We start from the raw sequence: 144,179 nt of genomic DNA, 5'->3' as shown, positions 1-144,179 counted from the left end.
TCTTATTTCAGCCTTTATGGATGGGAAGCTTCTCACCAAATCCTACTTGGCTCATAACCTGCTGCAGTAGGGTGGAGGCAGCGCGAGGAAACATAACTTTATAATTTTTTTTATTTTTTTTATAAATTAAGTATATTTTTGTAAAATTTTATATAGAGATGGAGACATTTAAAAAAAAAATGCAATAATGAATAAATTCATGATTACTTTGAAATTAATGTATATGTTTACAAATACTTATTTGAAATTATATTTGTAAAAGCATATATTAAAAATAATTTTACAAGGAGGCAAGTGCCTCCCCTATCTACACGTTGCTCAATCACAGGTCGAAAATTAAATTCTGAATTTTGCGTACTTCATTTTTTTTCATAATGATTTTATTATTTTTCTTTTCTTCCAAACAAATTTCCGTGAAAAATGCCGAATGCTACACTAACTTTTTTATTAATTTATTATAAAAATAATGTGTTTCCAATTAGATAAACACATGTTACCTCCAATCACCCCATCCATATCTGCTACTTTCTAAAGAAAAAGTGTAGCCCTATTTATTCCAATTCGATTTGTGTAATTTAAAATGAATCGAACGGATATCGACCTGATTTGATACTTAAGAGGACTCTTTCATGTTAATATGACCCGTTAGTTTTTAGTTAATTATACGGTTTGATTTAAAATAGTATATCTTATTTTTAAAAGCAGGAAAGACAACACTAATTCTTCATTTTGAAGTTTTTAAGCCAAGAAAGGAAAAAAAAAATGTAATTTGACAAGACTAAGAATAAGATTAAGATTATAATTTGACAAAACTCTTTAAGTCAAGACTAAGAATATAATTTGACATACTTGACACAATTTCATAACTATAATATTTATAGCAACTTAATTAATCTGTCTTTTGCATAATAGGATATGTGGCATGATGGGGGACCATGCATGCGTGGTTATTAGGGGTGAAAACGGAGCGGATACGGAGCGGATAATGCTAATACCATATCCGCATCTGTCGGATAATGAGCGGATACGGATACGGATACGGATAGTAAACGGATATCAAAATTCAAAACCAAATCCGCCTTAAACGGATACGGATACGGAACGGATAGTCCACGGATACGGATTCGAATACGGATATAAAACGAATAATGGTCGGATAATTAAGATATATGAACTTCTAAAATACAAATATTAATTAAAACATTAAATATAAATATTAATGAACTTATAAGAGATGAAAGATAATCTATTCATATAATATATATATATCAAATAAGTGTATGGTAACAAAAGATGTTGTGGTGTAGTGGTTTGAAGCTTGGTCTTAAGGTATTGAGATGGGAGGACATGGGTTCAAATCCCACCTATAGCAAATATTTATTCCTCTTTTATATGGGTTTGGCCAAATTATCCGAATCCGGATAATCCGGATATCCGCTCCGTTTAGAACTCCGAATCCGTATCCGTATCCGGATCTTTTATGGATTTCCGAAAATTATCCGAATCCGTATCCGGGAATTATCCGAATCCGGATTATCCGGATTCGGATTATATCCGGATACGGAGCGGATATCCGCCGGATAATCCGGCTCCGTTTTCACCCCTAGTGGTTATTCAACACCTGGATTTATAAGAGATCATGAAATAAAATGTGCATGGGTGGTAAATTTTTGCAAAAGTAATTTGACATAAACTAGATCTCTGGTCATGACATAAAGCTTCGACGTCTAGGTAAAATCAATGTAATTTAAATGTAACTTAATGGCCGGTCAAATTTTTGGATTTCATATTTAGTACCAAATTCTAATATTACTTCCCTAATGGGAAAATTTGACGGCTGGAGCACCATTGCAGACCTAAAAATTGGTCATAATGCAAATGACCATGAGAAAGAGAAGCACCTATAATTAAGATTTACATAGTTGTTTCTTCCAAAAAAATATATTCACAAAGTTGAACACCAATTAACTTAAGGACTTCATCAAAAGGGATCCATATTCATTATGGTCTATGAATTTCCAAAACAATCCCTGTAAGATTTATTTTTATTTTTATTCGATCTCGACCTGGGCCTTAATCCCAAGTCATTTAATACAGTCGAGGCGGAGGCCATCAATTGAAATCCCAAATTTTATCTTTAGTCCCAAATATAGAGAGTTATTACCAATGCCATTAAAATATACAGATCAGTCCTCTTAACATAATTATTTGCACTTCTATCCCTGACAGTTTAAGAAAGTGTACCAGTACCCATTTTAAACCAGTACGGGCTGTACCAATTACCAGAAACTGGTACAATTCCCTGATTCATACAAACAAGTTCTCACAAGAAAGGGAAACAAATTTTACATTTTTATGAATTTTTTACTATTTGTTAAGACACTTTGAAAATTATTGATCCAATGGTGGCTTAACAAAACAGTAAAATCAGTAGCCACCATTGGATCAGCAATTTTTAAAGTGACTTAATGAATAGTAAAAAAATTCAGAAAAATGTAAAATTTGGTCTCCAAGCAAATTTTAATATAGATGTTACATCTAACGGTTTAGATTTACTTTTTGGACTTTGAAAATTGAAACACGACTTAGTTGCACGGGACCTTAGAAACTATCAATTTGATATTAGCCAACATCTCTCTCTCTCTATACACACACACACACACACACACACACCAAAATAGGTAAGATAACGAAAAAAATCGTTACCTTTATCCGTATCCGATAAGTTAACGAAAAAAAAAAATCTTACACTCATCCATATTTTCGAATATGATACGGATTGGATAAATGAATAAAAGAGTGCCATTGACACTTCTATTTGTATTTGTATGCTTATATGTCTGTCTAACATCTATAACTTGTTATTAGAATGTTAATTCTTACGTGGCTCAAATTTTCTTGTTCCTATAGAGAGATATATGCATAGCTCTAAAAGCTGTATCTTTTAACAATATGATGGGAGAATATGTAATAATTATAATATATTATACATTTATTTATCAAATGAAAAAGTAAATACACACACACCCAATATTTTTTAAGAAAAAATTAATTAGCTTACATAATATTTTTTTTTATATATAATTGTAGACACCAGAAATTATTCGACTTAACTGACACAATTTCATTTTATTTTGCTAGATGTGTCTTCAACTTATTGTCTTCAAGAAATAGATGTTGGAATTTGCTTCATTGTATCAATTATTATAATCTTTGATATCATCGAAATTTGAAAACTACCTTAATTATAATATTTTTTCTTATTGGCTGCTGTCATAAAAAATATAGAATTTATCTTGTGTTGAACTAACTGAATCTTGAGTGTGTTTGTTTCATTTTTATTAATTAAATGGATGTGGGATTTTTTTTTTTTTTTTGATAAATGCACAACTAAACATGCTATCCTGAAATTTTCAGCTACTGATGTTTTTACAGTTAAATTTCAATTATCAATTTCTAATGTTTTATCTTGAATAGTCTCGTTCATTCAGCAAGTAATTTTATCCACTCATCATTCAAGTTTCAATTCTGATAGCTTCACTGGTCTGATTAGTGGATATCGACATAGCCCAGGGAAAAATGTTACAGCAGACGAGAGTTCTTGGAAGAAAATGTGCTTCTGCTAGTAAATAAATTTCCGTGAAAAGTAATTTGACATAAATCAGATCTCTGGTCAAGACATAAAGTTTCGACATCTTGCGAAAATCAAAGTAATTCCCCATGGCCAGATTCCTGGACTTGGGATACTGCAGTTCAAACTTTGTAAAGAGAAACAGAAGGGGTCTGATGGCCTGTCCAATTTTGCACACCAATTAGCCTTGAGGACTTCACCGAAAGTTATACTTATTCAATATAAATTTGTAATAGAATCCCTGTAAGTATATATAAAACATGCATCTTTCAATTCAAAGCAATACAAAACCAACATTACTTTCATCATAAATCATTCATAATTGCTAGATCAAAGAAAAAAACAACAACACCAACAAGCTACTGCGTTACATATAAAAAGAAATCTGCATAGACTTAATTAATATGCTATTACATTTTTCACTTTTTAACATTCGTGAAAGCCGGTATGGTATCGACTTTGCATCTTATTTCAGCCATTACAGATGGGAAGCTTCTGACCAAATCAACATATTCATCACTTAGCATCCATCTAACTAGAGTTCCTGGCTCCGCAATGAAATCTAGGCAAGCAATTTTGAGGCGAGTAGAGCTGTGCTGCAAAGCCAAAGCCAAAGTGGTCGTAACTGTGTCAAGTGAAATGAGATCACATAGCTTATCCTCACATAATGCTTTCAACCCTTCTAGTGCATATCTATCAGCAGCTACAAACAACTGTTGTGTCAATTTCATCGATGTCTTCTCAGAATTGCAAGCGGGAACAGAATCAGTATAGATGAAGTGAAGCATTGCCTCGAATACCTCCGAGCACATGTCTGCAATTTTAATTTGTTGTTGTGTTGCCTCGGCCATATTTCCAAAGAGCATTGCCTTAAATACAGGGGACCGTGCTGAGAGTATTAATCTATGGCACACAAAAGAACGATTTTCAACGTAAAAAGTTACATCAGCAGTCTCGCTACTTTCCAAGAGTTTCCCAATATGGCTGTGTAAATCACATGATTTCGGCACCCCAAAGGAGCACCTACTGTGGGGTATATCTGTGTTATCGATGGTACAAATTAATTCAAAACTACCATTGTTGACAATATCCTCCGCGAATAATAGTTTAGGATAATTGCCATAAGCAAATACCTGTCCCTCAAAAGGAGAATTTTGTATCGCATACCTAAACATTTCTTTCTCATCTCCTTTTAGATGATACTGATGACAAAGTGCGGATGTTGTCCCGTCTCTCTTCATGAGGCTCGAACTGATTGTTGTGTTCACGGTTTTGTATTCACCGTGAAGCCTAACAAGGAAAGAAATATAATGACCGGACCACTCTCGACGTGTACCCCGTGGGTAACAGTCGATGACCCATTCATTGCCTAATGCATGAAATACAGGGGAGGAAACAAATAGCTCAGGTTGCAAATCCTTGATCTCTTCGTAGTTAAATTTGAAATGGTGTGAGGATGGGACTTTGATGTAGTTTACTGATGCGGAATTTGCCATGAGTTATGAGAGACTACTTATAATATAGTAAAAGTTTGTGGAATTCAGATTTGGAACTAATAGATGACATATGAACTGAAAAGTAAGGAGAGGCTTTTTGTACCAATATATAGAGCCGTAGGTGACTAATCGTTCCCCTTAGATCAATTTTTTTAGCAAAAAAACCGGGTTGAAATCGGCCGATTCAAGCGAGTTTAGGGTATAGGGTTTAGAACCGGGTTGAGTTCTCGACTTGTTTTTTGTTTTCTTCTGGCCTGGATGCTCGCACACGGGCTCTCTTCTCACGATTTGGGGCGATTTGAGGCCGATTGTGGGTTTTTTTGCGTCAATTTGGGTCAGAAAGATTGATTCGGGAGAGAGCAAGGCGGATAGACGGTGAGGAAACTTGGTCACTGCACAAGGGGCCCAACTCAATTAAAGGGAAGTCGACCGTTGAACGGGCCGACCTATGCGAAGTGGGACCCAAGAGGTCAGAACTGGAGGAAGCCGCTTCAACATCAGAAAGAGAAAGAGATCGATGGGAAGAAAGGAGACGAAGTTATCTTGGGAGAGGAAAGGGGCCGAAAGGCAAATAGATGCTTCACTCAAAAAAAATAGAAAAAAAAAAAAGCAAATAGATGCTTCTTTTGTAAATAAACATGGTGTACTCATCGACCTTTGTTCCACAGTGAACCAGGTGCAATATCTTTTTTTAAAAAAATCATTAAAGAGGCATTTGGTCCATAATGAACCAGGCGCAATGAGCTCTAATGAGATCATGAGAATGGGATCCGACTCTACTGCTTTTCTTAGCGAATAAAAAAACCAGCTTTCTGCTTTTCTTCCATCTTAAACGTTAAATTATATCCTACAGCTTGAATGATTTTTTCTATTATAATAACTTTTTTCTTGTCTGCCCATCCTGCCCGGGATAATGTAACCCCATTTTTTATTACACGTACTGCGCTTTTTGTTTGTTTTGCTATTACTTTGAAATTCAAATATATATTTAATAATAATATTTGCAAGTATATTTCTTCCGCAACTGCCTGCGGGCCGATTTTTTTAAAAATACCCAAAACAAAAAATAAATAATTTAAAATGCCCAGGATTTGAACAAAATTTTAAAAATGCCCAAACCGCCGAAAAATGGGGCGGTCCGGAATTTTAATTCCTAACCGCCAGGAAATTCGGCGGTCCGGAATTAAAATTCCTAACCGCCGAAAAATGGGGCGGTCCGAATTTTTTTTTTTTTTTTTGCAAATCAAATTGTTTTATATATTCAGATTTTTTGCAATAAAATGTACCTCTGATTTTCTTAGCAAAACAGCTTGAAAAATCATGAAAATGTACCGACATGTAGTCTCGACATCCTAGAACAGCACTGCCAAGTTTCATGTAGAATCTCTGAACAGAACATGAGATATAAGCTCGTAAAAATAGCCCCAACTGATTAATGTTTCATCCGGGGTCCAACTTTGCACTTCTGGTTTCCTTGGTAAAAAATCTCCAAAAATCATGAAAATTTACCGACATATAATATCGACATCCTAGAACAGCACTGCCAAGTTTCATGCAGAATTTCTGAACAAAACGTGAGATATAAACTCGCAAAAATAGCCCCAACCGATGAATGTTTCTTCCAGGGTCCAACTTTGCACCTCTTGTTTTCTTAGAAAAACATCTCCAAAAATCATGAAAATTTACCAACATACAGTATCAACATCCTAGAACAGCACTGCCAAGTTTTATTCAGAATCTCTGAACAAAACGTGAGATATAAGCTCGCAAAAATAGCCCCAACCGATAAATTTTTCTTCCAGGGTTTAACTTTGTGGTTATTTTTATTAGTGTTTTTTTGTTCTTATTTTTGTTGTTGTACTATTTTATTTTAGTGTTATTTTTGAAGTATTTTTGTGTTCTTATTTTTTTAGTGTTTTTTTTCAAAATTGTTTAATATTTTTTTATTGTACGAATACTATCATAAAACATAGTTTAGCTCAAAACTAAAACAAAAACATAATAAAACATAAAACATAATAAGCTAACCATAATAAGCTAACTAAAATATAAAACATAATAAGCTAACTAAAAACACAAACATAAAACATAATAAAATATAAAACACTACATAATAAAACTATAAAAAAAACCCACGAGCTCTAAAACATAATAAAACTAACTAAAAATAAAACAAAAAAACTAAGTGCTCAACGATACTGCGAAGGTGTATATCGGTCAGCTGGTTGGCCCCTGTTCTCTCTGGTGAAAACCCGAGCCTGATGCCAATCATTCCACTGTACTTCTCCTTCCTGCGCCACACGAGCTGGTGTGATCTCCTCCATGGGCTCAGCCTCTCTGCTCATCATGAGTGCTGTACCCCATGGATCATCGGCGGTGTGGGTAGCTGGCGGTGGCGGAGGGGTATGGAACAAGGATGCCGCAAGCTGGGAACCATAGTCAGGCTGAGTCCCGCTACCAGAGGCCTCCCAATCATGAGACCTCTCCGGATACGGCTGACGCGGTGTCGGGGAGGCGGCTGTGTCGAACTGATAGTCTCGAACAAAATCTGCAAGGCTGAAAGTCAAGCTCTTATCCTGCGTAGGGTGGATCTCCGGAGACTCCCGCATCGGCTGGATCTCTGGAGACCCAGCCTGGTGCTCAGCCGGTGTCGGCATGTAGGTAGGACCCTGCAAAGATACCAATAATTTAATAAATTTTACCTAACTTACTTTACCGAAGGAGAAAAGTGTAACTAATTTGACATAAAATATAAAATGCCATACCTGGGGAAGAACTGCACGTCCATGCTCATCCCAGAAAGCGTGCCAACCGGACATGCTCAACATCCAACGATGGTAGTCCCACTCTGGCTGGGATGTGGGCTCCGGTGGCATCTGACTAGCATGAACAGCGGGCTCATCGGGCTCATCCCTCTGTACTCTGCGCCAATCGATGTCCTCTCCGGCGTCTCTGAGCATCGTGACTAGCTTGGCCTCATGGCCATGGCCCTCAATGCAAGGGGCAACCAAGTTCAACATCGTGTGCCCAAAAACCCTATAGCCACGCCTTCCAAGACAAACGATTGAATGCCCGGCACCTTTAATTGCCAGTAGTAGCTAAAAAAAATAAAACTAAAGTTAGACGAAAAAAATACATTAGGGAAAAAATGAATTGTTTGAGGTGCATTACTTACATCGCGAGCAACTTTTCGGCCTGTAGGGGTATAACCATCATCCTCGAAGATCTTCGCGCGAAGATAATCGCCGTAATCTCCCTCAAGATACACAGATGCCATGCCGACCCGCAAGTACCAAGCCTGATATCGCAGTAGGGGAGGCCCCTGCAACTGCATCTCACCAACCTCCGACATCTGCCACAAGTTCTCACTCATGCTCGCTGCTCTGTTGTAGTGGTCCAGGTAATACGTACTCCAATCTCTATTGTTATGATTACCATGGGTCACCCTGTAATTATTAGTTTAGATTCAATTTAAAGGCAACAACTAATATTAAGTACAAAATGCAAGAAAAACATAACTTGTACGTACCCGTGTAGTCCCATGATGATAGATCTCGGGATGTCTGGATCTGCGGGGATGAGTGGAGGAAGTCCAAACTGACGGAGCACCCGGTCTGGATAGTGGTGCTCCACTATCCAGAAGCAAACCAACGGACCCCTGTAGAGCCACATCTCCTCATCATCCGATACAATCTGCGGCAGCCTCCCCTCATCGTATAACTCACTGTACAGAGTCCAGCTCACCTGCGTGTCACCCAAACTCTGCAACTGACCTCGGACTAGCCTGATACCTACTGTCTTTCCGTGAAGCTGGTTAACATAGCGGTGATCTCCGTACCATTTCTTGCCAAGTGCCGGGCGATATGCATCATCGGGCTCATTCGGCACGGGAACAACCACTGGTATACGTGACCATGACCAATGCTGCAGTAGAAGTGTCGGTCCATAAATCTGCTTACTTTTAGGCTGTATTTTGAAAAATATTAGCCGTCAGGAAAAAGTTAAATAATTAAAATAAGAAAATAATTACATGACAAGTTAAATAATTAAAATAACACAGCAATAACATACTGACTTTGCAAGCACGACACAAGTTGGAGTAAAGATGTGCTAGGACAGCCCCACCCCAATTGTACCTTCTTGACGTCCCAAGGTCTCGCAACAGCTCCAGATACATAATCGGGATGGAATCACCGCTCGAATCAGCAAACATGACAGAACCAAATAGATCCATCACGAAAGCCCGTGTGTATCTATAATGTCGAAATTACGGAGCACCTCATTTTTTAGTATGAAATATAGTACAAAATAAATATATATAATGGTTTATATGAGTACCTCTCAATGTCCTGCTCTGTGGATCCCCAATGCAGACCTCGATTGGCGAATAGAGCTCGCAGTGCCGTCTTCTTCACATGAAACCTCGACTTCCCGCCATTATCACGTATAGCTGGCTCCGCTCCCAACAGCTCTGCGAGGGTGGCATTAATCGTGTTATCATCAGTGGAGTATGATATGCCACCGACGGGCACGCCCTGGATGGGCAAACCCCAAAGGACACTCACATCCTGGAGAGTCACTGTCATCTCTCCAAACTGGAAGTGAAACGTGTGCGTCTCGGGGCGCCATCGCTCCACTAGTGCCTGGATGAGGGATGCATTGGTAGCCTTGCTCTCCGTCTCCAAAATATCGACCAAATGGTACAACCCCAAATTTTTGCTAATTGCTCATTTTTAGGTCCTGTCAATGTACGTCCATCAGAGAGTAGTACTGCATGCCGTATGCCCGATTCTTACATTCTAGGAGGTCCTGACTCTGTGTTGAAAAAAAAAGAAAACAACATAAAAACCTAAAAAAATGAGCAATTAGCAAAAATTTAAACTTTCAAAAAAGAAAGGAAAAAGTAATCAAGTACCTCTCGGGATGCCAGTGAGACTCGATGCTCACTATGAGGTATCCATAATAATGGACTAAAATGCTCCGTGTTGTCCACGGAAATGGGATCATCAGTATGGTCGGGTGGTGGTGGTCTCCTAGGCCGTCCCCTAGCCATCCTACGTTTGGAAAAAAATTAGACATGCTACAATTGATTAAATTATGTTAATATGAAAAAAATTGTTATTTGGGCAAAATAGGATCATCACTAATTATAAATATTTTGGTACCTACATTGACACTAATTACCATTAAATTCGGTACTTCAATTAATTAACCCTAATTATAACTAATTAGCACTAATTGCGATCAAATTTTGGACTAAATATAAATATTTTGGTACCTACATTGACACTAATTACTACTAAATTGGTACCGTAATTAATTAACCCTAATTATAACTAATTAGCACTAATTACGATCAAATTTTGGACTAAATAATCCAAAATAAAATTAAAACTAACTTTGGTACCATAATTATCACTAATTATAAATATTTTGGTACGTACATTGACACTAATTACCACTAAATTGGTACTGTAATTAATTAATCCTAATTACAACTAATTAGCACTAACTCAACTAACTAAAAAAAAATAACACTAATTTTGGTACCTTACTAACATAATTGGACTAATCTACAATTTTTTTATACTACAAATGAAATTTAAAAAAAATATATGGACTTACTTGCAAATTGGGAGAAGAGAGAAGAAGAGAGGAGAAAAGAGAGGAGAAATTCGGGTGGGAGGAGAGAGAGTGGGAATTTGAGAAAATGAATTGTGAGGAGAGAGAAAGAGCATGAGGAATGAATATATAGGCCCGGACCGCCCCATTTTTCGGCGGTTAGGAATTTTAATTCCGGACCGCCGAATTTCCTGGCGGTTAGGAATTAAAATTCCGGACCGCCCCATTTTTCGGCGGTTTGGGCATTTTTAAAATTTTGTCCAAATCCTGGGCATTTTAAATTATTTATTTTTTGTTTTGGGTATTTTTAAAAAAATCGGGCCTGCGGGGTGCTGGACTACCTTTTTTTTATTTTTTATTGATTTCATTAATTTTCTTTTCTTGCCAAAAAAAATCTGACATAGAAATAATTATATATAAACACCTGTTGCCCGCAACCCACTCAGTATTTTTTTACTTTTCTAAAGGAAAAATAGTCTTTACTATTCCAATTCAAACTGTGTGATTGATTGATATATAGAGGGCTCTTTTCTGTAATATGATCCATTCATTTTTAGTCAAAGGTATTCAATTGGAGCTCTCTTGATACATGGCGGTTAGTCAATGGAGGACACCATAAATTATTCGACGTTGGTGACACACTTTCATGAATATTCTAAATATATCAACAGTTTTAACTCACTCATATTTCAAAATAATTCAGACAGTTCTCAATGTCGGCTTCATTTTTAGTACCCAATTCTCAATTTACTTCCCTATTGGAGGACCATTGGATCTAAAAATATACACGAAACCTATAATTTTCCTCTGGGCGACGATGGCAAATGAGATAGAGAAGCACCTATAATTAAAGATTCACATAGTTGTTTCTTCAAAAAAATATTCACATATTTACACAACAATTTACCATAAGGAGTTCATCAAAAGGTATATCTATATTCATTATGAATTTGCAAAAGAATCACAAGTAACAAAAGAATCAAAAGGTATATCTATATATATCCACAAGTATCCGTATCCGATACTATCCGTATTTGTATCCGTATTCGAAAAATTATAACGGATAAGATACGGTTTGACCACTATCCAATCTGTATCCGACCGTTTACACCCCTAGTAAAAACAATTAACAAGACTTGTACAGACACTAATAAAATGGTAATAACAATTAACAAGAGTTCATGGCCATAACCAATAATAGGAACATTGATCGTCATTCATGAACATAATAATTGATATTTATGCATTTTCCACACTTAATCTTCAGATTAAGCTACGCACTTCTTAATTGATCAAAATTTGTAATTTTGTTCCTTTTATTGAGTATACCCGGGAGAGATTAAACTAATTTTTAACATGAAGGCCATTGTTCTACAAGGATCATAACCTGTAGGCAGGATTGCGGCTCATAACCTTCAAGCAGGCCTATTATTGGGCCGTTGGGACATAAGTTTACAATTATATTATAAATTAAGTATATTTTTATTTATTTTTGTGTATACAATATTGTAATAATATATAGGTGACTAATCGTTTGCCTAGAGTACCTATCTGTTTAGCTTGTCCGTACTACACAATTTCAAAACTTGCAAATAAATATTGAGGTTTATTGGTTTTCAGACCGAATCAAATAAATGGATTGTCGCTTGAAGAAAGTAATAAACATCTATTGCTTTATTGCACTGTCAACTATTAATCATGTAATTATTATTTATCTACGCTTGGCCTTCAGGTTATTGTATCTTATATCATATAGAGTTTAAGAAGCTTTGATTGATATATTCTTGCAGATTTTGTTTAGAAAAAACAAATGGAATATCTCATATAAAGTATTCTTCTATATATTATATTGCTGAGAAAATAGGAGGAGATTATCCTAATCGAAATTGTAATATCAGGGATATTACAATTGTCTCTTTGCTCCTCCTTTAAAGTTATAAGCTATCATATTATTGAAAATATATTAAATTGTCTCTTTGCATCTAAATTTCAAATATAAATAAATAAAATGTTACAACTTTAATATGGATAATAGATTTGTAATTCAATCTCCATGTGAGAGGCTACTATGACGTGTACTCTCCAAGAAATACCAATGACCTTATAAGTTGCAGTTCTTACTATCTTACTACAACCAGGTTACATGCAATTAATTGAGTAATTCTTTGAAGCCTTCCAATAATTTAAAGCTTAAATTCACAGCTAAAGAAGCTTAAGATTTATCAATCTCATCTCATGGCATGCATTTCCTTCAATTCAAAAACAAGGACCCGTAGAGAAGCTGCCATTGCCGATTTTTTTATTTTTATCCAAAATTTAAATTAAATTTCAAAAATTAACCGAACCGGCTTTGTTTTTCAAATTCTACCCAAACCGGTCAACCGTTAACCGGACCAAATTTCCGGTTAACGGTTAACCGGACTCTTTAAAATGGTCCGGTTAACCGTTAACCGGAAAATTGGTTTCGGTCCGGTTAACGGTTAACCGGTTTCATTGGTTCGGTTAACCGTTTAGCGGAAAGAATGGTTCGGTGAACCGTTAACCGGACCAGTTTTTTTTTTTTTTTTTTTTTTTAACGCGTGGGGGTCATGCCGATGGGGTATCGACACGTGGCAGATGGGAAGGGTTCGGTGAACCGTTAACCGGACCTGGGTTTTTTTTTTTAGACGCGTGGGGGTCATGCGATGGGGTGTCGACACGTGGCATATCCACTGTAGACCCGTGGCTTATGATTTTATAATGGGGTGCCGTTTGTGTTTTAGGATGGGTGCCGTTTGAGAAGGTTTTAGGATGGGTGTCGTTTGAGAAGCAGAGCAGAGATCGTCTGAAATCAGGTTTTTTTTTTTTCATAAGAAATAATTTTTTCAAATTACAGTGTACAATCTACCAGGGACTAGTTTAATTAGGAAAATGCTCAATAAGCCTTATTCCATATAAATAGAAATTAATAATTTTGTAAGTGCTAATATTTTAATTGTTTTGGTTCTTTTCCTAAAAATTTCATGTATTACTCCATGGAGAAATAATTAGAGATTATCATCAGATGTTGCATGTATTAAACTTGTTAGGTTGAATTTGATTGAATTTGAAAGATATTCAAAATTCAACCCAATTATCCTTAAAAGGTTTGAGATAATTGAAAAAATTCCAATTCCTTAAAAATGCTTCATATAATTGTTTTTTTTTTTAATTACCATTGGAAGAAAGGATGCATGTTATCTGTGTGGTTCGAATAGCCGTCTTTATTTTTTTTTTTTGGGAAACCCTGAAAGTGATAGTGGCTATCTGGTCAATGTAGAGCTGGTAAAAGTGCTTATTAAGTCTAATAAGCTTTACCGATTTTTTGATTTTTATCCAAAATATAAATTGAATTTTAAAAATTAACCGAACCGGCTGTGAAATTTTAAATCTACCCAAACCGGTTAACCGTTTAGAGTAATTTGTAAAATTCCAAAATGGTGAAAAATAATTTAGAAACTTCCAAAATAGTGTAGAATAATTTAGAAAAGTTCCAAAATAGTTTAGAGTAATTTGTAAAATACCAAAATGGTAAAAAATAAATTAGGAAGTTGTAAAATAGTGTAGAATAATTTAGAAAATTTTAAAGTGGTGCCCGAATAATTTAAAAAGTTCCAAAATAGTCGATAATAATTTAGAAAAGTTCAAAAACGGTCTAGAATAATTTAGAAAATTTTAAAATAGTGTAAAATAGTTTAGAAAATTTAGGTAATCCAAATTGGTTTAGAAATAATTAGAAACATCCAAAACGGTTTAGATTAGTTTAAAATTTTTGAAAATAATGAATTAACTTTGAATTAATTTTGTAGCATGGCAGACGAAATCAATGATGAAGTACCTATGGCGCGGGATACTTTTAGTGATCTGTTGTGGATACCGCATACCAGTCACGGGGTGTGTCAGGCTTCTGAGGAGGTAAGCAATTACTTATTTCTTTTTTTCTGACTTGTTCAGAAATATCATCTTGTTTTAATTTCTAATTTTTATTTTCGGTAATGTAGAAAAAGGAGGTTATAAACGTGAAGCACTACCGTTGCATGACCGCGTACCACGCTGCATACGCGCCATTCTTGATTCGATTGGGTTTATACCAGATCGCATGCATGCCTCACAAAAAAATCGATGCGGCGCTGATAGTTCTCAACACATACAAATAAAATAACACACAAGTTAATTTCTACGACGCAGACTTAAATGTTGTCCGAGGGTGCGCCAAACAGTTGTACTTCCTCTTGCCGGTTGCTCTGCCGCTGCTTGCGCCTGTCTTGCTACCTCCTCTACATGTAGTGCATACCATGTATTAATTTGTGAATTTAGTTAAAACAAGTATTTATAATTGATTGATCAGTTATACCTGCAGCATTCCGATCAATTGTCTCACGATGAGGCTGGCGTCCGAGTCTCCAACCACGCATTTTGTCCATTTCCATCGGTATGCGGTCGTGCCGTCTCCGTCCTTTCTTGATCAGATTCGAATCAGGTATAATTTTTGGGCCATTATATGCAGGCCATTCACATTGGTTGCCTTTCGGTTCCCAACGTCCGCTCCATGTTTGTAACACTATTGACATACGGTACAAGGGGTTGACGTATAAATTTTCATCATATCTCATTTCGCGGACAACTGCCATGAAATGAGAACATGGTATGCCGGTCAGTTGAGGCTTCTGACATTCACATTCAACCTTGTTGTTGTCCATAACAACAACCATATAACTGAAATCCCTACGAGTATACTCAAGTCTCGGTTGATTACGCCTTGCTGGTATTTTTTCGCCCTTAACCATTACCTCAAAAAGACCATGTCTTCCACGGTAAGGAATCACAGTCATGTCCCTTCCTTTTTCGATACGCTTTTGCAATAACTTAGTTACCCTGTCGGACCACACCTGACCATCCTGAAATCTCATTTGAGCTTTGTTCCATCGGTCAAAAAACCACTTATTCAACTTATAAAACGTGTCCTCCACGACCGCTGCAACCGGTAATCGCCGACTAATTTTGAACACGGCGTTCAGTGACTCTGACCCATTTGTTGTCATTATCCCCCATCGGTGACCTCCGTCCTCTGCTTGATACAACTTCTCTGGACATGGAAGCTCGTCTTCATCATTAGGGTTCCTGTTACCCACCTTGTTAAGGTAGTCGATAGCCTTCGGACAACCAATTTCAAAGTCTTGTAACATCTCCTGCAACCTCCTAGGTTTGCATTTGTTCACTCCAGCTATGAACCTATCGCTAACCTCTCTCTTACGGCCCACGTGCTTGTAAAGATTTTCAGCAACATGTTGAGAGCAATACCGGTGCACACATTGATCGGTAGTCTCATCCCACCCGAGATTTGGATCCTGGAACACGGCTTTAATTCCCAAATGTCTATCAGATATGACACAAAAGAATCGATTATCTCCAATTACTTCCAGCCTCAACCATCTCATAAAAAAACCCCAGTTGTCAGCACTTTCTTTCTCCACAATTGCAAAAGCCACTGGAAGTAATTGGTTTTCGGCATCATACATACATGCCATCAGCAGCCTACCTTGGTACCGTCCCGACATGAAACATGCATCGATACTAATCACTGGTCTGAGGAACGGTATCGCTGCAATACAAGCTCCAAATGCCCATGCCGCTCTGTGGAAAAGCCTGTCAGTTTCTCCATCAATCGGGGTCGACATCACACAATACTTGGTTCCTGGATTGTTTCTTCTGATGGCTTTTAATAGTGGAGTAAGCAAGTTGTACGAGTTCTCCCAACTCCCAAACAGATTTGCAATAGCAAGCTCACGGCCTCTCCATAATTTATTGTACTTGGGGGTTACCTTATTATATCTCTGCATGACGATATCTCGGATATGATTTATAGGAGAGCACACATCCCTTCTAATAGTCTTATCAATTGCAAGGGCAATCATCTCTGCTGTCAGCTGACAATGATCAGTACGTGTTGCTGATACTCTGCACGTATGAGGATACGCTTGTTTGGTAATAATCCAAGATTCTGAAAGACCGTTTTGCTTGGCGCATAACTTAAATTTACAAAAAACATCTCTGCACACCACCTCGTAACGTCTGGGTTCGCTTCTAAGAATCTTGCACTCACAGTTCTTATCGAGATGGAACTCATTGATTGCTATCCTTAGAGCCGTTTTTGACTCATAAACTACACCCTTAGCCAACGGATTATCGAATGTTTTTTTTGAGCTGCCGAAAAAATCGACATCTGCAGGCCGAAAACCGGATATGTCATTGAAACTATCAACCGGATGTGTCATATTTTCTCGACCAGTTATCGGGTACTGTGATTGACGGGATTGTGTTTGACGAGACTTTGATTGTGACTGGCTGAGCGGTTCAATATCATCGTCGGAACCCAATGACTCATCTGAGAGCATCTCATCTCCACTTTCCAAACTGTCAGAATCAATTGCATCCACAGGTACATGCGAATAATCACGTACCTGTCTACGGACCCGACTGGTACTGGGTCGGGGTCTAACCGGTAAATCCACAGAGTTTCGACTGGTACTGAGTCGGGGTATAACTGGTTGATCCATAGAGTTGCTACCGATACTGGGTCGGTGTCTCATTGGTACATCCACAGAGTGCCGACTGGTACTGGGTCGGGATCTAACTGGTATTGGGTCGGGATCCACAGGATTTCGACTGGTACTGGGTCGGGATCGAGGTTCAGGAATCTGACTGGTACAGTTCGGTTCCAATTCTACATATAACTCCAGAATTGGTAACCTTTGTGAAAAAGACGACACAACTCCTAACATGAATTCGAACGATTGTTGGTCCATTACCGGTACTAATTGATAGTCACGTTGTCCATTGGTGGACATATTAAACCTGGCTTGAATTTCCAGATTTGCTTGACTAGCATTGTACCCAACAAATTTATAAATCTCATTCTAAAGATAATCAAAATTGTGGTTCACGGTTAGCGGTATTGAGTATTTAGCTCGGGTACTGTAAAGGACCCCGTCATCATTGTATTGGATTTCCCCTCCAATAAAAATTTTCGCACAAATGGTTGTCATTTTTAGTTTTGATTGGTCTGGCAATTTAAAAAATAACAACATATAAGTAATTAAAACTTGTCTGGACCTCTAAAAATTATTCTATATCATTTTACATTTTTCTAAATTATTCTAGACCATTTTGGATATTCCTAAATTATTCTACACCGTTTTGGAATGTTCTAAAAAATTCTAAATTATTTCGACAATATTCTGAACCGTTTAAAATGAACTAATTAATTATATTATCAATTAAAATAAATAAAAAATAAAAAATACCTGAATCGAAGAGCCGATTGATCAGACAGTCAGAGCTCCGTAAGGATTCCTAAAACAATTCTAAATCATTTTAGAATTTTTTTGTCATATTCTAAACTATTTTGGAACCTTGGTAGCTACTACCAAGTTTTCAAAAAAAAAAATCCGTAATTTGTTATTAAATTAAATAATAAATTAAATAATAAGTAACATTCTTTCTCCATTACTTTTGATTTATATTTTTTATGACAATAATGAACAATTTGTCAATTTATTTTATTTATCACAAGTTGGTCAAAAAAAAAATTTCTGCTACATATTGAATAACAGTAATATATGCAAATATTACGGTTATAATATGTTGTATGTTGGTTGGAGATCATATTTTAATTTCTTCTTCTCCAACAAAAAAATTTCAAAAATCGATAGTTAAAAAATTAACTTATATAATTTACAAATTAATTATAAAAAAAAATTACCTTCTTTTTTCTTCTTTTCTTCCGTTCGTATCTCAAACAGCGATTTTTTTTTCTTCATTTTCTTCCGTTCGTCTCTGAAACAACATTTTTTTTTTTTCGTTTCATCTCTCCGTCGGACTGATATTTATAGAGCAGATGTTAAAATATTTCCGCTTCACGGCTAACCGAACCCATACTGTTGGTCCGCTAAACCGTTAACCGAACCCAAACCCTTGGTCCGCTAAACGGTTAACCGAACCCTTGGTCCGCTAAACGGTTAACCAAACCCTTGGTCCGCTAAACCGTTAACCGAACCTAGGGTCCGGTTAACCGTTTAGCGGTTTGGGTAGTTTTAAAATTTGAAATCCGGTTCGGTTAATTTTTAAAATTTAATTTAAATTTTGGATAAAAATAAAAAAATCGGCTGCCATTGCCCGGAAAGATTTCAAATCACTGTTCATGACTTAAATAAGGGAGATTTCCAGAGGTGTTGCGAGATGTAAAGAGATAAAGCTAGCTAGCTCCGAGTATTTGATAAGAAAATTCGATTGTTCTATATATGTTCCCAAATAAAATTATATATATATATATATATTTATTTTTGGATCATTTATTTCTTTTGCAGGATGTTTCGATGTCCGTGTTGTGCTTTATATGTTTTGGTTTTCTCTCTTATCTGATTAATGAATTCAGTCAGCTTTGATGATTATGTTCATGAATTATCTAGAAATAAGTAATGATATCACAAACTGCAAATCTAACCATTAAAATTAATCTCCCTTATGTGAGCAGGTGAGCTATATGTAAGAATTTTCAAGACATGAAGCTTTGATGTCCAGTGAAAATTAAAGTAATTTCGACTTCACAGAGACTACGAAGATTTCTAAAAGAATTTTTTTTTTTCATGTAATTTGCCACAACCAGATTCAAATTTTACAAGAGCAGATTTCAAAAAGAAAAATAATTGAAGTAATTTGCCAGAGCCTGATTCAAACTTTACAAAAGCAAACCGATCTGATGGCCAATTAAATTTGGGATTTCACATGAGTTCCCACTTCCCAAATCCTAATTTACTTCGCTATTTGGCAAAATCTGATGGCTGAGGACCATTGGACCTAAAAATTGGTCATAGTACGATACCCGTCAGAATCCTCAAATGTTAGCAAATGAGATACAGAAGCACCAATAATTAAGGTACACATAATTGTTTCTTAAATAATATGCACAGAGTTAAATACCAATAAACCTTGAGGACTTCATCAAGGAAATATTCATTATCAATCTGCAAAAGAATCCCTGCATGTAACACAAAATGCATGCTCTATAATTCAAGAAATACAAAGGCATTTTTTTTTTTATAAAGTTGGATTAACCCAACGATTTCATTAGAAACAATAGTCATACTGTTGCCAACTCCAAACATCTGGAGTACGGACAGATACAGGAACTGGTACATACAAAATACTGCCTAATACATCACCAAAAGCCACCAAGGCATTGAAAATACCAGAACTGGTAAAAACACACAAAAAGACTAGAATTCAAGTACTTAGTCCATACAACAGGAACATTACTTTCATCATAAATTCATAATTGCTAGAACAAAGAAAAACACAACAAACAACTGCATTACATATGAGACGATATCTTCATTGAGTTAATAAGCTATTTCTTTTCTTTTTTCATTTTTATCATTCCAGAAAGACGGCCTTGTATTGACCCTGTCTCTTATTTCAGCCTTTATGGATAGGAAGCTTCTGACCAAATCTTCATATTCGTCACTTAACATCCAATTAATTAAAGTTCCTGGCTCTGCAAGGCAATTTAGGCAAGCATTTTTGAGCCTAGGAGAGTTGTGTTGCAGAGCCAATTCCCAAGTGATCGCAACCGTGTCAAGTGAAATGCGACCACATAACTTATTCTCACATAATTCCTTCAACCCCTCTATTGCATATTTATCAGCAGCAACAAACAAATGTTCTGCCATCTTCTGTGATGACTCTTTAGAATCACAAGAGGGAAAAGAATCAGTGTAAATGAAGTGGAGCATTGCTTCGAATACCTCGGGGGCCATGTCTTCAATTTGAATCTGTTTCTGTGTCGCCTCGGCCATATTACCAAAGAGTTCTGCTTTAAATACAGGGGATCGAGCAGCGAGCACTATCTTGTGGCACATAAAAGATCGATTTTCAACGAGAAAAGTTACATCAGCTGTCTCGCTACTTTCCAATAGCTGCCCAATTTGGCTGTGTAAATCAAATGACCTTGGCACCTGAAGGGAGCAGCTATTGTGGGGTATATCAGTGTTACTGATGCTGCAAATTAATTCAAAACTACCATCGTTTACAATATCCTCCTCCTTGTATAATAGGTTAGAATATTCGCCATAAGCAAATACCTTTCCCTCAAAAGGAGAATTTTGTATCGCATACCTGAACATTTCTTCCTCTCCTTTGAGATGATACTGATGAGAAAGTGCAGATGTTGTCCCATCTCTCTTCATGAGACTCAAACTGATTGTTGTCTTCACGGTTTTGTACCCACCGTGAAGCCTAACAAAGAAAGAAGTAAACGCTTGACGTTGACCTCGTATCAACTGTTGACCTCGTGGCAACTCTCGACGTGTAGCTCGTGGGTAACAGTCAATGACCCATTCATTACCTAATGCATAAAATATGGGCGAGGAAACAAATTGCCCAGGTTGAAGATCCTTAATCTCTGAGAGGTTAAATATGAAATGGTGTGAGAATGAGACTCTGTTGTAGTTTACTGATGCTGAATTTGCCATGAGTTCTGAGACACTACTTGTAATATATTAAAAGTTTGTGGAATTCAGATTCGGTTTCAAGCGAGTCTAGGGTTTAGAACCGGGTTGAGTTCTCGATTTGAAGTTTTTTGTTTTCTTCTGGCGTGGATGCTCGCACACGGGCTCTCTGCTCACGAGTTGGGGCAATTTGAGTCCAATTGTGGGTTTTTTTTGCGTCAATTTGGGTCACAGAGATTGATTCGGGAGAGAGAGAGTAGTCGATGGGAAGAAAGGAAACAAAGTTATCTTGGGAGAGGAAAGGGGGCCGAAAGGCAAAGAGATGCATCGTTTTTAAATAGAGAAAAGGTAACGTCTTTGGGATACAGTCCTCCGAAAATCTCCGTGTATAAAAGTATTTTATTTTTAGTTTAGTTCTGACGCGTTTTCAACTACTATAATTTAAACTGTCATAATTTCAAGTACAATATGTATGTTTACAGGATAATATGTGTATGTTTACATGATAATATGTGTATGTTTACAGGATAATATGTGTATGTTTACATGATAATATGTGTATGTTCACAGAAGGTGGTCCCCAACAGCTGTCACGCGTTTTCAACAGCTGTTACGTATTTTTAACAACTTTCACGCGTTTTCATCTGGGACCACGTGGTTTCATCTGCAGAATATCAATTGAACTTGTTTATAGGATTGTTTTTATAGTATTACAGGATCTAATGAACTTGTTTATAGAATTAGTATAAAAAGTTCGGGAATTTTCAGGAGATTGAGGGCCGAAGACTGTTAGCTGCTTCCTTTTAAATAAGCAAGGTGTACTCATAGAGACATTTGTTCCACGGTTAACCTAGACTAACATCTTTTTTAAATAAAATCATTAATAGAGGCATTTGGTGCATAGTGAACCAGGAACAACGAGCTCTGATGAGATTATGAGAATGAGGCTGAAGTAACAAGCAGGATTATTTGGAGTGTTCATCGTCTGCATACATATCGACCGTCCGATTGTAAACGGAGTCCATCCGGTTCTTGTCTAAAACATAGGGGTGTCTTTAATATTAGTGCAGATTTAGTTCACACGGATCTTGAAGCTGATCGGACAATCCAGATATATTAACTGAAAATATTCCTTTTTGAGTTAATGTAGAGGATACCAACTGGATTATTTGAGCACTTTTTTCTGAAGGGATGCCAACATTCCTTTTTTTACTCTACTTTTTTTCAATTAAAAGCAAATTAAATAAGCCTTCTATTTGAACATATTTAATATTAGTTGGTCAATTAAATTTTACATATTAATCAAATTGTCTAAATTATAAAAAATACTGAACAATATAATTATTATTATTTCCAATTTATTTGATTTCTAAGAGAAAAGTAGTATCATATTATTCCAATTCGGTTTGTATGATTTAAATGAGCGGACCTAATCGATCTGATTTTAAATTTAAAGGGCTCTTTTATGTGAATATTGCATGTTCGTTTTCCATTATACGATTGGATTTGAAATATTAGAATTCTATTTTTCTTAAAAAAAAAGAAAAAAAATAAGGGAGATCTAAAAGCTCTTTTTTAAGCAAAAAAAAATAAAATAAAATAAAATACTATGTTGTTCTTTATTTCAAGACCAAAAATAAAATACGATTTTGAGTGAAGGAAAGTTTGTGGAATTCAGATTGAATAGATGGCATATGAACTGACATGCAAGGAGAGGTTTTTGTTTTTAGCACCAATATATATAACCATAGGTGATATTAATACCTCGGACACATGTCTCCAATATTATATGTTGTTATGTTGCCTGACCATATTTCCAAAGAGCATTGCTTTAATACAGAAAATTGTGTTACCAGTAATCTATGGGACATAAAACAACGACTTCCATTATGAAAAGTTACATATGCTGTCTCGCCACTTTCCAAGATATTCCCCATTTGACGTGGAAATCAATCTGGCTGTTCATATCTCTCTGCTATCGGAGCTGCATATTAATTCAAAACTATCATTTTGTCTAACAATTAATATTCATGTAGAAAGAAAAAAGAAAAAATAGAGTCATCGCCATACCTGTCCAAAAGGAAAATTTTGTACTGCAAACCGGATTAATCCTCACTCATCTCTTTTAGAACTTTTTGATCCGTCTCTCTTCAAATCTAATGCATGAAACACAGGTGAGGAAATAAATTGCTGAGGTTTCAGATCTTCCATCTGTGTGCAGTTAAAGTGACATGGTTCGAGACTTAATTTGATGTATTTTACTAATGCTGAATTTTCCAAGAGTTCTGATAAGAGTATTACAAAAAACACATTTTATTAATTAATATTAGGAATCAATATATAGATTACATATGTACATAAAGAAGTATTTGGTGTTTTCTTAGGCACAGTGGCTAACTTTGGTGTTTTCTTTGGTGGTGGCTAACTTTGGTGTTTTCTTAGGTGGCTAACTTTGGTGTTTTCTTACGAATCAAACAGGCGGTGGCTAACTTTGGTGTTTTCTTAGGCACAGTGGCTTCGCCTGATCCGTGCGACCTAAAGAAGTATTTGGCAGTGGTGGCTACTGACAACCTATCAAGGGTCTCTGAGCACGTGACTCTAATGGTAGGAGGAATGGAGTACATGCTCACCGTTAATCCAATCAAATGGGTACACGGCCTCATTTACAAGCCGGCCGATCTGCCACCGGCTTCGAAAATATTTCATCGGCCCGATCCACCGATGCCAACCTCCTCCTCGTCGTCTGAGGAGGGGGGCCGGGAAGAAGGGGACAATATAGTAATCAGTGGGAGGGTTTTGTTGGAAATAATCAAAGACAGAGATCGACAAACCCTACCACCACAACTGAGGGAGATGGTGGAGAAGGCGGAGGCATGGCAAGCCGGCAACACGGTGGGCACAATCCAGGAAAGAATGGCCACAATCCCGGAAAGAATGGCCACAGAAGATCCATTGTCCTTGGCGGCGCCAGCCATGCAGAGTCAGCACAATCAGAGGTCAGAGCAGGGTTGCAGACCCGACACACGCCGCGTGTCTGGCCAGCCTCTCACTGAGCGGGTCAAAGGAAAAGGAATTGCTGTAGCGGGTCACTCTAACGAGACGGGCATTACACCAGGCAGTAGCAACAACATACGCCCCATGAGAAGACAGCTACAACAGACCCCGATTATTCTACAACGTGGCTCCTGCAGTGCTACGACGCGTGGCGCTCAGGATCAAAGTTCAAAAGAAAAGACAAAGGAGAACCTTCGGCAACGGGTTTCTCCTGCCAAAGGCGTCGTGTTGCGGCAGAGGGGACAGAGAGGTGGTCACAGGAATGCGTTGTCACCAAGGGGTCAGAGACAGATGTCAATAGCTGGTCCTAGCTCTTCAGAAAAGACACTAAATGAGTTCAGGAAAACAATCAAACAGAAGCGCAAGTTGGGCCAGCAAAACAGGCCTTCTATATCAAGTGGGCCGTCTAAAAGGACTCAGCTACAGGACCGAAAAGTTAATTGTGAGATTAATCCTAATGGGTTTTTTGAAGTCAGAGTGGACTATGCTCATTGTGTGGACCTGGCTAAAAGCATTGGGCTAAAACCTACTGATGTAGAGGAGGCCATCGCAGAAGACAATCAAGCAAGATTTAATGCTGACCCAATAGACATGGATCCAGATGCTCAAGATGGCCAAGATGACCGTATCCCAATTGATTTCGAGCCTTCCAGTGGGGATGAGCTTGATTCTGAAATGGAAGATTGATCCGTCGGATTTATCAAAGAAGTTAATTGTTGTTAATTAGTTTTAATGAAGAACACAAAATTAAAACTTTTATCTTGGAATGTTAGGGGACTAGGGGATTTGACTAAATGTAATGTTGTGAGAGAGATTATCAAGGACTCTCGATGTGATGTGTGTTGTTTGCAAGAAACAAAAATAAATGGAAATGATTTGAATTACTTTTCACGTGTCATTCCATCTTTTTTTCATAGGCAGGTGGTTACACTTGATGCTATTAGCTCAAGAGGTGGTATCATGGTAGCCTGGAAGCGAAACTACACCATGTTAAATTGCTGGACATCAACCAATACGGTTACAGTGACCCTGAAGCAGAGCAACTCGGGTCAGGCTTTCACGGTGACGGCGGTATATGGGCCGAGTGTTGACGCCAGGAAGCTAGACTTTATCCAAGAGTTAAAAATGGTCCACCAATCAATAGTCTATCCTTGGTTGTTGGTAGGCGATTTTAATTTGGTGAGATGGTACGTTGATCGAACGGCGGATCTAAGAGGTTACAATTTAATGTGTGCCTTCAATGATCTGATCAGATATATGGGTGTCATTGATGTTGAGCTCCAAAACAGAGCCTTTACTTGGAATAATAAAAGACCACAGCCTATCTTCTCGAAGTTAGACAGAGTCTTTCTAACAACAGAATGGACTACTGCACATCCGGTGATAACGTTAAAGGCGTTGGAGATGCTTGTTTCCGATCATGTCCCATTGTTATTGAGGTGTGCGGGAAGGAGAACAAAACCGACACCAAGAAGAATAGAGAATTTATGGCTAGACCAACCACAGGTTAAAGAGATTGTACAGGATATATGGGGGGCTCAAGAATTCCATACCGGGTCTGATCTGGTACATGAATTCCGGATGAAAACCGACATAATGCAGGAGGACTTAAGAAGGTGGCATGCCACAAACTTCAGCGATGTTGAGCTGCAGCTCAAGAAAGCTAAGGAGGTGTTGCTATTCTTTGATAGAATTGAAGAGAGGAGGAATTTAGATCAAAGGGAATTCAAATTCCGAATCAAGGTGAGAGAAAGGGCCTACCATTTGGCAAACATAATTGAAACCCGATGGCATCAACGGTCAAGATGTAGATGGCTGAAATGTGGTGATAAAAACACGGCATACTTTCATGCATATGCGTCAGCAAGAGAAGCCAAGAAGCAAGTAAATGAATTGAAGGTGGGGGATGATATAGTAACAAACACTGAGCAAATTGTTTTGATCTTTCAAGAACACATGAGGTCAATTTTGGGAACAGAATCCACAGTCATAACGGTCAACCTACACAGCCTATATGCTCCAACAGAAGGGTTGCAGTCACTCCATGACCCTTTCACGCAGGAGGAAATATTCAAAGCAGTTACTCAACTGGCGAAGAATAAATCCTCTGGCCCGGATGGGTTAACAAATGAATTCCTGCAAAAATTTTGGAATTTACTCAAAAGAGATGTGTGTTCAATGTTTGATAAGTTCTATAGACATGACCTGAATTTACAGGAGATCAACAAGGCTAATATAGTCTTAATTCCAAAAAAGGAAGAAGCCTTAACAGTGCATGATTATAGACCTATTAGCATATTGAACCTCATACCTAAGCTCATCTCGAAAGTTTTGGCAAATCGTTTGCGAGTATGGCTGCCTCGGCTAACATCCAACAAACAAACGGCATTTGTCAAAGACAGGAACATAGCTGAGTCATTTGTAGCGACTAGAGAGCTGCTGCAACATACCATGACCTCCAAAAATCCAGCAGTCTTTGTCAAGGTTGATTTTTCAAAGGCCTTCGACTCGATCAATTGGTCATTTCTCATGAATGTGATGGTGGCCAGGGGGTTCCCAACTCGATGGATAACTTGGATAAGGCACATCTTACATTCTTCATCGTCCCGAATCCTTTTGAATGGTGACCATACTAACTATTTCATGCATAGGAGGGGGTTACGTCAAGGTGACCCATTGTCACCGTTGTTGTTTATAATCGCAGCAGATGTATTACAGTGCATGATAGAGGGTGCCAATTCGACACTGCAATCAAGAATTTCAGCAAGGATTCCGAATTCGATAGTGGCATTACAATACGCCGATGACACGGCAATTGTTGCAAATGGTTCCTTGGACTCAGTCGTCTCACTCAAACTGATTCTAAGACTCTTTGCGAAGGTTTCCGGTTTACAAATAAACTATGCGAAGAGTTGTTTTGTTCCGATCAACCTTCAGGAGGAAGAACAAATTCGGTACAGACACCTTTTGGGTTGTCAGCAGACAGAACTACCGGTTAACTACCTGGGCATGCCATTGACTGTCACGGCACCTGAAAAGCATCACTATCTGCCTCTCATTGAGAAATTAGAAAAAAGATTGCAAGGCTGGAAGCAAAAACTGATTTCTCGAGGGGGGAGATTGCAACTTGTCAGATCAGTCCTCTCATCAATCCCTATATACTACATGACTTGTTTTGTGCTGCCAGTTTGGGTAATTGCAAGGATAGATAAAATCAGGCGGCACTTTTTATGGGGAAAGAATGATTCGGCTAATGGAATTTCACTAATAAATTGGGATTTAGCATGCACTCCAAGAGAGTGGGGAGGGCTCGGATTGCCAAATTTGACTGCCAGGAATAAGGCGTTGGTATTGAGGTGGTGGTGGCGACTTCATGCGAATCCGGAATCGTTATGGACAGAGACAATCCAAGCGATCAAAGGAAAGGTAACGCAGCCGGGCCCTAAGATTTTCATACTGGCGGGATCATTTTTTTGGAGACAATTGCAAGGACTACAACCACTGTTTCAATTGTCGTCACAATGGAAGATTGGGAATGGGTTTACAATCTCCTTTTGGTTTGACCGTTGGGGTCAGACAGTGGTTTATACGGGTCAGAATCCCAGACCAAGGCGCCAGAAACTGTCACTACGGGAAGCGGTGCCTATAATTGAGGAACTGGATCAGCAACTTGTCCAACAGGTAACTGAAATAACCTTCTCGCAAGAGCTGGATGTACTGGTATGGCGCTGGGAGGCAACAGGGATGTATAGTGCGGCATCGCTATATAGGATCTTCACGAGCGGTGGAAAGATCAAATTTGGAGGAAGGAAGTTATGGAAATACAGAGCACCTGAAACGGTTAAGATCTTTGTATTCCTAATGCTTCGTCAACGTATTCTGACACATGATATGTTGTCGAGAAGGAATATACCATCCACCATGCATTGTGTAATGTGCCAATCATGCCCGATGGAGACAGCCCTACATTTGCTGTTTACATGCTCCTATGCGATGAGGGTTTGGAGAAGGCTGAGTTCATTAATAGGTTACAACATACTGGTAATGGGGCATGATATTGAGACAATTTGGCTTCGATCAATAAAAGGACGCCCAAATAGACCAGGTTCCTGGGTGGCAAAAGGACCATCTCTGTTGATGTGTGCGTGCTGGTTTATATGGAAGCAAAGATGTGACCACATATTCAGAGGGCAGAATATGCAACCAGAATTGCTGGCAGGGGTAATTCTGCAAGAGGCGAAGCTGTGGTTTGAAAATTGTTAGTGCATTCTACAGAGGTAGGCTAGAGAACACGGTTGTGAGGAGCATGTGTAAATGTTGTAAAAGTTGTAACACCTAGACAGCCACTGTCTAGTTTTCCAAAAAAAAAACATATGTACATATATAGAGCCAAGGGTGACTAATCGTTTCCCTAGAAGACAGGTGAAGGCAGTGCGTGGGCTTATTGGGGAATAATTTTATAAAAGAAGTATATATGTTGATAAAGTAGGTTCAAGCATCTCATGTCTTTTGTACATGTTTCATTTGTGACTCATATTGTTAAATTTAGTTTTAAAGTTCAAACAGTCAATTTGAATCATTCAATGTGATCTTCATATTAAATGTGTTTGGAGATCAAATTTTGTATTTTAAGAAACTTTTTAATATTTATTTAGATAAGTACAAAATCATAATTTTTGGATAATTCAGTCTTCTGAATAAATTATTAATTTTGTGTCTGAAAAATTAGTAAAAGGAAATCATATATAAAATATAAAAAGTAAAGATTTAGAGGCCGAAGCCCGAGAAAAGAATATAAGAAGAAAGAAAAATAATAAGAGGGGTCGGCCCAATGAAGAAAAGAAATTGGCCCGGAAGATTTAAAGTGAAAGAAAGAATAACAAGCCCAAAAGATTGAAATTTCATTCGTGCAAAGTGAAGATCGATTTGTCAATAAATAATTAGATCCGAGATTCTTTAAATTACAGGTAAGTTAGAATTAATCGAAATCTACATTTTTTAGATTGAGGAGAGTGTTAAAATAAAAATAAATAAAAATATTGATCTCAGAGCACTCCTCACAAATTAAGTGTGTTAAATATTTGTCTCTCTCCATATATATCACTAGAAATAGAAATGAATCAAACGGCCGGTAACTTGGTACACGGATACCAAGGCACTCAAACATAACAATATAGGCAAACGGCTAATTAAATAGTAAAATATACAAATATGAGTCAAGGATCTGTAAACAAAAAAAAAATCTAAATTCTAAATTACTTCCCTAATTAGCAAAGCTGACGTCTGGACCACCATTGGACCTAAAAATTGGTCATGATGCATAGTTGTTTCTTCTAAAAACAAATATTCCCTAACCTTAAGGACTACATCAAAAGGGGTCTATATTCATTATGAATTTGCAAAACAATCCCTGTAAATAACAAAAAGACATCTTCTAATTCAAAGCAGTTACGGGTGTACAAAAAAATCCGAGATCCACCCGATCCGTCAAACCCGTCCGACCCGACCCGTTTTTTACCGGATTGAGATTTAATTGGATCGGGTACGGGTTAAATTTTGGACAAACCCGTTACTCTAGGTCGGGTCACGGGTTTGCTCTTACTAACCCGTTTATACCCCGACCTGACCCAGAGTCCTTATTTCCTTCCGAAGCGACCCGGCCTCAATTAAATCCCGCATTAAATCTCCATTAAATCCCGCAATCCTTATCTCCTTCCTTCTCTCCACAGGCGGCCTCGATCTCATTCACTCTCGACGCCTCGATCTCCTTTCTGCGGCGCGCTCTCTCTCTCCCACGACGCCTGGGAAAATGGTTCCTTTCCGTCTTCAATATGCCTCAAATCCGAGACTGACGACCACAATCCTCCACTCAAAATACTCAGCCATCTCTACCTTTCGATTGCAAATCCGTCTTCAATCATTTCAATTTTAATGGCGACCTCAGAGAGACCAGTACCACCACGAAATACTCAGGCTCAGCCAAAGGTACTTTTTTTGTTGGTCTTTCTTGCGAGGTTATCATTCTGATTTCTGAGAATCTCTTCGTTACCTTCCGTTGAGGACTGATACCATTTGAAATGTGCAAAAAAGATTTTCACTAAAGCCATGCTAAATGATTAAAGCCAATGACAAGTTCTCAGTCAATGAGCATCGATCAACTTTCCCAGCTTTATATTTTGTTGTATTTTTCGTTTGCTCTTTTCTTTTATTAGTTGTTCTTTTTGTACGCCATGCCCAACCCGAACAAAAGGACTGTTCAAAAAGTAAGAAAAAGGAAATACAATACAAATTCAAGCTGCTTTTGGGCATGTTATAGAAGCGGTACCGTATTTTATTAGGCTAAATAATCATTCGGGCATTAGCATTTCAAAAAGTAACTTTCTAGATGGATAATTAGCTCTATACCTTAGGGTTGGCGTTGTTAATTAATCAAATCATTTGAGTAACTTTCTTGAAAGCCACCGTATCTAATGTAATCAATTCATACCTGGTGCGATGTATCCACAAGATCCAGCAATCACTGACATGTACTGGTACGACTACACTGGTACCACTGTATCAGTATATGTACTGGTACGACTACACTGGTACCACTGTACCAGTATCTTATTATTGCTTTTTTTGTTTTCTTTTTATCATTATGTAGTGTTTTTATTAAACCGACATCATGTTCTTTGGTACTAATGACATGGATTTCATTGTAGTTAACATACAGTTTAGATATGAGACCAAAATATTTATCATTGACTCTCATTTACTAGTTTCTACCTTTTAACTTGGATTATATTTTGCTTTAATAGGTTCATGGAACAATTGCTGAGAATCAGAAAAATCATGAGCCCCAACTTCCAGAGAACATTGCAAGTAATCCAACTAAAAGACAGTGCAAAACTTCAAGGAGGGACTCTGACATTTGGAATTATTTCAAGCACAATGAAGACAAGATGAACCCCAGGGCTTCTTGTGTCTATTGTGAGAAGTCTTATGCCGCTGATAGGAGTCGTCATGGCACAAAATCCTTGTGGAACCATCTGATGTATCTTTGTCCTAACTCACCTTGTCGAGAGGAAGATCCAAAACAAAAGAAGCTTTCGTTGGAGCCTCAAGATGGCCAAGTAAGTGCAAAGCTCAAAGCTGTAACTTTTAGTGTAGATGATTGTAGAAAGGCTCTTGCAAAAATGGTTATGGTGGATGAGATGGCCTTTAGGGTGGTAGAGGGAGAGGGTTTTAAAATTTTTGTAAAAACTGTCCAACCAATGTTCAAAGTACCTTCTTGAGTTACTGTCAGTAGGGACTGTTTTAAGCTTTTTGAGGAAGAAAAGGTAAAACTGAAGAAATTCCTAAAGAACCAGCGTGTGTGCTTAACAACAGATACTTGGACTTCGATTCAAAACATGAATTATATGTGTCTAACAGCACATTGGATTGATCATGATTGGAAATTGAACCAAAGAAAACTCAACTTTTGTGTAGTTCCAGATCATAAAGGGGATACAATTGGGCAAACCATTGAGGATTGTTTGATTGAATGGGGTATTAGTGGTGTATTTACTTTGACAGTAGACAATGCATCCTCTAACAATGGTGCAATTAATTATTTGAAACGAAAAACTAGAGATTGGAGAGGTACTGTTCTGGATCACAAGTACCTACACTTGCGCTGTTGTGCTCATATTGTTAATCTCATTGTGAGGGAGGGTCTGGATGAGCACTTTGATTCAGTCCAAAGTATTAGGAAGACAGTTAAGTATGTTAAGTCATCTCCTAAAAGATTAGCCGCATTTAGGGATTGTGTTGAAAAGGAGAAGATAAAGAGTAAAGGTTTGTTGTGTCTTGATGTGGAAACTAGGTGGAATTCAACTTACTTGATGTTAGAGTGTGCAGAGAAATTTGAGAAGGCATTTGAGAGGCTTGGTGATATAGATAGGGACTATCGATCATACTTCGGTGCAGATGAAGAGATTGAGAATAAAGATGATAGAAACAACAACAAGGGCAAAGGAAAAGGTAAAATTGTTTCACCACCAGTAGAAGAAGATTGGGTCAAAGCTAGATGCTTTGTCAAGTTTTTGAAATTATTCTATAGAGTTACAATCCGTCTTTCTGGGTCTTCTTATGTCACATCTAACTGTTTTTTTCATGAACTTGTGTCAATTCAAACATGTTTAACCCAAATGAGCAAGGGTTGTGATCATGAGTTAAAATTTGTGGCAGAGGGTATGAAAGTAAAATTGGAGAAGTATTGGGAAAATCCCGACAATCTTAACCTATTGCTTTACATAGCTGTTGTTTTAGATGCCCGGTATAAACTGAAATATGTGAAGTTTTGCTTGGAGCAGATATACCCAACTGATATGGCAAATGATCTAATTAGAAATGTGGAGCATACAATGGAGAGCTTATACACATATTATCTTCAACACCATGGTGAAATGAACTCTAGTGCTGATGGAGGTGCAGCATTGAAAGTGTAAGAAATGTTCTACAGGCCAAATAATATGGGCTGAATTAATATATTGAGTCTTATTGGGCTAGGCCCAAATTCTTGATCTGATCTGATCTGATCTCAGATCAGATTACGTTTTCTGAAGAGATGCATCCAGATGGTGCAACTGAATGGATGCATAAGTATTATAAATATACATGCAGCAGTTCGTTTTTGGTTGTTCCAGAAATTCTGTTCCACATATCAGAAACCGTAAGAGAGAAAGAAAGAGAAAAAGACGGGGCTTTCAGATCGATACTAGCATATCGACTGATTGTTGATTTTGGCTTTGTTCGTGTGGATACTGGTAGAGACGTGATTGCCATAATACATTGAAAGGTGTGGCTAGTAGTTCAAATGAGGGGCTTGGTTCTATGGATGTAGATGATGACTATTCAAAGTTTGTGAAGTCTCAGTTTAAACGTCATTTAATGGAAGAAGATTGTGTTGAAAGCAAGTCAGAAGTTGCAAAATATTTGGCTGAAGCATGCGACAACGGAGATGACAACTCCTTTGATATACTAGCATGGTGGAAGGTCAATGCCTTGAGGTATCCAATTCTTTCTCTGATGGCCAAGGATGTGTTAGCAATGTCGGTTTCAACAGTCCCATCTGAATCCGCCTTTAGTACAGGTGGGCGGATCCTTGACCCCTTCAGAAGCTCTCTTTCTCCAAAAACTGTAGAGGCACTGGTGTGTGGTCAGAATTGGCTGCGGTCCATTATGATCCTCGTGAGGAGATGGAAGATGTAGAGAAATATGATATAACAACAAATGGTAAGTACTTTATATTTTTATTGTGATGGAATTAAATTGTGTTTTAATCTTGCTGGACATACAATTTTACATTCATAATTTTTTTTCAGAACATGCAGCACCAAAGTCATCTAATGCTGGAGTTACAATTCAAGGCTAAAGGTAATTATTTGATATTCAAGTTTTTTATGTACAATAGAACTGGTACATCTATTTCTAGAATTTATACTTCTAGTTTTTATACTTCTGGTTTTTATACTTCTGGTAATTATTTGCTCTTTGATCTGAATGATTGTTTGCATCATACTACTAGTCCTAGAGTTTATACTTCTGGTTTTCACTTGATCTGAAATTAGTTTTCCTTAATTTATTTATTTTTATGTAAAATGTCTCGTTCAATTCTGGTGCAAAAACCAGAAGTATGATGCATGTTCTAAACTGATTTTTATGCTACCTTGGTATAGAGACAATCTCTGATGAACAGGTTAAAGCTTAAGGCATATGGGTGCTGAACTGCTGAGTGCTGATTTTGAAGTTTACAATGGGGTTTTATATATACTTTAGTTGTCAGTTTGGATTTTTTTCAATTTGGTATGATTTGCTCTTTTGAATCAGGATTGCTATGTTGTTTTGCTTTGTATTAGGTTTGCTGCACTGGTGTTTTTTTTTTTTTTTAGGGTATGTTGCTTAATACCTAGGTTAATATTAGACAAGTCAGTAAGTCACTGAATTGTGGAGCCCACTATAAGTTTCTCCTGGATATATTTTTGCCTTTCTGTTTCTTTGAATTTTTTTTAACGCTATGCATTCAAGTGCAACGTTGCTATTGGTCCATACACAGATGAACATAAAAAAGTATAGCTACTATAGAATAAGGGCTATTTGACAATACCAGAAATTCTGCTTGAATTAATAACCCGTCTAACCCGCATAACCCGTAATAACCCGTATATAAAAAAATAGATGGGTTGGGTTGGGTTATGGGTGGGTCAAGTAATTTTTTTTTTTAACCCGGTGTAATCGGATTGGGTTCAAATTTTAATAAAATATCATTGACCCGCCCGTTGTACACCCCTAAAAGCAGTACAAAGCTAACAAAGCTAACACTACTTTCATCATAAATGATCCATAATTGCTAGATCAAAGAAAAACACAACAAACTTCATATATCTCCATTTTCCATTCTATTATTAAGCACGTTGGGTGTCCGATCCACCAACGGCTATGATTGAAAGATGAAGCTTTGGATTTGATCTCAGCCCTCCAATTACATAATTTGTTTTTTTTTTTATTAAATACATCTGTTTTATATATAGACGTCTAAATTTAGTTAAAAACATACTCACCACATGTGCTGCCATATGATACATTACAATTAAAATTGAATAGATTCTGAAATTTAGCTATATTTATATGTTTTTTTTATTTCTTTGTTTTCATATTTCTCCTTTTCAATTGAGAAGATTCCACCTTCCATTTTCTTATTTCTTTGTTTCTTTACTTCTTTTTCATTTCTATACGGATCACAATGGAAATGATTCTTTTTATTTCCTTATTTCTCTTTCTAATTTGTTTCTATATTATTGTCAGCAATTTAGAATATGTTTCCAACATAGAAGATATCAATATGTGTGTGTGTGTGTGTATATTCTAAATTGGAAACAAAGAAGAAGAAGAAGAAGAATCTATATTGGAACGTGTGTGTGAATATGTATTTCTCTTATAATATGTGTGTATGTATATATATCCTATACATACGCATGATAACACTTTTTATTTATATTCTTTGATATCATATTATATGTCGATATTGAATTGTTGTACGATATTTGATATTAGATTCGAATCGAGCTATTATTTGATATCATTGGTACTTAAAACTAAAGAATCATAACATCATCAAATTGTTATCAGAGATCACGATTAAAATTAATTAAAAATACAGAATCATATAAATTTTCTATTAATATGTGTCTTAATTTTTGGATAATTATTATTTTCATTGATATTTTTTTTTGTTATAATATATCCCCGTTGCAACGCACGAATATGATACTAGTAATATATAATACAAAAATCTGCAGAGAAGGAAATATGCTATTATGTTTTTCACTTTAATATTCCTGAAAGACGGTATGGTACCAACTTTGCCTCTTATTTCAGCCACTATGGATGGGAAGCTTCTCACCAAATCTATATATTCGTCGTTTAATGTCCAACAAAGTAATAGTCCTTGCTCTGCAATGAAATCTAGCAAGCATTTTTGAACCGAGGAGAGTTGTGTTTCAGAGCCAAAGCCAAAGTGGCCGTAACCATGTGAAATGAAATGTTTGCACATAGCTAATCCTCACATAATGTCTTCAACCCTTCAATTGCATATCTATCAGCAACTATATGTACATCAATCCGAACTGTTCAAGTTGATATCCATATTAAATTGTGCTTGGAGACCAAATTTTACTATTTTTAAATTTGTTTTTTAAATCATTATTTTTTATGATCTAGAATTTTCTAAAAAACAATGATTTTGCATATCTTTCATTGGTTCCTAATTCTACGTAGCTAATAACCCACAGACAGGGGAGAGGCAGCGCGCTGGGCTGGATGGAGTTAATTTTATAATTTTTTTAAGTATATGATATTTCAGAGAAATAATTTACTAAATATTTTCTGCAGTGAACAAGTAATTAACAATGGGTCAATTATATCAATTTTTTTTTTTTCAAAGTCATAGGATACTTCAAACTTTCAAATAATTGCACAAGTTGAGTTCGATCAATATATATACAATCCCAACTTGAGAAAGACTGTTATGCATAAAAATAGGTACATGATGAAAGATACATTTTCTGGATACAATTAGTATAGATAATGTAAATTTTGCATGTATAACCCTGTTTCATTCTCCCTCCGAAAGTTCCCAAATATTGCAAATAAGATAAGAGCTCTGTTTTATTTTTAGTATTGTTTGTTTTACTGCTCTCCAGCTTTCAAATATATTTAGAAATTGAATTCTACCTATGAGAAATACATTAATAAAGACTATTACTCAATTCAATCACTAAATTTAATAATAACATTTAGAATAAAGTTCACATGCTTATGGAATATAAAAGCATATATATTACAAGGAAAAATTTCTGGTGTAGGCAAAATTCTATAATGTTCTGAAGCTTAAGTATATGTTTATATATATATATATATATATTTTTTTTTTGTAAAAAAAACATATATAGAACAGTTTTAAAAAAAAAATGGGTCAAGGCTCGAGGCTCGGCAAGTTTCCACCCGACTTCACTTGGCTCCGCCTCTGTACATGGCTACATGCCGTAATTGTGTTTGAAGTGGAATTTTTAATTAGGGATTAATTTAATTCTATATATTCAAATGATCTAGAATTTTGCAGCTATATGTGACAAGTCAAAATCATTACTAATTACAGTACTAATGATCAATGAAATTGTCATTCTCATCTAGTATGATACCAATTAGTAACATCTGTTCTAATAAACACCACTAGCAAAATTGCCCTGTACATGCAAAATAATGACTGGAAGACTGGAAGTAACAAAAATGCACTCTAATTCAAAGAAGAGACAAACCCAACATTACTTTCAATATAAATGATTCATAATTGCTAGATCAAAAAAAAAAAACTGCAAAATATATAAAAAGACATCTTCATAGATTTTTTTTTTTAAAGAAGAAATCTGCATATATAGAATTATAAAGCTATATTCTTTTTCGCTTTTTAACAATCTTGAAAGGCGGTCCTGTATCGACTCTGGCTCTTATTTCATCCATTATGGATGGGAAGCTTCTGATCAAATCTTCATATTTGTCGCTTAGCATCCATTTAGCTAGAGTTCCTGGTTCCACAATGAAATCAAGGCAAGCATTTTTTATCCGAGTAGAATTGAGCTGCTGAGCCAAAGCCAAAGTGGTGGTTACTGTGTCAAGAGAAATGGGACTACATAACATATCCTCACATAATGCCTTCAACCCTTGTATTGCATATCTATCAGCAGCAACAAACAAATGTTGTGCCATTTTCATTGATGACTTATCAGAATCACAACAGGGAAAAGAATCGGTATATATAAATGAAGTGGAGAAGTGCCTCAAATACCTCAGGGGACATATCTTTGATTTGAATATGCTTCTCTGTTGCCTCAGCCATATTTCCAAAAAGCTCTGCATTAAGCACAGGAGATCGTGCTGCCAGTATTAATCTATGGCACATAAAAGAACGATTTTCAACTTGAAAAGTTACATCAGCTTTCTCGGTACTTTCCAAGGGGAGAGGGGGGCGTCCGACGCCCATCGGACCAATTTTGTGTTCGATGGGTTCGCTCACCGTCAGATTTTCTTTAGGATTCGCGCCCGCAATTTCGCGTCTGCTATAAAATCCGTACACACGAATCCTAAAGCAGATCTGACGGTGAGCGAACCCATCGAACACAAAAGTGGTCCGATGGGCGTCGGACGCCCCCCTCTCCCCTTTCCAAGAGCTTCCCAATTTGGCTGTGCAAATCAAATGATTTCACCACCTCAAAGGTTTGCGGTGTATCTGTGCTATTCATGCTACAAATTAATTCAACACTACCATCTTTGACATAACTCGACAACAATGACTGTATGTTAGAATTAGTTAGTTCACCATAAGCAAATACCTGTTGCCGAAAAGGAGACTTTTGTATCGCATACGTGAAGGTTTCTACCTCGTCTCGTTTTAGATACTGTTTAGGAAGTGTGTATGTTTTGCCATCTCTCTTCATGAGACTCAAACTGATTGTTGGGTTCACGACTTTATATTTACCGCGAAGCCTAACAATGAAAGAAGCATGCAAGCACAACTCTAGGCGTGAACCTTGTGGGTAACAGTCAATGACCCATTCAGTGCCCAATGCATGAAATACAGGGGAGGAAACAAATTGCTCAGATTCCAGCCTTTTCATCTCTGACTCCTCAAATTTGAAATGGTGCACGACTTTAATGTGTTTTTGTGATGCTGAATTTTCCATGAGTTATGAGAAGACGATTTATAACAAAGAAAAATTAGTGGAATTTAGATTGAACTAATAGATGACATATGAACTGACATTCTAGGAGAGGTTTTTAGCACCAATATATAGAGCTATAGGTGATCGACTATTCGTTTCCCTAGAAGCTCCACATCTGTTTAGCAAATACAGATGAATCACATATATAACCCCAAAGAGGCAAGCTATAAATGCTCATTTAATAATATACATTGTATGAATCCATCCATTCCCCTTAATGGTTAAACTTCCAAGGCAAATTATGTTCAAAGTACACATTGGATATTGGACTAATTAACTTTCGATTCTGGAGGAAACAAAAGCAGGCTTTTTTATTGGGCTCTAATTCTACGAGGCTTATCATAACCTGCACACAGGTGGGAGGCTGTGCAAGGGAACATAATTATATATATATATATTTATAAATCAAGTATATTTTCATAATATTTTATATAGATAGATATTTTTTAGACATTTTCAAAAAATTATGCAATAAAACATAACTTCCCGATTACTTAAAGTATAGGTTTACAAATACTTATTTGAAAGTATATTTGTAAACGATGAAATAATAATTTCACCAGGAGGCAAGTGCCTCCCTAGAATTCATATCCTCTGAATAACATAATATTTTTATTTAAATCGAAACTGTCCGATCAGAATTCAAATTCATGAGGTTTCTTTAATATTTGTGTGAATTCTGATCAGGGCCGGTCCTGAAGTTTTTGGGGCCCGGGGCGGGAGAAAATTTTGGGTCTTTTATATATACAATTTTTTTTTAGTGTGTCTATGGTACTATGCATATCACGGGTTGTTATCGTGCTACGGCTCTATATTCGAGTTTTCAAATTCTAACGGTCGATCCGAACCATTCATCTTGTTCTCCATATTAATATGTGTTTGGAAACCAAATTTTACATTTTTTGAAATTTTTTTACTATTTTTTTTAGATATTTAGAAAAATCACTTGATCTGAAAATGACCATCCAAAAACAGTGATTTTCAATAAATATAAAAAAATAGTAAATAAATTTAAAAAAAAATGTAAAATTTGGTCACCAAACACATATTAATATGGAGAACAAGATGAACGGTTCGGATCGACCGTTAGGATTTGAAAACTCGAATATAGAGCCGTAGCACGTTACCAAATCGTAATATGCATAGTACCATAGACTCACTCATTTTTTTTATGAAACCATATGTCTATTAAGTTATTTTTGTATTTTTAAAGTCCAAACAGTCGATCCGAACCGTTCAATATGATATTCATATTAGAACGTGCTTGGAGACCATATTTTATATTTTTTTTATATTTTTTTTTACTATTTTTAAGATAGGTAGAAAATCCATTGATTCAGAAGATTCTAAACCATAAAAAAACAATGATTTTCTACCTACCTTAAAAATAGTAAATAAAAAATGTAAAATTTGGTCTCCGAACACATTTTAATATGGATATCATGTTGAACGGTTTGAATCGATTATTTAGACTTTTAAAATGCAAAAACGACTTAGAAGCATATGGTGTTAAAGTATTTATGTCACACCCCGCGGCCACGGGTCGTAACAGTCCCCCGCCGTAAGCATACAACGCCGTGTATGCTTACAAGGCTACTCACATTTAAAACCAAACAACAAGCAATTCAAACAAGTTTCTAATATATATATATCAGAGTACACAGTCTGGTCAGCATATAATACAATAAAAGTATCTCATCCGGATACCAACCACGAGGCCTACCCTAAATCTATACAACAAAAGCTATCTAGGGTCATATACTGGTAAGCTACTAAGGCCTACTGCTCTCGTGCCTCTCCGGAATCATTCGCACCAATACCTGTAAAATAACGGGGAAGGTGGGGGTGAGAATAAATTCTCAGTGCGAATTTGCCACATTTGAATTATTGGACTTGCAATCAAACTCTATATTCAATAATGAAACCCAAACAACAACAATGCAAACAGTTATATAAGAAAACATAAATAACAGAATGCCACTACTCGACAACAGTTAATCAACCTGAAACACAGTTTACGGAATTTCCAAGATGAATCTCAAACACAACATATATTTTGGCTTAACTCGATTCCTAACTCAGTTCAGTAGGGCTTGTAGCAATTACAGATGTTCTTTCGAGCTGAACCTTTATCAAACCCACATCTGTAGGGTTACTGACACCTACAGATGGCCAACCGCTGGACCCTTTATCTGACACCCATCTGCAACCGCTTGGCTTAACAGTTTATTAAGGTCTGGTTCAAATCATGTAAAGAAAATCCACTTTAGAATCGTTTCCAATATTCGTCATATTCAATCGACCGTTCAAATGCATTAACACGTAGGAAAATGCTACCGAGCCATAGACGTTACACAAGTCAACCACGATTTCCAATCACACATCTCATAACATAATCACCCTCCCTCGTCCCAACCGGTATTGGGAATATCGAGGGCCGTTCACCTAAGGCCATTTAGGATCCTGAGAATCCAAGTCAGCATACAGCCCGACTTGGCAAATTCATTGGATCCAAGTGCTTAACTTCGTAAATCCATTCACACACATATCAAATCAAATCAAATCAAATCAAATCAAATCGTGGTGACTTTCAATCAAATCAGATCATAATAGATCGACACAACCTACAACCATACCAGCATGCAAATCACTCAAGTCACATCAATTCGAGTTTAATTTGATTGGGCTATGCAAATGCTATACACAATTCAATGATGCAATCAATGATATTCAACATGACAAACGAATACACAGTTTAATTCCTGAAAATAAAGTATCAAACAAGTCCAAGAATCCCGCACCTTATTATGACGAGCGTACCGCTTAGCTTAAGGATCGGACGTCTCGTATTGTCTAGCAAGTTCTTGCTCGACCGAGCCTACACCTATATTATACGTTTACTTGGTTTAATTCGGGTTCAGTGGTCCATACGTTTACTTAGGGTTGGTACAGTCCCAAATCAATTCTTTTCGGTTCCTTCTTTCTTACCAAAATCCTCTAAAACTACACAAAATCTCATCTAGGTCCTCTGGACCATACAACTCTCCATTTGGTGACCATCAATCACCGTTTCACTACTTTGGTTCTCGGTTCATTTCAATTTACCATTTGGTTAACCCTAATTTGGTCAAAACCTCAAATCAGCCGTTAAATGTTCTAAAAATTCACGATCAGGAGGCAACCCTACCGATTACAAGTCTAATTGGTCGGGTTAAGCAAATCAAATCACGATTATGCCAACTTTCAATTTTAGAACGAAACCCTAGAAATCAGATTTCATAAATCGGAAGAAATCGGGAAAAAGATTGGCAAACAAACTAGTAAGGAGTGTAGAGGAACTAGTCCTCGAGCAATTCGAACACGAATCTCGGGTTTAAAACGAGAATCTGAGAAATCGAGAAAATTCGAGTTTTCGAAAGAAATAAGGAGAGAAAGAAATACCAAATAGAAGGGTTCGGAGAGATCCTCGGCTGCTTTCTCGGTTCCAAACTCGATTTCTCGCAACAATCGGGAGTCTGAAAGAAACGGAAACTCACGGGCTCTTTTCCTTCTCTCTTGGACGAAAATAACTTAGAAATGGGGAAATGGTGAAGTGAGAGAGAGAGAGAAGGTTGGATTTGAGTTTTAGGGCAAAAATCACCCTGAGTGCGGATGCCCCCATCCGCACTGCGGGTGGCTTGACCCGCACTCGGGACTTAGAAAGTTTTCAGACCAAAATCAAGAAAATCCGAGCCTTGTGCGGATGAACCCCACCCGCACTGCGGATGGACCCTTACCCGCACTGCGGATGGACCCTTACCCGCACTGCGGATGGACCCCATCCGCACTCACTACTTAGCCGATTTTTGGACCAACACAGAATTTTAATGAGTGCGGATGCACCCCACCCGCACTGCGGATGGACCCTTACCCGCACTGCGGATGGACTCCATCCGCACTGAGCCTATAAAGTTCCGAAATCTCGAAATTTCGACGCGATTTCAATTCACAATTAACTTACTTATTTAGGGAAACCTTAATTAAGGTTTAAATTTCCATTTTATTAACACAATTAACTTGATTCTTTCTTTTAAATCATTTTAATTTAATTGTAAAAATTTCGTAACGTAACATTTCTCCCCCCCTTAGAATAAAGTTCAGTCCTCTGAACTAAATTGCGTACCTGATTCGTTGAATAGTTCCGGGTACTTCTCACGAATGGTTTCCTCATGTTCCCATGTTGCTTCCTTAGTCGAATGGCGTCCCCATTTGACCAGGACAAGCTTAATCGTCTTGCTCCGTAGTTGCTGTTCTTTTCGGTCCAATATCTGCATTGGCTCTTCTTGATAGGACAAGTCACCTTGGACATGCAGGTCCGAGTGATTAATGCAATGAGAAGGATCTCGTACGTATCGGCGCAATTGTGACACATGAAACACCGGATGAACCCGGTCCAATGCTGGTGGCAATGCAAGCTCATATGCCACAGGTCCCATTCGCCTCAAAATCTGAAACGGTCCAATGTATCTAGGACTCAACTTGCCTGATACGCCAAATCGGTGTACACCCCTGACGGGTGAAACTCGAAGCCACATGTGATCCCCTTCTTGAAACTCCAACGGTCTTCTATGCACATCTGCATATTTCTTTTGTCGCTCTTGGGCCGACTTAAGCCGACTCAAAACGACTTTCGTCTTTTCCGCAATCTCTTCTAACATCTGAGGTCCGGTAGGTGAATACGTACCTGCGGGTCCCCACCATAGCGGTGTGCGACACTGCTGTCCTGTAAGTGCCTCTTGTGGTGACATTCCGATACTTGAATGGTAGCTATTGTTGTACGCAAACTCTACCAAGTACAAGTGGTTGATCCAAGATTCTCGGAAACTTAAAGCACAGGATCGAAGCATGTCCTCCAATGTTTGTATGGTTCGTTCGGATTGACCGTCGGTTTGCGGATGATGGGCTGTACTGAATCTCAGTTTCGTGCCCATGGCTTCTTGAAAGCTTTCCCAAAAGTGAGATGTAAATCGAGGGTCTCGGTCGGAGACAATGTGTCGCGAACATCCGTGATATTTAAACTGGTATTGCAGGAACAAATCGGCTAGCTCTCTTCCGGATGTCTCGATCCGGAGTGGAATGAAGTGTGCAATCTTCGTCAACCGATCCACTATCACCCATATGGCATCATATCGTCCAACGGTTCTCGGAAATCCAGTCACGAAGTCCATAGTGATAGACTCGAATTTCCGCATGGGTATCTCCAAAGGTCTTAGTAAGCCCGCCCTCTTCCGTCTATCTGCCTTAACTTGCTGACAGACCTGACATTTCTCCACATAGTTTTGCACGTTCCTTTTCATCTTTGGCCACCAGAAATATCGCTTTAGATCTTGATACATCTTGACTTCACCAGGGTGAATGGTATACCCCGAGTCATGTGCTTCTGACAGAATCAGATTCTTCAGTTCTGAGACATTCGGAACGCATATGCGGTCATGGAACCGCAGAATACCATCTTCGTGGAGTTGAAATGGCGAGTCTGCCTTTGACTCGAAATGTTGTCGGAATTTCTGGCACTTTGGGTCCTCTTGTTGTGCTGCTCGAATCTGCTCGTGTAACTCTGGTCGAACCTCGACCGCAGCCAAGATAATCGAGGCAACTGTAGCTGTACCTGCACTATTGCTCGCTCCAATCAATCGAGATGAGGTTTCCAATGCAAACTCACGGGATGCACCCACGTGCAGATTCATTCTTCTCATTTCTTCGAGGAGGTGTGTCTCGCTGGTGATAATCGATGCCAGATTGATCTGACTCTTCCTGCTTAGCGCATCTGCTACCACGTTTGCCTTTCCGGCATGATATTGGATATCCAGATCGTAGTCCTTCATCAGCTCCAAGCATCTCCTCTGCCTCAAATTCAACTCCCTTTGAGTGAAGATATACTTCAAGCTTTGGTGATCCGTGAAGATACGGCACTTCACTCCATACAGGTAATGCCGCCAAATCTTTAAAGCGAAGATCACTGCAGCTAGCTCCAGATCATGGGTCGGATAATTCTGTTCGTGTGATCGTAACTGCCGAGAAGCATATGCTATAACATGGTCCTTCTGCATCAATACACATCCCAAACCAGATCCGGATGCGTCGGTGTAGACGGTATACTCCTCGTCGGTGATGGGCATGGCAAGAACCGGTGCAGTTACCAACCGACTCTTCAACTCCTCAAAACTTTGATCTTGAGTGGCACCCCACTCGAACTTCACACCTTTATGCAAAAGCTTCGTAAGGGGAGCAGCTAACTGTGAGAATCCAAGTACGAACCTTCTATAATATCCGGCTAGCCCCAGAAAACTGCGAATCTCCGTAACTGTTTCTGGCCTCTTCCAATCGGTCACCGCCCGAATCTTTTCTGAATCCACGGCCAACCCTTCACCTGATATCACGTGCCCAAGGAAGGCCACTTTCTCAAGCCAGAACTCACACTTCGAAAACTTTGCGAATAGTTGATGATCCCTCAATCTCTGTAACACTATCCGCAGATGTACCTCATGCTCCTCACGTGACCTTGAATATATCAGGATGTCATCGATGAACACCACCACAGTTGAATCCAATAGGTCGTGAAACACTCGCTGCATCATGTCCATAAATGCAGCCGGAGCGTTCGTTAGCCCGAACGGCATCACCATATATTCGTAATGCCCATAGCGCGTTCGGAAGGCTGTCTTTTCCACATCAGTCGGACGTATTCTCAGCTGGTGGTACCCCGTTCTCAAGTCTATCTTGGAGTAGATCGAAGATCCTTGCAGCTGATCAAACAAGTCATCGATTCGGGGTAACGGGTATCTATTCTTGACGGTCACCTTGTTCAATTCACGGTAGTCGATACATAACCGCAAGGTACCATCCTTGTTCTTCACAAACAGCACCGGAGCACCCCATGGAGATGTGCTCGGTCTAATAAACCCGCTTTCCAGCATCTCTTCTAATTGGGCCTTGAGTTCCTTCAATTCTGCAGGAGCCATACGATACGGACTCTTTGAAATTGGTGTCGTACCTGGTACCACTTCTATGCCAAACTCCACTTCTCGTTCCGGTGGTAATCCGACTATTTCTTCCGGAAACACATCCACGAACTCCGACACCACTGGAATCGTATTCATCTCAGGAACTTCCGTATCAGTGTACACTATTGCTGCCAGATATGCAGTGCACCCTGAATCGATCAGGTGCCTAACTTCCACAGCCGAGATGCACGGTATCAACCCTCCAACCTTCCTACAGTTCAGCATGCACGACATACCACCTTTTGCGGTCACAAAACAAATCCTGCGGTGCGGACAGTCGATCGTTGCGGCATGTCTTGTTAACCAATCCATCCCCAATAGAACGTCGTAACCCATGATCTCCATAACCAACAGGTCTATCTCGAGATCCCTTCCATCAACTCTGACTTTTCGGTTTCGGCATATGGTTATTTTTCGGTCAGTCGAACCGAAAGGGGTTTGGACACTCAGGACTTGGTTATTGGTTTCAGTTGACCAGTTATACTTTTCTACCCAAGCCTTCGATACAATGGAATGGCTACACCCAGTATCTATCAAACAATAGGCACTCTCATCCGAGATAGAAAGTATACCTGTCATCACATCAGCTCGAGAATCAGATGGTTGCGAGCCTTCACCTTCCTCCAGAGCCCTCGTTGTGTCATATGCAACATCTGCTATGCCGAGTGCGTGGGCAGCCACTCGACCTCCAATCCTGCCTCCGCTGGTCTGTGACGCACCTCGACCACGGAATGGTGGTCTACCAGATCCACGTCCCATGGGCCCTCTGCCACCGCCGTTCCTCTGGAACCCTAGTGCCGCATTCGGGCACTCTCTTGCCCAATGCTCCATGCTGCCGCAGGTGTAACACGCTTGGTTGCGGCGTCTGCAATCGATCTCAGAGTGTGCTTGGTTGCATGAACGGCACCACACAGAAACGAAGCCCGGCCGGAGTACCGGTGCTGCTATCTGCCTCGGAGGGGGTCTAGGTGCCATAAACTGTCTCGGGGGTGGTCTAGCTGTCGACGGTCCTCCCCTTGACCTAAACCGTCGGTTTTGGTCCTCCCTCTGCTTGACATTCCTCTCTGTCATCTCTGACCTCCTTCTCTTGCTGTGCAACTCCACTTGCTCAGTGTGATCCATCATGGCCTGCAACTCAGTAGCCATAGGGGTATCCACAATCATCGATATCCCTCCATCCAGTCCATCCAGGTACTGCCTATGGTATCTCACCACATCAGTCTGCACATCAATCGCGTACCTGGACAAGGCAAGGAACTCATTGTTATACTCCGCCACTGCTCGCCCACTCTGCTTTAAGTCTAGGAACTTCCTCCGCAGCGCCTCTCGCTGGATGTTACTCAAAAACCGTCGAGTGAACTGCAGTTCAAACCACTCCCACGGAATCTTGGCCTCCTCCCCGACATAACTACGTCGGGCTCCATCCCACCAGAACCTCGCACCCTCCTCTAACTGCTGCTCTGCCAGCTCCACCATATCTTGTTCTGATGCTCTACATAGAACTAGCTTCGCACTCACGCTCGCGAGCCATTCTTCAGCAGCGGCATACTCACCAGTGCCATTAAACCGAGGTGGATTAAGGCGCATAAAGGAGTCGTATAACCTCCTAAAATCTTCCGGACCTCCTCGGGGAGCCTCCGGTGCCACCTCACGTCTTTCTGCTTGGCGACCTCTCTCGTAAGCCGCGATCAACCTATCGTCTAGATCTCGGTCCCGGTTCTGCGCACCTCCAGGTCCAAGATCAACTCTCTGGACCTCAGGCCCTGCAGATCCGGCCTCGCTCGCATGAATGATCGGTTCGTTCAGTGGGTTCCTGGTTCTAGGTCGTCCCCTACCTCGACGTCCTTCCATAATTCTTAAATAAGAAGAAAATAGTCATTAGATTTGCATATACTTATCTCATAGAACGAACAAGTCGTTAGCCGTGACGACCCGAAGTATAACGTACCCCACTCACGTATCCTATCAGTCTGGTTAGGGTTTAAACCTTGAGCTCTGATACCACCGAAGAGAGCTGTCACACCCCGCGGCCACGGGTCGTAACAGTCCCCCGCCGTAAGCATACAACGCCGTGTATGCTTACAAGGCTACTCACATTTCAAACCAAACAACAAGCAATTCAAACAAGTTTCTAATATATATATATCAGAGTACACAGTCTGGTCAGCATATAATACAATAAAAGTATCTCATCCGGATAATATATATACTTATCTCATAGAACGAACAAGTCGTTAGCCGTGATGACCCGAAGTATAACGTACCCCACTCACGTATCCTATCAGTCTGGTTAGGGTTTAAACCTTGAGCTCTGATACCACCGAAGAGAGCTGTCACACCCCGCGGCCACGGGTCGTAACAGTCCCCCGCCGTAAGCATACAACGCCGTGTATGCTTACAAGGCTACTCACATTTAAAACCAAACAACAAGCAATTCAAACAAGTTTCTAATATATATATATCAGAGTACACAGTCTGGTCAGCATATAATACAATAAAAGTATCTCATCCGGATACCAACCACGAGGCCTACCCTAAATCTATACAACAAAAGCTATCTAGGGTCATATACTGGTAAGCTACTAAGGCCTACTGCTCTCGTGCCTCTCCGGAATCATTCGCACCAATACCTGTAAAATAACGGGGAAGGTGGGGGTGAGAATAAATTCTCAGTGCGAATTTGCCACATTTGAATTATTGGACTTGCAATCAAACTCTATATTCAATAATGAAACCCAAACAACAACAATGCAAACAGTTATATAAGAAAACATAAATAACAGAATGCCACTACTCGACAACAGTTAATCAACCTGAAACACAGTTTACGGAATTTCCAAGATGAATCTCAAACACAACATATATTTTGGCTTAACTCGATTCCTAACTCAGTTCAGTAGGGCTTGTAGCAATTACAGATGTTCTTTCGAGCTAAACCTTTATCAAACCCACATCTGTAGGGTTACTGACACCTACAGATGGCCAACCGCTGGACCCTTTATCTGACACCCATCTGCAACCGCTTGGCTTAACAGTTTATTAAGGTCTGGTTCAAATCATGTAAAGAAAATCCACTTTAGAATCGTTTCCAATATTCGTCATATTCAATCGACCGTTCAAATGCATTAACACGTAGGAAAATGCTACCGAGCCATAGACGTTACACAAGTCAACCACGATTTCCAATCACACATCTCATAACATAATCACCCTCCCTCGTCCCAACCGGTACTGGGAATATCGAGGGCCGTTCACCTAAGGCCATTTAGGATCCTGGGAATCCAAGTCAGCATACAGCCCGACTTGGCAAATTCATTGGATCCAAGTGCTTAACTTCGTAAATCCATTCACACACATATCAAATCAAATCGTGGTGACTTTCAATCAAATCAGATCATAATAGATCGGCACAACCTACAACCATACCAGCATGCAAATCACTCAAGTCACATCAATTCGAGTTTAATTTGATTGGGCTATGCAAATGCTATACACAATTCAATGATGCAATCAATGATATTCAACATGACAAACGAATACACAGTTTAATTCCTGAAAATAAAGTATCAAACAAGTCCAAGAATCCCGCACCTTATTATGACGAGCGTACCGCTTAGCTTAAGGATCGGACGTCTCGTATTGTCTAGCAAGTTCTTGCTCGACCGAGCCTACACCTATATTATACGTTTACTTGGTTTAATTCGAGTTCAGTGGTCCATACGTTTACTTAGGGTTGGTACAGTCCCAAATCAATTCTTTTCGGTTCCTTCTTTCTTACCAAAATCCTCTAAAACTACACAAAATCTCATCTAGGTCCTCTGGACCATACAACTCTCCATTTGGTGACCATCAATCACCGTTTCACTACTTTGGTTCTCGGTTCATTTCAATTTACCATTTGGTTAACCCTAATTTGGTCAAAACCTCAAATCAGCCGTTAAATGTTCTAAAAATTCACGATCAGGAGGCAACCCTACCGATTACAAGTCTAATTGGTCGGGTTAAGCAAATCAAATCACGATTATGCCAACTTTCAATTTTGGAACGAAACCCTAGAAATCAGATTTCATAAATCGGAAGAAATCGGGAAAAAGATTGGCAAACAAACTAGTAAGGAGTGTAGAGGAACTAGTCCTCGAGCAATTCGAACACGAATCTCGGGTTTAAAACGAGAATCTGAGAAATCGAGAAAATTCGAGTTTTCGAAAGAAATAAGGAGAGAAAGAAATACCAAATAGAAGGGTTCGGAGAGATCCTCGGCTGCTTTCTCGGTTCCAAACTCGATTTCTCACAACAATCGGGAGTCTGAAAGAAATAGAAACTCACGGGCTCTTTTCCTTCTCTCTTGGACGAAAATAACTTAGAAATGGGGAAATGGTGAAGTGAGAGAGAGAGAGAAGGTTGGATTTGAGTTTTAGGGCAAAAATCACCCTGAGTGCGGATGCCCCCATCCGCACTGCGGGTGGCTTGACCCGCACTCGGGACTTAGAAAGTTTTCAGACCAAAATCAAGAAAATCCGAGCCTAGTGCGTATGAACCCCACCTGCACTGCGGATGGACCCTTACCCGCACTGCGGATGGACCCTTACCCGCACTGCGGATGGACCCCATCCGCACTCACTACTTAGCCGATTTTTGGACCAACACAGAATTTTAATGAGTGCGGATGCACCCCACCCGCACTGCGGATGGACCCTTACCCGCACTGCGGATGGACTCCATCCGCACTGAGCCTATAAAGTTCCGAAATCTCGAAATTTCGACGCGATTTCAATTCACAATTAACTTACTTATTTAGGGAAACCTTAATTAAGGTTTAAATTTTCATTTTATTAACACAATTAACTTGATTCTTTCTTTTAAATCATTTTAATTTAATTGTAAAAATTTCGTAACGTAACAATTTGTAGAAGCGATTAGCCGGTCTAATTTTTATAGAAAAATCATACTTATTTATAGAAAAATTTGAGTCATTTATACATACAAACTTTGGGCCTTAATATTTTATTTATTTTTAATATATACAATTTTTTTTTATATATACACAAACATTTTTATTTTTTGGGGCCCCTTGAATTTTGGGGCCCGGGGCGGTGACCCTGGCTGCCCAGCACCAGGGCCAGCCATGATTCTGATGGAGCGGTCGGGATCTAAATATAAATATTTTTTTACCTTAGGTCATATGATCAATTCCCTTCCTAAAAATTAACTTTTATTGGCCGCACGATTCTGAATTTTGGTTTTTCATTTTTTTCATAATGATTTTATTAATTTTATTTTCTTCTCAAAAATTAACATTTAGTTTAGTGGCAAGGCAATGCTAAAAAAACAATTATTTTGTTGTCCAAAAATATTCCGTGAAAAAATGCTAAATGCTACACCAATTATTTTTTGAATTAATTATAAAAAAAAGTGTTTCCAATTAGATAAATATGACATGCATTAATATAATTATGAATAAACGCATGTTACCTTCAACCATCCCACTCCATATCTTCTCCTTTTTAACGATCTATGTGATTTAAAATAAATCGAACGGATTAAAAGTAGCTGTGATGGAGCCACGTTAATTAGCACCTTAATAAGCAAAATTAATCTAATTCACAAATTAAAATTAGCTGTTTTACATTAGTACATTAATTAAAGGATTGAAAAATAAAACAAAAGATTAAGAAAAAGGGCCGCTAATGGTGATCGACATAATTTTGTGTCACCCGGTATGTTTGGATGATGAAGGAATTACTAGAATGGCAAAAAAATTGGATTGACAAAAAATGTATTTTACTATTCTACATTTGAATGAAAAATTAGAAGAAAAAAAAAAACTAGAATAATTCAGATTAACTCACTATTCTCTATTCCTACAATTTATTAATTATTCACAATAAACTCAGCCTCTTTCACCTATTGTACACTAAATTTGTGCTCTTCAGCATCAACAGATTTTATCGAAGTTGTCCCTAGCTGCAGCGACAGAAGGGAGAATATATCTAAGTTGTACGTATAGAAACTGGATAGGAATGATACTGTTTTACAATATGTTAGTCTTTATAGGAATGGTACATTCTTGTAAATTCTTTGTCGACTTATATATCCAGCTATTTAAGCTGAGTATTGTGATGGAACAACTATGCGATTAATTAATTAGTTCTCTTCATTTCGATCTCCGAATTGTCCTTCTCTAGGTACCAAACTCTGAAATTGGATTTCCATACCTTGCAAGTTAATTGTTGAATAGGCAAAAGAGGGGGTTTTTGTTTCGATGGAGCCCATTATTACTCCTTTATTTTGCTTTTATTTGATCAAACTACAAACTATAGTAAGAATCTAAATTTTTCTTTTGCGTAGTGTTTAGTTCAACAAGACAGAATTATACGTATGTGTTCTTTTAAGAAGTAAATAAAATGTATAAAGATATGAGGTTGACTTGGGGGAGTCATGGCTCACCAAGCGTTTGTATTTCACACCGTATTTTTATTTTGAAAGTTCAAACAACCGATCCGAACCGTTAGATGTGATCTCCATATTGAAATGTGCTTGGAGACCAAATTTTACATTTTTTTGGAATTTTTTACTATTTATTAAGTATTTTTTAAAATTACTGTTTTGCTGTGAACAGTAAAATAGTAAAATTTTCTGGACCATCGGATCAACAATTTTCAAAAATGCTTAATAAATAGTAAAAAAATTCCAAAAAAATGTAAAATTTGGTCTCCAAGCACATTTCAATATGAAGAACAAGATGAACGGTTCGGATCAGTTGTTTGAATTTTCAAAATAGCTAAAATGAGTCATGGCTCACCAACACGCTATGAGCCATGGCTCATTTTAGCCCAACTCTAAAGATATATATATGTCTTTTAAAAAGTAAATTAGAATGTACTGATTCGCTTCCCTAAATCTTATTTGTTGATTTTGTTAGTGACATATTATTTTTTTCCAAAACATTACATGAAATTCCCCTCAGTAACTGTTGCTTTTATAGTTGAAATCCAATTAAATTCAATTAAAGCAAATTCTAATATTAATTTCAGTAACTGCTGCTTTTACAGTTAAATTCCAATTATCCATTCACATACTCATTAGTAATGTTTTATATTGAAAAGCTCTTGTTATTTCAGGAAGAATTTTAGCCACTCAATAATCATTTAACTCTAATATCATCACTGGGGGAATACAAGTTACACGAGACGAGATCGTGCAACAAAATGTGCATGGGGTGAAAATTTTTGGAAAAAGTACGTAATTTCACATAAATCAGATCTCTAGCCATGACATAAAGCTTCGATGTCCAGGGAAAATCAAAGTAATTCGTAATGGCCAGATTTCAAACTTACAAAGGGAAACAGGAGCTCTGATGACCGGTCCAATTTTGGATTTCATATTCAGTACCCAATTCTATAATTAATTACACCTCTAATGGGCAACTGACGCCTGGTGGAGCACTATTGGACCAAAAAATTGGTCATGATGTAATGCCCATGAGATAAAGAAGCACATATAATTAAGATTCAGTTAGTTGTTTCTTCAAAAAAAAAAAAAATTACAAGATTGAACACCAATTAACCTTTAAGGACTTCATCAGAAGGGATCTATATTCATTATGAAAATGCAAAACAATCCCTGTAAATAACAAAAAGGCATCCTCTAATTCAAAGCAGTACAAAGCTAACACTAGTTTTGTCATACAAGGATTCATAACTACTAGATAAAAAAAAAAAACAAAAAACAAAAACAAAAAAACTGCCAAACATATAAAAATGAAATCTGCATACAGTAAATATGCAACTATGTTTTTTGCATCTTAATTAAGGTTTGTGAAAGCTGGTATGGTATCGACTTTGTCTCTTATTTCAGTCATTACATATGGGAAGCTTCTGACCAAATCTACATATTCATCACTTAGCGTCCATCTAACAAGAGTTCCTGGCTCCAAAATGAAATCTAGACAAGCACATTTTAGGCGAGGAGAGTTGTGCTGCAGAGCCAAAGCCAAAGTGGTTGTAACCGTGTCAAGTGAAATGCCACCACATAACTTATCCTCACATAATGCCTTCAATCCTTCTATTGCATATCTATCAGCAGCTACAAACAAATGTTTGGTAAATTTTGTCGATGACTTCTCAGAATTGCATCCGGGAACAGAATCAGTATATATGAAGTGAAGCATTGCCTCAAATACCTCGGGGCACATGTCTGCAATTTTAATTTCTTGTTGTGTTGCTTCAGCCATATTTCCAGAGAGCATTGCCTTAAATACAGGGGACCGTGCTGCCAGTATTAATCTATGGCACACAAAAGAATGATTTTCAACACAAAAAGTTACATCAGCTGTCTCGCTACATCCCAAGAGTTTCCCAATATGGCTGTGTAAATCAGATGATCCAGGAGAGCACTTGTTGCGGGGTATATCTGTGTTATCGATGGTGCAAATTAATTCAAAACTACCATTGTTAACAATATCCTCCTCTAACAATGCGTTCAAATGATTGCCATAAGAAAATATCTGTCCCTCATCAAAAGGAGACTTTTGTACCGCAAATTGGAATAAAATCGCGTCTCTTTTTGGAAATTCTGCTGAAAGTGAGGTTGTTGTCCCGTCTCTTTTCATGAGACTCAAACTGATTGTTTGGTTCACGGTTTTATATTCACCATGAAGCCTAACAAGGAAAGAAGTAACAGCACCGCACCACTCTCGGCGTGAACCTCGTGGGTAACAGTCAATGACCCATTCATTACCCAATGCATGAAATACATTGGAGGAAACATATTGCTCAGGTTGCAGATCCTTCATCTCTGAATAGTTAAATTTCAAATTGTGTGAGACTTTGATGAAGTTTACTGATGCGGAATTTGCCATGAGTTATGAGAGACTACTTATAATACAGTAAAAGTTTGTGGAATTCAGATTCGGAACTAATAGATGGCATATGAACTGAAAAGTAAGGAGAGGTTTTTAGTACCAATATATAGAGCCATAGGTGACTAATCGTTCCACCAATTTTTAGTAAAAAAACCGGGTTGAAATTGGCCGATTCAAGGGAGTTTAGGGTACAGGGTTTAGAACCGGGTTGAGTTCTCGACTTGAAGTTTTTTGTTTTCTTCTGGCGTGGATGCTCGCACACGGGTTCTCTGCTCACGAGTTGGGGCGATTTGAGGCCGATTGTGGGTTTTTTTTGCGTGAATTTGGGTCAGAAAGTGATTGATTCGGGAGAGAGAGCAGTCGATGAGAAGAAAGGAGACGAAGTTATATACCTTGGGAGAAAAAAGGTGGCGAAAGATAAATAGATGCTTCTTTTTTAAATAAACATGGTGTACTCATAGACATTTGTTCCACAAAGTGAACCAGAAGCAATATCTTTTTTAAATAAAATCATTAAAGAGGCATTTGGTCCACAGTGAACCAGGAGCAATGAGCTCTGATGAGATCATGAGAATGGAATCCGACTCTACTGCTTTTCTTAGCAAAAGAAAAAGCAGCTTCCTGCTTTCCTTAGCGAATAAGAAAAGCAGCCCTGCTTTTCTTCCATCTTAAACTTTAAATTATATCCTACGGCTTGAATGATTTTTTCTATTATAATAACTTCTTTTTGTCTGCCCATCCTGCCCGAGATAAAGTAACCCCGTTTTTTATTACCACGTACTGCGCTTTTTTTTTTTAGTAATTAAAGTGGCAGAAGCTGCCACCTGATTAATTATATTGAACCAAAGAGTTGTTGTACAGAAAACTGAAACATAGTTGCATAAAAACATAGATAATAAGTGTTGTTGCAGAAGGTGCCACCTGATTAATTATATTAAACCCAAGAGTTGTTGTACGGCGCTTTTTGTTGTTTTGCTATTATAATGCCCGTAAGCTTCATACATGGGCCACTCAATTTCACAAATTAGAAAAACCCATCTCATGCCTATCTTTTTTTTTTAAATTGCAAATCCGTAAGCCGTTTATTAAGTAATTGAAATGAAAGATACAATATTCTCAGTTCTATTGGTAAGAAACAAACTACTCTACAAACTTGTTGGCACACAAGCAAAAATTACAGAAATGAAACCTAGTCTAGCTTACATAGTTCTACTACTGACATAAATTGAACATAAAGACCAACTACAATTATCCTAATTACTTCCTAATTAATCTACGGGATTTCTTTCTATCAATAAAAACATCCCTGTTTAAATCAAAGGTCATCTAATTTTTTTCCTCCAGTTCTTCATTGGACATACCAGTTACCAGTATACTGTTGCCCTGTGCATCTTGCCAGATTCGTTATTCTGTGAGATTTTCCCAGCAATTGTCTATGAATGTATCTCACCAATATGCTTCCATTCTCAAAATTGTTCCCGAATATACATTTTTTTCCAGGAGATTTTAAGATGAGGCTCTGGGATTAACAAATTGGTGGTAGCCTTTTTCTTTTGACTTGAAGTGAGATTAGGGTTTAATTAGGAAACCCTACTCTATTTGTGCATTGTCTTGTAGATCTGTGTAGAAACTCAATGCAACTTGCCACCGTATCCATTGCTTTCCAGGATGTCAGAAATTCCAAGGACCCTTTGTGGATGGCTTGAGTGAGAACTTTGCAATCAGAATAGGTCCTCCCTCCCCAGCCCACATTTGTCAGTGTTTGAAGGCGTCGAATTGTTGTCAGAAGGGGCTTGCAATAGGAATTTCCAGGGCACCCGAGCTTGATTTTGCATCTGCCATGCCATCCACACACTACACTGATTCGATATATTCTTACTTGAAGAGAACTTTAGATATATGCCCATCATAAAAACAAAATTTAGATATTTCTTCATTCAAATTTGAAAATTAATTATTTCCAAATGTAAATTTAAATATTTTATCAAAATACTCATTTTTCAATTTAACAACTTAAATATAATTTAATAAAAATAAAAAAATGGACAATTTTGCCCTTTCTTCTTTCTATGGCTTATAGACTTATATTACAGTACATGGTCTTGATTAAAAGAAAAAGACAATAAAGGCTTCTTACATAAAAATTCTTAGAAGCTCTGGTAAATTACAATATTCCTGGCAAATGGCAGCACTTGATTGCAAAATTAAGTAGTCTCAAATAAAAGCAAAAGAAAAATCAAATTTTCTAACAACGTAAGGGGAAATCGACTGACCTCTTTTTTATTGTGCTCGTTTATGGCGAAGCGAGCGAGTTCTTCGATCTCAAATCTATTTCCTCTCTCTTTGAGATGATAATGATCAAATTGAGGAGGGAGAGTTACGAAAAAAGCACCAACGGTGGAATCGAGGAGGGAAAGAGCATAATGTGGCCCGTGGGGTCGAGGAAAGTGCGGCCTTTGGGGTCAAGGAAAGCGCAGCCGGTGGTGTCAAGGAGAGCATGGTGTGGTTCTTAGAAAAGCAGCAGTTGGATCCATGAGAATGAGGGTGAAATAACAAGCAGGATTATTTGAGACTGAATCCTCTGTCCCCAGAGTCACTGTCGGTGGATCCCCAGTTAAAAAGTTAAAAATGACCGGTTCCATTTAACAGTGACCGGCCCCATCCGACAGTAACTGAGGGGGTAGAAAATTTCTGCACCCCGGAGGATAGGTGATCTCATTCAGGATTATTTGAGCACTTTTTTCTGATTTATTTCACTGGACGTGAAAGAAGTTGAAGGGATGCCAAAATTCCTTTCTCTTTTTTTTTTTATATTGGGCACATTCAATTAAAAGCATATTTAATAAGCTTTCTTTTTAGTCCAATTGACGAAATGTCAATGTGTCATGCACTAATATTTACTAATGAGGAGGGTTCAAATGCACCCAAATTTTTGTGCACCGAAATACACTATATCTTTCAAATTCTTTTTCTCCGATTTCAAAGTCCGAATAGTCAATCCGAACCGTTAGATGTGATCTATATATTAAGATGTGCATGGAGACAAAATTTTACATTTTTTGAAATTTTTTTACTATTTATTAAGCCACTTTGAAAATCGCTGATTTTACATTTTTTGGACCATTGGATCAGCGATTTTTCAAAGTGGCTTAATAAAAAGTAAAAAAATTTCAAAAAATGTAAAATTTGGTCTCCAAGCACATCTTAATATATATATCGCATCTAACGGTTCAGATTGACTATTCAGACTTTAAAAATGAAGAAAAAAGATAGAATGTATTTGGGTGCACAAAAATTTGGGTGTATTTGAACCCTCTTTACTAATATAGTTATAAATTTACTAATATTTATCGCGTATTGGTCCAATTGACGAAACTTTCTATAAAAACATGAAGGTCAATTGATGAATATCTATTTAAAAATATTAATGCTATAGTTGGTAACTACTTTTTTTAAAAATCAAAATAACATTTTGTGAATTTTTATTTATAATTTTACTTGACAATTGCTACCAAGGTTTAAAAAAAAAATACTTATAATTTGGATTTAGAACCAAACTATTTTAATATCTTTCATGGATATTGTTGAATAATTATTATTTTCATTGGTCTATTTTATGAAAATATGTCATTATTTTGTATGAGATTTTTTTTATTCTCTTATAATATGTTTCTGTTGCAATACACGGGCACGATATTAGTATATATACCTATAAGTGTGGAAACTCACAAATGAATTGACTTGTAGAAAAAACAAAATTATAACATAAAGATGACTAAAATGTCAATGTTTATATATAGAATTCTCATGATATTCCATTTTACTATGTTATTTAAACAACCAAATCGATCATAGGAAGAGCTTAAATACGAAGAGTTTTATATAATTAGAATATCACAAATTCAATCGTCATATCTTATCAAATATATATATATATATATATATATAGAGAGAGAGAGAGAGAGAGAGAGATGGGTTATGGTGCATTGCAATGCATGGAGGGGTTTGTGCATTGGACCATAAATCTAAAATTCAAAATCCAAATAACTGATCCAAACCGTTCATCTTGTTCTCCATATTAATATGTACTTGGAGACCAAATTTTACATTTTTCTGAATATTTTTACTATTTATTAAGTATTTTACAAAATTGTTGATCCAACGGTGGCTTAACAAAACAGTAAAATCAGCAGCCACTGTTGGATCAGCAATTTTGTAAAATACTTAATAAATAGTAAAAAAATTCAGAAAAATGTAAAATTTGGTCTCCAAGGACATATTAATATGGAGAACAAGATGAACGGTTTGGATCGGCCATTTGGATTTTGAATTTTAGATTTATGGTCCAATGCACAAACCCCTCCATGCATTGCAATGCACCATAGCCCATCTCTCTCTCTCTCTCTATATATATATATATATCAAGGCCTGGCAGTAGGATGACAGATTTCTTGACTTGGGGTAGAGCATTAATTTGATGGCCGATCCAATTTTGGATTTCATATTTTTGTACCCAATTCTCTATTTACTTTCTTAATTGGCAAATCTGAAGGCTGGAGGAACATTAGCAAATGAGATAGAGAAGCACCAATAATTAAGAATCTAAGGTTCACATATTGACATATATATATATATATATATTTTAAGGTTAGATGGCGTACGACATCACCAATAATGTATTGATAATAATGTTATTTACAAGTGATTCACTTCTGTCATGGCATTTAAAAAAATATAATACAAGTGATTCACACATATAGTTCTTCATTCAAAAAACAAAAAATATAGTTGAACACCAATAAACTTTTAGGACTTCAAGTAACAAAACCTCAAAATAAAAGAAACACAAAGCCCAACATTACTTTCATCATTAATGATTCATAATTTCTAGATCAAAGAAAAACACAACAAAAAAACTGCATTGTACATATAAAAAGAAATCTGCTACAGGAAATATATGTTTATTGTATTTTAATGTTACTGAAAGACAGTGCGGTATTAATTTTGCCCCTTATTTCAGCCATAATAGATGGAAAGCTTTTGCCCAAATCTACATATTCGTCGGTTAACATCCAACTAATTAGAGTTCCAGGCTCCGCAATGAAATCTAGGCAAGCAATTTTGAGGGGAGTAGAGTTGTGCAGCAGAGCCAAAGCCAAAGTGGTCGTAACTGTGTCAAGTGAAATGAGATCACATAGCTTATCCTCACATAATGCTTTCAACCCTTCTATTGCATATCTATCAGCAGCTACAAACAAATGTTGTGTAAATTTCATCGATTTCTTCTCAGATTTGCAAGCGGGAACAGAATCAGTATAGATGAAGTGAAGCATTGCCTCGAATACCTCCGGGCACATGTCTGCAATTTTAATTTGTTTTTGTGTTGCCTCGGCCATATTTCCAAAGAGCATTGCCTTAAATACAGGGGATCGTGCAGCAAGCACTATTCTATGGCACGTAAAAGATCGGTTTTCAACGCAAAAAGTTACATCAGCAGTCTCGCTACTTTCCAAGAGCTGCCCAATTTGGCTTTGTAAATCAAACTTCGGCACCCCAAGGGAGCACCTATCGATGGTACAAATTAATTCAAAACTACCATCTCTGACAACATCCTCCATGAATAATAGGTAACAATAATCGCCATAAGCAAGTACCTGTTCCTCAGAAGGAGAATTTAGTATCGCATACCTGAACTTGTGTTCCTGATCATCTCCTTTTAGATGATACTGATGAGAAAGTGCCGATGTTGTGCCGTCTCTCTTCATGAGACTCAAATTGATTGTTGGGTTCACAGTTTTGTATTTACCGTGAAGCCTAACAAGGAAAGAAGTAAAACTGGACCACTCTTGACGTGTACCTCGTGGGTAACAGTCGATGACCCATTCATTGTCTAATGCATAAAATGCGGGGGAGGAAACAAATTGCTCCGGTCGCAGATCCTTAATCTCTGAGTGGTTAAATTTGAAATGGTGTGAGGATGATGAGACTTTGATGTAGTATACTGATGCTGAATTTGCCATGAGTTCTGAGAGGCTATTTGTAATATCGTACAAAATTGTGGAATTCAGATTAAACTAATAGATGAACAGTGATGAATTGTCTATAGAATGTATTGAATGATTCGTAATCTAATTACAAACTGTACGTGGGCTTATATAGGCTTATTAGGCATTGTACCTTCCTAAATTACAATATATCTGTTGTTACTACAAATTCCAGCTATAATCTAATAAAATCCTTCCACAGATTTCAGTTTCCTATTTTACAAAGATTACAAGATTTGTTAGTGATACTCAATATCTTCAGTATCTTTAATATTAGCAAATACAGATGAATCACGTAACCAAAAGGGGTAAACTATAAAAGCTAGTATATTCAATAATAGTTAGTGAGGTTGTAATTTTGTTCCTTGTATTGACGTATTATCAACGGGTAGGTATATTAACACCACACACATTTATATTAACACAATATCTTTATAAAAAATTAATGTATGGACAATTTTAATCCTCATTAAATCTCTTCCTAACTACCATATTTTTTTCATAATATAATTAATATAGCGATCACTAAATTATTTGGTTTCCATAATTGATAGATATTTTTTTTCCTTTTTTTATATTTTGCATTCATATGAAAATATGAAATCAAAAGTTACAGAATTTCGTTGATCTTCCCTTTTTTCATGGAAATATAGCTACATAATTTACACAAGAAAACATTCAATTCAATTAAAGTTTTAAGCAGTCAAGTAAAAATATGTATTTAACTATTTTTTTGTAATTTTAATTTATTTTAATAATAAGATACACTCACTTTAATATGTTATATATTCCTACTCAAATATATTATAAATTTTTATATTTTGTTCTCTTAATTTTGATACTTATAATCTATTAGTCTATTTTAATTAAAATTATTAGAAATTTTTTTATTGATGTTTTGTAATTAATTTATTTTTGTTAATTGAATAGATGGATCAATTCTCTAATCCGTCAGAAGAAAACCTTGAAAATCAAGTTTTGAATTACGCAAATGAAGGCAATCAACTTCGTAATTTGAAGTTTGAATATTCTGATAATATGCTTCTTGTTGTTCGTGGTTTATATGGTGCTAAAGGTTATGTATGTTAACAACTTGCGACTTGTGACCAAATAAATTTGTTATTTTGTAGTGTTTTGATGTACTTTTAATTCATGATAATTTGCATTCAATATGTTTTTTTATGTAAGTAATCATGTCATATTCTTAGTGTTATTGTGTAAAAAAAGAAGATAAATTTTAATAGACAAAATAATATAGTAGATTGTTAAAAAAAATTGTGAAGTTTTACAAAATAAATCGATATATACAACGTTGATAGATTTTAATAATATAATAAAATTAATTCACTATTGTAATTTCCTTAAAAAATCTTAAAGATTTGATTAAAATAAATAATGAATACTTATTATATGATAACATAAAGTTTATAAACAAATTTTATAGTAACTTTTAAGTAGCAGATTTTAAAATAATATTTGACAGAAAAATATATTTTTGACACAAAATAATATACTTTATAAAACATAACTTTTAAGGAAAAACATAAATGTGCTAATATATGAGAGAGAATTAGTTTTCAAAGGAAACACTTAATGAAAGATAAAATTGTCTATATAGTAAAATATTTTGATAATGTTGTGTTAATATAAAATTGAGTTGTTTTAATATCATCACCCATTATCAAATGCAATAGTGAGTATAGTATACCCATGGGCCATTGGAGAGTTTGGAATAACTTTTGAATAGGGAAAAAACAAAAGCGGGCCTTCTATGGGGCCCTAATTCAATTAGGCTCATAACTTGCAGACAGCGGCCGAGGTTGAACATAATTCTATAATTATTTTTTTAATCAAATATTTTGATAATCTTTATGTATTGAAACATAATTTTAGAATCATATTATACAACATTATGGTGCATTGAAGGATAAATGTGTAATTACTTTGAAATTTAGGTATATTTTTGCAATTTTATATTTGAAAGTATAGTTGCAAATGCCTCCTATGTCTACACGTTGACTCCGCTACTGTCTGCAGGACATTTCCATTTTTTCCCAAAATTGTTTTATTAAATTATTTTTATTGCCAGAAAATTATTTCTGTGAAAAAAAAAAAATGCTTGACCACTTGGTTTTTTAATTTATTATCAAAAATGTATTTTGAATTTAGTAACGAAATTTCAATTTACTTACCCAATGTGCAGATCTGACGGCACGCTGGAAGAACATTAGATCTTAAAATTGGTCATATGATGCAAATGAGATAGATAAGCACCTACAAATAATTAAGGTTTACATAGTTGATTCTTCATGAAATATATTCACATTGATTCCATGACTTCATAGCGCTACCAAGTCTTTCAAAAAAAAGAAAAAGACTCCATGACTTCATCAAATTAATGGTATCTTTATTCATTATCAATTTGCAATACCCGCAAGTAACAAAAATGCATGCTCTGTAATATTTAAAGAAATACAAGTTAGCGAATATTACTGTATGTCTTTCACTGGATTTAAATTCTAGCATGGCTCGATTGAGATTACAATGGAATGAGGGCGAGCCGCAGCTGTATAAATTTCAGCGAGGATTGTGATCTCAAATCGTGAACAATACTAAAAATGGCGGAAACAATAAACTAGTGCATGGTTGAAACCTACGGGGACATTGGTCATGATTTAAAAACATGCATTTATTAATAAGATTTATGCATTTTTATCATTTATCCTCAGAATGGGCTATTCACTTATAATTAATTGATCGCAAATTGTGATTTTATTCCTTATTTTAATGAAATATTCTGTTACCTTAGGTGATATGAATTCCCTTCCATGTCCACACTTGGTTCCATCACTGGTCGCAGGATGCTAAATTTGCATAATGATTTCATTAATTTTCTTTTCTTTTCTTCTCCAAAAAAGAAATTATGTGAAAAAACTCTAAATGCTACACTATTTTTTTTTCTTTTACTATAAAAAAATAAAATGGTATTCTTGTAAATTCTTGTTATTGAACAACTACGCAAGTACGCGATTAATTAATTACTTCTCTTCTGAAATTGGTTTTTGATCACCTGATTCCTTTCATGCGCGTCGAATAGGCAAAAGAGGTGGTTTTGGTTTTGGTTTCGGGGCTCTTACAAAATTAAATATTTTTTTGGGCCCGAACCATATATATACAGTTGTTGTGGAGTCCATTATTACTCTATTTTTCTTTTATTTGACCGAACTACAAACTGTAGGTAAGAATCTAAATTATAGCAACAGTGTTAATTTACTGAGAGCACAAAAAACTTAAAAATAAAAATCTAAATTTATCTTTTGCAGTGTTAGCACTAGAAAATAAAACTATGTATTTTTTGAAGAGAAATGAGGGTCATGCCCACATTTATATTAATTGAAAATAGGTTCCGTTATAGAAAGATGGTAACCATTAAAATAAAATAAAATAAAACATTGCTCAAAACATTTAAGCTTAAATTAATTATAACAGAAATAGGGAAATAAAAAGTCAAACGAAAATTAAGAAAAAAAATGAAAAAAAAATAAACCTATGTAAATAACGATATCTATGTTTTGTTTTGTTTTTCAAAGTAAATAAGAATGTGCTGATTCACTTCCCTAGATCTTATTTGTTGAATAGTGATGTATCAAAATTTAGGAACCAGTAAATAAGAATGTATGGCTTATTAGCGACATATTTTATTTTTTATTTCATAACGTTTTAAGTAAAGTTGACATAATATAGGAAAACAGTTGCTGTTTCTTTTAATTACAAGTTAAATTCCAATTAAATGCAAAAAAAAGGAAAATTCTAATATCCATTTCAGGTACTGCTGCTGTTACAATTAAATTCCAATTATCAAATTTATTTGACATCCTCATCAGTAATGTTTTATGATCTTGAGAAAGTTTCGTTATTTCAACAATTAATATTAGGCACTCATCATTTAACTCTAATAGCTAGCTTCACTGGTCTAATTAGTGTATATCGACATACCCTGGAGATCATGAACAACAACTTACAGGAGACGAGAGATCGTGCAACAAAATATAAATGTGCATAGGGTGATAAATTTTTGCAAAAAGTGATTTGACAAATCAGATCTCTGGTAGCTAGCCATGACATAAAAGCTTCGACGTCTAGGGAAAATCAATGTAGTTTGCTATTGGGCCAAATTGTACATGCAATCGGTCAGTGGCCAAACAATAAAAGCCCCGGCCCGGACGATCAATCAAGGGAGTTCTACAAAGCCTTTGCAGATATACTTTCAGAAGACCTACTCGAAGTGTTTAAGCAGGTGATGGCCACAAATAGTCAGCTTGACCCGCTAATTAGCTCTTCCTACATAGTTCTAATTCCGAAAAAAGATAACCTCAAAGGTCGTATCAAACCGCTTGCAGCCACGTATGCAAGACATAATCACTGACATGCAGACGGTCTTTCAGAAAAATAGGCAGTTAATGGAAAGTTACATCTATGCACAGCAAGTGTTACACTATGCCAGCAAAGGTAAGATCCCGTTTGGCCTGATAAAGGTAAACATTAAGAAGGTCATAGCAAATTTAAACAGTTCCCACTTGATACATGGCGGTTTGCTATGTACAGCATCCTCAGTTAGAACTTAGAAGTAATCTAATTCACAAACTAAAACCAGTTCTTTTACATCAGTACCTTAAAGGATTGAAAAGTAAAAAGTAAAAACAAATAATAAAGTAAAACAAACTTAATCTCTGTATACAGAGAGTAAATCATGATCCTTCATGCCACATTTCCCACAAAATAATATTCTGGTGGTACTACTTATATCAAAATTTTATTGATCTCTTTGTCTCTGAAAAACTTCATTTCTAGATCTATTCCAATTCGCCACCACCTATTAATTCCAAACGGGCTTGGTTGTAAGACATTAACCACATGCAGTCTCTACATATTGCACGAGTTGCCTGAAAAAAAGTATGAAAAAAAAAAGGATTCTGTCAGAAGTGAGTATAAATAAATGAAGAAACTAAATTTTAGGTTCCCAAAACACAATATCTAAGATTTAGTAAAGTGCTATGGTATCGTCCAAAAGCTATTCACTTTGCTTAAGACAATTTATCAGTTCTGTACTATAATTAATACCAGAACAAGTGATGGATAACAGAAAGACTGGTACCGGGGTTGAATTAGGTGTCCAGGTGTGCTTGCACCTGACCTTGGGAGGACAATTTCAAGTGTGCTCCTGAAAAAGTATTAATTTTTAAAAAGACCCAAGGACTTTAAAAAAGATCGGTCAAAAAGTATTATTTTTCTCTACTGGTATCCTCTACCAACCATGTCATGTAACTCCACCTTCAGAAAGAGGAAAAAAGCAATAGAAATGAAAGAGAACTGAGTGCAGTGAGATAGAGAAGCACCTTGACTATAAAGATTCACATAGTTGAACACGTATTAGTGTACGATCCAGTATTGACTCTGCTTCGTATTTCATCCATTATAGATGGGAAGCTTCTGACCAAATCTACATATTCGTTGGTCAATGTCCAACTAACTAGATTTCCTGGCTTCGCAATGAAATCTAGGCAAGCATTTTTGAGGCGAGGAGAATTGTGCTGAAGAGCCAAAGCCAAAGTGGTCGTAACCGTGTCAAGTGAAATGTGAGGACATAACTTATCCTCACATAATGCCTTCAACCCATCTATTGCATATCTATCAGCAGCTACAAACAAATGTTGTGCCATTTTCCTTGATGACTTCTCAGAATCACAAGAGGGAAAAGAATCGGTGTAAATGAAGTGCAGCATTGCTTCGAATACCTCGGGGGACATGTCTTCAATTTTAATAAGTTTCTGTGTTGCCTCAGCCATATTACCATATAGCTCTGCTTTGAAAACAGGGGATCGTGCAGCAAGCACTATTCTATGGCAAGTAAAAGATCGGTTTTCTACCCGATAAGTTACATCAGCTGTCTCGCTACTTTCCAAGAGCTGCCCAATTTGGCTGTGCAAATCCAATGATTTTGGCACCCCAAGGGAGCACCTATTGTGGGGTATATCTGTGTTATTGATGCTGCAAATTAATTCAAAACTACCATCGTTGACAAAATTATCCCGCAACAATAAGATATTGTAATCGGCATAGGCAAATACCTGTCCCCGAAAACAAGACTTTTCTACTGCAAATTTGAAAGATGTCTTGTCTCTTTCTAGAAGTAGTCTAGAAAGTGCGGTTGTTGTCCCGTTTCTCGCCATGAAACTCAAACTGAATATGGGGTTCACAATTTTATATTCACTGTGAAGCCTAACAAGGAAAGAAGTATGAATACCGGACCACTCTCGGCGTGAACCTTGTGGGTAACAGTCGATAACCCATTCATGGCCTATTGCATTAAATACAGGGGAGGAAACAAATTGCTCAGGCGGCAGATCCTTCATCTGTGAGTGGTTAAATTAGAAATGGTGTGAGGCTTTGATGTAGTTTACTGATGCTGAATTTTTCATGGGGTTGAAGACGATTTTGAATGAAGGGAAGTTTGTGGAATTCAGATTGAATAGATGATATATGAACTGACATGCAACTGACATAGGTGATATTAATACCTCGGGCACATGTCTGTAATATTTCTTTTTTCCAAAGAGCATTGCTTTAATACAGAAAATTGTGTTACCAGTAATCTATGGGACATAAAACAACGACTTCCATTATGAAAAGTTACATATGCTGTCTCGCCACTTTCCAAGATATTCCCTGCCACATAAAAGAACTTCCATTATGAAAAGTTACATATGCTGTTTCGCCACTTTCCAAGATATTCCCCATTTGGCGTGGAAATCAATCTGGCTGTTCATATCTCTCTGCTATCGATGCTTCATATTAATTCAAAACTACCATTTTGTATGACAATTAATATTCATGTAGAAAGAAAAGGAAAATTTTGTACTGCAAACCGGATTAATCCTCTGTCATCTCTTTTAGAACTTGTTTTGATCCGTCTCTCTTCAATTCTAATGCATGAAATACAGGTGAGGAAACAAATTGCTCAGGTTTCAAATCTTCCATCTGGTACACTAAATTGACATGGTGTATTTTACTGATGCCGAATTTTCCATGAGTTCTGAGAAGAGTATTACAAGAAACAAATTTGATTAATTAATATTAGGAATCAATATATAGATTTCATATGTACATACATAGAGTCAAGGGTGACTAATCGTTTCCCTAGAAGACAGGGGAAGACAGTGCGTGGGCTTATTGGGGAATAATTTTATAAAAAGAAGTATATATGTTGATAAAGTAGGTTCAAGCATCTCATGTCTTTTGTACATGTTTCATTTGTGGCTCATATTGTTAAATTCAGTTTTAAAGTTCAAGCAGTCAATCTGAACCGTTCAATATAATCTCCATAATGTACAAAATATTTCATTCCCCTTGAATAATGAAACTTCAGAATCCACAATTTATGGCTAATAGTCATCCATGTTGACCATGAATGAATGTGGAGCAATCAATAAATCTTCATTTTTTTTTTTTTTTATAAGTGCATGTGCCAATCTAGCTTTTGCTGGAATTTTAGTCCGATGGTTTCTGCTTCGATCTTTTAAGATATCGTTTCAATATTCATACATGTACGCTTCAGATTCAAATTTGAATCTGATGGGCATCAAAGCAAATCCCTCACTTAGGAGATAATACTAATTAACTTCTGAATATAGAAAAAAATAAAAGCAGGCTTTTTATTGGGCCCTAATTCTACCAGATTCATAACCTACACGCAGGCGGATGCTGGGCCATAATTTTATATTTATTTTCTAAATAAAGTATAATCTTATAATTTCATATTTATAAACATGTTGTAGAATAAAACACAACTCTCTAACTCCTAATTAGTTTGTGTTGTGTTTTGTGAGGCAGTTTCTGTACTGGTGGTTATGTCAGTGTTCCGCTTAATTTGGTTTCAGTCCTCAAATAAGTATATATCCGGAGTCTCGCTAATAAGCTGCTGCAACAGCATGCCATGTTATCAACCGTTCGATTTTCATTTAGATTTGTGCTGATCATCATTGGTTTCAGTCTCTCTCTCGAGATCGATCAAAATGTGAAAACCCTAAATGCAGTTTTGCTCTTTATTGGTATGGAATTCTTGAAAATTCTTTGTTGTATCATCCAGCTTTTTAAGCTCATGAGTAGAACAACTATGCGATTAATTGATTACTAGCTAGTCTTTATTTCTATCTCCGATTCTTCTCCTCTAGGGTACCAAACCATATATTTACAGTTGTTGTGGAGTCCATTATTACTCTATTTTTCTTTTGTTTGATCGAACCACAAACTATAGGTAAGAATCTAAATTTTTCATTTGCAGTGATGGGACTAGAAAAGAAAACTATGTGTAGAGCAAATCTGACGGCAGGTGTTGAATTTCATATTCAGTACCCAATTCTATAATTACTCCTCTAATGGGCAAATCTGACGGCAGGTGGAGCACCATTGGACCTAAAAATTAGTCATGATGTAATGCCCATGAGAGACAAGCACCTATAATTAAGATTCAGTTAGTTGTTTCTTCAAAAATATATATATATATATTCACAAGATTGAACACCAGTTAACCTTTAAGGACTTCATCAAAAGGGATCTACATTCATCATAAAATTGCAAAACAACCCTTGTAAATAACAAAAAGGCATCCTCTAATTCAAAAGCAGTACAAAGCTAACAAAGCTAACACTAGTTTCGTCATAAAAGGATTCATAATTACTAGATAGAAAAAAACACACACACAACAAATAACTGCCAAACATATAAAATGAAATCTAGTAATTAAATATGCAACTATGTTTTTTGCATCTTAATTAATGTTTGTGAAAGCCGGTATGGTATCGACTTTGCCTCTTATTTCAGCAATTACAGATGGGAAGCTTCTGACCAAATCTACATATTCATCACTTAGCATCCATCTAACAAGAGTTCCTGGCACCAAAATGAAATCTAGACAAGCACTTTTTAGGCGAGGAGAGTTGTGCTGCAGAGCCAAAACCAAAGTGGTCGTAACTGTGTCAAGTGAAATGCCACCAAATAACTTATCCTCACATAATGCCTTCAATCCTTCTATTGCATATCTGTCAGCAGCTACAAACAAATGTTGGGTAAATTTTGTCGATGACTTTTCAGAATTGCATCCGAAAACAGAATCAGTATATATGAAGTGAAGCATTGCCTCAAATACCTCGGGGCACATGTCTGCAATTTTAATTTGTTGTTGTGTTGCTTCGGCCATATTTCCAAAGAGCATTGCCTTAAATACAGGGGACCGTGCTGCCAGTATTAATCTATGGCACACAAAAGAACGATTTTCAACACAAAAAGTTGCATCAGCTGTCTCGCTACTTTCCAAGAGTTTCCCAATATGGCTGTGTAAATCAGATGATTTCGGCACCCCAGGAGTGCACCTATTGTGGGGTATATCTATGTTATCGATGGTGCAAATTAATTCATAACTACCATTGTTGACAATATCCTTCTCTAACAATGCGTTAAAATGATGGCCATAAGCAAATATCTGACCCTCAAAAGGAGACTTTTGTACTGCAAATTGGAATAAACGACTCCCGTCTCTTTTTAGAATTTGTCTTGAAAGTCAGGATGTTGTCCCGTCTCTCTTCATGAGACTCAAACTGATTGTTTGGTTCACGGTTTTATATATACCATGATGCCTAACAAGGAAAGAGGTAACAGTACCAGACCCCTCTCGGCGTGAACCTCGTGGGTAACAGTCAATGACCCATTCATTACCTAATGCATGAAATACATTGGAGGAAACATATTGCTCAGGTTGCAGATCCTTCATCTCTGAATAGTTAAATTTCAAATGGTGTGAGACTTTGATGAAGTTTACTGATGCGGAATTTGCCATGAGTTCTGAGAGACTACTGATATTACAGTAAAAGTTCGTGGAATTCAGATTCTGAACTAATAGATGACATATGAAGTGAAAAGTAAGGAGAGATTTTTAGTACCAAAATATAGAGCCATAGGTAACTAATCGTTTTCCTTAGACCGATTTTTTAGCAAAAAACCGGTTGAACAGGGTTGATCGGCCGATTCAACCGAGTTTAGGGTTTAGGGTTTAGAACCGGATTGAGTTCTCGACTTGAAGTTTTTTGTTTTTTTCTGGCGTGGATGCTCGCACACGGGCTCTCTGCTCACGATTTGGGGCGATTTGAGGCCGATTGTGGGTCTTTTTGCGTCAATTTGGGTCAGAAAGAGATTGATTCGGGAGAGAGAAACGAAGTTATTTTGGGAAGAAAGGAAACGAAGTTATTTTGGGAGAGGAAAGGGGCCGAAAGGCAAATAGATGCATCGTATTTAAATAAACATGGTGTACTCATAGAGACATTTGTTCCATAATGAACCAGGAGCAACATCTTTTTTTAAAGGGAAATTTTTTTATTTGCCACTCCAAAACTTAGAAATTAGTTATTTGCCACTCCAAAATTTAAAATTAGTTATTTGCCACTCTAAAGTTATGAAATTAAGCTATTTGCCACAACTATACACTAAATTCAGATTTTTTTTATTTAAATTATTCTGAAAATTAGTGTATAAAAAAATGTATTTTAGTATTTTCAATATTACCCTTCAATTCTTCAATTGAACTTGTGAAATCTAATTCCTTTCGCCAAAACGTCTCTTCGCCTCTCTTCTTCAATCGGAAAAAGCTTCCCTTCCAACTGCTGCTTCTTCGATCGGAAAGCTAAACCAGCGATCCCCTTCCAACTGCTTCTTCTTCTTCTTCGATCGGAAGCTTTTCCCTTCCGTCGATCCCCTTCCCCTTCCGTCGAGCCAATTCCCCTCCTTCCGTCTAATCCCTCCGCAGGAGCTACTGGACGCACTCCCTTCCGTCAATTCCTTCCATGTCGACGTTCGAACTGGAGAAGGCTTCAATGCTGTCTCTGCCTCATTTGGCCAGGTCCAGCATTTTGGCTGAATTAAAGATGGTGATTTAAGGTAAATCGGGTTACTTTATGAGGGCTAATTCAAGTAATCAAGTTAACTTTTTGGCTGAATTAACCATTTGAGTGAACCAACCAAGACTTTCATGTTGTAGTTTCACAAATCTGTCAAAGACTCAAAGGTGATTTGAAGTAGGAAGGATAGCCTTAAACATATTTCTAGTAAAAGCTTATACCTGCATACGAGAAATACAATGCATGTCTAAAGAGTTCATTCAAAAATTAAAAAAATTGTGAGAAATACAATGCATGGATAAATAGTTGCTCTATTTCCCTTGTGATCATAAAGAAATGGTTATGAATTATGGGCCATGCTTTAGGGCATTAAATTGCATTTTATGACGTTTAGAAAGGCCTCTTTTGATATTTTGAATTTTATTTTGGGCTGCATATGTGTTACGTTACGAAATTTTTACAATTAATTTCAAATGAATTAAAAGCAAGAATCGAAAATCGTGCTAACAAAATAGGAGTTTAAAACCTTAATTAAGGTTCATCTAAGTAAGTAAGTTAAGTGTGAATCGAAACCGCGTTGAAATTTCGAGATTTTGAGACCTTATAGGCTGAGTGCGGATTGATAAGCTGAAATTGTATCTATTGAAACCTAGGGTTTGTTATGTAAATTAAGCCAAGTTTTGATTAAGTTAGGTTTAATTAGGTTAGAAATGTCCAAAAGTTCAAGTTACTGCCCTAGTTATGTTTGTTCTACAGGTAATCAAGTGTTTGGAGCTTAACGAAGCAAAACGGGTGAGTTAGCACGAAGATTGCAGCTTCTGCCAACATTCATTGCGGCACGGAATGGATCCATTGCGGCCCGCAACCAAGCAAACCAGAACCAAGCAAGCCAGAGCATTTCTGCACATTCATTGCGGCCCGCAATGACTTCTCCAGCACAGCATCTTCATTCCAGCACACCCATTGCGGCCCGCAATGACTCTTCAGATTTTTCTGCGCAGTCTGTTAACTTCCTCCATGCACTGCGGCCCGCAATGAATGTATTGCGGCCCGCAATTAGGTCGGTTCAGAGCCCGAATTTGCTATTTTTGGTTGGTTATTTCTAGGTTTTTGAGTTGGGTATAAAAGGGGACCTATAGAACAGATTGAGTACGTTTTTTTAGGCAGAATTTCTAGGATTAAACAAGGAAAAGCAAGGAAAAGCAAGGAAGAGAGAAGAAGGAAGAAGAGATCATTGATCAATCGGTTTTATTATTTTCTTTCCTTTGGAACTCTTTTATTCTTTTGATTTGATTTGTATCTTAGCCATGGCTGGCTAAGGGCTTTTCTAGGGTTTATTAGGGCTGTACTTGAAACTTTTGTTATGATTTAGTTGGTTTTATTTTATATATTCTTGTTCTTTGTTATGATCTATTCTTTATTTTAATTGATTGTGATGACTTAATCGAAATCACATGAAACCCTAGGATTTGGTATTTGCAATTGAGAAATTGAATATTAGGTCCAGATCATAAGAAATAGGGTATTTGATAGGCTAAGTACCGAGAGGTGACACTTGTCTTATACGGGCTTTACCTAATAGTTTATAAAATTGTGCCAAGTACCGAGAGGTGAAAGATGGTTTTCTAGATCAATTGGGACAGTGAGAACTTAATGACTTTAGATTAGGGTAGCCAAGTACCGAGAGGTGACGTTTATTCTAATTTAAAGATGGTATTAATACAGAGATATCACTTTGTACCTACAACATCCAACTGTGCCTTCATAATTAAAAGAACAAATTTAATAAACCAATTAGTCATGACATTAGTGGAGAGGAACCCTAAGAAACCATAATTTCTCATTCTTGTTAAAAACCTAATTTTGCTTTAAAGACTTTAGTTTAATTCATTTTAATCGAAACCAAACCACTTGAACAAACACAAAACCTTTTTACTTTCTTTTACTAAATTAAATTGTTAGGTTAGAGTTAATATTCCAACTTGTCCCTGTGGAGACGATCCCTAAGTACTACTTGACAAGGTTGTACACTTGCAACCGAATTGAGTATCAACTAGGATTTATTACCTGTATTGTAATAATTTACATGAAGTTTTTGGCGCCATTGCTGAGGACAACGGTGAATATTATTTCAGACCTAAGTAATTTAGTTAGTAATTGTTTAATTCTTTTTGCTTTCTTTCTCTCTCATTTTTTTTTTAGGTTGAAATCTGGCAGAGGAACCTCCAACCCCGAATGTCACAGATTTGGTTGAGTGGTTTTCTAAGCGAGGGTCAACCCATCTCTTCTATCAGAGAAGGAACAAACACCCAACAAGGGGACCCTTCTTGCATTTAAATCCACGCCAGTTAGACATGTCGACCGGAAATGAAGATATTCGATTTGAAAATCTTCGGAGGGAAAGGGATAGGATGGCCAATGAACTTCAACGTTTGCGGGCAGCCACTCTCGAACGAGAAAACAATGAAGTAGCCGATGCCAACCGCACTTTGAGAGACTTTACAGCACCTAGGGCTGAGGAAATCCACCTTGGCTATACGGCACCTACTATCAATGCTGAAGAATACCAAATTCCGCCTGGATGGGTTAGCATGGTGCAGCGTAATCTGTTCCACGGTCTGCCTCACGAAGATGCCACACAACACTTAGCCAATTTTGAAGAAATCTGCAGTACAATTAAGGTACAAACTGTTTCTCCTGAAGATCTTAAAGTCATGGCTTTCACTTTTTCTCTTGCAGATAAGGCTAAAGGTTGGATAAGGGGACAACGGCCCGAGAACATGAATACTTGGCCTAAGGTGGCAAATGCTTTCCTCAACAAGTTCTTTTCACCATCCAAAACAAACTCCTTGCGCCATCAAATCCACAATTTCCGACAGAAAGGAGATGAAACCATGAGCGAGGCGTGGGAGAGGTTTCAAGAACTGCAGAGGTGCTGTCCACATCATGGTATCGAGGGGTGGAATTTATTACAAATCTTCTACAACAGCCTCATGCCACAAGACAAAGGTATGTTAGACGCAGCTGCTGGGGGTGGTCTCATGAATAAAGGGGCCATTGACGGATACAAGTTGGTGGATGACATGGCTCTCAACCAAAGCCAATGGCACAACCCTAGGGAGACACCTATCATCCTGCAGCGGGGAATGAAGGAGGTGAATTCGAATCCAAACTTGGCTGTAGAAATTGCTGCTTTGAATCGCAAAATTGATCAAATGAGCGTAAATTCGGTAAACAATTCTTCTCCTCTTCCTTGTTCAATTTGTGATAATACCGATCATCTAGCAATTAATTGTGGTGTAAGTAATTGGGGTAGTTTTGAGGAAGTTAATGCAATTAACCAAGGTAATTTTACACCAAATAACAATCCTTACTCCAATACTTATAACCCTGGTTGGAGAAATCACCCAAACTTTTCATGGAGACAAAATGACCAAAATACCCAAGGTATCCAAAATAACCAAGGTAATTCTAACTTTAATAGACCAAATCAAGGTTATGGTAACCAAGGGTATAGTTCTAATGCACAACCAAAATCCAATCTTGAATTGATGATGGAGGCATTCATGACAAGTCAAAACCAAAAGTTTGATGAATTGACCAAAAATGTAGACATGTTGGCAACCCAAAATAAAATGCTTGAAAACCAAGTTGCACAACAAGCTACACAATTCTCCCGCCAACTGGGCACCCTTCCACCAAAACTTGAGAACAATACCAGGGAGGTCAAGGCAGTTAGGCACGTGCTTCGCAGCGGTATGCAATATGAGGATCCACCTATGCCAAAGGATGACTATGCACAGCCACAGGGTGAAGAGACACGAAGCAGTGATGAGCACATCTCCACACATGAGGATTCCGCCTCAAAGGAAGCTACACCAATTGCACCAAGCGACCCTGCCAAACAAGTGAAACCATCTCAAGATGAGACGCCAAAGGTAAGTGCGCAGGTACCTCTCTACATCCCTCCTCACAAATTCGCACCTTTTCCTGGTAGGCTTAAGAATGAGAAAACCGACAAGCAATTTGCTAAATTCCTTGAAAAGTTGAAACAATTGCATGTAAACCTACCATTAACTGAGGTAATGACCCAAATGCCGGTTTACACCAAATTTTTCAAGGACATTCTTTCAAATAGGCGTAAGCTTGAGGAAGTACAAATGGTATCCTTAGACTCGAACGGTAGTGCCATGGTAATGAATGAATTGCCCAAAAAGTTGGATGATCCGGGTAAATTTTCCATACCATGTTCCATAGGAAATGTCCAATTTAAACGTGCACTCTGTAATCTAGGGGCAAGCGTGAGTCTAATGCCAAAGTCGGTGTATGATAGGTTAGGTGTTGGGGAACTTAAGCCAACTAGAATATCGCTTCAATTGGCAGACCAATCGGTTAAGTTACCCCTAGGAGTGGTAGAGGACTTGCCAATTCAAATTGGTAAATTCTTTGTCCCAATAGATTTTGTTGTGGTCGATATGGATGAGGACACTCATACACCACTCTTGTTAGGAATACCATTTCTCAACACGGCAAAAGTTGTGATTTATGTTCATGATGGAATTATAACAATGAATATTGGTGAAGAAAAATTGACATTCGATATCAAAAGATCTATGAGATATCCATCTAACGATCAAAGTGTTTTTAGTGTTGATATTCTTGACAGGTTGATAGATGAAGAGCTCATAAACAACTGGGAGAAGGGTTCCTTTGAGTATTGGATGGATCAGGAGTGCGAAAAAGCCGACAAAACGAATTTTGCAGACCCCATTGCGGCCCGCAATGACACTCATTGCGGTCCGCAGCACCTTCAAACAGAACCACAGAAATGCCTGCAGAAACCAGTGTTAGTTTGTAATAATCTAGAAGTCAATAATACGATAAATTATCATAAAGCTTTGTTCATGAATTGAATGTTTATTTATATATCATTTTGTTGCCTTGAGTATTATTGAATTTATGGATCATTTCGAGTTCATGACTGAAATTGTGAAACTCCATAATATAGATGATATATACTCTTAAAAGGTCACTGACCAAGGTAATTAGCAGGAACACTAATTACCGCGATAAGGTTAGTATGTGGATTAAAAGATGGTTAAGTTTTACAAACCACCTGACACGAGATGTCATTTTAATCACATAGATACATGTTCTAGGAACATGGTATTTGACAGACCCCGAATGAAACATTAAATAGAATTGTGTTCGTGTCATTTATGTTTTCATTCAGTGTCAGGTTCTACAGTATGAGGTATTTATCGTTCCCACTGAGAAATATGTATGTGTGATTGTTATCTACCGTTGTCCGTAAAAAGCAGTCATAACGGTAGCTTTTCCTGAGTAAGTGATAGTTTACCAAGAATACTATTTGTCCCTCGTATCTCTATACGAGCTATAGCATCACTGGGCCCCTTGGTAGAGTTAGATTATCTGCTAGCGGTATAATTACAAGAGTAATTATATTTGATAATCTGCTCAAGATAAAGAAAAGATTCAGTTAGCAAGGATGACACACATCTACCTTGAAACTGATCTGATAGCTATGAGACAGAAGAACAGACACAAGTAAATTGTTTACTGGATCGTGATATTGTACAGTACAGCATCATCTGTGTAATTGGATGGTCATGATGTGTTGCCAGATGCCGCTCATGATTATAGAAGTTAAAATAGTTTTAACTTTATTTACCAACATAACACAGATCATATTGGGTCACACCATATATGAGTTAATCAGAGAATCTTATTGTGATTGATTATAAATTGGTTATGATAAATAGTAAGATGGTTATAATTAATTATACGTGTTATAATTAAATTATAAATGTTATGTAAAAATAACAAGCAAAAATATTGGTTAATTTATAAACGTGTGTGACACGTTGTATAAAAGTTAACCGGTTAATTTATAAATGTGCAGGACACATTGTATAAATTACCGAAACAACAACCGCAAGAAAAATATATATAATTGTTCAGAATAATTATACGAATATTATTTGTATTCGGGCCGAGGGCATTCAGGTCTTTTCAGATTCGTGCTTATCCGCATGACATGTCATCGATCCTATCCAGATGACACGTCATCGATCTTATCCACATGACATGTCATCCTTATCCATTCAATGGCATATCTTGTAAATAGGCCGAACTTGGAGGGCATTTTGTTCTTTTGGCAACCGACCCTAAACCCTATAAATAGGGGTGGAGGGGTAGAGAGAAATTTACTAATTCACTCATACCGTTTCGTGTCGAAACGGATCGGTATTTTCTCTCTTTCTCGGTTTCTCTCCCAAATAGTGTTTCGGTTGAGAAAAGAAAGTTATACGTAGTTGACGTATAATCTTGCGAGTTGTTGTGAAGTATATTTACGGGATCGATGAATAGTGTTTTATCGAATTTCGCGGTATATCAGTTTTGCATATTGATGAAACTGAGCAACCGAAAATTCGTGTTTACGGGTTTTCGTCTTTTTCCCATGAATAGTGTTTTTGCAGAATTCTGCGGTTTAGGTATTTCTGGCAGAAGAAATAAACCGCTCTCCGGTTAGTCCTGGTGGATAACCGATAGAGGTATCACACGTGTGATACTCCGAGTCGATTCCTTCCCTGGTGAGGCTCTACTCGCTCGGTCTGCATTCCAACTGTGATTTAGAAACAAGGTATAAATATGCTATATTAATCTATTTAATTGGTAAGTAGATTAAAGTTTTAGAAATCAATCATGGAGTAGATCTGTAAAAGGATTAAATTGGGTTTTGATGCCAAAGGAATACTGAAGGTGGACCGCCTTGGAAAGTTTCCTGACATACCCCTTTTAATCCTGAGCTTAAGTTGGCCGTAGAAATTTTTGTTCTACGGTCATTCCGCAACTTAAGCCTAAATGGGTTTTGGTTACAGCACCCCGAAACCCCAACAACCAGAACCCATTGCGACCCGCAATGAACCCTTCCCAGATGACCTGATGCCTATTTTGAGCCCAATTTTCCAAGTTTCAACCGCTGAGATCCGTCCAAACTTTGCCGAAACCTCGGAGGATGCATCCAAGGTGGAACATAAGCCATGGGGAAAATCTCGAGAAAATCGACACAAAATGGAGCAATGGGGAGGCCGCCCTCCCGATCCTCCATCCAAGCATTAAGGCGCACCACCACCACCTTCCGCCAATAGAGTAGTCCATGTTTCTCCCTATTTACTTTTGTTTATTTTTACGCATTGGGGACAATGTTTAATTTAAGCTTGGGGGATGGGAAGAAATTGTATCTTTGCATGCATGTTTTCAAAACTTCTTAGGATTTATAACCTTGATTTTTACTTGACTATGAATAGGATTTGTGATTTTAAACTTAAATGCTTGAAATTGCAAATTTGTCAAGATGTTTTACGAGGTTATGAAAAATAGAGTCTTGCATAATTGGACTTAATTGTTTGAAAATGCATAAAGTATAAAATTATGTTTATAATTTTTTTTTTGTGTTAAAAGTTGGCAAAAAAATAAAACCCTTGATAAATTTGAGTGATTGTCAAAAATATTAGAAATTTTGATAACAAATTTTAACGAGTTTTTAGTAATACCCTTGGAATAATTTGAAATAACCACATACTTTGGCGAAAAACTTTGTGGAAATAAAGGTTTAAGAAATTGGAAATTTAGGGATTTAATTTTTTTTTTTGAAAATGCAACTTGTTTGTGAAAAACAAATTTAGAAAGATCGGGATATCCATAGGTGTGAATTAATGCCTAAGGATGTGTGTATTCATGATATTTTTGCAAAAATATTGAAGAATAGTCAAGTTGAAAATTTTCAAGAAAGACTCTGTTTGCTTATGTTACGGCGATATGACGTACTTATAGCAATGAGTCATAGACACTTTGCTCCGCTAGTTTGCCCGATAAAGTGACCGGGTTTGCACTAACCATGTAGGTTCGTGTCATGGAAGGGTTGAACCAAGAGCAATGCAAATGCACTTTTGAATTAAAACGGTTGGGTATGGATTAGCTACCTATAACTAGCCGGTTTTGTTCTAAGGATAAAGATTTATAGTGTTAACAAAAGAAAAATAAAATTTTGCATATATCAACACACGAAGTCCGCGACTTTCTAACCTAAGTTTGATTCAAGCTTGGGGGATTTTTAAAAGAATTTTCGCAAATAAGAATGCATTTTTTGTAACAAATTTAGATATCCGAAGTTTACAAATTCTAAACCTTTAAGGAAATAAAAGTTAGAGTAATTGAATTGTGGGGTGAAGCATGATTAGCCAAGGGTTGCACTTTAAATTTGTACAAAATTTACGTTGAGATTTTTAAATTTTGGCAAGATCATAGTCCAAGTTTAGACTTGCTTGGGACAAGCAATGTTCAAGCTTGGGGGAATTTGATAAGCTGAAATTGTATCTATTGAAACCTAGGGTTTGTTATGTAAATTAAGCCAAGTTTTGATTAAGTTAGGTTTAATTAGGTTAGAAATGTCCAAAAGTTCAAGTTACTGCCCTAGTTATGTTTGTTCTACAGGTAATCAAGTGTTTGGAGCTTAACGAAGCAAAACGGGTGAGTTAGCACGAAGATTGCAGCTTCTGCCAACATTCATTGCGGCACGGAATGGATCCATTGCGGCCCGCAACCAAGCAAACCAGAACCAAGCAAGCCAGAGCATTTCTGCACATTCATTGCGGCCCGCAATGACTTCTCCAGCACAGCATCTTCATTCCAGCACACCCATTGCGGCCCGCAATGACTCTTCAGATTTTTCTGCGCAGTCTGTTAACTTCCTCCATGCACTGCGGCCCGCAATGAATGTATTGCGGCCCGCAATTAGGTCGGTTCAGAGCCCGAATTTGCTATTTTTGGTTGGTTATTTCTAGGTTTTTGAGTTGGGTATAAAAGGGGACCTATAGAACAGATTGAGTACGTTTTTTTAGGCAGAATTTCTAGGATTAAACAAGGAAAAGCAAGGAAAAGCAAGGAAGAGAGAAGAAGGAAGAAGAGATCATTGATCAATCGGTTTTATTATTTTCTTTCCTTTGGAACTCTTTTATTCTTTTGATTTGATTTGTATCTTAGCCATGGCTGGCTAAGGGCTTTTCTAGGGTTTATTAGGGCTGTACTTGAAACTTTTGTTATGATTTAGTTGGTTTTATTTTATATATTCTTGTTCTTTGTTATGATCTATTCTTTATTTTAATTGATTGTGATGACTTAATCGAAATCACATGAAACCCTAGGATTTGGTATTTGCAATTGAGAAATTGAATATTAGGTCCAGATCATAAGAAATAGGGTATTTGATAGGCTAAGTACCGAGAGGTGACACTTGTCTTATACGGGCTTTACCTAATAGTTTATAAAATTGTGCCAAGTACCGAGAGGTGAAAGATGGTTTTCTAGATCAATTGGGACAGTAAGAACTTAATGACTTTAGATTAGGGTAGCCAAGTACCGAGAGGTGACGTTTATTCTAATTTAAAGATGGTATTAATATAGAGATATCACTTTGTACCTACAACATCCAATTGTGCCTTCATAATTAAAAGAACAAATTTAATAAACCAATTAGTCATGACATTAGTGGAGAGGAACCCTAAGAAACCCTAATTTCTCATTCTTGTTAAAAACCTAATTTTGCTTTAAAGACTTTAGTTTAATTCATTTTAATCGAAACCAAACCACTTGAACAAACACAAAACTTTTTTACTTTGTTTTACTAAATTAAATTGTTAGGTTAGAGTTAATATTCCAACTTGTCCCTGTGGAGACGATCCCTAAGTACTACTTGACAAGGTTGTACACTTGCAACCGAATTGAGTATCAACTAGGATTTATTACTTGTATTGTAATAATTTACATCACGGATGGGTTGACCCGCACTGCGGGTGGGTGTGTCCGCACTCATGGAATTCTGTGTTGGTCTGAATTTTCCTAAGTGCTGAGTGCGGATGGATTGAACCGCATTGCGGGTGGATGCGTCCGCACTCATGAAATCATGTGTTGATCTGAATTTTCTGAAATTCTTCTAAGTACTGAGTGCGGATGGATGGACCCGCACTGCAGATGGATGGACCCGCACTGCGGATGGATGGACCCGCACTGCGGATGGAATGCATCCGCATTACGCTCGGACTTTTTCTAAAATTCTGTCAAAAATGTACTAAGTGCCGAGTGCGGGTGAAGTGACCCGCACTGCGGATGAGTGCGTTCGCACTCAGAGATTTCTGTGTTAAATTTTATGTTCTGAAAACCGACTAAGTGCTGAGTGCGGGTGAAGCCACCCGCACTGCCGATGGGTGCGTCCGCACTCAGGGAAATTTTAACCCTAAAACTCAAATTGAACCTTCTCTCTCTCCCACTTCATTCATTTCCCCATTTTTATGTGATTTTCGCCCAAGAGAAAAGAAAAAGAACGTGAGAGCTTCCTCTTCCTTTCAAACACCCGATTATTGCGAGAAATCGAAACTGGAACCGAGTAAGCGGCCGTGAATCTCTCCTAACTCTCCGATTCGGTATTCTTTTCTCTCCTTCTCCCTTTCAAAACCTCAAATTTTCTCGATTTCTCAGATTTTCATTTTAAACTCGAGATTTGTGTTCGAATTGCTCGAGGATTAGTTCCTCTACACTCCTTGCTTGTTTATTTGTCAATCTTTTTCCCGATTTCTTCCGATTTGTGGATTTTGATTTCTAGGGTTTCGTGCCAAAATTGAAACTGGTCATAATCGTGAATTGATTTGTTTAATCCGACTGATTAGACTTGTAATCGGTAGGGTTACCTCTTGATCTTGGATTTTTAGAACGTTTAACAGTTAATTTGAGGTTTTGACCAAATTAGGGTTTAACCAATGGGTGAATGGAATTGTTATGGGAACCGAAACTGTGAACTAGTAAATAAATTGTTACCAAATTGAGATCGTGTATGGTCTAAAAGATCCAAATGGAAATTGTGCGAAGTTAGAGATTTTAAAGCAAGAAAGAGGAATAGGAAAGTATAAACCCTAATATAATTTAAGTGAATACCTCGATCCTGAACCACGGTTAAACCTAGTATACGTGTAATATAGGTGTAGGCTCGGTCGAGCAAGACTTCGCGAGGCAATTCGAGACGTCCGATCCTTAATTAAGCGGTACGCTCGTCGTAATCAGGTGCGGGATTCTTGGACTTGTTTGATACTTTATTTTCAGGAATTAAACTGTGTATTCGTTTGTCATGTTGAATATCATTGATTGCATCACTGAATTGTGTAAAGCATTTGCATAGCCCAATCAAATTAAACTCGAATTGATGTAACTTGAGTGATTTGCATGCTGGTATGGTTGTAGGTTGTGTCGATCTATTATGATCTGATTTGATTGAAAGTCACCTCGATTTGATATGTATGTGAATGGATTTACGAAGTTGAGCACTTGGATCCAATGAATTTGCAAAGTCGGGCTGTATGCTGGCTTTGATTCCCAGGATCCTAATGGCCTTAGGTGAACGGCCCTCAATGTTTCTCAGTACCGGTTGGGACGAGGGAGGGTGATTATGTTATGATGTGTGAATTGGAATCGTGGGTGACTAGTGTGTAACGTCTATGGCTCGGTGGCATTCTCCTACGTGTTAATGCATTTGGAATGTCAATTGAATATTACGAATATTGGAAACGATTCTAAAGAGGATTTTCTTTATGTGACTTGAACCAGACCTTAATAACTGTTAAGCCAAGCAATTGCAGATGGGTGTCAGATAAAGGGTTCAGCTCGGTGGGCCATCTGTAGGTGTCAGTAACCCTACAGATGTGGGTTTGATAAAGGGTCCAGCTCGAAAGAACATCTGTAGTTGCTACAAGCCCTAATGAGTCGAGTTAAGCCAAATATGTGTTGTGTTTGAAATTCATCTTGGAAATTCCGTTAACTGTAGTTCAATTGGATTAATTGTTGTCGAGCATTGGCATTTTGTTATTTATGAATATATATCTGTTTGAACTGTTATGGTTTGGGTTTCATTTCTGAATATGGAGTTTGATTGCAAGTCCAATAATCTAACTGTGGCAAATTTCGCACTGAGAATTTATTCTCATCCCCACCCTTCGGGTTATTTTACAGGTACTGGTGTGACTGATTCCGGAGAGGCATGCGAGTAGTAGGTCTTAGTAGCTTACCATTACATGATCCTAGATATGTTTTGTTGTATAGATTTAGGGTAGGCCTCATGGTTGGTATCCGGATGAGATACTTTTGTTGTATTATTTTCTGTCCAGACTGTGTACTCTGATTATATATTAGAAACTTGTTTTATATTGCTTGTTGTTTTGTTTGAATTGGTAATTGCCTTGTAAGCATACACGGCGTTGTATGCTTACGGCGGGGGACTGTTACGACCCGTGGCCGCGGGGTGTGACAATATGAAACTAACACTTGAACTTTTGACATTCTTTGAAATATGGAGATGTTTAATTTTTTAAATAATCAAATGATTTGTGTTGTTCATGTATAGGTTGTGACCAGAAATAATCCATCTCCTAGATCCCATTTTAAATGCTCATTTGTCCCTTCATGTCAAAGGTAAAACTGAAAAGCATCTATTTTCTTTAATTTTATAAGCTAATTACAACTAGAAAATCACCATATGTTTGTTATAATAATGATATATATTCCATTGCATAAAAGAAGAGGTAAAAAGTAAACTAAATTCTTCCACCATGCATCTCCATCGGCCACTTGTGAAGAATAGCGCAACCTCCTCGAATATCTATTCTGCAAAAATACTCCGGTATGTGTTCCTTTTCTGCTATTGATTTCTATTCTGCAAAACCTGATTCAGTGAGTAAGTGGTCGTGAGAAGCAGGAGACATCCTAGAATCAGGGGGCATAATCATCAGTTCATCACAGAGTTGAAGCAAAGCCCCTCCTGATTTCTTTATTTGAGTCACATTCTGAAATAAGGATTACTTTGCAAAGTAGGTCCTAAATTATCAGACTCTGACTGAAAACATCATATTCTGGAATTTTGAAAAATGAGGAGTTTTGCTGCTATTTCATGATAAGGCAAGGCTGGTTTGCAAATTTATTATAGTAAATAACACTCCATTTGTTGTTTCTTAGTATTACCTTTCCTTTTTTTGTAATTGTAATGGACTAATAGTTGCAACTTCTTCATGTGGGAGGACGAGTACGAGGAATATGCAAATTAGGAACTGTGACACAACGGAGTGTTGTCGAGCATGTGGTATCGGATGTTTGTAGAAATGAAACTCGATATGATGTTGAGATGGGAGAATGGAAGAAACACAACTCTCGCCTTATTAAATTAGCGGAGATGATTAAATTCCCCGTTGCTATAAATGTCTTTGTGATGACTGTTATTTTAATTGTAATGATATGCAAGTAGTGATGATATTTAGATGTTATAATTTTAGTAATGATCTTTAGGGTTAGGTTAGAATTTAGGGTTATGTTTTAATTTTAGCTATTTTGTTGAATTTGTTTTGTAAGAATGATGATATTTTAGCTATTTTGTTGAATGATGATGTTTTAATTTTAGCTATTTTTGCTTGCCATAATTGTCTAGTTCAACTCTATTCATTTCTAAAAAGCATGGTTTAAGCACAGGATTTTTCATTTTTTACTTAATTTTCAATGTGTAGCACGATATGAACTTGTACTATAATTTCAATAAATAGGAAATCAAGCTTAGTGATGTTCAGTATGTTATTCTTTATATGTGCATATTATATGATGTCAATCCATTGTCCATAACTATATTTATCAATTTTGATTTTCTCTTAACTGTTTTGGATGATGCTCTGTACCAGTAAAAATACCAAAGCACTTCCCTTTGTTCTATGTGCATAGGGAACTTGGTGTGATGTTGTAATGTTAGATCAAATGGTCATTATAATTGTTTTATTTATGTTTTTGTAATGAAAGAAGGTAAAAATTATAAAAATGTAGATTCAGTGTCCTTGTCAGGTTCTAAATGCTTAAATATGCAGCTTGGCCCTTATAATTGTCTTATTTATGTTTATAAGCATTAGAGTCAATCTTGCTCCTTTTAGAGTTAATAATGGAGGATTGATTTTCCATAAATAACCTAGATTTGTACCAAATTACATACCAGCCAACAGGAAAACAAAATTGGACTGAGAATGTCAATTGTTCAGATAAATATATCTTGACATCAACAGGTTAATTTAAATATTCTCGAGAACCAAGTTGCAGGCAATCTTATAAATAAAAAATTTAAATTGTTACTGGACTATGGTTGTACTAAATAATTAGTTGAAATTGACCACTGCAAAGACACTACGTAGGACAAGAAAATGAGCAAATTATTTTAATTAAACATGCCTCCTAAAGTTTGAACAGCCAAAGGGACAAAATAGCTTATTTGCCCTAAAAGTTTGAACAGCGGAAGGGACGAAACATGCCTCCTACGTAGGACAAGAGTGATGATCGGAGGAGAGAGGGGGGTGCGGAGGAGAGAGTCGCCTGATGCCGTGCTTGGTTTGGGAACTGACGGAGCAACTGATACAGTATTTCACATAATCTTCAGCAGGGGTATTTTGGTCAATATTATAATTTGTTGAATTTTCAGAATAATTTAAATCAAAAATCTGAATTTAGTATATAGTTGTGGCAAATAGCTTAATTTCATGACTTTGGAGTGACAAATAACTAATTTTCAAGTTTTGGAGTGGCAAATAAAAAAATTTCTTTTTTTTAAATAAAATCATTAATAGAGGCATCTGGTCCATAGTGAACCAGGAGCAACGAGCTCAGATGATAATCATAAATAGAGGCAGAATCAGTTCAAATGGCATCGGACCATACCTCTTCCAAAGACTTATGTGATCATGATGACACGGAGTATAAATTCTAATGTTATTGGGGGGGGGGGGGGGGGGGGGGGGGCATATATGATATAATTATGATATAATTAAGTTTATACGACTTATAAAAATGGAATCATCCGTGTGTAAAGCTGTGCACAATTTACACAATTACACAACCAAAGAACAACCACCATTTGACATATATATATATATATAAAGATAAACGAGTAGTACCGAAGACAACAGGTGGGTGATTGATGGCTAGGGGCATGCATGTGTCATGGATGTGTATATTGAAAAGTGGATTGCTTGACAAGGAAAGATGGGGGGACCTAACAATTAACCTTATACGAAAAAGGGACAGCGGAGCAGATAGGGTAGGGTAGAGGTTTAACAATACCCGGGTCGGGTATACCCGACCATACCCGCCCGTGCCCGCCGCCCGGGGTACCCGTGCCCGAGCCCGGGTATGGGTCGGGTACTCGGGTACGCGGGTACGGGCATAAACCGGACCGGACCCGTTTTTTTGAACCAATACCCGACCATACCCTACCCGAGTTTACCCGTACCCGACTATACCCGTACCCGATACCCGAGTACTGTTCATCTGAATTCAAAATTCAAAAATTATGTTTTTTCCTCCCAAAAAAAAAACAGAAAAAACCAACAAACAACCAGAAAAAAAAACCAGAAAAAAAAAAACAGCAAAAAAAAAAAAAAAAAAAAACAGAAAAAAAAAACCAACAAAAAAACAGAAACAAAAAAACCAGAAAAAAAAAAACCCGTACCCGCCCTACCCGTACCCGCCTTACCCGTCAAGGGTACACGGGTAAGGGTATAGGACGGGTAGGGTATGGTTTTTGAAAATTATACCCGTCATACCCGTACCCATATACCCTTGTACCCGAGTATACCCGTACCCGAGACGTACCCGTACCCGAGTCGGATATACCCGGGGTACCCGTACCCGTCCGAGTATAAATACACTAGGGTAGGGTAAGGAAGCCACTGGTGACTAGTCTAGTTTATTGTATCCGACACACCACGCCGTCGATTGCGTGGAAAATGGTAAGGGCACGATGCTTTTCCTCCGTGCCACCGGATCTGCCTTATCGCTCAAAATAATTGAATGTCAAAAGTTTCTCATTAATTCGGAATTAATTTATTATAATTCTATTCATCGGAAGAGTTTTCTAGCTAGTGTTATATATTTCCATCAGAATCTGGTTGATATACACCGATTCTAATTATGTGATATGAATTATTTAGTGAATATAAAAATAATAAAAACGAAATGTGGGGGTATATAAAGAAAATCATGCAATTAGTATAATCAATTTAATCTATTGATTGATTTCTGTTACCGATCATGATAACTTATATTAATTTGGGAATTTTAAGATGAATGATTTTTATACTTCAGTGAAATGATTAATAAGATACTATTTTGAATCTCATATTGTAAATGTGGGGGTTTAAATATTTGAAGAAATATGATATTAACCCTACGATATGTATACATATCATATAAACATACATGAATATTAAATACATGTCCTTTATTTAATGAGCAAAATGATATAATGATAAGTTTGATGAGAAAACAAAAATGTGATTATATGAAATAAAGAATGCTCATTTAGTTGATCATGATGACTAATATGTATTTATGATGTTATATTTAAAATATAATTAAATGAGATGATATTGAGAATTTAAATGCTCATTGAAATATTTAACTCATGCTATAATAAACATGTCATGTGAAATATTTAACTCATGCTATAATAAAAATATCATGATGATATACATGAATAATAATATATGTGATTAATTTTATATAGCATGATACTATGATTAATTATTTAAATTTATTGATAAACCTGTAAAGATTATTACTAATCACAAATAAATAAAGTAAAAGAAATTACTTACAAACTTAAGCAATGAATGATATTCATTGTCATGAAAATATTGATGATGGACTACAATTAAAGTTTGTATATATATAAGTTTCATCGAGGGGGATGGGTGTTAGCCCTAATGGGTCTTTTTGCGGTGGCAACCCAATCTCTGATAGGCGATCCCTTGAAAGAGATTCAATGGGTAATAACAAACCGATAAGTTGACCAAAATAGCGCACACTTTTAAGGAGCATTGACTCCAACCTCATCCCTATGGTGAGTGTGCTCTATGTAGATGATAGGATGAGCAATTTAGCTCTTAATGAGGACCGAGGCGGTAATTTCCGCAGGATATGAATCTACACATATCATTGGTAGGAACTCACCTATATGAGAGTGTCTGTAACGGCCACGGTGCGAGGCATAGGTAAGCCTTTAAGACTCTCATGAAAATTCAAGACTTGCGTAAGGCCATTAATGCGCATACTATGACAAGAAGCTCCATGTTGTGTGTGTGGTGGTTGAATTTTGGATAAAAAGAACGAGTTCAAGACATAGTTCACTATGTTTCCTCCAAATTAAAGCTATCAATACTAGATGAAGTTCAAAGTTTCTAAACTACTTCATCGATCCACAATATTAATATCCAGCAATTTGTTTCTGTATAATCTTCCATTTGATATTCTTAAATTTTGAGTTTTGTGGGGGATTGTTGGAACTTGAGTTCAAAAAACTCAAAATTGTTAAAATCACCGTTTGTAATATTTTGTTAAGCTGAGGACTAATATGAAAATCCTCATATCTAATTAATTCAATTTCAGGTTCTTTACTTGCTATAACCGTTATTCATTAAAGGAAACATTGAAGAGGTGCAATCAAGCCTCTATTTATTTCCGTATTTTCTGTGATAACAGATATAATTAAACAAGCTATTAATCTCTATTCATTCTCTATAATTAATTGAATTTTGTTTTTGTTAATATCTGTTATTAAGAGGTGCAATTCTTCATGATTATAAATAGCTCTCTTTCTCTTCTTTGTTTGGGATCAGGAAATAAACAAAAATAAAGTTATTACACTCTCTATCTCACTTTGTATACATCCCTCAAATTTGATATACATCCCTTCTCTTCATTTTGTATCCAAAGAAAACATAGATTCTCTCCCACATAATATTTTATTTATCTTGATTGATTATTCTGATTTATGCTGGATATTGCGGAGTTATCGTCAGTTGCTTCCATGACGTGCCTAAGGGGCAACAACCCCGGATTATCTTGGTTGACGGAATACGCTTAAGGAAAGTGTTTCGTACACGATCCGGGTAACTCTATTTCAATTTAATTTATTTTATTTTATTTCTAACTATTCGAATATTCTGAAAATTTATACCAACAAGATTCCCATAGTTGCACACCAATTAGCCTTAAGGACTTCATCAAAAGTTATCCATATTCAATATAAATTTGTAATAGAATCCCTGTAAGTATAAAACATGCATCTTTCAATTCAAAGCAATACAAAACCCCGATTTTTTTATTAATAGAAAATAAATAAATAAAATATTGAAATACAGCATAACTTTTGAATTTTGTCGAAAACTGAGTAGAACGGGTTGTGTAAACCCGTCCCACCGGACGGATCTAATTATCCCGTCCGGTTAATTAATGGTTAGCGTTAAACTCAGCGAAGGAAAGAAAACAAAACAAAAAATCCGGACGGTATGCTTCAACCCGTCCCGGATCAGAAAAAAAAAAAAAAGAAATCCGTACGGGTTATGTAACCCCGTCCAGGATTTGAAATCTTTTTCCATATATTATATTATTATATTATATTATATTATGATTTTATATATATTATATTATTTTTTATTTTTTATATTATATTATATTATGATTTTGAGGAGGGTTCAAATGCACCCAAATTTTTGTGCACCCAAATGCAACCTATTCTTTTTCTCCATTTCAAAGTCCGAATAGTCAATCTGAACCGTTAGATGCGATATATATATTAAGATGTGCTTGGAGACCAAATTTTACATTTTTTGGAATGTTTTTACTATTTATTAAGCCACTTTGAAAAATTGTTGATCCAATGGTCCAGAAAATGTAAAATCAGCGATTTTCAAAGTGGCTTAATAAATAGTAAAAAAATTCCAACAAATGTAAAATTTGGTCTCCAAGTACATCTTAATATATAGATCACATCTAACGGTTCGGATTGACTATTTGGACTTTGAAAATGGAGAAAAAAGATTTAAAAGATAGGGTGCATTTGAACCCTCCTCTATGATTTTATATATATTATATTTTTTGTTTTTTATATTATATTATTATTAATATACTTATATATATATATATATTATGTTATGAATAGAATTAGTTTAGTTGTGCTCAAGCTCACCAAAGTGTTTGGTAAGCTTAACTCCAAAACTTATTAAATCGGTTTCAAATGACGAATTCAAACCATTAGAACCTGCCTATCTTGCGAGTAATGTGTCTACATGTGAAAATTTTAAACATTTGAATTAATTTAGTATAAAGTCAATCGGTCAAAATTACAAGGTTAATAAATTAATTTTAGTGCATTTATTTTTTGAACGTTTTTTTACCGCTTGACTTTATACTAAATTAATTCGAACGTTTAAAATTTTCACATGTAGATGCATCACTCGTAAGATAGGTAGATTTCAACTATTCGAATTCGTCATTTGAAACCGATTTGATGGATTTTGAAGTTAAGCTCACCAAACACTTTGGTGAGCTTAAGAACACCCTAGTTTTGTGAGCTTAACTTCAAAATCCATCAAATCGGTTTCAAATGACGAATTCGAACCGTTGAAATCCTCCTATCTTACGAGTGATGCACTACATGTGAAAATTTTAAACATTCTAATTAATTTAGTATAAAGTCAAGCGGTAAAAAAGCATTCAAAAAATAAATGCACTAAAATTAATTTATTAACCTTGTAATTTTGACCGATTGACTTTATACTAAATTAATTCAAATGTTTAAAATTTTCACATGTAGACGCATCACTCGCAAGATAGGCAGGTTCTAATGGTTTGAATTCGTCATTTGAAACCGATTTAATAAGTTTTGGAGTTAAGCTCACCAAACACTTTGGTGAGCTTAAGCACAACTAAACTAATTATATTCATAACATAATATATATATATATATATATAGAGTTAGGCTGGGGTGCTATGGATAGCATAGAGGCCTCTATGCTACGGCTCAATATTAGAGGTTTCAAAATCCAAACGGTCGATCCGAACCGTTCATCTTATTCTCCATATTAATATCTGCTTTGAGACCAAATTTTATATTTTTCTGAATTTTTTTACTATTTATTAAGTATTTTACAAAATTGTTGATCCAACGGTGGCTGCACAAAACAGTAAAACCGTTGGATTAGCGATTTTTCAAAGTGGCTTAATAAATAGTAAAAAAATTCAGAAAATTATAAAATTTGGTCTCCAAGCAGATATTAATATGGAGAATAAGATGAACGGTTCGGATCGACCGTTTGGATTTTGAAAACTTGAATATTGAGCCGTAGCACGGGAGGCCACTATGCTATCCATAGCACCCCAGCCTAACTCATATATATATATATATATATATATATATATATATATATATATATATATAGAGTACGGCTAACGCGCTTCCTCTAGCATATGGGCCGAAATGCTTCCGGTGGAAAGTTAAAATTTCAAAATCCAAAAAGTCGATCTGAACCGTTCATCTTCTTCTCCATATTAATATATGCTTGGAGACCAAATTTTACATTTTTCTGAAATTTTTTACTATTTATTAAGCCATTTTGAAAATCACTAATCCAACGGTGGCTTACCAAACAGTAAAAATCAGAAGCTACCGTTGGATCAGCGATTTTCAAAATGGCTTAATAAATAGTAAAAAAATTCAGAAAAATGTAAAATTTGGTCTCCAAGCAGATATTAATATGGAGAAGAAGATGAACGGTTCAGATCGACTTTTTGGATTTTGAAATTTCAACTTTCCACCGGAAGCATTTCGGCCCATATGCTAGAGGAAGCGCGTTAGCCGTACTCTATATATATATATATATATATATAAGTATATTAATAATAATATAATATAAAAAACAAAAAATATAATATATACAAAATCATAATATAATATAATATAAAAAATAAAAAATAATATAATATATATAAAATCATAATATAATATAATATAATATATGGAAAAAGATTTCAAATCCTGGACGGGGTTATATAACCCGTCTGGATTTTTTTTTTTTTTTTTTCTGATCTGGGACGGGTTGAAGCATACCGTCCGGATTTTGTTTTTTTGTTTTTTGTTTTCTTTCCTTCGCTGAGTTTAACGCTAACCATTAATTAACCGGACGGGATAATTAGACCCGTCCGGTGGGACGGGTTTACACAACCCGTTCTACTCAGTTTTCGACAAAATCCAAAAGTTATGCTGTATTTCAATATTTTATTTATTTATTTTCTATTAATAAAAAAATCGGATACAAAACCAACATTACTTTCATCATAAATCATTCATAATTGCTTGATCAAAGAAAAAAAAACAACAAGCTACTGCATTACATATAAAAAGAAATCTGCATAGACTTAATATGCTATTACATTTTGCACTTTTTAACATTCCCGAAAGGCGGCAAGGTATCGACTTTGCTTCTTATTTCAGCCTTTATGGATGGGAAGCTTCTCACCAAATCCTACGTGGCTCATAACCTGCTGCAGTAGGGTGGAGGCAGCGCGAGGAAACATAACTTTATAAATTTTTTTATTTTTTTTATAAATTAAGTATATTTTTGTAAAATTTTATATAGAGATGGAGACATTTAAAAAAAAAATGCAATAATGAATAAATTCATGATTACTTTGAAATTAATGTATATGTTTACAAATACTTATTTGAAATTATATTTGTAAAAGCATATATTAAAAATAATTTTACAAGGAGGCAAGTGCCTCCCCTATCTACACGTTGCTCAATCACAGGTCGAAAATTAAATTCTGAATTTTGCGTACTTCATTTTTTTTCATAATGATTTTATTATTTTTCTTTTCTTCCAAACAAATTTCCGTGAAAAATGCCGAATGCTACACTAACTTTTTTATTAATTTATTATAAAAATAATGTGTTTCCAATTAGATAAACACATGTTACCTCCAATCACCCCATCCATATCTGCTACTTTCTAAAGAAAAAGTGTAGCCCTATTTATTCCAATTCGATTTGTGTAATTTAAAATGAATCGAACGGATATCGACCTGATTTGATACTTAAGAGGACTCTTTCATGTTAATATGACCCGTTAGTTTTTAGTTAATTATACGGTTTGATTTAAAATAGTATATCTTATTTTTAAAAGCAGGAAAGACAACACTAATTCTTCATTTTGAAGTTTTTAAGCCAAGAAAGGAAAAAAAAAATGTAATTTGACAAGACTAAGAATAAGATTAAGATTATAATTTGACAAAACTCTTTAAGTCAAGACTAAGAATATAATTTGACATACTTGACACAATTTCATAACTATAATATTTATAGCAACTTAATTAATCTGTCTTTTGCATAATAGGATATGTGGCATGATGGGGGACCATGCATGCGTGGTTATTCAACACCTGGATTTATAAGAGATCATGAAATAAAATGTGCATGGGTGGTAAATTTTTGCAAAAGTAATTTGACATAAACTAGATCTCTGGTCATGACATAAAGCTTCGACGTCTAGGTAAAATCAATGTAATTTAAATGTAACTTAATGGCCGGTCAAATTTTTGGATTTCATATTTAGTACCAAATTCTAATATTACTTCCCTAATGGGAAAATTTGACGGCTGGAGCACCATTGCAGACCTAAAAATTGGTCATGATGCAAATGACCATGAGAAAGAGAAGCACCTATAATTAAGATTTACATAGTTGTTTCTTCCAAAAAAATATATTCACAAAGTTGAACACCAATTAACTTAAGGACTTCATCAAAAGGGATCCATATTCATTATGGTCTATGAATTTCCAAAACAATCCCTGTAAGATTTTTTTTTATTTTTATTCGATCTCGACCTGGGCCTTAATCCCAAGTCATTTAATACAGTCGAGGCGGAGGCCTTCAATTGAAATCCCAAATTTTATCTTTAGTCCCAAATATAGAGAGTTATTACCAATGCCATTAAAATATACAGATCAGTCCTCTTAACATAATTATTTGCACTTCTATCCCTGACAGTTTAAGAAAGTGTACCAGTACCCATTTTAAACCAGTACGGGCTGTACCAATTACCAGAAACTGGTACAATTCCCTGATTCATACAAACAAGTTCTCACAAGAAAGGGAAACAAATTTTACATTTTTATGAATTTTTTACTATTTGTTAAGACACTTTGAAAATTATTGATCCAATGGTGGCTTAACAAAACAGTAAAATCAGTAGCCACCATTGGATCAGCAATTTTTAAAGTGACTTAATGAATAGTAAAAAAATTCAGAAAAATGTAAAATTTGGTCTCCAAGCAAATTTTAATATAGATGTTACATCTAACGGTTTAGATTTACTTTTTGGACTTTGAAAATTGAAACACGACTTAGTTGCACGGGACCTTAGAAACTATCAATTTGATATTAGCCAACATCTCTCTCTCTCTATACACACACACACACACACACACACACACACACACCAAAATAGGTAAGATAACGAAAAAAATCGTTACCTTTATCCGTATCCGATAAGTTAACGAAAAAAAAAAATCTTACACTCATCCATATTTTCGAATATGATACGGATTGGATAAATGAATAAAAGAGTGCCATTGACACTTCTATTTGTATTTGTATGCTTATATGTCTGTCTAACATCTATAACTTGTTATTAGAATGTTAATTCTTACGTGGCTCAAATTTTCTTGTTCCTATAGAGAGATATATGCATAGCTCTAAAAGCTGTATCTTTTAACAATATGATGGGAGAATATGTAATAATTATAATATATTATACATTTATTTATCAAATGAAAAAGTAAATACACACACACCCAATATTTTTTAAGAAAAAATTAATTAGCTTACATAATATTTTTTTTTATATATAATTGTAGACACCAGAAATTATTCGACTTAACTGACACAATTTCATTTTATTTTGCTAGATGTGTCTTCAACTTATTGTCTTCAAGAAATAGATGTTGGAATTTGCTTCATTGTATCAATTATTATAATCTTTGATATCATCGAAATTTGAAAACTACCTTAATTATAATATTTTTTCTTATTGGCTGCTGTCATAAAAAATATAGAATTTATCTTGTGTTGAACTAACTGAATCTTGAGTGTGTTTGTTTCATTTTTATTAATTAAATGGATGTGGGATTTTTTTTTTTTTTTTGATAAATGCACAACTAAACATGCTATCCTGAAATTTTCAGCTACTGATGTTTTTACAGTTAAATTTCAATTATCAATTTCTAATGTTTTATCTTGAATAGTCTCGTTCATTCAGCAAGTAATTTTATCCACTCATCATTCAAGTTTCAATTCTGATAGCTTCACTGGTCTGATTAGTGGATATCGACATAGCCCAGGGAAAAATGTTACAGCAGACGAGAGTTCTTGGAAGAAAATGTGCTTCTGCTAGTAAATAAATTTCCGTGAAAAGTAATTTGACATAAATCAGATCTCTGGTCAAGACATAAAGTTTCGACATCTTGCGAAAATCAAAGTAATTCCCCATGGCCAGATTCCTGGACTTGGGATACTGCAGTTCAAACTTTGTAAAGAGAAACAGAAGGGGTCTGATGGCCTGTCCAATTTTGCACACCAATTAGCCTTGAGGACTTCACCGAAAGTTATACTTATTCAATATAAATTTGTAATAGAATCCCTGTAAGTATATATAAAACATGCATCTTTCAATTCAAAGCAATACAAAACCAACATTACTTTCATCATAAATCATTCATAATTGCTAGATCAAAGAAAAAAACAACAACACCAACAAGCTACTGCGTTACATATAAAAAGAAATCTGCATAGACTTAATTAATATGCTATTACATTTTTCACTTTTTAACATTCGTGAAAGCCGGTATGGTATCGACTTTGCATCTTATTTCAGCCATTACAGATGGGAAGCTTCTGACCAAATCAACATATTCATCACTTAGCATCCATCTAACTAGAGTTCCTGGCTCCGCAATGAAATCTAGGCAAGCAATTTTGAGGCGAGTAGAGCTGTGCTGCAAAGCCAAAGCCAAAGTGGTCGTAACTGTGTCAAGTGAAATGAGATCACATAGCTTATCCTCACATAATGCTTTCAACCCTTCTAGTGCATATCTATCAGCAGCTACAAACAACTGTTGTGTCAATTTCATCGATGTCTTCTCAGAATTGCAAGCGGGAACAGAATCAGTATAGATGAAGTGAAGCATTGCCTCGAATACCTCCGAGCACATGTCTGCAATTTTAATTTGTTGTTGTGTTGCCTCGGCCATATTTCCAAAGAGCATTGCCTTAAATACAGGGGACCGTGCTGAGAGTATTAATCTATGGCACACAAAAGAACGATTTTCAACGTAAAAAGTTACATCAGCAGTCTCGCTACTTTCCAAGAGTTTCCCAATATGGCTGTGTAAATCACATGATTTCGGCACCCCAAAGGAGCACCTACTGTGGGGTATATCTGTGTTATCGATGGTACAAATTAATTCAAAACTACCATTGTTGACAATATCCTCCGCGAATAATAGTTTAGGATAATTGCCATAAGCAAATACCTGTCCCTCAAAAGGAGAATTTTGTATCGCATACCTAAACATTTCTTTCTCATCTCCTTTTAGATGATACTGATGACAAAGTGCGGATGTTGTCCCGTCTCTCTTCATGAGGCTCGAACTGATTGTTGTGTTCACGGTTTTGTATTCACCGTGAAGCCTAACAAGGAAAGAAATATAATGACCGGACCACTCTCGACGTGTACCCCGTGGGTAACAGTCGATGACCCATTCATTGCCTAATGCATGAAATACAGGGGAGGAAACAAATAGCTCAGGTTGCAAATCCTTGATCTCTTCGTAGTTAAATTTGAAATGGTGTGAGGATGGGACTTTGATGTAGTTTACTGATGCGGAATTTGCCATGAGTTATGAGAGACTACTTATAATATAGTAAAAGTTTGTGGAATTCAGATTTGGAACTAATAGATGACATATGAACTGAAAAGTAAGGAGAGGCTTTTTGTACCAATATATAGAGCCGTAGGTGACTAATCGTTCCCCTTAGATCAATTTTTTTAGCAAAAAAACCGGGTTGAAATCGGCCGATTCAAGCGAGTTTAGGGTATAGGGTTTAGAACCGGGTTGAGTTCTCGACTTGTTTTTTGTTTTCTTCTGGCCTGGATGCTCGCACACGGGCTCTCTTCTCACGATTTGGGGCGATTTGAGGCCGATTGTGGGTTTTTTTGCGTCAATTTGGGTCAGAAAGATTGATTCGGGAGAGAGCAAGGCGGATAGACGGTGAGGAAACTTGGTCACTGCACAAGGGGCCCAACTCAATTAAAGGGAAGTCGACCGTTGAACGGGCCGACCTATGCGAAGTGGGACCCAAGAGGTCAGAACTGGAGGAAGCCGCTTCAACATCAGAAAGAGAAAGAGATCGATGGGAAGAAAGGAGACGAAGTTATCTTGGGAGAGGAAAGGGGCCGAAAGGTGGCGAAAGGCAAATAGATGCTTCACTCAAAAAAAAAAGAAAAAAAAAAAAGCAAATAGATGCTTCTTTTGTAAATAAACATGGTGTACTCATCGACCTTTGTTCCACAGTGAACCAGGTGCAATATCTTTTTTTAAAAAAATCATTAAAGAGGCATTTGGTCCATAATGAACCAGGCGCAATGAGCTCTAATGAGATCATGAGAATGGGATCCGACTCTACTGCTTTTCTTAGCGAATAAAAAAACCAGCTTTCTGCTTTTCTTCCATCTTAAACGTTAAATTATATCCTACAGCTTGAATGATTTTTTCTATTATAATAACTTTTTTCTTGTCTGCCCATCCTGCCCGGGATAATGTAACCCCATTTTTTATTACACGTACTGCGCTTTTTGTTTGTTTTGCTATTACTTTGAAATTCAAATATATATTTAATAATAATATTTGCAAGTATATTTCTTCCGCAACTGCCTGCGGGCCGATTTTTTTAAAAATACCCAAAACAAAAAATAAATAATTTAAAATGCCCAGGATTTGAACAAAATTTTAAAAATGCCCAAACCGCCGAAAAATGGGGCGGTCCGGAATTTTAATTCCTAACCGCCAGGAAATTCGGCGGTCCGGAATTAAAATTCCTAACCGCCGAAAAATGGAGCGGTCCGAATTTTTTTTTTTTTTTTTTTTTTTTTTGCAAATCAAATTGTTTTATATATTCAGATTTTTTGCAATAAAATGTACCTCTGATTTTCTTAGCAAAACAGCTTGAAAAATCATGAAAATGTACCGACATGTAGTCTCGACATCCTAGAACAGCACTGCCAAGTTTCATGTAGAATCTCTGAACAGAACATGAGATATAAGCTCGTAAAAATAGCCCCAACTGATTAATGTTTCATCCGGGGTCCAACTTTGCACTTCTGGTTTCCTTGGTAAAAAATCTCCGAAAATCATGAAAATTTACCGACATATAATCTCGACATCCTAGAACAGCACTGCCAAGTTTCATGCAGAATTTCTGAACAAAACGTGAGATATAAACTCGCAAAAATAGCCCCAACCGATGAATGTTTCTTCCAGGGTCCAACTTTGCACCTCTTGTTTTCTTAGAAAAACATCTCCAAAAATCATGAAAATTTACCAACATACAGTATCAACATCCTAGAACAGCACTGCCAAGTTTTATTTAGAATCTCTGAACAAAACGTGAGATATAAGCTCGCAAAAATAGCCCCAACCGATAAATTTTTCTTCCAGGGTTTAACTTTGTGGTTATTTTTATTAGTGTTTTTTTGTTCTTATTTTTGTTGTTGTACTATTTTATTTTAGTGTTATTTTTGAAGTATTTTTGTGTTCTTATTTTTTTAGTGTTTTTTTTCAAAATTGTTTAATATTTTTTTATTGTACGAATACTATCATAAAACATAGTTTAGCTCAAAACTAAAACAAAAACATAATAAAACATAAAACATAATAAGCTAACCATAATAAGCTAACTAAAATATAAAACATAATAAGCTAACTAAAAACACAAACATAAAACATAATAAAATATAAAACACTACATAATAAAACTATAAAAAAAACCCACGAGCTCTAAAACATAATAAAACTAACTAAAAATAAAACAAAAAAACTAAGTGCTCAACGATACTGCGAAGGTGTATATCGGTCAGCTGGTTGGCCCCTGTTCTCTCTGGTGAAAACCCGAGCCTGATGCCAATCATTCCACTGTACTTCTCCTTCCTGCGCCACACGAGCTGGTGTGATCTCCTCCATGGGCTCAGCCTCTCTGCTCATCATGAGTGCTGTACCCCATGGATCATCGGCGGTGTGGGTAGCTGGCGGTGGCGGAGGGGTATGGAACAAGGATGCCGCAAGCTGGGAACCATAGTCAGGCTGAGTCCCGCTACCAGAGGCCTCCCAATCATGAGACCTCTCCGGATACGGCTGACGCGGTGTCGGGGAGGCGGCTGTGTCGAACTGATAGTCTCGAACAAAATCTGCAAGGCTGAAAGTCAAGCTCTTATCCTGCGTAGGGTGGATCTCCGGAGACTCCCGCATCGGCTGGATCTCTGGAGACCCAGCCTGGTGCTCAGCCGGTGTCGGCATGTAGGTAGGACCCTGCAAAGATACCAATAATTTAATAAATTTTACCTAACTTACTTTACCGAAGGAGAAAAGTGTAACTAATTTGACATAAAATATAAAATGCCATACCTGGGGAAGAACTGCATGTCCATGCTCATCCCAGAAAGCGTGCCAACCGGACATGCTCAACATCCAACGATGGTAGTCCCACTCTGGCTGGGATGTGGGCTCCGGTGGCATCTGACTAGCATGAACAGCGGGCTCATCGGGCTCATCCCTCTGTACTCTGCGCCAATCGATGTCCTCTCCGGCGTCTCTGAGCATCGTGACTAGCTTGGCCTCATGGCCATGGCCCTCAATGCAAGGGGCAACCAAGTTCAACATCGTGTGCCCAAAAGCCCTATAGCCACGCCTTCCAAGACAAACGATTGAATGCCCGGCACCTTTAATTGCCAGTAGTAGCTAAAAAAAATAAAACTAAAGTTAGACGAAAAAAATACATTAGGGAAAAAATGAATTGTTTGAGGTGCATTACTTACATCGCGAGCAACTTTTCGGCCTGTAGGGGTATAACCATCATCCTCGAAGATCTTCGCGCGAAGATAATCGCCGTAATCTCCCTCAAGATACACAGATGCCATGCCGACCCGCAAGTACCAAGCCTGATATCGCAGTAGGGGAGGCCCCTGCAACTGCATCTCACCAACCTCCGACATCTGCCACAAGTTCTCACTCATGCTCGCTGCTCTGTTGTAGTGGTCCAGGTAATACGTACTCCAATCTCTATTGTTATGATTACCATGGGTCACCCTGTAATTATTATTTTAGATTCAATTTAAAGGCAACAACTAATATTAAGTACAAAATGCAAGAAAAACATAACTTGTACGTACCCGTGTAGTCCCATGATGATAGATCTCGGGATGTCTGGATCTGCGGGGATGAGTGGAGGAAGTCCAAACTGACGGAGCACCCGGTCTGGATAGTGGTGCTCCACTATCCAGAAGCAAACCAACGGACCCCTGTAGAGCCACATCTCCTCATCATCCGATACAATCTGCGGCAGCCTCCCCTCATCGTATAACTCACTATACGGAGTCCAGCTCACCTGCGTGTCACCCAAACTCTGCAACTGACCTCGGACTAGCCTGATACCTACTGTCTTTCCGTGAGGCTGGTTAACATAGCGGTGATCTCCGTACCATTTCTTGCCAAGTGCCGGGCGATATGCATCATCGGGCTCATTCGGCACGGGAACAACCACTGGTATACGTGACCATGACCAATGCTGCAGTAGAAGTGTCGGTCCATAAATCTGCTTACTTTTAGGCTGTATTTTGAAAAATATTAGCCGTCAGGAAAAAGTTAAATAATTAAAATAAGAAAATAATTACATGACAAGTTAAATAATTAAAATAACACAGCAATAACATACTGACTTTGCAAGCACAACACAAGTTGGAGTAAAGATGTGCTAGGACAGCCCCACCCCAATTGTACCTTCTTGACGTCCCAAGGTCTCGCAACAGCTCCAGATACATAATCGGGATGGAATCACCGCTCGAATCAGCAAACATGACAGAACCAAATAGATCCATCACGAAAGCCCGTGTGTATCTATAATGTCGAAATTACGGAGCACCTCATTTTTTAGTATGAAATATAGTACAAAATAAATATATATAATGGTTTATATGAGTACCTCTCAATGTCCTGCTCTGTGGATCCCCAATGCAGACCTCGATTGGCGAATAGAGCTCGCAGTGCCGTCTTCTTCACATGAAACCTCGACTTCCCGCCATTATCACGTATAGCTGGCTCCGCTCCCAACAGCTCTGCGAGGGTGGCATTAATCGTGTTATCATCAGTGGAGTATGATATGCCACCGACGGGCACGCCCTGGATGGGCAAACCCCAAAGGACACTCACATCCTGGAGAGTCACTGTCATCTCTCCAAACTGGAAGTGGAACGTGTGCGTCTCGGGGCGCCATCGCTCCACTAGTGCCTGGATGAGGGATGCATTGGTAGCCTTGCTCTCCGTCTCCAAAATATCGACCAAATGGTACAACCCCAAATTTCGTAGATACGGGTCCATCAGAGAGTAGTACTGCATGCCGTATGCCCGATTCTTACATTCTAGGAGGTCCTGACTCTGTGTTGAAAAAAAAAGAAAACAACATAAAAACCTAAAAAAATGAGCAATTAGCAAAAATTTAAACTTTCAAAAAAGAAAGGAAAAAGTAATCAAGTACCTCTCGGGATGCCAGTGAGACTCGATGCTCACTATGAGGTATCCATAATAATGGACTAAAATGCTCCGTGTTGTCCACGGAAATGGGATCATCAGTATGGTCGGGTGGTGGTGGTCTCCTAGGCCGTCCCCTAGCCATCCTACGTTTGGAAAAAAATTAGACATGCTACAATTGATTAAATTATGTTAATATGAAAAAAATTGTTATTTGGGCAAAATAGGATCATCACTAATTATAAATATTTTGGTACCTACATTGACACTAATTACCATTAAATTCGGTACTTCAATTAATTAACCCTAATTATAACTAATTAGCACTAATTGCGATCAAATTTTGGACTAAATATAAATATTTTGGTACCTACATTGACACTAATTACTACTAAATTGGTACCGTAATTAATTAACCATAATTATAACTAATTAGCACTAATTGCGATCAAATTTTGGACTAAATAATCCAAAATAAAATTAAAACTAACTTTGGTACCATAATTATCACTAATTATAAATATTTTGGTACGTACATTGACACTAATTACCACTAAATTGGTACTGTAATTAATTAATCCTAATTACAACTAATTAGCACTAACTCAACTAACTAAAAAAAAATAACACTAATTTTGGTACCTTACTAACATAATTGGACTAATCTACAATTTTTTTATACTACAAATGAAATTTAAAAAAAATATATGGACTTACTTGCAAATTGGGAGAAGAGAGAAGAAGAGAGGAGAAAAGAGAGGAGAAATTCGGGTGGGAGGAGAGAGAGTGGGAATTTGAGAAAATGAATTGTGAGGAGAGAGAAAGAGCATGAGGAATGAATATATAGGCCCGGACCGCCCCATTTTTCGGCGGTTAGGAATTTTAATTCCGGACCGTCGAATTTCCTGGCGGTTAGGAATTAAAATTCCGGACCGCCCCATTTTTCGGCGGTTTGGGCATTTTTAAAATTTTGTCCAAATCCTGGGCATTTTAAATTATTTATTTTTTGTTTTGGGTATTTTTAAAAAAATCGGGCCTGCGGGGTGCTGGACTACCTTTTTTTTTATTTTTTATTGATTTCATTAATTTTCTTTTCTTGCCAAAAAAAATCTGACATAGAAATAATTATATATAAACACCTGTTGCCCGCAACCCACTCAGTATTTTTTTACTTTTCTAAAGGAAAAATAGTCTTTACTATTCCAATTCAAACTGTGTGATTGATTGATATATAGAGGGCTCTTTTCTGTAATATGATCCATTCATTTTTAGTCAAAGGTATTCAATTGGAGCTCTCTTGATACATGGCGGTTAGTCAATGGAGGACACCATAAATTATTCGACGTTGGTGACACACTTTCATGAATATTCTAAATATATCAACAGTTTTAACTCACTCATATTTCAAAATAATTCAGACAGTTCTCAATGTCGGCTTCATTTTTAGTACCCAATTCTCAATTTACTTCCCTATTGGAGGACCATTGGATCTAAAAATATACACGAAACCTATAATTTTCCTCTGGGCGACGATGGCAAATGAGATAGAGAAGCACCTATAATTAAAGATTCACATAGTTGTTTCTTCAAAAAAATATTCACATATTTACACAACAATTTACCATAAGGAGTTCATCAAAAGGTATATCTATATTCATTATGAATTTGCAAAAGAATCACAAGTAACAAAAGAATCAAAAGGTATATCTATATATATCCACAAGTATCCGTATCCGATACTATCCGTATTTGTATCCGTATTCGAAAAATTATAACGGATAAGATACGGTTTGACCACTATCCAATCTGTATCCGACCGTTTACACCCCTAGTAAAAACAATTAACAAGACTTGTACAGACACTAATAAAATGGTAATAACAATTAACAAGAGTTCATGGCCATAACCAATAATAGGAACATTGATCGTCATTCATGAACATAATAATTGATATTTATGCATTTTCCACACTTAATCTTCAGATTAAGCTACGCACTTCTTAATTGATCAAAATTTGTAATTTTGTTCCTTTTATTGAGTATACCCGGGAGAGATTAAACTAATTTTTAACATGAAGGCCATTGTTCTACAAGGATCATAACCTGTAGGCAGGATTGCGGCTCATAACCTTCAAGCAGGCCTATTATTGGGCCGTTGGGACATAAGTTTACAATTATATTATAAATTAAGTATATTTTTATTTATTTTTGTGTATACAATATTGTAATAATATATAGGTGACTAATCGTTTGCCTAGAGTACCTATCTGTTTAGCTTGTCCGTACTACACAATTTCAAAACTTGCAAATAAATATTGAGGTTTATTGGTTTTCAGACCGAATCAAATAAATGGATTGTCGCTTGAAGAAAGTAATAAACATCTATTGCTTTATTGCACTGTCAACTATTAATCATGTAATTATTATTTATCTACGCTTGGCCTTCAGGTTATTGTATCTTATATCATATAGAGTTTAAGAAGCTTTGATTGATATATTCTTGCAGATTTTGTTTAGAAAAAACAAATGGAATATCTCATATAAAGTATTCTTCTATATATTATATTGCTGAGAAAATAGGAGGAGATTATCCTAATCGAAATTGTAATATCAGGGATATTACAATTGTCTCTTTGCTCCTCCTTTAAAGTTATAAGCTATCATATTATTGAAAATATATTAAATTGTCTCTTTGCATCTAAATTTCAAATATAAATAAATAAAATGTTACAACTTTAATATGGATAATAGATTTGTAATTCAATCTCCATGTGAGAGGCTACTATGACGTGTACTCTCCAAGAAATACCAATGACCTTATAAGTTGCAGTTCTTACTATCTTACTACAATTAACCAGGTTACATGCAATTAATTGAGTAATTCTTTGAAGCCTTCCAATAATTTAAAGCTTAAATTCACAGCTAAAGAAGCTTAAGATTTATCAATCTCATCTCATGGCATGCATTTCCTTCAATTCAAAAACAAGGACCCGTAGAGAAGCTGCCATTGCCGATTTTTTTATTTTTATCCAAAATTTAAATTAAATTTCAAAAATTAACCGAACCGGCTTTGTTTTTCAAATTCTACCCAAACCGGTCAACCGTTAACCGGACCAAATTTCCGGTTAACGGTTAACCGGACTCTTTAAAATGGTCCGGTTAACCGTTAACCGGAAAATTGGTTTCGGTCCGGTTAACGGTTAACCGGTTTCATTGGTTCGGTTAACCGTTTAGCAGAAAGAATGGTTCGGTGAACCGTTAACCGGACCAGTTTTTTTTTTTTTTTTTTTTTTAACGCGTGGGGGTCATGCCGATGGGGTATCGACACGTGGCAGATGGGAAGGGTTCGGTGAACCGTTAACCGGACCTGGGTTTTTTTTTTTTTTTTTTTTTAGACGCGTGGGGGTCATGCGATGGGGTGTCGACACGTGGCATATCCACTGTAGACCCGTGGCTTATGATTTTATAATGGGGTGCCGTTTGTGTTTTAGGATGGGTGCCGTTTGAGAAGGTTTTAGGATGGGTGTCGTTTGAGAAGCAGAGCAGAGATCGTCTGAAATCAGGTTTTTTTTTTTTCATAAGAAATAATTTTTTCAAATTACAGTGTACAATCTACCAGGGACTAGTTTAATTAGGAAAATGCTCAATAAGCCTTATTCCATATAAATAGAAATTAATAATTTTGTCCTTTACAAAATAATTTTGTAAGTGCTAATATTTTAATTGTTTTGGTTCTTTTCCTAAAAATTTCATGTATTACTCCATGGAGAAATAATTAGAGATTATCATCAGATGTTGCATGTATTAAACTTGTTAGGTTGAATTTGATTGAATTTGAAAGATATTCAAAATTCAACCCAATTATCCTTAAAAGGTTTGAGATAATTGAAAAAATTCCAATTCCTTAAAAATGCTTCATATAATTGTTTTTTTTTTTAATTACCATTGGAAGAAAGGATGCATGTTATCTGTGTGGTTCGAATAGCCGTCTTTATTTTTTTTTTTTGGGAAACCCTGAAAGTGATAGTGGCTATCTGGTCAATGTAGAGCTGGTAAAAGTGCTTATTAAGTCTAATAAGCTTTACCGATTTTTTGATTTTTATCCAAAATATAAATTGAATTTTAAAAATTAACCGAACCGGCTGTGAAATTTTAAATCTACCCAAACCGGTTAACCGTTTAGAGTAATTTGTAAAATTCCAAAATGGTGAAAAATAATTTAGAAACTTCCAAAATAGTGTAGAATAATTTAGAAAAGTTCCAAAATAGTTTAGAGTAATTTGTAAAATACCAAAATGGTAAAAAATAAATTAGGAAGTTGTAAAATAGTGTAGAATAATTTAGAAAATTTTAAAGTGGTGCCCGAATAATTTAAAAAGTTCCAAAATAGTCGATAATAATTTAGAAAAGTTCAAAAACGGTCTAGAATAATTTAGAAAATTTTAAAATAGTGTAAAATAGTTTAGAAAATTTAGGTAATCCAAATTGGTTTAGAAATAATTAGAAACATCCAAAACGGTTTAGATTAGTTTAAAATTTTTGAAAATAATGAATTAACTTTGAATTAATTTTGTAGCATGGCAGACGAAATCAATGATGAAGTACCTATGGCGCGGGATACTTTTAGTGATCTGTTGTGGATACCGCATACCAGTCACGGGGTGTGTCAGGCTTCTGAGGAGGTAAGCAATTACTTATTTCTTTTTTTCTGACTTGTTCAGAAATATCATCTTGTTTTAATTTCTAATTTTTATTTTCGGTAATGTAGAAAAAGGAGGTTATAAACGTGAAGCACTACCGTTGCATGACCGCGTACCACGCTGCATACGCGCCATTCTTGATTCGATTGGGTTTATACCAGATCGCATGCATGCCTCACAAAAAAATCGATGCGGCGCTGATAGTTCTCAACACATACAAATAAAATAACACACAAGTTAATTTCTACGACGCAGACTTAAATGTTGTCCGAGGGTGCGCCAAACAGTTGTACTTCCTCTTGCCGGTTGCTCTGCCGCTGCTTGCGCCTGTCTTGCTACCTCCTCTACATGTAGTGCAGACCATGTATTAATTTGTGAATTTAGTTAAAACAAGTATTTATAATTGATTGATCAGTTATACCTGCAGCATTCCGATCAATTGTCTCACGATGAGGCTGGCGTCCGAGTCTCCGACCACGCATTTTGTCCATTTCCATCGGTATGCGGTCGTGCCGTCTCCGTCCTTTCTTGATCAGATTCGAATCAGGTATAATTTTTGGGCCATTATATGCAGGCCATTCACATTGGTTGCCTTTCGGTTCCCAACGTCCGCTCCATGTTTGTAACACTATTGACATACGGTACAAGGGGTTGACGTATAAATTTTCATCATATCTCATTTCGCGGACAACTGCCATGAAATGAGAACATGGTATGCCGGTCAGTTGAGGCTTCTGACATTCACATTCAACCTTGTTGTTGTCCATAACAACAACCATATAACTGAAATCCCTACGAGTATACTCAAGTCTCGGTTGATTACGCCTTGCTGGTATTTTTTCGCCCTTAACCATTACCTCAAAAAGACCATGTCTTCCACGGTAAGGAATCACAGTCATGTCCCTTCCTTTTTCGATACGCTTTTGCAATAACTTAGTTACCCTGTCGGACCACACCTGACCATCCTGAAATCTCATTTGAGCTTTGTTCCATCGGTCAAAAAACCACTTATTCAACTTATAAAACGTGTCCTCCACGACCGCTGCAACCGGTAATCGCCGACTAATTTTGAACACGGCGTTCAGTGACTCTGACCCATTTGTTGTCATTATCCCCCATCGGTGACCTCCGTCCTCTGCTTGATACAACTTCTCTGGACATGGAAGCTCGTCTTCATCATTAGGGTTCCTGTTACCCACCTTGTTAAGGTAGTCGATAGCCTTCGGACAACCAATTTCAAAGTCTTGTAACATCTCCTGCAACCTCCTAGGTTTGCATTTGTTCACTCCAGCTATGAACCTATCGCTAACCTCTCTCTTACGGCCCACGTGCTTGTAAAGATTTTCAGCAACATGTTGAGAGCAATACCGGTGCACACATTGATCGGTAGTCTCATCCCACCCGAGATTTGGATCCTGGAACACGGCTTTAATTCCCAAATGTCTATCAGATATGACACAAAAGAATCGATTATCTCCAATTACTTCCAGCCTCAACCATCTCATAAAAAAACCCCAGTTGTCAGCACTTTCTTTCTCCACAATTGCAAAAGCCACTGGAAGTAATTGGTTTTCGGCATCATACATACATGTCATCAGCAGCCTACCTTGGTACCGTCCCGACATGAAACATGCATCGATACTAATCACTGGTCTGAGGAACGGTATCGCTGCAATACAAGCTCCAAATGCCTATGCCGCTCTGTGGAAAAGCCTGTTAGTTTCTCCATCAATCGGGGTCGACATCACACAATACTTGGTTCCTGGATTGTTTCTTCTGATGGCTTCTAATAGTGGAGTAAGCAAGTTGTACGAGTTCTCCCAACTCCCAAACAGATTTGCAATAGCAAGCTCACGGCCTCTCCATAATTTATTGTACTTGGGGGTTACCTTATTATATCTCTGCATGACGATATCTCGGATATGATTTATAGGAGAGCACACATCCCTTCTAATAGTCTTATCAATTGCAAGGGCAATCATCTCTGCTGTCAGCTGACAATGATCAGTACGTGTTGCTGATACTCTGCACGTATGAGGATACGCTTGTTTGGTAATAATCCAAGATTCTGAAAGACCGTTTTGCTTGGCGCATAACTTAAATTTACAAAAAACATCTCTGCACACCACCTCGTAACGTCTGGGTTCGCTTCTAAGAATCTTGCACTCACAGTTCTTATCGAGATGGAACTCATTGATTGCTATCCTTAGAGCCGTTTTTTACTCATAAACTACACCCTTAGCCAACGGATTATCGAATGTTTTTTTTGAGCTGCCGAAAAAATCGACATCTGCAGGCCGAAAACCGGATATGTCATTGAAACTATCAACCGGATGTGTCATATTTTCTCGACCAGTTATCGGGTACTGTGATTGACGGGATTGTGTTTGACGAGACTTTGATTGTGACTGGCTGAGCGGTTCAATATCATCGTCGGAACCCAATGACTCATCTGAGAGCATCTCATCTCCACTTTCCAAACTGTCAGAATCAATTGCATCCACAGGTACATGCGAATAATCACGTACCTGTCTACGGACCCGACTGGTACTGGGTCGGGGTCTAACCGGTAAATCCACAGAGTTTCGACTGGTACTGAGTCGGGGTATAACTGGTTGATCCATAGAGTTGCTACCGATACTGGGTCGGTGTCTCATTGGTACATCCACAGAGTGCCGACTGGTACTGGGTCGGGATCTAACTGGTATTGGGTCGGGATCCACAGGATTTCGACTGGTACTGGGTCGGGATCGAGGTTCAGGAATCTGACTGGTACAGTTCGGTTCCAATTCTACATATAACTCCAGAATTGGTAACCTTTGTGAAAAAGACGACACAACTCCTAACATGAATTCGAACGATTGTTGGTCCATTACCGGTACTAATTGATAGTCACGTTGTCCATCGGTGGACATATTAAACCTGGCTTGAATTTCCAGATTTGCTTGACTAGCATTGTACCCAACAAATTTATAAATCTCATTCTAAAGATAATCAAAATTGTGGTTCACGGTTAGCGGTATTGAGTATTTAGCTCGGGTACTGTAAAGGACCCCGTCATCATTGTATTGGATTTCCCCTCCAATAAAAATTTTCGCACAAATGGTTGTCATTTTTAGTTTTGATTGGTCTGGCAATTTAAAAAATAACAACATATAAGTAATTAAAACTTGTCTGGACCTCTAAAAATTATTCTATATCATTTTACATTTTTCTAAATTATTCTAGACCATTTTGGATATTCCTAAATTATTCTACACCGTTTTGGAATGTTCTAAAAAATTCTAAATTATTTCGACAATATTCTGAACCGTTTAAAATGAACTAATTAATTATATTATCAATTAAAATAAATAAAAAATAAAAAATACCTGAATCGAAGAGCCGATTGATCAGACAGTCAGAGCTCCGTAAGGATTCCTAAAACAATTCTAAATCATTTTAGAATTTTTTTGTCATATTCTAAACTATTTTGGAACCTTGGTAGCTACTACCAAGTTTTCAAAAAAAAAAATCCGTAATTTGTTATTAAATTAAATAATAAATTAAATAATAAGTAACATTCTTTCTCCATTACTTTTGATTTATATTTTTTATGACAATAATGAACAATTTGTCAATTTATTTTATTTATCACAAGTTGGTCAAAAAAAAAATTTCTGCTACATATTGAATAACAGTAATATATGCAAATATTACGGTTATAATATGTTGTATGTTGGTTGGAGATCATATTTTAATTTCTTCTTCTCCAACAAAAAAATTTCAAAAATCGATAGTTAAAAAATTAACTTATATAATTTACAAATTAATTATAAAAAAAAATTACCTTCTTTTTTCTTCTTTTCTTCCGTTCGTATCTCAAACAGCGATTTTTTTTTCTTCATTTTCTTCCGTTCGTCTCTGAAACAACATTTTTTTTTTTTTCGTTTCATCTCTCCGTCAGACTGATATTTATAGAGCAGATGTTAAAATATTTCCGCTTCACGGCTAACCGAACCCATACTGTTGGTCCGCTAAACCGTTAACCGAACCCAAACCCTTGGTCCGCTAAACGGTTAACCGAACCCTTGGTCCGCTAAACGGTTAACCAAACCCTTGGTCCGCTAAACCGTTAACCGAACCTAGGGTCCGGTTAACCGTTTAGCGGTTTGGGTAGTTTTAAAATTTGAAATCCGGTTCGGTTAATTTTTAAAATTTAATTTAAATTTTGGATAAAAATAAAAAAATCGGCTGCCATTGCCTGGAAAGATTTCAAATCACTGTTCATGACTTAAATAAGGGAGATTTCCAGAGGTGTTGCGAGATGTAAAGAGATAAAGCTAGCTAGCTCCGAGTATTTGATAAGAAAATTCGATTGTTCTATATATGTTCCCAAATAAAATTATATATATATATATATATTTATTTTTGGATCATTTATTTCTTTTGCAGGATGTTTCGATGTCCGTGTTGTGCTTTATATGTTTTGGTTTTCTCTCTTATCTGATTAATGAATTCAGTCAGCTTTGATGATTATGTTCATGAATTATCTAGAAATAAGTAATGATATCACAAACTGCAAATCTAACCATTAAAATTAATCTCCCTTATGTGAGCAGGTGAGCTATATGTAAGAATTTTCAAGACATGAAGCTTTGATGTCCAGTGAAAATTAAAGTAATTTCGACTTCACAGAGACTACGAAGATTTCTAAAAGAATTTTTTTTTTTCATGTAATTTGCCACAACCAGATTCAAATTTTACAAGAGCAGATTTCAAAAAGAAAAATAATTGAAGTAATTTGCCAGAGCCTGATTCAAACTTTACAAAAGCAAACCGATCTGATGGCCAATTAAATTTGGGATTTCACATGAGTTCCCACTTCCCAAATCCTAATTTACTTCGCTATTTGGCAAAATCTGATGGCTGAGGACCATTGGACCTAAAAATTGGTCATAGTACGATACCCGTCAGAATCCTCAAATGTTAGCAAATGAGATACAGAAGCACCAATAATTAAGGTACACATAATTGTTTCTTAAATAATATGCACAGAGTTAAATACCAATAAACCTTGAGGACTTCATCAAGGAAATATTCATTATCAATCTGCAAAAGAATCCCTGCATGTAACACAAAATGCATGCTCTATAATTCAAGAAATACAAAGGCATTTTTTTTTTTATAAAGTTGGATTAACCCAACGATTTCATTAGAAACAATAGTCATACTGTTGCCAACTCCAAACATCTGGAGTACGGACAGATACAGGAACTGGTACATACAAAATACTGCCTAATACATCACCAAAAGCCACCAAGGCATTGAAAATACCAGAACTGGTAAAAACACACAAAAAGACTAGAATTCAAGTACTTAGTCCATACAACAGGAACATTACTTTCATCATAAATTCATAATTGCTAGAACAAAGAAAAACACAACAAACAACTGCATTACATATGAGACGATATCTTCATTGAGTTAATAAGCTATTTCTTTTCTTTTTTCATTTTTATCATTCCAGAAAGACGGCCTTGTATTGACCCTGTCTCTTATTTCAGCCTTTATGGATAGGAAGCTTCTGACCAAATCTTCATATTCGTCACTTAACATCCAATTAATTAAAGTTCCTGGCTCTGCAAGGCAATTTAGGCAAGCATTTTTGAGCCTAGGAGAGTTGTGTTGCAGAGCCAATTCCCAAGTGATCGCAACCGTGTCAAGTGAAATGCGACCACATAACTTATTCTCACATAATTCCTTCAACCCCTCTATTGCATATTTATCAGCAGCAACAAACAAATGTTCTGCCATCTTCTGTGATGACTCTTTAGAATCACAAGAGGGAAAAGAATCAGTGTAAATGAAGTGGAGCATTGCTTCGAATACCTCGGGGGCCATGTCTTCAATTTGAATCTGTTTCTGTGTCGCCTCGGCCATATTACCAAAGAGTTCTGCTTTAAATACAGGGGATCGAGCAGCGAGCACTATCTTGTGGCACATAAAAGATCGATTTTCAACGAGAAAAGTTACATCAGCTGTCTCGCTACTTTCCAATAGCTGCCCAATTTGGCTGTGTAAATCAAATGACCTTGGCACCTGAAGGGAGCAGCTATTGTGGGGTATATCAGTGTTACTGATGCTGCAAATTAATTCAAAACTACCATCGTTTACAATATCCTCCTCCTTGTATAATAGGTTAGAATATTCGCCATAAGCAAATACCTTTCCCTCAAAAGGAGAATTTTGTATCGCATACCTGAACATTTCTTCCTCTCCTTTGAGATGATACTGATGAGAAAGTGCAGATGTTGTCCCATCTCTCTTCATGAGACTCAAACTGATTGTTGTCTTCACGGTTTTGTACCCACCGTGAAGCCTAACAAAGAAAGAAGTAAACGCTTGACGTTGACCTCGTATCAACTGTTGACCTCGTGGCAACTCTCGACGTGTAGCTCGTGGGTAACAGTCAATGACCCATTCATTACCTAATGCATAAAATATGGGCGAGGAAACAAATTGCCCAGGTTGAAGATCCTTAATCTCTGAGAGGTTAAATATGAAATGGTGTGAGAATGAGACTCTGTTGTAGTTTACTGATGCTGAATTTGCCATGAGTTCTGAGACACTACTTGTAATATATTAAAAGTTTGTGGAATTCAGATTCGGTTTCAAGCGAGTCTAGGGTTTAGAACCGGGTTGAGTTCTCGATTTGAAGTTTTTTGTTTTCTTCTGGCGTGGATGCTCGCACACGGGCTCTCTGCTCACGAGTTGGGGCAATTTGAGTCCAATTGTGGGTTTTTTTTGCGTCAATTTGGGTCACAGAGATTGATTCGGGAGAGAGAGAGTAGTCGATGGGAAGAAAGGAAACAAAGTTATCTTGGGAGAGGAAAGGGGGCCGAAAGGCAAAGAGATGCATCGTTTTTAAATAGAGAAAAGGTAACGTCTTTGGGATACAGTCCTCCGAAAATCTCCGTGTATAAAAGTATTTTATTTTTAGTTTAGTTCTGACGCGTTTTCAACTACTATAATTTAAACTGTCATAATTTCAAGTACAATATGTATGTTTACAGGATAATATGTGTATGTTTACATGATAATATGTGTATGTTTACAGAATAATATGTGTATGTTTACATGATAATATGTGTATGTTCACAGAAGGTGGTCCCCAACAGCTGTCACGCGTTTTCAACAGCTGTTACGTATTTTTAACAACTTTCACGCGTTTTCATCTGGGACCACGTGGTTTCATCTGCAGAATATCAATTGAACTTGTTTATAGGATTGTTTTTATAGTATTACAGGATCTAATGAACTTGTTTATAGAATTAGTATAAAAAGTTCGGGAATTTTCAGAAGATTGAGGGCCGAAGACTGTTAGCTGCTTCCTTTTAAATAAGCAAGGTGTACTCATAGAGACATTTGTTCCACGGTTAACCTAGACTAACATCTTTTTTAAATAAAATCATTAATAGAGGCATTTGGTGCATAGTGAACCAGGAACAACGAGCTCTGATGAGATTATGAGAATGAGGCTGAAGTAACAAGCAGGATTATTTGGAGTGTTCATCGTCTGCATACATATCGACCGTCCGATTGTAAACGGAGTCCATCCGGTTCTTGTCTAAAACATAGGGGTGTCTTTAATATTAGTGCAGATTTAGTTCACACGGATCTTGAAGCTGATCGGACAATCCAGATATATTAACTGAAAATATTCCTTTTTGAGTTAATGTAGAGGATACCAACTGGATTATTTGAGCACTTTTTTCTGAAGGGATGCCAACATTCCTTTTTTTACTCTACTTTTTTTCAATTAAAAGCAAATTAAATAAGCCTTCTATTTGAACATATTTAATATTAGTTGGTCAATTAAATTTTACATATTAATCAAATTGTCTAAATTATAAAAAATACTGAACAATATAATTATTATTATTTCCAATTTATTTGATTTCTAAGAGAAAAGTAGTATCATATTATTCCAATTCGGTTTGTATGATTTAAATGAGCGGACCTAATCGATCTGATTTTAAATTTAAAGGGCTCTTTTATGTGAATATTGCATGTTCGTTTTCCATTATACGATTGGATTTGAAATATTAGAATTCTATTTTTCTTAAAAAAAAAGAAAAAAAATAAGGGAGATCTAAAAGCTCTTTTTTAAGCAAAAAAAAATAAAATAAAATAAAATACTATGTTGTTCTTTATTTCAAGACCAAAAATAAAATACGATTTTGAGTGAAGGAAAGTTTGTGGAATTCAGATTGAATAGATGGCATATGAACTGACATGCAAGGAGAGGTTTTTGTTTTTAGCACCAATATATATAACCATAGGTGATATTAATACCTCGGACACATGTCTCCAATATTATATGTTGTTATGTTGCCTGACCATATTTCCAAAGAGCATTGCTTTAATACAGAAAATTGTGTTACCAGTAATCTATGGGACATAAAACAACGACTTCCATTATGAAAAGTTACATATGCTGTCTCGCCACTTTCCAAGATATTCCCCATTTGACGTGGAAATCAATCTGGCTGTTCATATCTCTCTGCTATCGGAGCTGCATATTAATTCAAAACTATCATTTTGTCTAACAATTAATATTCATGTAGAAAGAAAAAAGAAAAAATAGAGTCATCGCCATACCTGTCCAAAAGGAAAATTTTGTACTGCAAACCGGATTAATCCTCACTCATCTCTTTTAGAACTTTTTGATGCGTCTCTCTTCAAATCTAATGCATGAAACACAGGTGAGGAAATAAATTGCTGAGGTTTCAGATCTTCCATCTGTGTGCAGTTAAAGTGACATGGTTCGAGACTTAATTTGATGTATTTTACTAATGCTGAATTTTCCATGAGTTCTGATAAGAGTATTACAAAAAACACATTTTATTAATTAATATTAGGAATCAATATATAGATTACATATGTACATAAAGAAGTATTTGGTGTTTTCTTAGGCACAGTGGCTAACTTTGGTGTTTTCCTTGGTGGTGGCTAACTTTGGTGTTTTCTTAGGTGGCTAACTTTGGTGTTTTCTTACGAATCAAACAGGCGGTGGCTAACTTTGGTGTTTTCTTAGGCACAGTGGCTTCGCCTGATCCGTGCGACCTAAAGAAGTATTTGGCAGTGGTGGCTACTGACAACCTATCAAGGGTCTCTGAGCACGTGACTCTAATGGTAGGAGGAATGGAGTACATGCTCACCGTTAATCCAATCAAATGGGTACACGGCCTCATTTACAAGCCGGCCGATCTGCCACCGGCTTCGAAAATATTTCATCGGCCCGATCCACCGATGCCAACCTCCTCCTCGTCGTCTGAGGAGGGGGGCCGGGAAGAAGGGGACAATATAGTAATCAGTGGGAGGGTTTTGTTGGAAATAATCAAAGACAGAGATCGACAAACCCTACCACCACAACTGAGGGAGATGGTGGAGAAGGCGGAGGCATGGCAAGCCGGCAACACGGTGGGCACAATCCAGGAAAGAATGGCCACAATCCCGGAAAGAATGGCCACAGAAGATCCATTGTCCTTGGCGGCGCCAGCCATGCAGAGTCAGCACAATCAGAGGTCAGAGCAGGGTTGCAGACCCGACACACGCCGCGTGTCTGACCAGCCTCTCACTGAGCGGGTCAAAGGAAAAGGAATTGCTGTAGCGGGTCACTCCAACGAGACGGGCATTACACCAGGCAGTAGCAACAACATACGCCCCATGAGAAGACAGCTACAACAGACCCCGATTATTCTACAACGTGGCTCCTGCAGTGCTACGACGCGTGGCGCTCAGGATCAAAGTTCAAAAGAAAAGACAAAGGAGAAGAACCTTCGGCAACGGGTTTCTCCTGCCAAAGGCGTCGTGTTGCGGCAGAGGGGACAGAGAGGTGGTCACAGGAATGCGTTGTCACCAAGGGGTCAGAGACAGATGTCAATAGCTGGTCCTAGCTCTTCAGAAAAGACACTAAATGAGTTCAGGAAAACAATCAAACAGAAGCGCAAGTTGGGCCAGCAAAACAGGCCTTCTATATCAAGTGGGCCGTCTAAAAGGACTCAGCTACAGGACCGAAAAGTTAATTGTGAGATTAATCCTAATGGGTTTTTTGAAGTCAGAGTGGACTATGCTCATTGTGTGGACCTGGCTAAAAGCATTGGGCTAAAACCTACTGATGTAGAGGAGGCCATCGCAGAAGACAATCAAGCAAGATTTAATGCTGACCCAATAGACATGGATCCAGATGCTCAAGATGGCCAAGATGACCGTATCCCAATTGATTTCGAGCCTTCCAGTGGGGATGAGCTTGATTCTGAAATGGAAGATTGATCCGTCGGATTTATCAAAGAAGTTAATTGTTGTTAATTAGTTTTAATGAAGAACACAAAATTAAAACTTTTATCTTGGAATGTTAGGGGACTAGGGGATTTGACTAAATGTAATGTTGTGAGAGAGATTATCAAGGACTCTCGATGTGATGTGTGTTGTTTGCAAGAAACAAAAATAAATGGAAATGATTTGAATTACTTTTCACGTGTCATTCCATCTTTTTTTCATAGGCAGGTGGTTACACTTGATGCTATTAGCTCAAGAGGTGGTATCATGGTAGCCTGGAAGCGAAACTACACTATGTTAAATTGCTGGACATCAACCAATACGGTTACAGTGACCCTGAAGCAGAGCAACTCGGGTCAGGCTTTCACGGTGACGGCGGTATATGGGCCGAGTGTTGACGCCAGGAAGCTAGACTTTATCCAAGAGTTAAAAATGGTCCACCAATCAATAGTCTATCCTTGGTTGTTGGTAGGCGATTTTAATTTGGTGAGATGGTACGTTGATCGAACGGCGGATCTAAGAGGTTACAATTTAATGTGTGCCTTCAATGATCTGATCAGATATATGGGTGTCATTGATGTTGAGCTCCAAAACAGAGCCTTTACTTGGAATAATAAAAGACCACAGCCTATCTTCTCGAAGTTAGACAGAGTCTTTCTAACAACAGAATGGACTACTGCACATCCGGTGATAACGTTAAAGGCGTTGGAGATGCTTGTTTCCGATCATGTCCCATTGTTATTGAGGTGTGCGGGAAGGAGAACAAAACCGACACCAAGAAGAATAGAGAATTTATGGCTAGACCAACCACAGGTTAAAGAGATTGTACAGGATATATGGGGGGCTCAAGAATTCCATACCGGGTCTGATCTGGTACATGAATTCCGGATGAAAACCGACATAATGCAGGAGGACTTAAGAAGGTGGCATGCCACAAACTTCAGCGATGTTGAGCTGCAGCTCAAGAAAGCTAAGGAGGTGTTGCTATTCTTTGATAGAATTGAAGAGAGGAGGAATTTAGATCAAAGGGAATTCAAATTCCGAATCAAGGTGAGAGAAAGGGCCTACCATTTGGCAAACATAATTGAAACCCGATGGCATCAACGGTCAAGATGTAGATGGCTGAAATGTGGTGATAAAAACACGGCATACTTTCATGCATATGCGTCAGCAAGAGAAGCCAAGAAGCAAGTAAATGAATTGAAGGTGGGGGATGATATAGTAACAAACACTGAGCAAATTGTTTTGATCTTTCAAGAACACATGAGGTCAATTTTGGGAACAGAATCCGCAGTCATACCGGTCAACCTACACAGCCTATATGCTCCAACAGAAGGGTTGCAGTCACTCCATGACCCTTTCACGCAGGAGGAAATATTCAAAGCAGTTACTCAACTGGCGAAGAATAAATCCTCTGGCCCGGATGGGTTAACAAATGAATTCCTGCAAAAATTTTGGAATTTACTCAAAAGAGATGTGTGTTCAATGTTTGATAAGTTCTATAGACATGACCTGAATTTACAGGAGATCAACAAGGCTAATATAGTCTTAATTCCAAAAAAGGAAGAAGCCTTAACAGTGCATGATTATAGACCTATTAGCATATTGAACCTCATACCTAAGCTCATCTCGAAAGTTTTGGCAAATCGTTTGCGAGTATGGCTGCCTCGGCTAACATCCAACAAACAAACGGCATTTGTCAAAGACAGGAACATAGCTGAGTCATTTGTAGCGACTAGAGAGCTGCTGCAACATACCATGACCTCCAAAAATCCAGCAGTCTTTGTCAAGGTTGATTTTTCAAAGGCCTTCGACTCGATCAATTGGTCATTTCTCATGAATGTGATGGTGGCCAGGGGGTTCCCAACTCGATGGATAACTTGGATAAGGCACATCTTACATTCTTCATCGTCCCGAATCCTTTTGAATGGTGACCATACTAACTATTTCATGCATAGGATGGGGTTACGTCAAGGTGACACATTGTCACCGTTGTTGTTTATAATCACAGCAGATGTATTACAGTGCATGATAGAGGGTGCCAATTCGACACTGCAATCAAGAATTTCAGCAAGGATTCCGAATTCGATAGTGGCATTACAATACGCCGATGACACGGCAATTGTTGCAAATGGTTCCTTGGACTCAGTCGTCTCACTCAAACTGATTCTAAGACTCTTTGCGAAGGTTTCCGGTTTACAAATAAACTATGCGAAGAGTTGTTTTGTTCCGATCAACCTTCAGGAGGAAGAACAAATTCGGTACAGACACCTTTTGGGTTGTCAGCAAACAGAACTACCGGTTAACTACCTGGGCATGCCATTGACTGTCACGGCACCTGAAAAGCATCACTATCTGCCTCTCATTGAGAAATTAGAAAAAAGATTGCAAGGCTGGAAGCAAAAACTGATTTCTCGAGGGGGGAGATTGCAACTTGTCAGATCAGTTCTCTCATCAATCCCTATATACTACATGACTTGTTTTGTGCTGCCGGTTTGGGTAATTGCAAGGATAGATAAAATCAGGCGGCACTTTTTATGGGGAAAGAATGATTCGGCTAATGGAATTTCACTAATAAATTGGGATTTAGCATGCACTCCAAGAGAGTGGGGAGGGCTCGGATTGCCAAATTTGACTGCCAGGAATAAGGCGTTGGTATTGAGGTGGTGGTGGCGACTTCATGCGAATCCGGAATCGTTATGGACAGAGACAATCCAAGCGATCAAAGGAAAGGTAACGCAGCCGGGCCCTAAGATTTTCATACTGGCGGGATCATTTTTTTGGAGACAATTGCAAGGACTACAACCACTGTTTCAATTGTCGTCACAATGGAAGATTGGGAATGGGTTTACAATCTCCTTTTGGTTTGACCGTTGGGGTCAGACAGTGGTTTATACGGGTCAGAATCCCAGACCAAGGCGCCAGAAACTGTCACTACGGGAAGCGGTGCCTATAATTGAGGAACTGGATCAGCAACTTGTCCAACAGGTAACTGAAATAACCTTCTCGCAAGAGCTGGATGTACTGGTATGGCGCTGGGAGGCAACAGGGATGTATAGTGCGGCATCGCTATATAGGATCTTCACGAGCGGTGGAAAGATCAAATTTGGAGGAAGGAAGTTATGGAAATACAGAGCACCTGAAACGGTTAAGATCTTTGTATTCCTAATGCTTCGTCAACGTATTCTGACACATGATATGTTGTCGAGAAGGAATATACCATCCACCATGCATTGTGTAATGTGCCAATCATGCCCGATGGAGACAGCCCTACATTTGCTGTTTACATGCTCCTATGCGATGAGGGTTTGGAGAAGGCTGAGTTCATTAATAGGTTACAACATACTGGTAATGGGGCATGATATTGAGACAATTTGGCTTCGATCAATAAAAGGACGCCCAAATAGACCAGGTTCCTGGGTGGCAAAAGGACCATCTCTGTTGATGTGTGCGTGCTGGTTTATATGGAAGCAAAGATGTGACCACATATTCAGAGGGCAGAATATGCAACCAGAATTGCTGGCAGGGGTAATTCTGCAAGAGGCGAAGCTGTGGTTTGAAAATTGTTAGTGCATTCTACAGAGGTAGGCTAGAGAACACGGTTGTGAGGAGCATGTGTAAATGTTGTAAAAGTTGTAACACCTAGACAGCCACTGTCTAGTTTTCAAAAAAAAAAACATATGTACATATATAGAGCCAAGGGTGACTAATCGTTTCCCTAGAAGACAGGTGAAGGCAGTGCGTGGGCTTATTGGGGAATAATTTTATAAAAGAAGTATATATGTTGATAAAGTAGGTTCAAGCATCTCATGTCTTTTGTACATGTTTCATTTGTGACTCATATTGTTAAATTTAGTTTTAAAGTTCAAACAGTCAATTTGAATCATTCAATGTGATCTTCATATTAAATGTGTTTGGAGATCAAATTTTGTATTTTAAGAAACTTTTTAATATTTATTTAGATAAGTACAAAATCATAATTTTTGGATAATTCAGTCTTCTGAATAAATTATTAATTTTGTGTCTGAAAAATTAGTAAAAGGAAATCATATATAAAATATAAAAAGTAAAGATTTAGAGGCCGAAGCCCGAGAAAAGAATATAAGAAGAAAGAAAAATAATAAGAGGGGTCGGCCCAATGAAGAAAAGAAATTGGCCCGGAAGATTTAAAGTGAAAGAAAGAATAACAAGCCCAAAAGATTGAAATTTCATTCGTGCAAAGTGAAGATCGATTTGTCAATAAATAATTAGATCCGAGATTCTTTAAATTACAGGTAAGTTAGAATTAATCGAAATCTACATTTTTTAGATTGAGGAGAGTGTTAAAATAAAAATATTGATCTCAGAGCACTCCTCACAAATTAAGTGTGTTAAATATTTGTCTCTCTCCATATATATCACTAGAAATAGAAATGAATCAAACGGCCGGTAACTTGGTACACGGATACCAAGGCACTCAAACATAACAATATAGGCAAACGGCTAATTAAATAGTAAAATATACAAATATGAGTCAAGGATCTGTAAACAAAAAAAAAATCTAAATTCTAAATTACTTCCCTAATTAGCAAAGCTGACGTCTGGACCACCATTGGACCTAAAAATTGGTCATGATGCATAGTTGTTTCTTCTAAAAACAAATATTCCCTAACCTTAAGGACTACATCAAAAGGGGTCTATATTCATTATGAATTTGCAAAACAATCCCTGTAAATAACAAAAAGACATCTTCTAATTCAAAGCAGTTACGGGTGTACAAAAAAATCCGAGATCCACCCGATCCGTCAAACCCGTCCGACCCGACCCGTTTTTTACCGGATTGAGATTTAATTGGATCGGGTACGGGTTAAATTTTGGACAAACCCGTTACTCTGGGTCGGGTCACGGGTTTGCTCTTACTAACCCGTTTATACCCCGACCTGACCCAGAGTCCTTATTTCCTTCCGAAGCGACCCGGCCTCAATTAAATCCCGCATTAAATCTCCATTAAATCCCGCAATCCTTATCTCCTTCCTTCTCTCCACAGGCGGCCTCGATCTCATTCACTCTCGACGCCTCGATCTCCTTTCTGCGGCGCGCTCTCTCTCTCCCACGACGCCTGGGAAAATGGTTCCTTTCCGTCTTCAATATGCCTCAAATCCGAGACTGACGACCACAATCCTCCACTCAAAATACTCAGCCATCTCTACCTTTCGATTGCAAATCCGTCTTCAATCATTTCAATTTTAATGGCGACCTCAGAGAGACCAGTACCACCACGAAATACTCAGGCTCAGCCAAAGGTACTTTTTTTGTTGGTCTTTCTTGCGAGGTTATCATTCTGATTTCTGAGAATCTCTTCGTTACCTTCCGTTGAGGACTGATACCATTTGAAATGTGCAAAAAAGATTTTCACTAAAGCCATGCTAAATGATTAAAGCCAATGACAAGTTCTCAGTCAATGAGCATCGATCAACTTTCCCAGCTTTATATTTTGTTGTATTTTTCGTTTGCTCTTTTCTTTTATTAGTTGTTCTTTTTGTACGCCATGCCCAACCCGAACAAAAGGACTGTTCAAAAAGTAAGAAAAAGGAAATACAATACAAATTCAAGCTGCTTTTGGGCATGTTATAGAAGCGGTACCGTATTTTATTAGGCTAAATAATCATTCGGGCATTAGCATTTCAAAAAGTAACTTTCTAGATGGATAATTAGCTCTATACCTTAGGGTTGGCGTTGTTAATTAATCAAATCATTTGAGTAACTTTCTTGAAAGCCACCGTATCTAATGTAATCAATTCATACCTGGTGCGATGTATCCACAAGATCCAGCAATCACTGACATGTACTGGTACGACTACACTGGTACCACTGTATCAGTATATGTACTGGTACGACTACACTGGTACCACTGTACCAGTATCTTATTATTGCTTTTTTTGTTTTCTTTTTATCATTATGTAGTGTTTTTATTAAACCGACATCATGTTCTTTGGTACTAATGACATGGATTTCATTGTAGTTAACATACAGTTTAGATATGAGACCAAAATATTTATCATTGACTCTCATTTACTAGTTTCTACCTTTTAACTTGGATTATATTTTGCTTTAATAGGTTCATGGAACAATTGCTGAGAATCAGAAAAATCATGAGCCCCAACTTCCAGAGAACATTGCAAGTAATCCAACTAAAAGACAGTGCAAAACTTCAAGGAGGGACTCTGACATTTGGAATTATTTCAAGCACAATGAAGACAAGATGAACCCCAGGGCTTCTTGTGTCTATTGTGAGAAGTCTTATGCCGCTGATAGGAGTCGTCATGGCACAAAATCCTTGTGGAACCATCTGATGTATCTTTGTCCTAACTCACCTTGTCGAGAGGAAGATCCAAAACAAAAGAAGCTTTCGTTGGAGCCTCAAGATGGCCAAGTAAGTGCAAAGCTCAAAGCTGTAACTTTTAGTGTAGATGATTGTAGAAAGGCTCTTGCAAAAATGGTTATGGTGGATGAGATGGCCTTTAGGGTGGTAGAGGGAGAGGGTTTTAAAATTTTTGTAAAAACTGTCCAACCAATGTTCAAAGTACCTTCTTGAGTTACTGTCAGTAGGGACTGTTTTAAGCTTTTTGAGGAAGAAAAGGTAAAACTGAAGAAATTCCTAAAGAACCAGCGTGTGTGCTTAACAACAGATACTTGGACTTCGATTCAAAACATGAATTATATGTGTCTAACAGCACATTGGATTGATCATGATTGGAAATTGAACCAAAGAAAACTCAACTTTTGTGTAGTTCCAGATCATAAAGGGGATACAATTGGGCAAACCATTGAGGATTGTTTGATTGAATGGGGTATTAGTGGTGTATTTACTTTGACAGTAGACAATGCATCCTCTAACAATGGTGCAATTAATTATTTGAAACGAAAAACTAGAGATTGGAGAGGTACTGTTCTGGATCACAAGTACCTACACTTGCGCTGTTGTGCTCATATTGTTAATCTCATTGTGAGGGAGGGTCTGGATGAGCACTTTGATTCAGTCCAAAGTATTAGGAAGACAGTTAAGTATGTTAAGTCATCTCCTAAAAGATTAGCCGCATTTAGGGATTGTGTTGAAAAGGAGAAGATAAAGAGTAAAGGTTTGTTGTGTCTTGATGTGGAAACTAGGTGGAATTCAACTTACTTGATGTTAGAGTGTGCAGAGAAATTTGAGAAGGCATTTGAGAGGCTTGGTGATATAGATAGGGACTATCGATCATACTTCGGTGCAGATGAAGAGATTGAGAATAAAGATGATAGAAACAACAACAAGGGCAAAGGAAAAGGTAAAATTGTTTCACCACCAGTAGAAGAAGATTGGGTCAAAGCTAGATGCTTTGTCAAGTTTTTGAAATTATTCTATAGAGTTACAATCCGTCTTTCTGGGTCTTCTTATGTCACATCTAACTGTTTTTTTCATGAACTTGTGTCAATTCAAACATGTTTAACCCAAATGAGCAAGGGTTGTGATCATGAGTTAAAATTTGTGGCAGAGGGTATGAAAGTAAAATTGGAGAAGTATTGGGAAAATCCCGACAATCTTAACCTATTGCTTTACATAGCTGTTGTTTTAGATGCCCGGTATAAACTGAAATATGTGAAGTTTTGCTTGGAGCAGATATACCCAACTGATATGGCAAATGATCTAATTAGAAATGTGGAGCATACAATGGAGAGCTTATACACATATTATCTTCAACACCATGGTGAAATGAACTCTAGTGCTGATGGAGGTGCAGCATTGAAAGTGTAAGAAATGTTCTACAGGCCAAATAATATGGACTGAATTAATATATTGAGTCTTATTGGGCTAGGCCCAAATTCTTGATCTGATCTGATCTGATCTCAGATCAGATTACGTTTTCTGAAGAGATGCATCCAGATGGTGCAACTGAATGGATGCATAAGTATTATAAATATACATGCAGCAGTTCGTTTTTGGTTGTTCCAGAAATTCTGTTCCACATATCAGAAACCGTAAGAGAGAAAGAAAGAGAAAAAGACGGGGCTTTCAGATCGATACTAGCATATCGACTGATTGTTGATTTTGGCTTTGTTCGTGTGGATACTGGTAGAGACGTGATTGCCATAATACATTGAAAGGTGTGGCTAGTAGTTCAAATGAGGGGCTTGGTTCTATGGATGTAGATGATGACTATTCAAAGTTTGTGAAGTCTCAGTTTAAACGTCATTTAATGGAAGAAGATTGTGTTGAAAGCAAGTCAGAAGTTGCAAAATATTTGGCTGAAGCATGCGACAATGGAGATGACAACTCCTTTGATATACTAGCATGGTGGAAGGTCAATGCCTTGAGGTATCCAATTCTTTCTCTGATGGCCAAGGATGTGTTAGCAATGTCGGTTTCAACAGTCCCATCTGAATCCGCCTTTAGTACAGGTGGGCGGATCCTTGACCCCTTCAGAAGCTCTCTTTCTCCAAAAACTGTAGAGGCACTGGTGTGTGGTCAGAATTGGCTGCGGTCCATTATGATCCTCGTGAGGAGATGGAAGATGTAGAGAAATATGATATAACAACAAATGGTAAGTACTTTATATTTTTATTGTGATGGAATTAAATTGTGTTTTAATCTTGCTGGACATACAATTTTACATTCATAATTTTTTTTCAGAACATGCAGCACCAAAGTCATCTAATGCTGGAGTTACAATTCAAGGCTAAAGGTAATTATTTGATATTCAAGTTTTTTATGTACAATAGAACTGGTACATCTATTTCTAGAATTTATACTTCTAGTTTTTATACTTCTGGTTTTTATACTTCTGGTAATTATTTGCTCTTTGATCTGAATGATTGTTTGCATCATACTACTAGTCCTAGAGTTTATACTTCTGGTTTTCACTTGATCTGAAATTAGTTTTCCTTAATTTATTTATTTTTATGTAAAATGTCTCGTTCAATTCTGGTGCAAAAACCAGAAGTATGATGCATGTTCTAAACTGATTTTTATGCTACCTTGGTATAGAGACAATCTCTGATGAACAGGTTAAAGCTTAAGGCATATGGGTGCTGAACTGCTGAGTGCTGATTTTGAAGTTTACAAGGGGGTTTTATGCTTAATATACTTTAGTTGTCAGTTTGGATTTTTTTTCAATTTGGTATGATTTGCTCTTTTGAATCAGGATTGCTATGTTGTTTTGCTTTGTATTAGGTTTGCTGCACTGGTGTTTTTTTTTTTTTTAGGGTATGTTGCTTAATACCTAGGTTAATATTAGACAAGTCAGTAAGTCACTGAATTGTGGAGCCCACTATAAGTTTCTCCTGGATATATTTTTGCCTTTCTGTTTCTTTGAATTTTTTTTAACGCTATGCATTCAAGTGCAACGTTGCTATTGGTCCATACACAGATGAACATAAAAAAGTATAGCTACTATAGAATAAGGGCTATTTGACAATACCAGAAATTCTGCTTGAATTAATAACCCGTCTAACCCGCATAACCCGTAATAACCCGTATATAAAAAAATAGATGGGTTGGGTTGGGTTATGGGTGGGTCAAGTAAATTTTTTTTTTAACCCGGTGTAATCGGATTGGGTTCAAATTTTAATAAAATATCATTGACCCGCCCGTTGTTCACCCCTAAAAGCAGTACAAAGCTAACAAAGCTAACACTACTTTCATCATAAATGATCCATAATTGCTAGATCAAAGAAAAACACAACAAACTTCATATATCTCCATTTTCCATTCTATTATTAAGCACGTTGGGTGTCCGATCCACCAACGGCTATGATTGAAAGATGAAGCTTTGGATTTGATCTCAGCCCTCCAATTACATAATTTGTTTTTTTTTTATTAAATACATCTGTTTTATATATAGACGTCTAAATTTAGTTAAAAACATACTCACCACATGTGCTGCCATATGATACATTACAATTAAAATTGAATAGATTCTGAAATTTAGCTATATTTATATGTTTTTTTTATTTCTTTGTTTTCATATTTCTCCTTTTCAATTGAGAAGATTCCACCTTCCATTTTCTTATTTCTTTGTTTCTTTACTTCTTTTTCATTTCTATACGGATCACAATGGAAATGATTCTTTTTATTTCCTTATTTCTCTTTCTAATTTGTTTCTATATTATTGTCAGCAATTTAGAATATGTTTCCAACATAGAAGATATCAATATGTGTGTGTGTGTGTATATTCTAAATTGGAAACAAAGAAGAAGAAGAAGAAGAATCTATATTGGAACGTGTGTGTGAATATGTATTTCTCTTATAATATGTGTGTATGTATATATATCCTATACATACGCATGATAACACTTTTTATTTATATTCTTTGATATCATATTATATGTCGATATTGAATTGTTGTACGATATTTGATATTAGATTCGAATCGAGCTATTATTTGATATCATTGGTACTTAAAACTAAAGAATCATAACATCATCAAATTGTTATCAGAGATCACGATTAAAATTAATTAAAAATACAGAATCATATAAATTTTCTATTAATATGTGTCTTAATTTTTGGATAATTATTATTTTCATTGATATTTTTTTTTTGTTATAATATATCCCCGTTGCAACGCACGAATATGATACTAGTAATATATAATACAAAAATCTGCAGAGAAGGAAATATGCTATTATGTTTTTCACTTTAATATTCCTGAAAGACGGTATGGTACCAACTTTGCCTCTTATTTCAGCCACTATGGATGGGAAGCTTCTCACCAAATCTATATATTCGTCGTTTAATGTCCAACAAAGTAATAGTCCTTGCTCTGCAATGAAATCTAGCAAGCATTTTTGAACCGAGGAGAGTTGTGTTTCAGAGCCAAAGCCAAAGTGGCCGTAACCATGTGAAATGAAATGTTTGCACATAGCTAATCCTCACATAATGTCTTCAACCCTTCAATTGCATATCTATCAGCAACTATATGTACATCAATCCGAACTGTTCAAGTTGATATCCATATTAAATTGTGCTTGAAGACCAAATTTTACTATTTTTAAATTTGTTTTTTAAATCATTATTTTTTATGATCTAGAATTTTCTAAAAAACAATGATTTTGCATATCTTTCATTGGTTCCTAATTCTACGTAGCTAATAACCCACAGACAGGGGAGAGGCAGCGCGCTGGGCTGGATGGAGTTAATTTTATAATTTTTTTAAGTATATGATATTTCAGAGAAATAATTTACTAAATATTTTCTGCAGTGAACAAGTAATTAACAATGGGTCAATTATATCAAATTTTTTTTTTTCAAAGTCATAGGATACTTCAAACTTTCAAATAATTGCACAAGTTGAGTTCGATCAATATATATACAATCCCAACTTGAGAAAGACTGTTATGCATAAAAATAGGTACATGATGAAAGATACATTTTCTGGATACAATTAGTATAGATAATGTAAATTTTGCATGTATAACCCTGTTTCATTCTCCCTCCGAAAGTTCCCAAATATTGCAAATAAGATAAGAGCTCTGTTTTATTTTTAGTATTGTTTGTTTTACTGCTCTCCAGCTTTCAAATATATTTAGAAATTGAATTCTACCTATGAAAAATACATTAATAAAGACTATTACTCAATTCAATCACTAAATTTAATAATAACATTTAGAATAAAGTTCACATGCTTATGGAATATAAAAGCATATATATTACAAGGAAAAATTTCTGGTGTAGGCAAAATTCTATAATGTTCTGAAGCTTAAGTATATGTTTATATATATATATATATATATTTTTTTTTTTTGTAAAAAAAACATATATAGAACAGTTTTAAAAAAAAAATGGGTCAAGGCTCGAGGCTCGGCAAGTTTCCACCCGACTTCACTTGGCTCCGCCTCTGTACATGGCTACATGCCGTAATTGTGTTTGAAGTGGAATTTTTAATTAGGGATTAATTTAATTCTATATATTCAAATGATCTAGAATTTTGCAGCTATATGTGACAAGTCAAAATCATTACTAATTACAGTACTAATGATCAATGAAATTGTCATTCTCATCTAGTATGATACCAATTAGTAACATCTGTTCTAATAAACACCACTAGCAAAATTGCCCTGTACATGCAAAATAATGACTGGAAGACTGGAAGTAACAAAAATGCACTCTAATTCAAAGAAGAGACAAACCCAACATTACTTTCAATATAAATGATTCATAATTGCTAGATCAAAAAAAAAAAACTGCAAAATATATAAAAAGACATCTTCATAGATTTTTTTTTTAAAGAAGAAATCTGCATATATAGAATTATAAAGCTATATTCTTTTTCGCTTTTTAACAATCTTGAAAGGCGGTCCTGTATCGACTCTGGCTCTTATTTCATCCATTATGGATGGGAAGCTTCTGATCAAATCTTCATATTTGTCGCTTAGCATCCATTTAGCTAGAGTTCCTGGTTCCACAATGAAATCAAGGCAAGCATTTTTTATCCGAGTAGAATTGAGCTGCTGAGCCAAAGCCAAAGTGGTGGTTACTGTGTCAAGAGAAATGGGACTACATAACATATCCTCACATAATGCCTTCAACCCTTGTATTGCATATCTATCAGCAGCAACAAACAAATGTTGTGCCATTTTCATTGATGACTTATCAGAATCACAACAGGGAAAAGAATCGGTATATATAAATGAAGTGGAGAAGTGCCTCAAATACCTCAGGGGACATATCTTTGATTTGAATATGCTTCTCTGTTGCCTCAGCCATATTTCCAAAAAGCTCTGCATTAAGCACAGGAGATCGTGCTGCCAGTATTAATCTATGGCACATAAAAGAACGATTTTCAACTTGAAAAGTTACATCAGCTTTCTCGGTACTTTCCAAGGGGAGAGGGGGGCGTCCGACGCCCATCGGACCAATTTTGTGTTCGATGGGTTCGCTCACCGTCAAATTTTCTTTAGGATTCGCGCCCGCAATTTCGCGTCTGCTATAAAATCCGTACACACGAATCCTAAAGCAGATCTGACGGTGAGCGAACCCATCGAACACAAAAGTGGTCCGATGGGCGTCGGACGCCCCCCTCTCCCCTTTCCAAGAGCTTCCCAATTTGGCTGTGCAAATCAAATGATTTCACCACCTCAAAGGTTTGCGGTGTATCTGTGCTATTCATGCTACAAATTAATTCAACACTACCATCTTTGACATAACTCCACAACAATGACCGTATGTTAGAATTAGTTAGTTCACCATAAGCAAATACCTGTTGCCGAAAAGGAGACTTTTGTATCGCATACGTGAAGGTTTCTTCCTCGTCTTGTTTTAGATACTGTTTAGGAAGTGTGTATGTTTTGCCATCTCTCTTCATGAGACTCAAACTGATTGTTGGGTTCACGACTTTATATTTACCGCGAAGCCTAACAATGAAAGAAGCATGCAAGCACAACTCTAGGCGTGAACCTTGTGGGTAACAGTCAATGACCCATTCAGTGCCCAATGCATGAAATACAGGGGAGGAAACAAATTGCTCAGATTCCAGCCTTTTCATCTCTGACTCCTCAAATTTGAAATGGTGCACGACTTTAATGTGTTTTTGTGATGCTGAATTTTCCATGATTTATGAGAAGAAGATTTATAACAAAGAAAAATTAGTGGAATTTAGATTGAACTAATGGATGACATATGAACTGACATGGTTGGAAACGTTTTTACTTTTTAGCACCAATATATAGAGCCATAGGTGACTATTCGTTTCCCTAGAAACTCCACATCTGTTTAGCAAATACTTATGAATCACATAACTCAAACAGGCAAGCTATAAATGTTCATTTAATAATATACATTGTATAAAACTATCCTTTCCCCTTGAATGGTCAGACCTCCAAGCCACACTTTATGTTCAACAGTCATTCATGTTGACCATGAATAAATGCTGAGGAATCAATAAGTTTCCATCTGCATTTCTTTCGATAAATTTTTGGATTGTAAGTTCCAATTCATCTTACTCTGGAATTAATGCAACTTTTAGTCTTCACAGTAAGAGAAATATTACTATGCATGTCTTTCACTGGATTTAAATTCTAGTATGGTTCCGTATCCGTTGAGAAACTTGAGAAGCGAATGAGAGGGAGCAGCTGTTGTATAGTGCCTACACTGGTAACATACAAATAAAAAATAAAAAAATAATTCAACAAAAAATTTAGTGAGGGTTATGATCTTAAATCATGGACAATACTAAAATGGCAATAACAATTAACAAGAGTTCAGTGTTGAAACATATGGGGACATTCATCGTGATTCATGAACATATTAATGACATTTAAGCATTTTGCAAAATTAATCTTCAAGGAAATTAAGCTACTCGCTTAACAATTGGTGAGACTAATTTTATTCCTTGCATTGAGGTATATATTAACAACTGCAATAGTTACTATACCCATGGGCCATGGGAGATTGCACTAACTTTTGAATCTGGAAAAAGCAAAAGTAGGCCTTTCATTGGGCCCTAATTCTACGAGGATTATAATTAGACAGGTGGAGGTAGCGCATGGGCTGATTGGGGAATAATCTTATAAAAGAAGTATATATGTTTATAAAGTTGGTTTAAATGTCTGGTGTCTATTTCATATTTTGTTGGTGCCACATATTTTTAAATTAGTTTTCAAAATCTAAACCGTAGATATGAAACGCTCAACATGATCTTCATATTAAAATGTGCTTGGATTTCAAAATCACAGTTTTTGGATGATTTAGAATCTTGTTTAAAATATTGCTTTTGTAAATCTAAAAAATTAGTAAAACATTACCGAAAAAATATAAAATTTTATTTTGAAGCACATTTTAATATTAAGATCGTGTTGAGCGGTTTAAGTTTTTTGAACTTCAGAACTAGACAAAAAAAAATGTGAAGTATAAATAAGGCATGAAAAGCCATGAATCATTTGAACTCTACTCATGTACGTTTATATATTATTTTCCATACATTTTACAAGATATTATATTACAACGAAGCATGATATAATTATAATGTTTATTCAAGTATGCTTACAAATATTTATATTTAAAATTGTAGTTGTAAAGACATTCTTTAAAAATTATTTTGTCAGGGGGACAGTTTTCTACACCAGATTGCGGGATTTTTCCTTAATTTTTTTTCCTAATGTTATATTGGAACAAACACTGGAAAAGGCTAGAATAGGCGCATCTTAAAGTCTCCAACAAATTTATAAAATTGAATTGTAACTGTAGACTATAGTTCATTACTAGAGGTATTTGACACTCTAATTGTTTTCTATATAAAGCTTTGTACTCGAGGTTCGTAAAATCTAATCAGAATCGAAAATCGGTCATTTAATCGTGAAAGAATTGGGTGAATCAGTTTAAATCGGGCGAATCGGATTGAAAGTTTAATTTTTTTTTTATAAAAGCTTGTTTTGTATTAAAAATTAGGAAAAAAAATTTTGTGAGAAATTAATTTGTCAAAAAATTACACTCAAATAATTTAGTTATCAGTAGATGCTTAGTCCCACAAGAAAAGGCATACATAAACTAGAGACATCTATATACTAGAAATATGGGAGAATTTCATATATCCCCTCAAATACGTATTTTCCCCTTTAAAATTAATAATATCATATTTTGCCCTACTAAAGTTTAAAAACTTACAAATTTACCCAATTCATTGACTTTTCTATTAAAACTCATATTTTTTTTGAAAAGTAGTGGATTTCCACCGATTTCATATTGAAACCAAAAATACTTCTTAACCTGGTACCCAAACTGGATACCAAAATCAGAAGTATAAAGTCATACAACTGCCAGAACATAGAAATGAAAGATACATATGAAGCAGAAAACAAAGACATGCTTACAACCAAAAATATGTATCTATCCAAACTTAAAAACTAATTCCAATTTAAACAACTATTCTAAGGCTCTATTAAAACTCATATTAAACTTTTTTATTGCCCATTTTACCTTTTATTAAAAGATAAAATTCCTCCCTCTCTTTTCTCTAGACCAAAAATCTTTCAAGATGTTTCAACTTTCAACATAGCGAGGCTGTTTCAAGGCTCATCTTGTCTGATCATGTAGGCAGCCTCTTCATGGTCCGGTACCTTAAACAAGTCAGTCAATCATACCGAACCATGAAGGTACCGGCGAAACATATGCATATCGGACTGGTACAGTCAGTCAGCTGCTTGTACGCGAGAAAAACAGCAGAGAAACATATCGATACCGATTCAATTTTCTCAACTTGCTTTTTTTGGGTTTCAAATTACTTTGTTCTCATATCTTCCAATCAGAACCTACCTCTGGATTTTCTTTTGTTTCAACTTAGCATTTAATTTGTATTTTTTCAAAGCTCCAATGTTTTGAGTAAATAACCTAAGCAGCTATTTCATCTGGAGATTTTTACCTATGGACTGAATTCTTCAAATATAATGCAATGGTTATTTCGATTGGAAATATTAATAGGAAATATTTATAAAATCTTAAACAAGAATATCTTTACATAATTAGAGTATCACTCATTCACATCATATCTTACAAAAAAATATATATAAAACTTTACAATAAAATGACAGTTTCCTGGACTTGAGGTACTGCATTTCAAACTTTACTTTCATCATAAGTATAGCAAAATAATCCCTGCAACTGCAAGTAACAGCATTATTTTCATCATAAATATGTGATTCATAATAGCTAGGCCAAAGAAAAACACAACAAACAACTGGATTATATTTAAAAATAAATCTGCATATAGGAAATATTATGTTTTTCACTTTTTAACATTCCTGAAAGACGAAACAGTATTGACTTTGCCTCTTATTTCAGCGACTATGGATGGGAAGTTTCTGACAAAATCTTCATATTCATCTCTTAAAATCAAACTAGCTACAGTTTCTGGCTCTTGAAGGAACTCCATGCAAGCATTTTTTAGCCGAGGAGAGTTGTTCTGCTGAGCTAAAGCAAGAGTGGTCAACACCGAGTCAAGTGATATGTGACCACATAATTTATCCTCGCATAATGACTTCAACCCTTCTATTGAGTATCTATCAGCAGCTACAAACAAATCCTGTGCCATTTTTGCTGAAGACTTTTCAGAATCACAATTGGGATTAGAATCAGTATAAATGAAGTGGATCAGTGCCTCGAATACGTCAGGGGACATGTACACTTTAATTTTAGTATGTTTCTGTGTCGCCTCGGCCATATTTCCAAAAAGCTCTGCATTAAGCACAGGAGATCGTGCTGCCAGTATTAATCTATGGCACATAAAAGAACGATTTTGAACTTGAAAAGATACATCAGCTTTCGCAGTACTTTCCAAGAGCTTGCCAATTTGGCTGTGCAAAGAAAATGATTTCAGTAACCCAAGGGAGCAAGAATTGTGGGGTATATCTGTGTTACCAATGCTGCAAATTAATTCAACACTACCATCTGTAGCATATTGCCTCCTTAACACCAAGGTAGAATGTGACCCATAAGCAAATACCCGCTGCTGAAAAGGAGACTCTTTTACCTTATTCTGGAGTGAATCAGTCCCGTCTCCTTTCTGATATTGAGTTGGAAGTGGATATGGTTTCCCATCTTTCTTCATGATACTCAAACTGATTGTTGGGTTCACGGTGTCATATTCACCATGAAGCCTAACAAGGAAAGAAGTATACATATCGGGCTGCTCTCGACATAAACCTTGTGGGTAACAGTCAATAACCCATTCATTACCTAATGCATGAAATACTTGTGAGGACACAAATTGCCCAGGTTTCAGATCCTTCATCTCTGTGTAGTTAAATTTGAAATGGTGTGAGACTGAGGCTCTGATGTAGTTTACTGATGCTGAATTTGCCATGAGTTGGAAGACGATTTGGAATGAAGGAAAGTTTGTGGAATTGAGATTGAAATAACAGATGACGTATGAACTGACATGCAAGCTAGGAGAGAGGTTTTAGCACCAATATATAGAAGTAATTCCTTTCCCAAGGAACCCCACTCTGTTTCACAAATACAGATGAATCACATAATCCAAAGAGGCAAACTATAAAGTTCATTTAATAATATACATTGTATGAAACCATTCATTACCTTTGAATGGTCAAACTTTCAAGCCAAAATTCATGTTCATCAATAGTCATTCATGTTGACCATGAATAAATGCTGAGCAATCAATAAATTTTCGTTGGCATTTCTTTTTATAAATTTTGGAGTGCATGTTCCCATATATATATTTTTCTGGAATTTAATTAATATTTAGTCTTCACAAAGTAAGACACAATATTACTATATGTCTTTCACTGGATTTAAATTCTAGTTTGACGACTGAGGCGTAGCGTCAGCTGGGTTTTGCCTATAGGCTGGTAATAAAAAAAATAAAAATAAATAAATAAATAAATAAAATAAAAAAATAAAAAAAAAAAGGTCAACAAAATTTTAGTGAGAATTATGATCTTAAATTATGAACACTACTAAAATGATAATAACAATTAACAAGATTTCATAATTGAAACCTAGGGGGACGTTGTTCGTGATTTATGAACATATATATTAATAGGATTTATGGATATATATTCCACAATTTATATTCTTAAGATACTCGCTTAATAGTTAGTCGAGATAACAAATTGGTAAGGTTTCATACCGTTCATCAGTGAGTTTGTAAATTTGAAATGCTGAATTTTCCACGTGTTCTGAGAAGAACATATTTTTATTAATTCATATTATGAAATAATATATAGATGACATATGTAGGGGACTAATGAATCACAAAACCCATGGAAGCAAACCATAAAAGTTCATTTAATGATTTACATTCTATGAAACAATATATTCATTCCCTTGACTTTGATTGATCTTCTAATTAGAGCATTACCATGTAAACAATTTGTATTACGTACACAATTTCATAACTTGCAAATAAATACTGAGATTTATTTGTTTTGATCGAGTGACATAAATAAATTGGCACTTGGAGAAACGTCTAGCACTGTATCAAGTATTAAGCATCAGTAGTGTGGTCAGTAATTAAATAGTAATTACAAGTACTTGCACTTGGTCTCCAGGTCATTGTATCATATAAGCTTTTGATCGGTATATAGCTTTCAGAAAATGTTGTAGATAAAAAAAAAAAATGGAACGTATCATATATATTATTCTTCTATATATGATATGGCTAACAAATTAGGTGCTTTGCCTCCAGTCAGTGAGAACAGATAATTATCCGATTCCAAGTTGTAATATGAGGATAAAATTTTTGAAAGCGGTTTGGTCGAGTTACTGCTTATTACTCGGCACAAAAGGGCAACAGACTCAATTCTTTATATAACATATCAGAATGATAATTCTTTATAGAATAATTATAGATATGTTCTACATTTATTTGACAACCATAACAACAGCTAAAATAATTAACTAGTTAATTATCAAAAGGGCAAGTAAACAGACAAACGCGCACACAACTTTTAGGGAAAAAAAAATTATCAGTTTGGATAAGAAAAATTATTTCTTTTTCAATGGTAGACACCATAAATTATACCTAACACAATTTCATGATTCTATAACTTACTAAGATTTTGTAAAAAATTGGGGGAATTTCTTGTATTCATTCCCCTTAAAAACTTCAATATTACATATCCCCCCTCAAAATCAATAATTACATATTTATCCTTTGAAATCATAAAAACTCACAGATTTATGCAGTAGAACTCTATATTTACTTAATTAGTGTATATCGACATACCCAGAGGGAAACAAGTTATACGAGACGAGAGATCGTGCAACAAAATGTGCATGGTGTGTTAAATTTAGCATAAAGTAAATTTGAAATAAATCAGATCTCTGGTCAGATTTCAAAATCAAAGTAATTCACAATCGCCAGATTTCAAACTTACAAAGGGAAACAAGAGGTTTGATGGCCGCTCCAATTTTGGATTTCATATTTAATACCCACTTCTAAGATTACTTCCATGAGATTGGTCATGATGCAATGCCCATGAGATAGAAATGCACCTATAATTAAGATTTACATGGTTGTTTCTTCTACAAAAAAATTATTGCCAAAGTGGAACACCAATTAACCTTAATCAAAAGGGATCTATATATTCATTATGAATTTGAATAACAATCACTGGAAATAATAAAAAGCCGTCCTCTAATTCAAAGACGTACAAATCTAACAAAGTAAAAATTACTTAATTTCATCATAAATAAATGATTCAAAATAGCTAGATCAAAGAAAAACACACCAAACAACTGCATAATATTCAAAAAAGAAAAATCTACATATAGGAAATATGCTATTATGTTTTTCGCTTTTTAACTTTGCTGAAAGACAAAACAGTATCGACTTTGCCTCTTATTTCAGCCTCTATGGATGGGAAGCTTCTGACTAAATCTTCATATTCATCTCTTAAAAACAAACCAGTTACATTTTCTGGCTCTGCAAGGAACTCTATGCAAGTATTTTTTAGCCGAAGAGAGTTGTGCTGCTGAGCCAAAGCTAAAATTGTCATAACCGAGTCAAGTGATATGTGACCACATAACTTATCCTCGCATAATGACTTCAACCCTTCTATTGAATATCTATCAGCAGCTACAAACAAATGTTGTGCCAGTATTGCTGATGACTTCTCAGAATCACATACGGGAATAGAATCAGTATAAATGAAGTGGAGCAGTGCCTCGAATACCTCAGGGGACATGTCTTCGATTTTAATATGTTTCTGTGTCACCTCAGCCATATTTGGAAAAAACACTGCATTAAGCACAGGAGATCGTGCTGCTAGTATTAATCTATGGCACATAAAAGAACGATTTTCAACTTGAAAAGTTACATCAGCTTTCTCGGTACTTTTCAAGAGCTCCCCAATTTGGCTGTGCAAAGAAAAAGATTTTAGTAACCCAAGGGAGCACCAATTGTGGTGTATATCTGTGTTACCCATGCTACAAATTAATTCAAAACTACCATCCTTAACATATTCCTTCCGTAACAGATAAGTAGAATGTTCCCCATAAGCAAATACATGCTGCTGAAAAGCAGACTCTTTTACCTTCTGCTGTAGTAAATCTGTACCGTCTCCTCTCAGATATTGATATGAAAGTGGATATGGTTTCCCGTCTTTCTTCATGATACTCAAACTGATTTTTGGGTTCACGGTGTCATTTTCACCATGAAGCCTAACAAGGAAAGCAATATTACTGGAAAAATCTGTGCCTGACACTCGTGGGTAACAGTCAATAACCCATTCATTACCTAATGCATGAAATACTGGGGAGGAAACAAATTGCTCATGTTTCAGATCCTTCATCTCTGAGTAGTTAAATTTGAAATGGTGTGAGACTGAGGCTCTGATGTAATTTACTGATGCTGAATTTTTCATGAGTTGGAAGACGATTTGGAATGATGTAAAGTTTGTGGAATTGATATTGAAATATATTGAAATAACCCAAAGAGGCAAGGGGATGTTTAATTTATCACCAATATATGGAACAATAGGTGACTGACTTATCGTTTCCCTAGAAGCCCCACATCTGTTTAGAAAATACAGATGTATCACATAACCCAAAGAGGCAAATTATAAATGTTCATTTAATAATAAACATTGTATGTAACCGTTCATTCCCCTTGAATGGTCAAACATCCAAGCCAAAATTTATGTTCAATAGTCATCAATGTTGACCAAGAAAAATGCTGAGCAATCAACATATTTTCATTGGCATTTCTTTTTATAAATTTTTGGAGTGCATGTTCCAATATATATTTTGCTGGAATCTAATTAACATTTAGTCTTCACACAGTAAGACACAAATATTACTACATGTCTTTCACTGTATTTAAATTCTAGTATGACTAAGGGGTAGCGCCGTAGCGGCAGCTGTGTTTTGCCTACAGGCTGGTAACATAAAAATAAAAATACTTAACAAAATTTTAGTGAGAATTATGATCTTAAATTATGGACACTACTAAAATGATAATAACAATTAACAAGAGTTCATAATTGAAACCTAGGGGGACATCGATCATGATTTATGAACATATATATATATATATATAGAGTTAGGCTGGGGTGCTATGGATAGCATAGAGGCCTCTATGCTACGGCTCAATATTCGAGTTTTCAAAATCCAAACGGTCGATCCGAACCGTTCATCTTATTTTCCATATTAATATCTGCTTGGAGACCAAATTTTACATTTTTCTGAATTTTTTTACTATTTATTAAGTATTTTACAAAATTGTTGATCCAACGGTGGCTGCACAAAACAGTAAAACCGTTGGATTAGCGATTTTCAAAGTGGCTTAATAAATAGTAAAAAAATTCAGAAAATTATAAAATTTGGTCTCCAAGCAGATATTAATATGGAGAATAAGATGAACGGTTCGGATCGACCGTTTGGATTTTGAAAACTTGAATATTGAGCCGTAGCATGGGAGGCCACTATGCTATCCATAGCACCCAGCCTAACTCTATATATATATATATATATATATATTAATAGGATTTATGGATATTCCACAATTTATATTCAAATTAAGACACTAGCTTAATAGTTAGTCGAGATAACAATTTTGTTCCTTATATTCAAAATTACCATCTTGTTTGACTATTGATATTCATGTAGAAAAAAAAAAAAAAAAAAGAATTATCGTTATATATACAGGAATAATCCTCTCTCATCTCTTTTTAGAACTTGTTTTGAAAATGCTGATGTTGGTCCATCTCTCTTCAATTCTAATGCATGAAATACAGGCGAGGAAACAAATTGCTCAGGTTTCAGATCTTCCATCTGTTTGTAGTTAAATTTGACATGGTGCGAGACTTAATTTGATGTATTTTACTGATGCTGGATTTTCCATGAGTTCTTAGTAGAGTATTACAAAAAAAAACACATTTTATTAATTAATATTAGGAATCAATATATAGATGACATATGTACATATATAGAACCAAAGGTAACTAATCGTTTCCCTATAAAACCTATCTGTTTAGCTTGTACTAATGAATAAAAAAAACCTAAAGAGGCAAACTATAAAGTGTTCATTTAATAATTTACATCGAATGAAACAATTCAATCTTCTTGACCTTAATTGATATTCTTGGAGCATTACCATGTCAATACTTTTGTACTAGACAACTTCAAAACTTGCAAATAAATACTGAGATTTATTTGTTTTGACCGAGTGAAATAAAGAAAGTGCCACATGGAGAAACGTTAGAACTATATCAATTATTAAATATTAATCTTCAGTAGTGATGTACATAAGTAAATAGCAATTACTATTACTTGCGCTTGGTCTCAAGATTATGGTATCATATAATTAGCAGAGGTTAAGAAGCACTTGATTAATATATATCTTGCAGATCTTGTTCTAAGAAAGAAATGGAATATCTCATATAAATTATTGCTCTATATATTATATTCGGCCTTAACAAAAGCAGGCCTTTCATTGGGCAATAATTCTACGTCGCTCAAATAATTGTTCAAGTTTTCTATCAATATATACCATCCCAACTTGAGAGAGAGTGCTCGAGATACATAAAAATAGCTACATGATGGAAGATGCATGATACAATTAGTATAGAAAATGTAAATTTTGCATGTATAACCTTGTTTCATTCTCCCTCCCAAAGTTGCCAAATACAGCAAATAAGATAAGAGCTCTGTTTTATTTTTAGTATTGTTTGTTACTGCTCCCCAGCATTCCACTACAAGAAAACATGCCTTTCCCGGCGCTTAGAAATGCTGCTAAATACACTAAGAAACGCTACTAATAGGTTTTATTGGCGTTTAGCCAAGTGCCGCAAATACCACCGTCGGGAAAAGTAACATTAGAATAAAGTTATATTTAGAGATTGTATATTCTACCTATGGGGAATACATTAATAAAGATTATTACTCAATTCAATCCCTAAATTTAACAGTAACATTAGAATAAAGTTATTTTTAGATTAATCACTCAATTAAAAGTTTATTATGAGCAAAATTTTCTAGTGTACGCAATATGTTTATATTGTTTTGAAGCTTAAGTATATGTTTATTATTTTTCAAAAATAAAAAAACATAAACATAGAAGCATAATTTTTTTGAAAACAAATTGAATCAAGTGTCGGCAAGCATCCGCCCTGACTCCACTTGGCTCACCTCTGTACATGCCGTAATTGTGTTTGAAATGGAATGTTTTGGGATTAACTCTATTCAAAATGATCAAGAATTTTACAGCTGTGTGTGACAAGTCTTCATTCTGTACTGGTAAGAAACTGGAGTCAGGATAAAAGGCTCAGTGCAATTTAGTCAAATTCATTACTAATTATATTTCAATGATGGAATTGTCATTCTCATCCAGCATTATACCAGTAACATCTGTTCTAATAATTAACAAAATGAAAAATAATCACTTGAATTAACAAAAATGCACTCTAATTCAAAGAAAATACAAAGCTAAAATTACTTTCACCAAATGATTCATAATTGCGAGATTAAAGGAAAAAAAAAACACCAAACAACTGCAAATCTTGTCTTTCACATATGGAGTTAAAATGTTATTTTGTTTTTCGCTTTTTAACATTTCTGAAAGACGGTCCTGTATTGACTCTGTCCCTTACTTCAGCCATTATGGATGGGAAGCTTGTGACCAAATCATCATATTTGTCGCTTAGCATCCAATTAAACAGAGTTCCTGGCTCCGCAATGAAATCCAGACAAGCATTTTTTATCCGGGTAGAGTTGAACTGCTGAGCCAAAGCCAAAGTGGTTGAAACTGTGTCAAGCGAAATGGAACCACATAAGATATCCTCACATAATTTCTTCAACCCTTCTATTGCATATCTATCAGCAGCAACAAACAGATGTTGAGCCATTTTCATTGACGACTTCTCAGAATCACAAGAGGGAAATGAATCAGTATAAATGAATTGGAGAAGTCCCTCAAATACCTTAGGGGACATGTCTTCAATTTTAATATGTTTCTCTGTCGCCTCGGCCATACTTCCAAAAAGCTCTGCATTAAACACAGGAGATCGTGCTGCCAGTATTAATCTATGGCACATAAAAGACCGATTTCCAACATGAAAGGTTACATCAGCTTTCTCGTTACATTCCAAGAGCTTCCCAATTTGGCTGTGCAAATCAAATGATTTCAGCACCCCAAGAGAGATCCTATTGTGGGGTATATCTGTGTGATCGATGCTGCAAATTAATTCATAACTACCATCATTGACAAAATTCTCCCTTAATGTTGCGTTAAATATTTCACTATAAGCATATACCTGTTTCCGAAAAGGAGACTTTTGTATCCAATATCTGAATGAATTATCCCCGTCTCCTTTTAGATACTGATGAAGTATGTATGTTGTCCCGTCTCTATTCAAGAGACTCAAACTGATTGTTGGGTTCACAGTTTTATATTCACCGTGAAGTCTAACAAGGAAACAAGTTTTACCGGACATATCTTGGCGTGTACCTCGTGGGTAACAGTCAATGACCCATTCATTGCCTAATGCAAAAAATAAAGGGGAGGAAACAAATTGCTCAGGTTTCATATCCTTCATCTCTGAGCAGTTAAAATTGAAATGGTGGACGACTTTGATGTAGTTTACTGATGCTGAAATTGCCATGAGTTCTGAGAGACTACTTACAATATAGTTTAAGTTTGTGGAACTCAGATTCGGAACTAATAGATGACATATGAAATGAAAAGTAAGGAGAGGTTTTTAGTACCAATATATAGAGCCATAGGTTATCACTAATCGTTTGCCTTAGACCGATATTTTTAGCAAAAAACTGGGTTGAACAGGGTTGAATCGGTCCATTGAAGCGAGTTTAGGGTTTAAGCCCGGTTTAGAACCAATGTACTTCCCTAAGAATATATACATAGCATCTAATCTAAAATTAAAATAGTTTTTGGTAGCCTTCCAAAAATCTAAAGCTAAAATTACAGCTAAAGAAGCCTTAATTTATGAATTTTATCGTGGCATTTTCTTTAAATGAGAAGATTCTTCCTGTTCATGGCTTAAATGAGATGGTATCTATAATTACAGAATAATTATAGATATGTTCTATATTTATTTGCCAACCAAAACCGCTAAAATAATGAATTCATTATCAAATGATAAAGTACAAACACGCATAAACTATTTAAAAAAATTATTATTAGCTTACGTAAGAAAAAAATTATTCAATTTACCTAGACAATTCATGATTCCAAATATAGCAATAGTATTAACTTACTCAGATTTTTTAAAAATTCAGACAATTTCCACCTTATACGTACAAGGCAGCTTACTCTTTCAGCATTCTCATAAAGCAAAAAAAGTAATCTAATTCACAAATTAAAACCATTTATTTTAAATTAGCACCCTAAAGGATTGGAAAATAAAAACAAAAGATAAAGAAAAAAAAACAACATATATAATATATGTATTTTGCACAATCAATATGTGTGTGCGCGTTGTGTGTGTCGGTGTCGCTTTTGGCACTGTGGGTGTGTCGGTGTCGAGTGTCCGATTCAATGATTGATTTTAGCACATTTAATTAATTGGGCTGGGCTGTCGTTTGACGGAGGAAGCGAACGAAACAAATATAAATTTATCTTTTCCAAATTAAAACATAATTCTTTTGGGCCGCGCAATACATTTGCAGTTCTAGTTGAGCCCATTAGTAGCTATTAAGGTTCGTGAGGGGGAATCGAACTCTCGATCTTTGGGTATAACAACTCTAGGACATTTTTCTAGCCAATTGTGCTACCTACCATTTCTCGAATACAAACTATAGTTTAGGTAAGAATATAAACAAAGTGTTAGCTCTACAAGAGATAGAATGTATAAAATGTACAGATTGGCTTCCCTGTAATCTCATTTGTTGTTGTCTTATTACATTGTTTTCTTTGCTCTCTTGGCT

General features: G+C 36.4%; 15 protein-coding genes, 1 long non-coding RNA gene and 1 other non-coding gene across 17 annotated transcripts; 3 read left to right on the top strand and 14 right to left on the bottom strand.

Annotated features, from left to right (window-relative positions):
• Positions 1 to 4,050: 4,050 nt before the first annotated feature.
• On the bottom strand, positions 4,051 to 5,127 carry LOC144553906 (BTB/POZ and MATH domain-containing protein 2-like). The gene has a single exon (XM_078302085.1). The coding sequence runs from the start codon at positions 5,125 to 5,127 to the stop codon at positions 4,051 to 4,053; it is 1,077 nt and encodes a 358-aa protein (XP_078158211.1).
• A 3,471-nt stretch (positions 5,128 to 8,598) lies between these two features.
• LOC144553904 (serine/threonine-protein phosphatase 7 long form homolog) lies at positions 8,599 to 10,180 on the bottom strand. The gene is made up of 6 exons (XM_078302084.1): positions 10,043 to 10,180; positions 9,880 to 9,942; positions 9,466 to 9,806; positions 9,203 to 9,380; positions 8,657 to 9,093; positions 8,599 to 8,611 (listed from the first exon to the last, which is right to left on the bottom strand). Exons 1-6 carry the CDS (start codon positions 10,178 to 10,180, stop codon positions 8,599 to 8,601), a joined length of 1,170 nt encoding a protein of 389 aa, XP_078158210.1.
• Positions 10,181 to 20,165: 9,985 nt separating this feature from the next.
• On the bottom strand, positions 20,166 to 21,296 carry LOC144553903 (BTB/POZ and MATH domain-containing protein 2-like). The gene has a single exon (XM_078302083.1). The coding sequence runs from the start codon at positions 21,294 to 21,296 to the stop codon at positions 20,166 to 20,168; it is 1,131 nt and encodes a 376-aa protein (XP_078158209.1).
• Positions 21,297 to 30,096: 8,800 nt separating this feature from the next.
• LOC144554425 (uncharacterized) lies at positions 30,097 to 31,603 on the top strand. Its single transcript, XM_078302745.1, has 2 exons — positions 30,097 to 30,311; positions 31,127 to 31,603. The coding sequence occupies exons 1-2, from the start codon at positions 30,258 to 30,260 to the stop codon at positions 31,601 to 31,603; spliced, it is 531 nt and encodes a 176-aa protein (XP_078158871.1). The 5' UTR covers positions 30,097 to 30,257.
• A 5,695-nt stretch (positions 31,604 to 37,298) lies between these two features.
• LOC144553902 (BTB/POZ and MATH domain-containing protein 2-like) lies at positions 37,299 to 38,590 on the bottom strand. The gene is made up of 3 exons (XM_078302082.1): positions 38,054 to 38,590; positions 37,696 to 37,760; positions 37,299 to 37,584 (listed from the first exon to the last, which is right to left on the bottom strand). The coding sequence occupies exons 1-3, from the start codon at positions 38,588 to 38,590 to the stop codon at positions 37,299 to 37,301; spliced, it is 888 nt and encodes a 295-aa protein (XP_078158208.1).
• Positions 38,591 to 53,476: 14,886 nt separating this feature from the next.
• LOC144553901 (BTB/POZ and MATH domain-containing protein 1-like) lies at positions 53,477 to 54,466 on the bottom strand. The gene has a single exon (XM_078302081.1). The coding sequence runs from the start codon at positions 54,464 to 54,466 to the stop codon at positions 53,477 to 53,479; it is 990 nt and encodes a 329-aa protein (XP_078158207.1).
• Positions 54,467 to 59,496: 5,030 nt separating this feature from the next.
• Positions 59,497 to 60,300, bottom strand: LOC144553900 (BTB/POZ and MATH domain-containing protein 1-like). The gene has a single exon (XM_078302080.1). It carries the CDS (start codon positions 60,298 to 60,300, stop codon positions 59,497 to 59,499), a length of 804 nt encoding a protein of 267 aa, XP_078158206.1.
• Positions 60,301 to 65,207: 4,907 nt separating this feature from the next.
• LOC144554423 (BTB/POZ and MATH domain-containing protein 3-like) lies at positions 65,208 to 70,405 on the bottom strand. The gene is made up of 5 exons (XM_078302742.1): positions 70,264 to 70,405; positions 69,409 to 70,197; positions 67,226 to 67,305; positions 65,976 to 67,007; positions 65,208 to 65,522 (listed from the first exon to the last, which is right to left on the bottom strand). Exons 1-4 carry the CDS (start codon positions 70,403 to 70,405, stop codon positions 65,991 to 65,993), a joined length of 2,028 nt encoding a protein of 675 aa, XP_078158868.1. The 3' UTR covers positions 65,208 to 65,522; positions 65,976 to 65,990.
• A 1,026-nt stretch (positions 70,406 to 71,431) lies between these two features.
• LOC144554047 (uncharacterized) lies at positions 71,432 to 84,264 on the top strand. Its single transcript, XR_013511522.1, has 3 exons — positions 71,432 to 71,565; positions 83,995 to 84,062; positions 84,168 to 84,264. It is a non-coding gene; the product is annotated as an uncharacterized LOC144554047 (long non-coding RNA).
• Positions 74,368 to 74,478, bottom strand: LOC144554870 (small nucleolar RNA R71). Its single transcript, XR_013511795.1, has one exon. It is a non-coding gene; the product is annotated as a small nucleolar RNA R71 (small nucleolar RNA).
• Positions 84,265 to 96,223: 11,959 nt separating the features above from the next.
• Positions 96,224 to 131,017, bottom strand: LOC144554779 (BTB/POZ and MATH domain-containing protein 2-like). The gene is made up of 2 exons (XM_078303124.1): positions 130,992 to 131,017; positions 96,224 to 97,497 (listed from the first exon to the last, which is right to left on the bottom strand). Exon 2 carries the CDS (start codon positions 97,402 to 97,404, stop codon positions 96,328 to 96,330), a length of 1,077 nt encoding a protein of 358 aa, XP_078159250.1. The 5' UTR covers positions 97,405 to 97,497; positions 130,992 to 131,017; the 3' UTR covers positions 96,224 to 96,327.
• Positions 112,328 to 113,847, bottom strand: LOC144554579 (BTB/POZ and MATH domain-containing protein 2-like). Its single transcript, XM_078302892.1, has one exon. It carries the CDS (start codon positions 113,600 to 113,602, stop codon positions 112,472 to 112,474), a length of 1,131 nt encoding a protein of 376 aa, XP_078159018.1. The 5' UTR covers positions 113,603 to 113,847; the 3' UTR covers positions 112,328 to 112,471.
• Positions 124,020 to 125,099, top strand: LOC144553899 (zinc finger BED domain-containing protein RICESLEEPER 2-like). Its single transcript, XM_078302079.1, has one exon. The coding sequence runs from the start codon at positions 124,020 to 124,022 to the stop codon at positions 125,097 to 125,099; it is 1,080 nt and encodes a 359-aa protein (XP_078158205.1).
• LOC144553898 (BTB/POZ and MATH domain-containing protein 2-like) lies at positions 129,602 to 130,893 on the bottom strand. The gene is made up of 3 exons (XM_078302078.1): positions 130,357 to 130,893; positions 129,999 to 130,063; positions 129,602 to 129,887 (listed from the first exon to the last, which is right to left on the bottom strand). Exons 1-3 carry the CDS (start codon positions 130,891 to 130,893, stop codon positions 129,602 to 129,604), a joined length of 888 nt encoding a protein of 295 aa, XP_078158204.1.
• A 3,044-nt stretch (positions 131,018 to 134,061) lies between the features above and the next one.
• Positions 134,062 to 135,138, bottom strand: LOC144553897 (BTB/POZ and MATH domain-containing protein 2-like). The gene has a single exon (XM_078302077.1). It carries the CDS (start codon positions 135,136 to 135,138, stop codon positions 134,062 to 134,064), a length of 1,077 nt encoding a protein of 358 aa, XP_078158203.1.
• A 2,443-nt stretch (positions 135,139 to 137,581) lies between these two features.
• LOC144553895 (BTB/POZ and MATH domain-containing protein 1-like) lies at positions 137,582 to 140,069 on the bottom strand. The gene is made up of 2 exons (XM_078302076.1): positions 139,942 to 140,069; positions 137,582 to 138,812 (listed from the first exon to the last, which is right to left on the bottom strand). Exons 1-2 carry the CDS (start codon positions 140,067 to 140,069, stop codon positions 137,582 to 137,584), a joined length of 1,359 nt encoding a protein of 452 aa, XP_078158202.1.
• Positions 140,070 to 141,812: 1,743 nt separating this feature from the next.
• Positions 141,813 to 143,098, bottom strand: LOC144554628 (BTB/POZ and MATH domain-containing protein 1-like). Its single transcript, XM_078302941.1, has one exon. The coding sequence runs from the start codon at positions 142,895 to 142,897 to the stop codon at positions 141,824 to 141,826; it is 1,074 nt and encodes a 357-aa protein (XP_078159067.1). The 5' UTR covers positions 142,898 to 143,098; the 3' UTR covers positions 141,813 to 141,823.
• Positions 143,099 to 144,179: the final 1,081 nt, after the last annotated feature.

This window comes from Carex rostrata, chromosome 5 (genome assembly GCF_964058835.1).
Source record: "Carex rostrata chromosome 5, lpCarRost1.2, whole genome shotgun sequence".
Classification (NCBI taxonomy): Eukaryota; Viridiplantae; Streptophyta; class Magnoliopsida; order Poales; family Cyperaceae; genus Carex; species Carex rostrata.
Note: the sequence above shows the minus strand (reverse complement) of the source record. Positions and strands in the feature narration are given on the sequence as shown.

Excerpts from the sequence above, each read along its gene's own strand:
- LOC144553906 (XM_078302085.1), bottom strand. The coding sequence starts at position 5,127 with ATGGCAAATTCCGCATCAGTAAACTACATCAAAGTCCCATCCTCACAC.
- LOC144553902 (XM_078302082.1), bottom strand. The coding sequence starts at position 38,590 with ATGGAAAATTCAGCATCACAAAAACACATTAAAGTCGTGCACCATTTC. Across the intron at positions 37,761-38,053 it reads TGGAAAGGGGAGAGGGGGGC|AGCTTTTTGGAAATATGGCT; the intron begins GTCCGACGCCCA and ends TGCTTAATGCAG. Across the intron at positions 37,585-37,695 it reads TCAAAGATATGTCCCCTGAG|ATATGCAATACAAGGGTTGA; the intron begins GTATTTGAGGCA and ends TGCTGCTGATAG.
- LOC144553895 (XM_078302076.1), bottom strand. The coding sequence starts at position 140,069 with ATGGAAGATCTGAAACCTGAGCAATTTGTTTCCTCGCCTGTATTTCAT. Across the intron at positions 138,813-139,941 it reads GATGAGAGAGGATTATTCCT|ATGTGGGGCTTCTAGGGAAA; the intron begins GTATATATAACG and ends TTTTCTAAACAG.
- LOC144554579 (XM_078302892.1), bottom strand. The coding sequence starts at position 113,602 with ATGGCAAATTCAGCATCAGTAAACTACAACAGAGTCTCATTCTCACAC.
- LOC144554628 (XM_078302941.1), bottom strand. The coding sequence starts at position 142,897 with ATGGCAATTTCAGCATCAGTAAACTACATCAAAGTCGTCCACCATTTC.
- LOC144553897 (XM_078302077.1), bottom strand. The coding sequence starts at position 135,138 with ATGGCAAATTCAGCATCAGTAAACTACATCAGAGCCTCAGTCTCACAC.
- LOC144553898 (XM_078302078.1), bottom strand. The coding sequence starts at position 130,893 with ATGGAAAATTCAGCATCACAAAAACACATTAAAGTCGTGCACCATTTC. Across the intron at positions 130,064-130,356 it reads TGGAAAGGGGAGAGGGGGGC|AGCTTTTTGGAAATATGGCT; the intron begins GTCCGACGCCCA and ends TGCTTAATGCAG. Across the intron at positions 129,888-129,998 it reads TCAAAGATATGTCCCCTGAG|ATATGCAATACAAGGGTTGA; the intron begins GTATTTGAGGCA and ends TGCTGCTGATAG.
- LOC144553900 (XM_078302080.1), bottom strand. The coding sequence starts at position 60,300 with ATGAAGAGAGACGGCACAACATCGGCACTTTCTCATCAGTATCATCTA.
- LOC144554779 (XM_078303124.1), bottom strand. The coding sequence starts at position 97,404 with ATGGCAAATTCCGCATCAGTAAACTACATCAAAGTCCCATCCTCACAC.
- LOC144553899 (XM_078302079.1), top strand. The coding sequence starts at position 124,020 with ATGAATTATATGTGTCTAACAGCACATTGGATTGATCATGATTGGAAA.
- LOC144553903 (XM_078302083.1), bottom strand. The coding sequence starts at position 21,296 with ATGGCAAATTCAGCATCAGTAAACTACAACAGAGTCTCATTCTCACAC.
- LOC144553904 (XM_078302084.1), bottom strand. The coding sequence starts at position 10,180 with ATGGCTAGGGGACGGCCTAGGAGACCACCACCACCCGACCATACTGAT. Across the intron at positions 9,943-10,042 it reads TCTCACTGGCATCCCGAGAG|AGTCAGGACCTCCTAGAATG; the intron begins GTACTTGATTAC and ends TTTTCAACACAG. Across the intron at positions 9,807-9,879 it reads AGTACTACTCTCTGATGGAC|ACGGAGAGCAAGGCTACCAA; the intron begins GTACATTGACAG and ends GATATTTTGGAG.
- LOC144554423 (XM_078302742.1), bottom strand. The coding sequence starts at position 70,405 with ATGAAGGATCTGCAACCTGAGCAATATGTTTCCTCCAATGTATTTCAT. Across the intron at positions 70,198-70,263 it reads TTTCCTTGTTAGGCATCATG|GACTTTCAAGACAAATTCTA; the intron begins GTATATATAAAA and ends GGACAACATCCT. Across the intron at positions 67,306-69,408 it reads GGCTTTCACAAACATTAATT|GGAATATCTTGGAAAGTGGC; the intron begins AAGATGCAAAAA and ends TTTATGTGGCAG.
- LOC144553901 (XM_078302081.1), bottom strand. The coding sequence starts at position 54,466 with ATGAAGGATCTGCAACCTGAGCAATATGTTTCCTCCAATGTATTTCAT.
- LOC144554425 (XM_078302745.1), top strand. The coding sequence starts at position 30,258 with ATGGCGACCTCAGAGAGACCAGTACCACCACGAAATACTCAGGCTCAG. Across the intron at positions 30,312-31,126 it reads ATACTCAGGCTCAGCCAAAG|GTTCATGGAACAATTGCTGA; the intron begins GTACTTTTTTTG and ends TTGCTTTAATAG.